At 39.9% G+C, this 144,179-nt stretch overlaps 8 protein-coding genes across 8 annotated transcripts in view; 6 read left to right on the plus strand and 2 right to left on the minus strand.

Moving 5' to 3' along the window:
- The window catches only part of LOC135473194 (acid-sensing ion channel 2-like), a 15,240-nt gene extending 6,780 nt beyond the window's left edge, over nucleotides 1-8,460 (plus strand). The window contains exons 4-8 of the mRNA XM_064753036.1: nucleotides 1,264-1,361; nucleotides 2,731-2,738; nucleotides 6,431-6,587; nucleotides 6,864-6,961; nucleotides 8,327-8,460. Coding sequence (XP_064609106.1) covers nucleotides 1,264-1,361; nucleotides 2,731-2,738; nucleotides 6,431-6,587; nucleotides 6,864-6,961; nucleotides 8,327-8,460 — 495 coding nt within the window. The remainder of the gene's footprint in view (nucleotides 1-1,263; nucleotides 1,362-2,730; nucleotides 2,739-6,430; nucleotides 6,588-6,863; nucleotides 6,962-8,326) is intronic.
- A 10,204-nt stretch (nucleotides 8,461-18,664) lies between these two features.
- On the plus strand, nucleotides 18,665-29,270 carry LOC135473195 (acid-sensing ion channel 2-like). The gene is made up of 7 exons (XM_064753037.1): nucleotides 18,665-18,831; nucleotides 20,293-20,863; nucleotides 23,707-23,805; nucleotides 24,456-24,636; nucleotides 27,795-27,951; nucleotides 28,202-28,299; nucleotides 29,137-29,270. Exons 1-7 carry the CDS (start codon nucleotides 18,665-18,667, stop codon nucleotides 29,268-29,270), a joined length of 1,407 nt encoding a protein of 468 aa, XP_064609107.1.
- A 7,260-nt stretch (nucleotides 29,271-36,530) lies between these two features.
- Nucleotides 36,531-47,454, plus strand: LOC135473196 (acid-sensing ion channel 1A-like). Its single transcript, XM_064753038.1, has 8 exons — nucleotides 36,531-36,694; nucleotides 38,372-38,491; nucleotides 38,663-38,765; nucleotides 39,889-39,987; nucleotides 41,464-41,644; nucleotides 43,562-43,718; nucleotides 46,013-46,110; nucleotides 47,312-47,454. Exons 1-8 carry the CDS (start codon nucleotides 36,531-36,533, stop codon nucleotides 47,452-47,454), a joined length of 1,065 nt encoding a protein of 354 aa, XP_064609108.1.
- Nucleotides 47,455-51,409: 3,955 nt separating this feature from the next.
- Nucleotides 51,410-59,447, plus strand: LOC135473197 (acid-sensing ion channel 4-B-like). Its single transcript, XM_064753039.1, has 7 exons — nucleotides 51,410-51,561; nucleotides 52,674-53,220; nucleotides 54,056-54,154; nucleotides 55,897-56,077; nucleotides 57,325-57,484; nucleotides 57,942-58,039; nucleotides 59,317-59,447. Exons 1-7 carry the CDS (start codon nucleotides 51,410-51,412, stop codon nucleotides 59,445-59,447), a joined length of 1,368 nt encoding a protein of 455 aa, XP_064609109.1.
- A 1,961-nt stretch (nucleotides 59,448-61,408) lies between these two features.
- Nucleotides 61,409-69,817, minus strand: LOC135472614 (E3 ubiquitin-protein ligase RNF14-like). The gene is made up of 7 exons (XM_064752198.1): nucleotides 69,710-69,817; nucleotides 68,187-68,392; nucleotides 67,231-67,358; nucleotides 66,165-66,707; nucleotides 65,213-65,441; nucleotides 64,660-64,832; nucleotides 61,409-64,018 (listed from the first exon to the last, which is right to left on the minus strand). The coding sequence occupies exons 2-7, from the start codon at nucleotides 68,359-68,361 to the stop codon at nucleotides 63,818-63,820; spliced, it is 1,449 nt and encodes a 482-aa protein (XP_064608268.1). The 5' UTR covers nucleotides 68,362-68,392; nucleotides 69,710-69,817; the 3' UTR covers nucleotides 61,409-63,817.
- A 2,967-nt stretch (nucleotides 69,818-72,784) lies between these two features.
- LOC135473198 (acid-sensing ion channel 1-like) lies at nucleotides 72,785-80,583 on the plus strand. Its single transcript, XM_064753040.1, has 8 exons — nucleotides 72,785-72,906; nucleotides 75,729-76,287; nucleotides 77,089-77,187; nucleotides 77,942-78,122; nucleotides 78,877-78,933; nucleotides 79,218-79,362; nucleotides 80,006-80,097; nucleotides 80,426-80,583. Exons 1-8 carry the CDS (start codon nucleotides 72,785-72,787, stop codon nucleotides 80,581-80,583), a joined length of 1,413 nt encoding a protein of 470 aa, XP_064609110.1.
- Nucleotides 80,584-83,991: 3,408 nt separating this feature from the next.
- On the plus strand, nucleotides 83,992-95,091 carry LOC135472189 (coiled-coil domain-containing protein 138-like). Its single transcript, XM_064751568.1, has 14 exons — nucleotides 83,992-84,081; nucleotides 84,587-84,659; nucleotides 85,085-85,288; nucleotides 85,949-86,019; nucleotides 86,350-86,481; nucleotides 86,788-86,907; nucleotides 87,238-87,315; nucleotides 87,679-87,825; nucleotides 88,207-88,350; nucleotides 89,788-89,910; nucleotides 90,534-90,753; nucleotides 91,575-91,699; nucleotides 93,302-93,492; nucleotides 94,241-95,091. The coding sequence occupies exons 2-14, from the start codon at nucleotides 84,620-84,622 to the stop codon at nucleotides 94,392-94,394; spliced, it is 1,749 nt and encodes a 582-aa protein (XP_064607638.1). The 5' UTR covers nucleotides 83,992-84,081; nucleotides 84,587-84,619; the 3' UTR covers nucleotides 94,395-95,091.
- A 3,646-nt stretch (nucleotides 95,092-98,737) lies between these two features.
- On the minus strand, nucleotides 98,738-106,221 carry LOC135473199 (protocadherin-11 Y-linked-like). The gene is made up of 4 exons (XM_064753041.1): nucleotides 103,426-106,221; nucleotides 102,974-103,159; nucleotides 99,500-99,641; nucleotides 98,738-98,782 (listed from the first exon to the last, which is right to left on the minus strand). Exons 1-4 carry the CDS (start codon nucleotides 106,219-106,221, stop codon nucleotides 98,757-98,759), a joined length of 3,150 nt encoding a protein of 1,049 aa, XP_064609111.1. The 3' UTR covers nucleotides 98,738-98,756.
- Nucleotides 106,222-144,179: the final 37,958 nt, after the last annotated feature.

Consider the following 144,179-nt stretch of genomic DNA (forward strand, 5'->3'; position numbering starts at 1 on the left):
AAGCCCTGTGGGCCAGGGACCGCCACATCACTATAACTTATTTACTCTCAGATAGCAGTATTTTCTTTGTTTATGCATACATTTCTTACACAATGCTTTCATGTGTCCTACTGCGTATCTGGTGAGACACAAAAAAAATGAAATGAAAAATGAAGGTCAGAAAATTGTCAGGTACCTGGCAAGGTTTTCATGGCTTTAAACTAGACTGCTCTCGTAACTGGAAACATCGTTGATTGATTGGCTTATTTATTGGTACTCTAGATTATTTCACTTATACGATGGCGTTATGGTGGGAAGGAAACAGGACAAAGCATGGAGGAACACCATTACTATCCGCAGGTTTGCTGGCAAACTTTTCCACATTCGACCGGAGAGAAAAGCAGCATAAGGCCCTATGTCGTTTATATATACTGTAAGTGTTTCATTATGTTGTATTCCTGGAAAATCAGGATTCTTTTGAAGACAAGGACTCCAAGATCCCTGGTCCCTTTTCATTGTTATAATATTATTGTATGTTAAATATTATGGCAACACAACATTTTAAGTAATTCAAGATCAGTGACGTCTTATAAATTGCAATTAACATTTTTTGCCATATTCTCCACGACCCACGGTTTCAGGGATAATATAAGTTGCTGCGATTTAAGCATCTATATGAACAATCAGAATAAATATCGAAATCCTGTTAAATTGCCAAGAGCCGTATTTCACCGTGTTCCAATTGTTACACTGTTCACGCTGTTCTAGTTTTACTATCTATACTGTAAGTCTTTTATTGTATCGTGCTGCCTTCGCACGATAAACGGTAGGCCACGGGAGTCACCCAAAAACATTTTTGTGTTCATGTAAAACGCAAATCAAATAAAAAAGTCGGGCCTCCTTGGCAAAGGGGGATAGCACGCATGCGCGGCGCAATGACCGAGAAGCCTCTCAACAACAGGGTCGGGGTAAGCTCAAGTCTAGCTCTTGCTGGGGCCTCCTCTCTAGCCGAACGTGGAAGGTCGGTTAGCAGCCTATGGATGATTGTGGTTCTCCTCCGGGTTCGGTCGGTTCTTCTTCCCACTATCATGCCGTCGTATAAATGAAATATTGTCAAGCACTCCGTAAAACACCAATCAAATAAATAAAAAATTAAATAAAAAAGAACAACTCATTCGATCATGTTCACTAAAATATTAAAATTTCCACATCAAATAACACTTTCCAATATTAGGCTCAAAGGATTTGTTGATATACATTATGTTTATGGTTTGTGATTGTCAGGTGTTACTGCATGACCCAGAAGAAACTCCTCTGGTAGAAGGAAGAGGGTTTAATGTGGCGCCGGGAAAAGCAACCAAAGGCTCTCTGAACTTAAGCAGGTTAGAACTATACATATCCCATGTTTGTGATATTTCATATTGTATATAACTTTATGCAAATTGTTACTGAAACAGAACATGCCGTAATGTGGTGTAATGTTTGTCAAAAAATATCATCATTATTACATTTTTGTCATACATGTCATTAACCGAGAGACAAATTATGAGAGAATGTGATAGTTGTCGTGTGAATTTTTAGACATATCACACATGAACTGGATAGCCTGATCAAACCTGATTGATACAGCTCCTCCAACAAGTTGGAGTTGCGGTATGAGGCCAATTCAAATTCTTTCCAAAATCTTTCACTGCTTTATGGAAATCTTTGCATTTTAATTTAATTTTAGGGACTTTGATATGTGAATGTCGATGAAGTTCGATGGACATTACCTTTTCAGAAGTCTAATGTATAATAAATAATAATAAACTATAACCCTAATCTAACATCGGGAAGAAAGATGTAACCTTACTTTGTGAATTCCTGATTTGCAGGTAAACTTATCTTCCGCCGCCATATAAGTTACCGTTTGGATGGTGTGCACAAATACCTCGGCGCCGGACTTTCAGAACATGCTGACGTTGTAACGATCGCTATGACACCATGGCGTGTACGTCGAATGTCGCTATCACTATATCTACAAAGTTTGTGGATGTAGGGCAGTATTTGACAAAGGTAAACCTGAACGCTATCCATAATACACTATGACCATTGTGTTTATATTATATGTTTATTGATGTTTATTGATATTTATTAAGAAGTGGTTAGGAAAAAGTAGAGATAACGCACTGTCAAATAATATAATCTTGGTTACCTCGGATAATGGGTGCCAACAGGCCTAAAATGTCATAGCTATTTTATTCTGATGTACTTGTCGTAAAACAACTTTTAATGTGCAATTCTTATGATGCCATATAATGGAAACCGGAAAGACGATGTCCGCGTCCACTCATGTCATAGAAAAAACTCGCGTCCCAAATGGTGATACTTGATAACATGGCGACCCTTTCGATTTGATCGGAGTGTGCGATTCTACTTTCTTTGAACTGGGATATCTCGCTTAAGCATCACGAAAGGAAAAGTCTTTCGTGGGATACTTTGCCTACATACATTTGGTTTTAGTGGTGTCCTTTCTTTTATGGAAGATATAACCTGATTTAACAAAACAGTTCTGTTTATCAAAACAATGTTTAGAGTACGGCGTAAAACACCACTTAAATAAGTGTATGTATATATATATATATATATATATATATATATATATATATATATATATATATATATATAAATGAATCAAAACTGCGTTTGGTGCGTTTTTTGTCAAATATGGTGACAATTATAAATTGTTATGAATTCTGTGTCTTGGGGCAGCCATGATGGTATGTCCAAGGTTTAAGTTTCGCTTACTCCTCCCCCTCTCTCCCGAAAACAACTTTTAAGTTACGCTTACCGCCCCACCCTCCCAAAAAAAACAACCTTGTGATACCCTTGTGATACTTTTTGAAAATATGGATCGGTTACACATCCGTATATTTAGTTTATAGCACTAGTAATTTTAAATTAAGAAAGATAATATACTGCAGTAACAAACGTATGATTTTGAAAAACAACCATGCATAGAGATCATCTGAAAGTTTCGTCCTATTAAATTTTTTTACCAGGAAACGCCACACCGTGCAGCGGAAGGGATATCTTGGAATGTTACGTTCCAACATTTGGTGAGTTCAGCATCTGATTATTTTACCAGACGAACACAAGTTTATGGCCATCGATGAGACATGGTTTAGACGTGCTACTGATTCGAAATTGAGATGTCATGATAGTTATTAATGTCTTTGTTTGATTAGTGTGCTCATGAATAGTTGCATGGATTTAGAAAACTAGAATACCTGGCATAACAACTGGAATACAGCTATTAATTTTTGAATCATCTCAATTCAATGAATGTTATCTACCAGGCTATTTCAAAATCCCAAAGCATTTATACCACTGGTCTATATCCCGTCGAAAAACGATCTATTCAACGGGAACACATTCATGTCAACACAAATTCGATCGATCATTCGCTTTGGCTTTCGGCGCCCGTAAATCTGACTTATGTCATGTCAGTAAAACTTTGGTTTTCTCCTACGTAAACCTGACTGCTGGCATGTCAGTAAACTTTGGTTTTCTCCACCCGTAAACCTGACTGCTGCCATGTCATTAAAACTTTTTTTTTTCCACCCGTAAACCAGACTGCTGTCATGTCAGTAAAACTGTGGGTTTACTGTACTCGTAAACCTGACTGCTGTCATGTCATTAAAACTTTGGTTTTCTCCACCCGTAAACCTGACTACTGTCATGTCAGTAAAACTGTGGTTTACTGTACTCGTAAACCTGACTGCTGTCATGTCATTAAAACTTTGGTTTTCTCCACCCGTAAACCTGACTACTGTCATGTCAGTAAAACTGTGGTTTACTGTACTCGTAAACCAGACTGCTGTCATGTCAGTAAAACTTTGGTTTTCTCCACCCGCAAACCTGACTACTGTCATGTCAGTAAAACTGTGGTTTACTGTACTCGTAAACCAGACTGCTGTCATGTCAGTAAAACTTTGGTTTTCTCCACCCGCAAACCTGACTACTGTCATGTCAGTAAAACTGTGGTTTACTGTACTCGTAAACCAGACTGCTGTCATGTCATTAAAACTGTGGTTTTCACCACCCGTAAACCAGACTGCTGTCATGTCAGTAAAACTTTGGTTTTCTCCACCCGCAAACCTGACTACTGTCATGTCAGTAAAACTGTGGTTTACTGTACTCGTAAACCAGACTGCTGCCATGCCAGTAAAACTTTGGTTTTCCCCACCCGTAAACCTGACGGCTGTCGTCTCAGTAAAACTTTGGTTTTCGGCACCCGTAAACCTGACTGCTGCCATGTCAGTAAAACTGTGGTTTACTGTACTCGTAAACCTGACTGCTGCCATGTCAGTTAAACCTTTTTTTGCGTACCCGTAAGCTTGACTACTGTTATGTCTGTAAAACTTTGGTTTTCTCCATCCGTAAACCTGACTGCTGTCGTGTCAGTAAAACTTTGGTTTTCTCCACCCGTAAACCTGATCACTGTCATGTCAGTAAAACTTTGGTTTTCCCCACCCGTAAACCTGACGGCTGTCGTCTCAGTAAAACTTTGGTTTTCGGCACCCGTAAACCTGACTGCTGCCATGTCAGTAAAACTGTGGTTTACTGTACTCGTAAACCTGACTGCTGCCATGTCAGTTAAACCTTTTTTTGCGTACCCGTAAGCTTGACTACTGTTATGTCTGTAAAACTTTGGTTTTCTCCATCCGTAAACCTGACTGCTGTCGTGTCAGTAAAACTTTGGTTTTCTCCACCCGTAAACCTGATCACTGTCATGTCAGTAAAACTTTGGTTTTCCCCACCCGTAAACCTGACGGCTGTCGTCTCAGTAAAACTTTGGTTTTCGGCACCCGTAAACCTGACTGCTGCCATGTCAGTAAAACTGTGGTTTACTGTACTCGTAAACCTGACTGCTGCCATGTCAGTTAAACCTTTTTTTGCGTACCCGTAAGCTTGACTACTGTTATGTCTGTAAAACTTTGGTTTTCTCCATCCGTAAACCTGACTGCTGTCGTGTCAGTAAAACTTTGGTTTTCTCCACCCGTAAACCTGATCACTGTCATGTCAGTAAAACTTTGGTTTTCCCCACCCGTAAACCTGACGGCTGTCGTCTCAGTAAAACTTTGGTTTTCGGCACCCGTAAACCTGACTGCTGCCATGTCAGTAAAACTGTGGTTTACTGTACTCGTAAACCTGACTGCTGCCATGTCAGTTAAACCTTTTTTTGCGTACCCGTAAGCTTGACTACTGTTATGTCTGTAAAACTTTGGTTTTCTCCATCCGTAAACCTGACTGCTGTCGTGTCAGTAAAACTTTGGTTTTCTCCACCCGTAAACCTGATCACTGTCATGTCAGTAAAACTTTGGTTTTCTACACCCGCAAACCAGACTGCTGTCATGTCAATAAAACTTTGGTTTTCCGCACCCATAAACCTGATTGCTGCCATGTCAGTAAAACTGTGGTTTACTGTACCCGTCAACCTGACTGCTGCCATGTCAGTAAAACTTTGGTTTTCGCCACCCGTAAACCTGACTTCTGTCATGTCAGTAAAACTTTTGTTTTCTACACCCGTAGACCTAATTGCTGCCATGCCAGTAAAACTTTGGTTTTCTCCACTTGCAAACCTGACTGCAGTCATGTCGGTAAAACTTTCTTTTTCTCCACCCGTAAACCTGACTGCTGTCATGTCAATAAAACTGTGGTTTTCTCCACCCGTAAACCTGACTACTGTCATGTCAGTAAAACTTTGGTTTTCTCCACCCGTAAACCTGACTGCAGTCATGTCAGTAAAACTGTGGTTTTCTCCACTCGTAAACCTGACTGCTGCCGTGTCAGTAAAACTTTAGTTTTGTCCACCCGTAAGTCTGACTGCCGTCATGTCAGTAAAACTGTGGTTTTCTCCACTCGTAAACCTGACTGCTGTCATGTCAGTAAAACTGTGGTTTTCTCAGCGTTAACCGTCAACCAACCACTCTATGTAATAATGAATCAAGCAGTCAGTCAGCCAATCAGCCAATCAATCAAATGAATCATGTCAATCAATCAATTGATTGCGATGAAGGCTATGGCCGCGCGTTTGCGAGGCTTTTTGGTTCAATCACAACTTCAGGGACTTTTTGAGATTTCCCGGTCTTTGGGACTTTGCAACATGGCGACTCCCTAGAGATCTGAACAGCCCCTGTTCGGAAGCGTAGCTTGCACTCCTGCAAATCCTTCAGTGTCTGATGTACACAGCTTCCGTCCTATTAAATCGTCGTGGTTTACAGCTAGTCTTCTTAGAAATATTCTCATTCGTGATATCTGAGACAAACTTTCGAATCACACAGAGTATGCTTCAATGACCATCTTGATGGGAATTTTGACACGCTTACAGGTAGAATTATTTTGATTTGTCGGAGGATGTGGCGTTAAGCCATTCATTCTTCATGTCATCTTGCTATTTGCGTTGTAGAACGTTTCATGACTGAGAACATCGCCTGGACGTGTGGCTGTCCAATCCCGTGTAAGATGAACATCTACAACGCGGAGGTTTCTATGGGGGATTATCCGTCTTCTGCTCTAATGGAGGAGATACAGACCATGTTCAATCTAAACACAACTGAGGCAGAGTAAGTGAGTCAACCACACCAAGACTCAAAGTGAAGACCGAGATACAGTTTATGTAAATTAATGCGAAATCTCGATATTCTGCGCCAATTCTCTTCAACAACAACAGCAACCAAAATGATAGGACTGACAGGTGAATACCAGTCTATAGTATTTGATTAACTCGGCAAACAAAGCTGCGTGTGTCAAGTTGAAGTTTAAAAGTTTTAACTACTTTCACAACGTTGTAAAATTTAAATTAAATGCACTTATTTATTGACAAATCATCTTACTTGCAGGTTTCGGAACAATTATCTCAAGCTTACCTTGGCGTATGATGAATTCCTGATTGAGTCTATCAATCAAGTTCCAGAGTATGACTTCGAGTCAATTATGGGTAAGTAAGCAATTACAGGTAGAAGTATTTGCTGACTTTCGTAAATTACTCTCTGAACACAAAACCCAGCCAATTTGTAAAGTAAGCAAACCGTTGACAGGTATAACTACATGTATGAAGTAGGCAAACAGTTACAGGTATCTGCATGACGAGCTCAAATTACGCTCTAACACAAAATCTACTAAAACCATCAAGTAAATATATAATTAATCCCATTAATCAGACAGTTGCAATTTAGGCCATGTTGTAGTTTTAGTAGTAACACCGAGGAGGAAGGGGATACTGACATAAATCCACCGCGTGTTATAGACTGATATTAGAATTTCTCGTGTGGATCTCCGTGGCCGAGGCGGTTATTGTGTCAGCGCAGTGAAGTTACCCAGATGCCTGTTAGCAATGCGGTCACTGTGGGTTCAGGTCCAGCTCATGCTGGCTTCCTCTCCGGCCGTACGTGGAAAGGTCTGCCAGCAGCCTGCGGATGGTCGTGTGTTTCCCCCGGGCTCTGCCCGGTTTCCTCCCAACATAATACTGGCCGACAGCGTATAAGTGAAATATTTTTGATTTCTTGGTTGGAATATTCATCAATCAACTAAACAGGTAAATAGAGCTTTTTGAAGATTCGTTTCTCCTTTTACAACAAATAGTGAAGAGATACGTTACCAAAGCCGTTGCACATAGCGGGCAACACCTTTGTAAAATTAGGCCCTGAAGAACAACAAACTTGTCTATTTACATAATAGCGCGACCATTCACATTAAGGGTCATACGAAAATTTTTTTGAGTCTGCGGAAGTCATTCCATTCAGGGATCACTGACTGGCTCTCTATACCACGTCCTATATGTCGGACCATTCATCATATACACGTATTCATAGCCAAGGTCGTTAAATCAAGGAATCAGAACTTTCTTACCACCTATGACAGTGGTCGCTGTTCTGGTTTTACTCACTCTCTCTACTGTAAATCATTGATTTATTACACTGTCCTCAACTAAACATCCCCGAGGCCTGATCCCTTTGCATTATTTTGGGTTAATTGTATATTAAATGTGATGACAACACAGCATTCTGATTATTTCTAGACAAGTGACATCTAAAAAATTGTACTTAACATCAATGCATTTTATTAACCTCAATCTGCTTAAGCTATAGTTCTTGGGGGAGTTCAGTTTGTTACTATTTAAGCATTTTACATGAATAGTTAAAATATAACCCTACCATTTAAAGAGATTACACTTGGGATTTATATGTCACAATTCATCTTTGGGCGCGTTGTCTCTTAATGGTTGACCTATATAAAGTTACATGTTGCGTTGGAACTTTTCTGAATACACAACCACTTTAATATATTACCTTTTCAATTCCAGGTACCATCGGGGGTCAGCTGGGCATTTTCATTGGCGCAAGTCTGTTGAGCATATTGGAGTTTCTTGAATTCGGATTGGAGATTATCTTTTTCAAGGTTTTGAGGATGGGGAATAAAACAAGGCCTCAGTCGTAGCGATTTTAAATCAGAAAGGCTTGAGGCGACAAAAATTCTAACAGTGTAGTATCACGGATCTAGCACATGTACTATAGCATATCTATTGCATTAATACTAATGTTATTATTTACATTTTTTATCCATGATTTTTATACGCCACCAATGAAAAAGAGACTTGTAAACAGTATTTTTCTTTAATACGAGTCAACGTATCATGTGCCACAGTAACGTAATCATAATAATAATGCTTTTCACATGATTTTTCCCTAATTTGAACCATCCATAAAAGAAGATTTTTCTCCAATGCGAGTCAATCTATTTAATAGTATATTATTAACAGGCTTTGTTTGCTTTTAATTGCTAAATTGAATATTTTTTATTGATAAAGACGAGCCATGTGTCGGAATAATACAGGCATTTGATAAAAGCAATATATATATATTGGAAAAAGTGTCAGCAAATACTCGCTCACAGACTCTGCTCTGATAATACTGACTTATAATAAATGTAAATTTTTAGCATCTGATATCCTCACTAACACAAAGTTCTCACAGTAAATCCATCTATAGCGGGTGGATTTGTGGTGTACAGTTGTAGCTTATTTATTTAAACATTTAATAGACCCTGGCCAATCTTCTGGCCAGGGTATCAGTCGTGTTTTGAAGGGCGTATTATACAACCTATTAACAATAAGAACGAAACTCGGAAATCAATCTGAAAGCGATCACTAAAAACTAGTGCACAACTAAAACCGACAACATGTGTGGAGATTATGGAAAGTTTTCCTACTTTATTGGCTGTGTCAGGCTAGTGGGGCATAACTCCCTCTTTCTTACTCTTCCTTTGCTCTAAAATTATGTCTTTAGTTTTGCTAAAACGGCCTCCGTGACCTAGTGGTTAGCGTTCCAGTGCAGCATAATGATCTAGAAGCTTCTCACCTATTCGGTCGCTGTGAGTTCAAGAGTCCAACTCATGCTGGCCTGATCTCTGGTTGTATTTGGGAAGGTTGAGTGTAATTTTTGGATTTTGCGCGGTTTTCTCCAACCATTATGCCGGGCGTCGTCGTATAAGTGAAATATTCTTGAGTACGGCGTAAAATACCTATCAAATACATAAATAATTTTTGTATACGTAATAGTAAATAATAGAATAAGAAAGTGTGATACGTGTAAATATATGAACACTGGCTACAGTCATCACTTTCAAGCTATTGCTGTGGACAACAGGCCCTTGGCCACAGAGAGCTCGTACCCCTTCTCCTGACAAAGCGCCCAATGGCCAATGACGCCTGCTCTCGATGTAGACAGCAGGACCTTGGTCACTGATGGCGCGTGGCCTCTCTGCATACAACAGGTTCTTGGCCAATGGGCGTGCTCTTGTTGTAGACAACAGAACCTTGGTCATGGAAGGATTGCGCTCTCACTTTAGACGACACTTTAGGCCCACGTGATTACGTTGACATATTACCTGGGAGTGATTTATCAGAGACTGTATAACAACAGGCTAGAGTTCTGCAAAAATAAATTGTTTTTTAACGCCGAACGTTTCCTTTTGCTGTCTCTCCTTACCTTCTGACTGTTCACTTTCCTTCTTACTCTTTTCGGTTTTCTCATAGTTTCCAGTGGGAAAACCATGAGTAAAACCTGGGCTGACAAATGCTTCGAAATGACTGTATTTAATGAGTTTCCTAAGATTTGTTAGTTTTACTGAGGAAGTTATTGCCGATTTTTGGATTTGCGTGAGATTGCAGTCGCGGGTAGATATATCTCCATATCTGAGGAACATCTCGTGGAATCATAATTAAACGTTGCCGCTGAGAAAAAATGACGAGAGTCGCTATATCGCCCACAATGGATCCGTTACTCATTAATTCCAGTGGGAAGGAGTTCTCTAGCTCTGTACAGATAACAACAAAGACAAAGACGAGGAACGCGCTGAAAGTGTGATGTAGATTTGGTATTACTGTTATCTGAGATAGACATTGAAGATTGCTCTTTTACTTGGGCATGATCATGATTTCTCGGAATGCACAGTTGTGCTTGGAAACGACCCTACTTACTGATATGATACTCATCATGCTTGGACATGGACATGACAAAGACGCTCAAGTTCAAAACCAACAGCCGAATTCCTTGAGTTGATCGGGAGAAAGCTTAAAGCTAACTGAGATGAGGGTCCCATTTCAAGAAGAGAACTCTTCCTCTTAGTCTTCCCGCTTGTTTGATGCATTTGTAAACGTTTCTAAGGTGACAAGTTGCTGTGTCTGCAAATGTACAAGTACAGGCTCGGAAAACACGTCTGTCCGACAAGGATATGTTTTCGTGCCTGCTACATGTTATGAAACGAACTATTCAGGGCACTTTGCCTTATACAGGCCACTCATGATTGATAAGGTCGTATTTATAACCAAGTTAACTAGTGCGTGAATACCCTATAATAAAATAGGGCATTAAAATGTAGGAACAATCATAACCTGATCACATATCTCACAACAGTTCAAATATTACACTGTTCAGGGTTAAGAATTAACAGTTAGTCATGCTTCTAAGTCATGCATGTTGGGAAACAACATGTCCCGGGAACAAAAACACATAGTCTTTGTCTCTATAAAATGTGCAGGTGATGAACACTAAAGGCCTACATACATAACCCGGATTCAACACCACAATTTGACAAAGAGGGAGAAACGCCTTGAATAAAAAAAGACTAAAAGACTGGACATAACAGATCAACACAGTGTCTAATGATTCTCAGGTACAGATGTTACAATCAAAATGGTCAGAAATCTGACGACAAACAGGAACCTTGCTTTAGCATGGCTGACAATGACCAAACAGACTAGACAATCTTACCGGGATCGCAAATATGTCAAAACAACGGTGCTAAAGGGAACATGTGCCCCTATCTGTGGGCTACCCTTGTCAGGGTGGCTCAGCCTCTTCTGGGCCCAGTCTTTGTCTACTGTTCCCTACACCAAGGGCCTTATCACTACATTCTATTGCCTTTTGAATGAATGGGTCGTCATTAAAAACGACTGAAAACATCTAAAAACATTGTGCACGTTAAAAACACCGCTCTCTACACTTAACCAGCATCACCAAAATATCTAAAGCCACAGGGGAAGAGTACTGACTCTCCCCGCAAGACACAGCATACTTTACTTCAGCAAGAGCATCCCCCCCCCGGAAAATGTTATGTCTTACACCATCTACAGAACTACCCCGGAATAGTGCTCTCGCCCACTCCAGATCACATTTACACAAGAAAGAGAGCGCCTGCTCAGGAGCCAAACGCAAAATACGATTATGCTCACTAGCCGCCGTACACTCCATGGTGACCCCGGGTTGTCTTCTTCCATGGGTCGGGCGATCACCAGGATCGCAGGAGGACGCGCGTCCCAGGCGCCAAGAGATTGTGGGCCAGTCTCAAAGAAGGTGTTGGGAAACACCCGGACCCAGGCCATCATGTCAGCCTCCTCCCCCATGAACCCCTGCTCACAGATGCAATGACCGGGTGGAAATACCCGGCGGCAGGCCGGGATGCAGCGGTCCTTCAACTGCCGTCAACCTCGCACAGGCACCATCACCTCGCTTTCCCGGTCTCCACAGTCAAGGCCAACAAATCAGTCAGGCTCTGCCCCTCGGAGCCCACCTCCCATCGTACGTGGCCCTTCTCTTCCAGACCGACTCCCCCAGCACCAAACACCGAATCATGTCCAGTAGGGCACACACCCTCCAGACCACTGCCTGCGCGATGAGGGTTCACGCCACCCGTGTATTAAATATCCAGCGGCAACTCTCCGGTTGCCAGCTCTCGACACCACCTGCTGGAGTTCGATCCGTCCATCCGCTCGGTCTCTCATTGTCGACAAATCGCCAGTGCCGCAGTAAAAGCATCTCGCCCCACAAGGATTTGAGCTCCCCCCCTCCCCCTTGACGGCAAGGTGCCCACGATTGTGGAGAACACCTTCCAGAGGAAAAGAGTCTCCACGTTATTGGATGCGGACAGGTGCCACTCCTGCAGGCAATACACCCCCAGATAACGGGCCACCACCCGGAACAGGGCGATCTGGGTGCGTAACGCTGCCAGGGTTCAGGAACCAGGGCAAAATAGGCGTGTTTCACATGCCGTCGCATCTTCTTGGGTACAAGTACCCCACATATCGGGCACTGATGCGGGGTAGGCACCACCCCAACAATCACTCCTTCACCAACCGGCCTCTCTTCCACTATGGGTCGCCTATCTCAGGCACCCCGCCCCGGCTCCCTGCTCTATCTCCCTCCTCATGCTGCCAATCCTCCACCTCCATCATACGTCTATTACCTAGTCCGCCCTCCTCAGGGGCCGGGAGCACCTCCATCTCCACGCGTACAGGCTCGCTCTCTCCCCTTCTGACCACTCCCCCTAATCGGACTGTAGAATATCCAAAGACCCCCCCCCCCCCCGCCCCCTTAGCCTTGCTTGTCGGGTCCATCACCCCCGGCCCTTAACCGGGGGAGCGGGTAAACACTGCTTCCTTACCACCCTCATTGGGTGGAGTCTCTCCGAAACTGCCTCCGGCGTTTCCTCGTCTAACTCTAATAGCAGTTTATGCCTACGCCATCGGACCTACAAAGCAACTTCTTCTGACAAGATTTCAGCAAATCGTGATGCAATATACTCGATTGCCCTCCACACGGTACAGCGAAGGTGCAATTACCGAACTAATTACACAGGGGCCCGTGAAGGTGGGGCGCAGCTCACAACTTCCGCCATCTTTAGCAGCCTTCTCTAGGCGATACCTCAAATCCCCCCACCTCATACGTACGCTTCTGACCGTATTCGCTCTTACAGGCGGAGGGAGGGAGGGAGAGGGCATCGATGCTTGCTCGTTGGCCCTAGTAGCCACCCCAATAGTCAAGTCTAAGGACACATTACCTAACAAAGCGTGAACCATCTTCTGGAGCAGGGTACGGTTATACCGATCAACCTGGCCATTAGAACATGGACGGTAAGGCGTTGTTCTAGCGTTTTTTAATGTCGAACAGCCGGTAAAAGGCCTGACCATCAAGAAATGCTTTCGCCACCTGTTCGGCTGAAGGGCGAACTCCACTCCATTTAGAAAACTAGCCTACACTATATATATATATATATATATATATATATATATATATATATATATATATATATATATATATATATATATATATATATATATATATATATATATATATATATGGTATGACCCCAACTTCCCCTGTCGGGCCATACGGCTCCCTTGCTCCAACAAGTAGCCACGAACCTGTTTCAGTCCCTACCATACCGTCCCGACTTTTTCGCTCGCAACAAATGACCAGCCGCCTTAACATCATGTTCGTTCTCCAGGGCTTCGTCAAAGGGTAATTAAACTCAGTCTCTGGCTACCCATCCTCACTATCAAAAGCCTCTTAATCGATTTGCCATGCAGTCGAATTTAGGGATGGGGAGCATCTCACTCCCTATCTTTGGCTCTACCATCATAGGGCAGGGGAAGCCTCCCCCCCCCTCGCCATTCCTTTGACTCTACCGTCTCGCACGGCCTCAGAGGCCCCACACTACCATCCTACACTTCTCCCGAGGCCCCCCCCCCCCCCTCCCCGACACACACACGCCAACGATGGGGACACAACATCATCTACGTCTATTTCAAACCTTTCCCGCAGGACAGGAGCCCTGCTTCAGCATTCACACCCCCCACAGGGGAGCGTCTCTGGACGACTGCCTACCTGGTAACACTCGCAAGCAGCCGCTCGATCTGGGATACGGGATAGCCCATCCGCATTAGCATGTAGTTTCCCTGCCCTATGCACAATCTTCATGTCATACTGACTTAATTCCTCAAGCAACCGAGCTAACTGCCTTTCTACAGGCGAAATCTTGTCAGCCAGACCAAACTATGGTGATCTGTCCGTGTCAGGATAGGTCTAATTAACAGATAGTGGCGATATGCTTGGGCAAAAGTAACAGCCGCTAGCAACACCTTACGAGTGGTACGAATCAGTACGCTCTACACTATCCTTCACTTGCGAGAGGGCTGCCCCCACCGCAAGGTTCGAAGCATCGGTATCCTAAGGTGCCCTTCACCCTCGGAATCGCCATTACTGGGGTCTGCGTCACCAATACCCGGCTGCTAAATCTAAAGTGCTAGAAAAAAAAACGCCGAACCGCTCAAGGTATCCAGACACTCCTTTATCAGGCAAGGGGAAGGCATCCTTAATTGTCTTAGCATTCAATAATCAGATAGACACATCCTTCTTCCAGCTTAACACCGGCGCCGAGGTCCACTCAGATTCCGACGCCTCACACATTGCCCTCAAATGCTTTTCTTCCTCTCCTTCAAATCCTAAGGGTGTGCGCCGCATACGCTGGTGCACAGGAGCTGTTCTCCCGTCTCAGTTTTACGGTGGACTGAGTGAAATTTTTCCTAGGTCTAAATCATGTCGAGCGAAAACATCCTCAAATTCGACTAACCGAGACCGTAACCCCGCTGCCTCGCTCTCGTTCAAACAACTCACTCATTTGCTCCCCCGTAGCCTCATGATTCCGTATCCTCGGCTCCGTATTCCCTCCCCACTTCCGACTCAGTCATTACCGCTGGCACGGCACAACCAATCATCATGGACCATCATGGGCACCTGGGAACCACCTTTCACCACCACCATAGGCACAAGCAATCCTCCTAAACTTCCCACAGGCTCAATGACGAAATCCCCCGCCATGTCACTTCTTTTATCAACCTGCCCGGAGATGACTTGGGCACTATAGGGCGGAATGGTCACATCACTCGCCACATTAACTCTCATTACTGTCACATTCTCCCCAAATGGGCTCACCTTAGCTACTGCGGGGACCATCAGTTCATCCAAATGCAACAAATTCTTATCGAAGTCAATTAAACACTTTCAATTTGCCAGAAAATCGCTACACAGCAACAAATCTTCCCGTACAGGGCCTACGTCTATTACTCACATCACATTCTCAACTGAGAATAACCAAATGAGCCGCGGAGGACCCCTCCCCAATTATTAAATTTACTTTCTGACTCTCCATCTCGAGTATCTCCTTAGCTTGCAGCCATGCCCTATCACTAGCTACTCCTTCCCCGGGCAACTCATGATTGGGCGATGAAACCTGTGTCGTTGAATAGGGTCTTTCATCTACAGAGTTGGGGGTATGAGGCAGCACCCCTGACGACCCTCATCGACTGTCCGGTGAGTGACTTAAGAGCTTGCACATCGGCTACCAGCAATTCCTCTGCACCCCCTTCTCATCTCCATTAGTGAAATACTCATTCTGCACTACTAAGGTCAAACAACTGGCCACAAGCGCGAAATAACTTACTACTAAACACCCTGCTAAGTGTACCTACGATTAGACAATAATCCGCATAGTGGCTAAAAAACTATAAGGGCTAATCACTTAGGTTAAACACTCGGGCACTGACCACCAGTCACTGTACACTGCCTACACAGCTCTAAACAATAGTTCCTAACACATGTCAATCTATTCCAAAATATAACAATCGACGAGCGGCGTTCGGCAACCCGTCCACAATAATGTTACTAATATTGATAAAAGATCAGAATGATCTCACCGTTGACCTGCGGCACGACCATGCCTCAGTTCCGGCCGCCAAACACCAGCCCAGGAACCATCAACGGAGCTTCGTTTGTGTTGGGTGGTGTATATAGTGACTGACTGGGGATACAGGCCCAATATGTATATGAGAACCCTCAACGGTGCTTCGTTGGTGTTTTGGTTGCTGTGTATTAATAACGGTGTGGGCATGCGCAACACTTGTGACCGATAAATAAATGTATATAAAAAAGGGGTTTTCCCTTAAAATAAGACATTCGTCAAAGTTATACTCAAATCGAAAGAACCTATCGTTTTGACAAAATTATAACTACAGCGACTCCCAAGGCCAAAAATATTTGTTTACATAAAATCCAATAAACGGCTATCAAAATTCTACAACGCAAACTAACACAGAAAAAAGAAATTATTTTATATGTACTTTTCTGCGGAAGTCAGTCGCCGAAATATGCCACTCACGACAGCCCAACCACACACTATTAGGCTATTCCAACAGAACATATCAGGCCGCATATGAAGTTCTGACGCCAGCTGTACACTACTCCTGTCAGGATGGCTCAGCCTCTTCAAGTATGTAGCACGTGTCTTCACTTCTGGATCCAGTCTTTGTCTGTCGTTCCCACGGCTGTCTCAGTCCGAGGTCAGCTGTCTCTCACCAGTGGTCGCTCTGTATATCCCTACACCAGGGGCCTTATCAAAGGGCGGTAGATTATTACGGACACTCTGGCTCCCTCCACATCTTCTTGGGTGGGCCATTATTAAACACAAACAAACAATTAAATGAACTGACTCATAATTAAATATCAGAAACAGAACATATCGATCAGGCCTCTTTTGACAACAACTAATGACGCACTCACCCGCTGGAAACACTTTTATGACCAACCCGTTTTATTAGTGCCTATTTTACGCAAACAGAACTAAGTGATTTACGTGGATGAGTAAACATGACTGGCATCTCGTGACGGTCACGCGAGAACTTAATGCCTCAGGTAATCAAAACGGCTTGACAATGCTCCTGGTGAAAACGGTGCAGAGATTTTATCTTCATTACGATACATAACCTACTTTTGTTTGATATGATTTCGATACCACATCTCTACATTAACAATACATGTTTCTTGTTTGAGTACACACGGTCTTGGGCAAAACAAGTATAGACAAATTAAGTACGAGACAAACAAAAGCGGGGTGAACTGCTAGTAGCGTTTAACAGTTTGTGCGGATGTAGGTGCGTTATTCGCGGGTATAAGCTAAGACCGTATGAAATCAATTAACGGACAGAGTTGCTGATGCGAAAACCCAGTTATTAATCATCGCTGGAAATACTACAGTAATCTCAGTGATCTTGGCGTTATAGGTATGATGAAAACGGCAGAATGAAGAATGCCAGAGATATCATCATTATTACCACACACAAACTTTTTTATTTGCTATGATTTGAACAACACATCTCTACATTAACAATACACTTTTCTTGCTTGACTATTCTCGGTCTTGACCAAAAACAAATACAGAGAATATGTATGGAGATTGCGAAATTTGAAAACGAAGAGGAAGTTTGATTCAGTACATCGTAAGTCAGCTATTTCTATTTAAAGAAAGCAGTGGATTTTGCAAAACGCTGTTCTAGGGTTACGCAATTACGGCAACAGAGTAACTACCAAGTGCAAAATGGCGTCGCGTTTATTATTATTGGTATTCGTGTTTAGATAAAACCACTGGCAGAGTACCATTATGTTAGCAGCATTTGACAATCAAAACCACCCAAGGGTATACTTCAGAAGATAATTCTAATTTTTCCAGTGCCCTTCACCCATAAAACTGACGTTGAAAAAACAAAAAAAAAACTGTATTATGTTCAGTTGGGGAAGTAAGGTGACACTTCGGCCCTTGTGAGTTAAAGTCCAGCTCATATTGGCTTCCTCTCCTGTCGTTCGTGAGCAGCTCTGTCAACAGCCTGGTGGTCGTGGGTTTTTTCACGGTTTCCGCTGTTGTATAAGTGTAGTATTCTTGAGGAGACAAGGTAAAATGACAGGGTAGCCATCTTAACGAAGGCAGTAGCTTGTTAACCCTATCTAAGTTCCATAGATGTTCTGCTGTCCACATTGGTACACTGTTTGGTTACGTTTCCGGCAATGTTGCACGCAATCGATAATAACCCAGATCACGCCCCTCCCACCCAGGTACATGGGATCTAACGGTTCAGCAAATGCAGGTTATAAGTGTCCAATTCACGATTTGTAAGGATTTATACGAGACCATTCACCCGGAGAGTTAGTAAACGTTCTCCGCCAATGCCTTTGTCCCAAGTCTCTTCGATATGTCAAAGCAGAGGGAGACATTATTACGGGATATTGATTTGATATCGAAATATTTAGAAAAGCTAATGGCCTTCTAAGAGTTCTATTGATAACACAGGGATATCTGTAGTTTACCTACGCTCTGAAAATGTTTGCTGGTCTCACTCCAATCATACTATCAAGGCGGTTCGATCACGCTTATCTTCAGTGACGAGATATACCATTTGGACAAAGCTGTGAAATTACTGCCATGGTGTTATGGTGACTCTAGAAGCTGTCTCGCGCTAGAAGATCCACTGTTCAGGATGAAAACCGATGAGGTGAAATCAACAAAAGTGAACAGCTGGGTGGATCAAGTCGAAGACTTTTCCCCAGAAAAACGGAACCAGAAACTAAGCCTGTTCCAAGAATTCTCTCAAAATGCAACGGTACACGGACTTCGGCACACCTCTCAGCATGGTCTGTTTAGACGGTAAGTCAGCCTTATGAGCAGTTTACCTCACACAACGGTATTCTATTCAGTAATTTTCTGACAAATAAGACTGTGTTTTATTGATCAAGGCCATGGACGAATAAAAATTTATACCGATAACGATAAAATTATACATTCAGCGGATTTTATTTCCATATTTTATGCGGAGTATATCAGCTGGAAGCTTGATAAATGACTTCAATTTTGAATGGCTATAATCTATTTTTTCAAATCCATGATAACACTTAAAATGTGCATTCATAAAGAACGAAAGTCAAAGATGCTACACTGTGGCTTTCCTTCACCCACCTGTTCAACAATCTGTGAATAACCCTGCCTTTCAAAGCAGATGTAAAAAACATTAACGATTTTCATCATTGAACCTCAAACAGAATCATCTAAAACCTAGATTAGAAACCTAAAATGATTGATCTTTCTTTTAGAGTAAAGTCATTCTATTATCTGTTTTTATCTGTATAATCACGAATTGACAGAACCAAGTTCTCTTATATTATTAATGCTTTTGAGGAGTTCTCTGCGCTATTGATTGCGTAGTACTAAACTTACCAATTGTGCGCGAAAATTATAAAACCCTCAAACGCTAACCAAAGTATTTGTATTCGAGCTCTTTCAAAATCTTTGATTAGAAATACCAAATTTCTGTAATCATTCAGACACTTAAAACGAAATCAGAGCTTGTGGATAAATAGCAAAATAAAGCAGAAACTTATAGATGCATTTTAACTATGGTTTGGATTCTACATGTATATTTCTTCAATCAATTTTTTAAAATGTGGTCAGCATTAGATATTGAATCGTTATTTCAAATACTTAATCCTGTCCGTTCACACCTCTATCGACCCATATATCCTTCAATCAAGCAATCAGTCCATCAATCAATCAATCAATCAATTAATCAACCAACAAAGGTCTAATCAGCCGATCGATAAATTAACCGACGGACATCCACCTAACCAACAAATCAATCAACCAATAAATCAATCATCCAGCAAATCAATCAGCCAGTCAATCACGCGAGCCAATCAACAAAGCAATAAAGGACAATAATTCTTAATGCAGAAAGTCTTTGAAAAACAACAGCCTTGGATGTGTTTGGTGGATTGTGAGCTTAAAGACTTTCATGTGCTGAAAGAAGCTCGTTCATTCCATTTTCCCATTCAATAAACAAACTTTCAAATATGAGGCACATATCGTGTTTGAAACCAAATTTCATCAATCCTGATCAACATATCAATCAATTATTCAATCAAACAAACCAATTAACAAACCAATTAATGAATCAAGGAACCAATCAATATATGAATCAACGAATCATCCATTAATCCATCAACCAACGAATCAATCAATCAATCAATCAATAAATCAATCGACCAGTCAACCAACAAATGAATGAATCAATGAACCAGTAAATCATATTTTGGCTGATTTGTTTCGTTACAGTGGTTTTTGGTGCCTGGCCTTTCTCGGCATGTTGTCGGGTTTGTTATATACAGTCTTCTCCCAGGTTGTTGTCATACTTGAGTACCCGACCATAACACAGCAGAGCATGGAATTCACGGCTGGTCTGCCCTTTCCGGCCGTCACACTCTGTAGTTTAAACCAATTCCGGAAGTCTGTGGTTGGCGACGATCCGGCTATACGCCAGATCCAACTTGCCATGTCCGACTTGGGCCAAATGAGCCCGGCCATTAACTGGAGCGATCCTATTTGGAATTATACAATGGATCAGAAAGCGGTCGAGGAAATGGAGTTGTACTTGGAATACATAGGTCATCCTCTTGTGGAAACCCTCATGTTTTGCTCTTGGGACAACAAGATCTATGAATGCAAGGATATTTTCAAAGTGCAGAAGACGGACTTCGGTATGTGTTTCACTTTCAATGGGCGGGAGCAGAATTCAACTCCCAGGTACTCTATGCACGCAGGCAGCAAGTACGGTCTTACGGTCGTAGCCAAAATAATGCAGCATGAATACATTCTGGGATCTGACAATGACGTAGCTGGACTTAGGGTAAGCCAAAACCGAAGACTTTTGGGCAGTTTGGTTCTTACTTTTGTAAATTAATCGTTTGAATAATTATTTACTTCTATCGGTAGAAGGGAATTACAGCTAAGGGTGGGTTATCACAGAAAATAAATCAGGATAAAACAGCTGTTAAAAGACCAAGATTATTTCTGCTTCTGACCATGGTTGGTACCGCTTCAGAATTCCATTGCTGTGCCGAATTACATCAACAAATGAGAGCGATCCCATGCATTTCCTACCAATATACATTGAGTATCCAAAAAGAATTAATTAAGCAAATGCTAAGAGGTCATTGGTTAATACTGATGCTTGTGTGACAGAGAAAGAAGAGAAAATACGTTATTGTTCCTTTGGACAAAGCTAATAATTTGTCTGCAAGAAGTGTAACTACCAGGCAGGTTCTTTTATAGGAGGTTAATATCACCACAACAACTTCCGCAACATCAACCTATTCTATAATAACTAATTCTCTGGAGAAACTATTTAAAAAAAATATCTGCTTTTTCTCAAACAGAAGAGTATCCGTACCTTCTCATCGCTCCGACATACCACAACTTTACTGAATTCCAAAAATGTTTAAATTCCCATAGAAAGCTCGCCTCATTGTAGGGTCGAGAAAACTTGCATCTACTCCACTAACGTAGACATTGCAAGAAGTACAGTTATTTTGGTAAACTACCGTTGTGCAATTGGAACAAAGTCTGGGGTCAACTGTATGTGGACTCTTATAAACTCCAAACTGGAGAACTAGACACTCAAGTACACGTGCCGTATGAGGATGTCTCTACTTGGGATTTCACCACTCCCTATACAACTATTCCTCACACAGATTTAATTGATAGAATTTGATCGTTAACTGTATCGGTGTTTAGCAAAACTGGTCACCTAACATGAACGTCAAAGGCAAAAACGTCTTCTTCAGTTCCACTACATGTTAGGGTTACCATTTATGGGATGCTACGTTGTTCATCGAGTTGCTTGAAGTTCTCATTAAAACGACTATGTGAAATTCGGGGAAAGCTTATATCAACAAAGTACAGGTAATCCGACAGGTACAAATCGTGCTCCCCTTTTGGCTGACTTATACCTGTTCTCGTACCAATATCACTGCAGGAGTAATTATTATATTAACTATTTCGGAGTAATCCATGGAAAGTTTTTGGGGGACCTCCGGGCTATGCCCGGTTTTCTCCCACCGTAATGCTGGCCGCTGTCGTTTAAGTGAAATATTCTTAAGTACGGCGTAAAACACCAATAAATTCATAAATTAAGGAGTAATGTTCTCCAAAGCCCGATCTTTCTTACAAACTTAACGGTATACTGGGGGGGAGACCTTCGTGGCTCAGTTGGATAGCGCCCTAGCGCAGCGCAATGGCCCAGGAGCCTCTCACCAATGCGGTCGCTGCGAGTTCAAATCCAGCTCATGCTGGCTTCCGCTTCGGCCGTAAGTGGGAAGGTCAGTCAGCAACCTGCGGATGGTCGGGTGTTTCCCCAGGGCCGCCCCCATAATGCCGGCCGCCGTCGTATAGGTGAAATATTCTTGAGTACGGCGTAAAACACCAATCAAATAAATACATAAATAAAAAAATAAACGGTATACTGATGATCCGCTAACTTTATATATATATATATATATATATATATATATATATATATATATATATGTATATATAAATATATATATATATTTTAGTTGTCGGCTGATATACGAATGTCTGTTTCGAGACATAGATTCTTCTATTCTCTAACCTCACAGATTCAGCTCAATATGGTTGTCGATGTAAATCCACCTAGTATCACTGATCAGTTTACAATTTCTGAGGATGAGAAAATGGATTATTACTATCATATGCTAATTTCGGCATGTTATAATAATTGCACTACTTCTTTGCATTTTTGTTCGACATTCTGTATCTTTTGGTCAATTAATAGGTGATCTTTATTCTATCACTGAGCATCACTCCACAAAACGACGACTTTCCCTAATTTCTTCTTAACCGAATGATAGTCATATATAAACTTACACTGGTTAGTCAGTTACAAAACGAGCACATACTGATATGGCTTTTAAACTAGGCTGCTCTCGTAAATGGGGAAACTTGTTTGATTTATTTTTTCATTTGATTTATTTTATTGGTGTGTTATGCCGTACTCAAGAATGTTTCACTTAGGGTTAGTCAACCAGCATTACAATGGGAAGGTAACCACATAGAGCCTGGGAGAAACCCATAACTACCCGCAGGTTCCTGGAAAACTTCCCCACATTCGATAGGGGAGGAAATCAGCTTAAGGTCACGGGCTATTTATATATACTGTGAGTCTTTTATTATATTGCATTCTAGCACAAACCAGGATTCTGCTGGTGGACGAAGCACCCCAGAGGCCGGGTTCCTTTGCATTGTTTTAATGTTATTGTGTGTTAAATGTGTTGACAACGCAGCACTTAAAGTAATTCAATCGCTGCAGTTTTTTACCTTATTTTTCATGAGACTCGATAACAGGGTACGATTAATCAGAATAAATCCCTAACTCTGGTAAATTGACAAGAGGTGTTATGTTACTGGTTACATTTGACCATTTGCTACTCTGGTTTTTTCCCTCTATACTGTAAGCGTTTTATTGTATTGTGTTGCACTCGCAGGCCAACCAATCGCCCACGTAAGCCCCTAAAACATTTTTCTGTTCATTGTAAAACGCAAATCAACGTAAATAAATAAATAAAAGACAAGAACTCATTCCATCATGTTCACTACAATTTTAAAATTTCCAGATCAAATAACACTTTTGGTAATAGGTTTGTGAATGTACAATAATTTTGTGATTGTCAGGTTTTACTGCATGACCCAGAAGAAACTCCTCTGGTAGAAGGAAGAGGGTTTAATGTGGCGCCGGGAAAAGCAACCAAAGGCTCTCTGAAACTTAAGCAGGTTACAACTATACATATCTCATGTTTGTGATAAATCATATTTTGCATAACTTTATGCAAATTCTAACACAGTATAGACCGTAACTCTGGTGTAATGTTTCCAAAACTATCGCCACTCTTACATTTTTGTCACTGTTACACACCAATAATAGAGAATCAAATCATGAGAGGGTACGATAGCTGGCAGTAATTATAGGCATTTTACATATGAACTGGACAACCTGATCGAACCTGATCTGGCTCAAGGAACAACTTGGAGTTGCAATATGAAGCCAATTCAAATTATTTTTCCCCAAATCTTTTACTACATTACGAAATCTTTGCATTTTAACTCAGTTTTTGTGACTTTGATCTTTGAATGTCTGTGATGTCTTATGTGAATTGATTCTTCAGTAGTCAAATGTATAATAAACAATAATAAACTATCATAATAATAATAATAAACTATCATAATAATAATAAACTATCATAACAATAGTAATAATAAGATAAATATGAATATGTAACAAAATAGCCTGGTGCAACGGGACATCCTGATATCATTTCATGTCAGTGAAATATTTAATTTTTAAACTTAAAATAACAATAACATTCAGGCAAGTAACATTGTGAAACAGACGTAACCTTACTTTGTGAATTCTTGATTTGCAGGTAAACTATCTTCCGCCGCCATATAAGTTACCGTTTGGGATGGTGTGCAGAAATACCTCGGCGCCGGACTTTCAGAACATGCTGACGTTGTACGATCGCTATGACATCATGGCGTGCTTCTCGGAATGTCGCTCTCACTATATCTACAAAGTCTGTGGATGTAGGGCAATATTTGACAGAGGTAAACCTAAACGCTGTTCCTAATACGCTATGAACATTCTGTTTGTATTATTTATTTATTGATATTTTTGGAGTAGCGTTTTGTGACAAGTAGAAACAAACACACCATCAAATAATATAATCTTGGTTATCTCCCGGTTTTAATCAGCAATGGTCAATCCATGGAGAACTTTTGCCACAGTAATATGGCCTAAAATCTGTGGATCCTACATAAATAATTCCCCACGGCTTTAAAACTATACTTTCATTTTTCGGTATATTTGGGTTAACAGTTCCAACGTCTACAAGATCAGAAAAGAAAAACAACTTTTCATGTGCAATTCTTACGATGCCATATGAGAGAAACCGGAATGACGCTGTTGCGTCACTCGTGTTATAGAAAACCTCGCGCCTGATTGGTCAAGCTTTATAACATGTCGACGCTTTGGATTATATCAATGTGTGTTCCTCTGAACTGCGATATCTCGGTTATGCAACATCACAAAAGAAATTTACGTCTGATACTTTGTCCAGGCATATTTACGTTTAGCTTTAGTGTTGTGTTTATGGAAGGTATAGCCTGATTTTATAAAACAGTTGTGTTTATCAAAACAACGTTTCGAGTACGGCGTAAAATACCACTTAAATAAGTACTTATATAAATGCATCAAAACAGCCTTTCTACCTTCTTTATATCATTACCTGATGGGACCATTTCGTCACACAATTATGCAAACAGAAATTTTTGCGATTTTTTTTTACATAGGCTGGCAATTATAAGTTGTTGTTAATTATATGTCTTGGGTCAGTCATGATAGTGGCTGTGACCATTTGCTGTATGTCCAAGGCTTAAGTTACGCCTACCCCCTCCCACACCCTCCCGAAAACAAACAAAGAAACAAACAAACAACCTTTTAAATTCGCTTACTTCCCACCCTCTCCCCAAAAAAGTTATGCTTACTTTCCACTTCCCTAAAAACAACAAAAAGACTTTAAAGTTACGCCTCTGATTCTTTTCGGCAATACCGGTGTGTTGTACTGTTGTACACGCGTACATGTAGTATGTGCCACAAGTAACTGAATTAACAAACATAATATATGGCAGTAACACGTGTATGGTGAAAATCATTAGAGATCATTAGAAATGTTTGCTCTACTAAATTATTTTACCAGGAAACGCCACACTGTGCAACGGAAGGGAAATCTTGGAATGCCACGTCCCAGCATTTGGTGAGTTCAGCCTTTGATTATTTTATCTCATCATGTCATAATTACTCAAAAACAAGTTGGATGCAGGACAATGGGCTTGGAGAGTATTTTGTTTCACAATGGCTGCACCAACAACCACTTAGAACAAACTGCACACAATAACAAAGCCTACACCACTGCCCTTGTGAATAGACTACATCGTTTTAATTTCCTAACATCCAGCTCTAAAACCATATTGCCGTCAGATAAAATAAAATTCATTTATTAAGACTACATTATACTAAAACGTGTAAACAGTTTCAAACATGGCGGTGTCTGAAACCGGATTTACAGTGAATTCGATAGCAGTTTGGGTAACTGGTGTCGCCCTCAGTTAAAACCTGTTGAATTTCGATCATTCTTCAGAATGCTACTGGTTTTTGCATAATTAATGCATAATTAAGGCGATGGGTTCTGCCGTCGAAACCGAGTTTATGGACTTTAACATTATGAATTACAAAAAGTGTTCTAACTTCATTTTCCTTGCAAGAATATGAACTTCAAACCAATCCATGTGTAGATCTTGCATTGTTACGTGTCACCAGATAAAGGCGATTTGGGTCGCGAACAAACAAAGTTAATGGACATGGGTGAAGCATAGTTTAAAAATGGTATTAATTCTAAATTGAGGTGTCATGATTTTTATTAATTTCATTGTTTGATTAGTGTGCTCAAGAATTTTCTGAATTTTCACACGGCTGAAACGTCACATGGATTGAGGAAACCAGAGTGCCTTCATTAACATGTCATACAGATTTTAATTTGCTGAATGATCTGAATTCAATGAACGTTAACCGCATGTCTCATTTGAAACTCCAGGACATTTGTAACATTGTTCCATATCTTTCCAACGGGAACACATTCTTATAAACACAAATTGTCGCGGTGGTTTATTCCGAACACATTGGTTTTCATTAGCCGTAAACCTGACTGCTGTCATGTCAGTAAAGCTTTGGTTTTCTCCACCTGTAAACCAGACTGCTGTCATGTCAGTAAAACTTTGGTTTTCTCCACACGTAAACCCCACTGCTGCCATGTCAGTAAAACTTTAGTTTTCTGTACCCGTCAACCTGACTGCTGCCATGTCAGTAAAACTTTGGTTTTCATCCCCCGTAAACCTGACTGCTGTCGTGTCAGTAAACTTTGGTTTTCTCCACCCGTAAATCTGACTGCTGTCATGTTAGTAAAACTTTGTTTTTCTCCACCCGTAAATCTGACTGCTGTCATGTCAGTAAAACTTTGGTTTTCTCCACCCGAAAATCTGACTGCTGTCATGTTAGTAAAACTTTGGTTTTCTCCACCCATAAACCTGACTGCTGTCATGTCAGTAAAACTTTAGTTTTCTCCGCCCATAAACCTGACTGCTGTCATGTCAGTAAAAATCGGAAAAAATATTGAAGACCACATGTAGGAATAGCTTTTCCCACTCTTTCATCTGAACTTTATGTTATTTTTATGTTTTCTCTACCTTTAAGCTATATACTTAGATTACAGGTAGATTTATTTACATTTGTGGGCCACAAATTTAAAAAAAAAACTTTGAAAGAGTATGCTTTGATATGACAGGTGCAACTGAAATTTGAGACTGTAGGCTTGACTCTTCAGCGTGTAGGAAATGGCCACGTAAATAGTGGTGTAGGTGTGTCAATGAAGACATTACATAAATCTTATTACAGAATGCGGTATTTCTGGTAAGTAATAGAGGAATAACGACACCTGGGTTTCCATACGATCTGAGGGAGCTCAGACTGTATAGTTAAACGAGGTCCATTGCTCTCCAGGGCCACAAGTATTATCTTGCATGTTCTCAGTTGACGCATTGACACTTAATTTGATGAAATATATACTTTGCTCATCATGACATGGCTGAAACATTGCCGATGTGGCGTTGAGCGGTTTATTCTTCATGTCATCATGCTATTTGCGTTGTAGAACGTTTCATGACTGAGAACATCTCCTGGACGTGTGGCTGTCCAATCCCGTGTAAGATGAACATCTACAACGCGGAGGTTTCTATGGGCGATTATCCGTCTTCTGCTCTAATGGAGCAGATACAGGCCATCTTCAACCTGACCATAACTGAGGCAGAGTAAGTGAGTCAACCACGGCAAGACTCAAAGTCCAGACGAGGATACAAGTTATGTATATCAATGCGAAATCTCGCTTCTCAGCAGGAGTTAAAAAAAAAAAAACCCATAGGTAGGAGACGTGAATACCAGTCCACAATATTTGATTTACACTGTGTAAAATGGAAGTTTAAATGTTTTAACCACTTTCATAACGCTGAACAAAATTAAATGCACATATTTCTTGGCAATTCGGCTTACATTTATTTGCAGGTTTCGGAGCAACTATCTCAAGCTTACTCTGGCGTACGACGAATTCCTGATCGAGTCTATTAACCAAGTTCCCGAGTTTGACTTCGAATCAATTATGAGTAAGTAAGCAATTATATGTATTTGCTGACCTTCGCAAATTATGCTCTGCACACAAAAACTAGCCCTCCTGTGAAGTAAGAACAGCATTGACAGGTGTTTGCTGACCTTCTCCAATTACGGTCTGCACACAACGCTCAACTGTTAAGTAAGTAAACCAGTTACAGGTATTTGCATGTCGAGCTCAAATTACGCTCTAACACAAAATCTAGTAAAACCATCAAATAAACACACAATTAATCTCATTAATCAAACAGTTGCAATTTAGGTCATGTTGTAGTTTCAGTTGTAGCACCGAGGAGGAAGCGGATATTGACATAAGTCCACCGTGTTATAAATTAATACTAGAATTTCTCGTGGGGACCTCCCTGGCCGAGGTAGTTAGCGTGTCAGCGCGGCGCAATGACAGATGAGCCTCGGAGCAATGCCGTCACAGTGGGTTCAGGTCCAGCTCATGTTGGCATCCTCTGCGACCTTACGTGGGAAAGTCTTCCAGTAACCTGCAGATGGTCGTGGGTTTCCACCAGTCTCTTCCCACCGTCGCATAAGTGAAATATTCTTGAATACGGTAAAACACCATTCAAACTAATCAATAAATAAATAAATATAACTGTTCGAGAGATTCGCTGCACTGAGTGTGCGACACCTTTGTAAAATAAAGTCCTGAAGAGAAAATATGGATTTTTTTTACCAAAAATACCTACTATAGTCTCTTTAATAAAAGGTTTTATATGTCACCATTTATCTTTTGTGTTGTCCCTTAATGGCTGATCTTGAAGGAGAAGGAAAACTTTTCTGGATCTACTACCACTTCAATATATTTCGTTTTACAATTTCAGGTACATTTGGGGGTCAGTTGGGAATTTTCATTGGTGCAAGTCTGTTGAGCTTATTAGAGTTCATTGAGTTTGGATTGGAGATTATCTTCTTTAAGGTTTTGAGGATAGGGAATAAAACAATGCCTCGGACGTAACGACTCACAGGAGATTCAGCGTAAAAAGGAATTCGCGAGAATATTATGAGACATATTTTCCTGACTATTGCTACCCGTAACGATATTAGTGGACAATTTTCTCCACACATATGTATTTTGGTCGGCCCTGACCCAACCATTTAGGGTCGGTCTGACACAAACCTTTAGGGTCGCGCTGTCAGCAAACACTGGATGACACAACCACTTTGCTCTGTTAGCATCGATTTGCAGTAAATGCAAATTTTAAGCATCAGTTATCCTCGCTAACAAAGATAACACTCTCACGGTGAATTAAAATAAGAGAAAGTTAAAATATGAAGTAAGGTGTAGGCAAATGAAAACAATGCATAAAAATACTTTCATTTACTTTTTCAGATTTTTTTTAAAGTGTTGACGGGCATTCAAAAAGTTGAATACTATGTTGGTCTATGTGAGCCTTATAAGGTATATAGGAAATCTGACGTCACATCACCAATTTTTCCAGATGTTCACCAGGAAGAAGGGATTTGCGGAAACATTACTTTAGCAATCGTTTAGTCATGGGTAAAAAGAGCTATTCAAACATCCATTATCGTGATATGTGACGTCAGAGTTCCTAAACACTGATAGCATGGTTCATAAAGCCCACCTTACAATTCAAATGTTTGAACGCCTTTAACTCTTTTCACAAAGATGTACAAAATAAATGAAAGCATATTTATGCATAGTTTTAAGTGGTCTATTTAGTGATGCCTAGTTCGATTTTAGAGGTCTTTTCCTCTAATTAACAGCGGGTCGATGTCAGGTCTACAACTGTAGGTTATTTATTTGGGCATTTAACAGACCCTATCAAGTCTCCTCTCCCAATCTCTTGGGTATAAACCGTGTTTTCAACAACAGTGTAGTAATACATCGCTTTCCGGAAAGCAGGAAAACCAGTAATCAAGACAAAGGCAATCACCAAAAACCAGTTAAACTGAAGAACGGAAAAATTGCAGAAAACTCATTGCAACATATTAAATTTACATATTTTAAATTTTATATCAAAGTAGAAGGCCATATATTTCCAAATTGTTACTCATCCTTTGCACTGTATCGGTATCTTCAATTTCGTTATGTCTTATAGTACCGTCATTTATGACACTTTGTGTCGTTTGATATCATGTGGTTCATATTTATGAACAATGTTATTCTTGTGTCTTTTATTTGTATCACATATATGTGTCATCATTGTTTGTTTAGGGCTTCAGGGTGTTGTCAAGTACCCATATCACACATCTAGCGCCGGTTAAGCCACACATAGCAACACAACAGAAGACTGCTTTGATGTTTTGTACCTGTGTCCTTGGAATGTGTTTAGAAAATATGTAACTGTGTAGTAGGAAAGTGTTTACAGAAAAGTACCCGTCTGCCTGGAATATGTTCAGAGGCTGTAAATTTGTACATGGAAAGTGTTAACAAAAAAGTGCCTTTGTATCTGGAATGTGTTTAAGAAACAACTTCATGTGTTACCAAAACAAGTACCTTTGTTCTCGGAAGATGTTCAGAAAACAAGTATATGTGTACATAGAAAGTGTGAACAAAACAAGTTCATTTGTACCTAGAATGTGTTAAAAAAACAAGTACCCGTGTACCTGAAATTTGTCAACAAGGCCAATACCTCTGAACTTGGAATGTGTTTAGAAAACAAAGTTGTCAAGAAAACAATGATCTGTGTACCTGGACTATGTTAACCAGGAACTAACTATGTGTCTGGAATGTATTAACAAAACAAGAAATAGATTTGGGAAGCATAGGGAATTAGTGGACAGGATTATGAGAGGATTTTATCAAGTTTGTTAAATTGTTTAAACTGTGCAACATGAAAATAAAATAAAATTGTACTTTTGAAGTTTTCGCATGTCTTCTTGAAGTATTTCTATCATTTATTAGAGAAATATGTTTCTTAATTATGAAATATTTTTTTAAGATAAGCAAGCTCATGCCTTAATTAGATCCAAATTAAAATAAAACGTTAAACATTGCGCTATTTTGTCCATATGTTTCGTGCAGACAACAGGCTAATGGTCGGTGCAGGCTCGTGCACTTACACTGGACGGCAGACTTTGCCATCGAGGGCACGTACATATGCCGTAGATGAACATCCCTTAGAGTCAAGGCTATGGTTACATTTTAAGCCCAGAGATCTACGATTGTGTCCTGTTGACATATTATGTGGGGGTGAATTATTAGTGATGTTGGACAACAACAGGAGAGCGTTCTACAAAAATAAACTGTTTTGTAACTCTAAACGTAAACGAAAATGCAACTATAAGCAACCTTTCTACCTCTAACTGAATCGGTGACAACTTCTGGTTATTTGGAATATAAAGGTTTTGAAGCTCTACTTGGTTTCTTTCTGGTTCTGTTCAGTTTGTTTCTGTATCTGCTCTGTACCCATCGAGGCTTGTTCTGTTCACTTCTATGGTCGGGTTTCTTCTAGATCTGCTTGGTTTCGTTCTCACTCTTTTCGGTTTCGTTTCAACTGTTCCTTTTGACTCTACTCGGTGTCCTTCTGACTCTTCTCGTTTTCCTTCTGACTCTTCTCGGTTTCCTTATAATTCTGTTCGGCGTTTCCGTGGATCGGTTCGGATTGCTTTTGGCTGTTCAATTCCATTGTGACCCTGTTTCATCTTGGGTTTCATCTTGGGCCGGTTTTCCGTTTTCCTCTGGTTCTGTTCGGTTTCCTTAGAACCGTTCGTTCCTTCTGATTCTGCTCGGTTTCCATCTGCGTCTGTTTGGTTTTGTTCTAACTCTGCCCAGTTTTCTTATCTGTTTGGTGTACTGGTAACTGCTCGGTTTCCGTCTTACTCTTGTAATTTTCATTCTGACTATGATCTTTTGTATTCTGACTCTGTTCTCTTGCATTTCTGCATGACGCAGAGGCGATTTCACGAAGTTTGTTGGAGGCCACCAATCTTTCACCCATACGACGCGCATATTAAAATTGCTGTGTGGGGCAAACATCTCAGCTTCACGTCTTTACAGTTCGTCAATGACTTGCGCATGGTTGGTTTCTACGGGCACCTGGATTTTACCGCCTAGCAATAAGATTATTGAGTAGAGTGTTGAACGTCAACAAAAATCAAAAAGTGTCAAGAGGTTTTAAAAAATTAGGACAGATTACTACATAAAACACCAAACAATGTTTTATCTGGAATAACTAACCAATAGTTATGGTTGTGTAAACGGGACATATTCCTGCTTTGGAAATCTCAAGCACATTGTTTGAAGGCAAAATTTCCAGAAAAACCCCATATCATCAGCATTCAAAATTGGACAGGCTTGTAGTGTTTGATTATGTGCCAAATGAATTCCTTTTAATTCCGCAAAATGTATAGAGGAGTAGAGTTCGACGCTAGATTCAGGATTAAAATCCGTAAAAATGAAATATGCGTGTCGTGTTGTATCAAGTGTGGGACTTGAGTCAATACCTTGGGGTTGAATGCGTGGAAAATATTATTCTGGGCAACGGTCACGTAGGATTTATGGCTCTACTGTGCTTTGATGGAAGTATCACAGATAATATGGATGTGTGTACCGTTGTCAAGACAACGACAGTGTTCAGTACGTTTTTAACGTCGTCGTAATGGTAAAGTACACAAAATACGGTGAGTTTTTAATGCAGTGACATGAGACATGAACACTATTGACACTGACACGAATTAACGCGACACGTAGAACTGGGGGGAGCAAGAATATTTCGGTACAACGACTTCTCTCCGTATGACAAGTTGCTCGTGTGAGTCGCATTGGTAAACTCGTGCTATCAATCTTACACACCTGACTACTGATTATTTGGTTAAAACTGTGGAGACCAGGTATACGAGAGGATGAAACAGCTAGCAGGGCTCTTTGAAAGACATTCAATACTTATAGCAATTTTAAAGATTACAAAAAGATAAACACCGCAAACACAGGTCACAGCGGGATATATTTAGAGCAGCACACCGTTACCTGATCACAAAACAGGGTTATATGTTGGCCGATTGAAGATCAAAACACCATTTTTTTAAATAGATGACTAAGTAGCGAGGCAGGTATGTGAAGTAGTGATGTGATGATAGATTTCACTGAGCATAGCGAAACGAGGTAGGGAAGGGTGGAGGACGGAAGTGAAATGGAAAGAGCGAGGTATTCACGAGCCAAGGCAACCAGGTAGAGAAGCAGGACCCAATCATTACATCCACTTCATAATCCTTTGTTTTGTGGGTATCAATTTTTTGTTTGCTGCCAACCGGCCGTTTTCGTGTACATGTGTATGCTAATTATGTCAATTATGGATTGTCTAAACGTTGGGCAGGTATTACATTGATGAAACTTTGAATTTGTTTTATTGATGAAAGTTTGTAATTCTTGGGAAGATGTACAATGTGTCGGACAGTCTTCCTTCTAACGTTGTTAAGTATCCATCACAGCTGCTGACATGGGAAGGTTCAGATTTTTCCGTGAACCATGACGATTTTATGGCTGGTTTCTCATTGCTTGGGCAAGGTAGGCATTGGTTATTGGCCATGGAACGTTTGGGGCTGAATACATCAATAAATCTTAATATGGTTTCTAACTGCACATTAATAGAGATCTGAGGGCAATTACTCCTGTGGTTTGACCCTGAACTCTTCAGTGCAAGGAGGTAATATTGCATGACTTCAATATAGCTCCATATGGGCTGCACAATGGCCACATGTCGCATTTAATATTCAGTTTATATAGATTTTAACGTTAGACCTTACAGCACTGTTCCTAAATATGTTATAGTTGGCAAGTCAATCACCATAGCAAATATTCTAATGACGGAAGTTATATTTAGTATTTGTTGCCCAGGCCCGGTGTAGATCAATGCAATACTGCAGAATTTTCCAGGCCCGGTGATTTTAGTATCTACAGTCCATCAGTCTAGTGCAGCTGAAGGAACATTTATATAACTTGTGTAATGAAGACTTTTACTCGAGATGTATTGTATATCTGTTAACTTTATATGCTTACATGTGAATATACGGGTGTGGAAGGAACTGATAATGAAATAAGAGCAGTTCCGTTCAGTAATCATGGCAATAGTTCATTACGTTTTTTTTTCTATGAGGACATAAACTAATGTAACCAATTGCCTCTTGTGGAATTTTTGTACAAACGCCAGTAGTTTTGAGATTTCCGTTTCTTTAGAAATTAGTCGGTATTATAGAAACCAAATTCGGGAGGACTATATGTATATAGATGTTAATATTGTTTATAGTCACTCCACGTATCTTTCATCAAACCCCTCTTTTAATACAATGCTGCGAATTTCATCGTGGCGGTTTATTTAGTATTTTTTACTGCATAAGGACAGCTCGTTCGAAGGAAAGTGTTATTGTTGTTGTTGGCGATAGTGTATTCTAGGTTTGCATTCCTGTGATAGGTCATATGCCATTTTTCCTTGTTTTCTAATTCATTCTACTCCGAGTTAACTGGTGTGCTCAGCTAGTTCTGTAGATGCATCGGAAGTATTCCTCATTTGTCACGATAGAAGCTCGACAGGATCCTTTAAAGATGTGTCGAACACCATTCTTTCAAGTGTCATCGTCATCCACGCCTGACGGAAGCTAGCAAAACTAAGAACTTAGGCAGAGAAATTAAACCTATCTCGCTGAGGGTCGGTGATTTACTTTAGCTGATACTGGATTACACTCTTACTTTATTATATTGAACTGATTAACCCAGTAAAGTATTCAGAGCCAGAAGTGTCAATAATACTTTTTCTCTGCCATTAGCGACTGTTGTTTCCTCGACTACCGCCATTTTGTGCCCCCGCTCTCACTGTTTGCGAGGCCTTGGTGACAATAACCGATCAATAGCGCTCGTATGGGGAGCCAAATTAACATCTAATCGTGGATTATCCATATCCCTTAATGATATTGATTATTTAACGATATCGATAAGTGAATAAGCGATGTCGATAAATGACAGGGATTTATTAATATCACAAATTCATTCATAGAGTAATGTCTCTTTATAGATATCGATAAAGAATGTTTGCTGTTTGGTATCATTGGAAATGACTGCTATCTCTACCATAGTTCGAAACAGGGAGAAATTGTCCAAAGTAGCTGAGTTTGCCATCGAGTATTAGCAAGGCAGAGGAATTGTGTATTTATTTATTTATTTGATTGGTGTTTTACACCGTACGCAGGAATATTTCCCTTATACGACTGCGGCCAGCATTATGGTGGGAGGAAACCGGACAGAGTCCGGAGGAAACCCACGTCCATCCTCAGGTTGCTTGAAAACTTTCCCACGTACGTCAGAGGAATTGGGACTGTCTCACTGAAGCTTGGTGATTTGATTTAGCAGAAACGGCAATTCTTACCACGAAGACACGATCTCTCGAGTGATACTGGTACAAGTATGATACTTGTCTCACTGAAGCTTGGTGATTTGATTTAGCAGAAACGGCATTTCTTACCACGAAGACACGATCTCTCGAGTGATACTGGTACAAGTATGATACTTGTAGCAACATATCATTCATTCATGCCGTAAATTCATTTATCTATATCGATAATTGATGTAGCGATATTGATGAATGATTTATCAATAACTGATTTATAGATATAGATAATTTTCAATCAACTACTAATCTGGCTCTCCATATTGAGCGTTTGCGCAGTCTAACGTTTGTTGAAGACCACTTGTCCGCCACCAATATAATGTCCGTATATGTGTACGTCAATTGTGGGAAAGTTCGTCAGTAACTTGCCATAGGTTGGTGGTTTTCCCCACACACTCCGGTTCCCCTCCACCCATAAATCTGAGTATGGCGTTAGGCAACGATCAAAAAATAAATCTGTACCGGTATTTTTTATTATCCACGGGGTAGGTAGTGGACCGTGCAGTCAACTTGCTATAGTCCTTCTACAACTCTCATTCGCCATCAGGTCCCGAGATCTCTTTAATTATGTAAGTCGTTTTGAAGTGTTTGCAGTACAATTTCAGCTCTCACGCCGCTTTCGCTCCATTGCCTCGGAGATATCGATTGGTGTGTCAGTGAGACAATATTATAACAGTAAAACGTTGCGGTAAGTAGACAGGGTTTGAACAAAGCGGGCTGATGAATGAGAGTAGATCCATTCCGTAATAACGGAAACACCACACACGTTAAATGCTTTGATAGATCTAGAACGGAGGTTAATATGTTATAATGTCATTGACGTTATTTCAGAGTCGTATAAACAGCACTGAATCGTTGATATTACTGAGATTAAGATGATCGTTGGAATGCAGGGTGGGAAAGTGTCCCAATTTTCTGTGGAGCAGCTTGAGGAACATCAGAAAGAAATACGGACAATATTACGTGAATTCTCTGAAAACACCACTGTTCATGGCCTAAAGTATACTACCCTGGAGTCCGGACGCGGGGTCAGGCGAAGGTAAAACGTTTATATCTCATTCATGTTGATGTGATAAGACTTACTGACTGACTGATGGACTGACAGACGGACGAATTTTAGTTAAATACTTGAATAAGCCTTCTGCAAAAAACGGGCTACAATTAACCAATTTATATACTATAAACTGACTATAAATTTTTTTCGACTGCAATATGAAAGACATATTGCATAATTTTATGGAATAATTTTACAGCTGTGGTATTCAAATTGCCCATACATTCTACCGTAGAAACATGAAGGCAAAAAGAGATTGTTGAACCTTGGTTTGAAATCCAAAACTCTCATTTATTCCATTTTTGTAAGCATTCATATTCTCACCATTTCAACAGTATTAAAAAATAAGGAACAACCACAGCATGAGGCATTCAAGAGGCTGTAAATTATGTATCTATCTCAATAAGGCCTTGGTGGGTTATGAAGGCGTTCACGCGTTATCCACTCCACGGCCGAAAATGTTGGAAACTGAGCCAAAAGTTGTATATGTCTGTAATTTTCATGTCTAAAACCTGTTGCCTGTATATTACATGGTCACCCAAAATGAATGCAACCCCCAATATCGGTAATTAAATAAATAGTAATTCTTTAACTTCCACTTCTGAGGAAGACAGAAGTAAAAAATTCAGCACGGTTGTTTCCTTAGAAATTGATACGTGGACACATATTCTGAGATCAAGTCGATTCAATCTGCAAAGGCACGATTTCGAAAACCATTGAATTCTACCCGTTACATGAAGAAAAGCTTGATCAAAGTTCAGTGTAAAGTGAACTCTGCCGAGCTCTAAAGGTGAGAGGTTCAAACTGAACTGCATTTGGTGTAGGGGTAGCAGGGAAGGTATGTATGAATGCTTGGGTTTTTACTTTGAACAATTTTTCAGTCATATGACGACGAGGATTCATCATGTGTGTGTACATATACTGCGTCTTCTTGTGGCAGGGTGATTCCATGCCCCAGGGTGAGTCCAGGCTGCCTTTGAAGTATCGTACAGAAGACATAAGGCATGACACCCCACCCAATCACATTACACGGACACCGGGCTAATCCAGTCCTGTTTTCTTGCTCTAACCTCTCAGTGCTGAGGCAGCAACGAGTGCCATTTTTGTCCATGGTATTATCTTATCCCGCGATTTGATCACAGGTCTCCCGAAAAGGTTATCTGACAATGTTAAACGGATAAAGTATCAAAATTCTGTGTGTATCACAACAGTTACGAACCTCCGATAGCAGAATCTGAAGCTATTAGTATTATTAGCTACTTTATTAGCTATTTTATGTGGATTCTACTCGTACAGACCGCTTCGCTGGCCTAGTGGTGAGGGTGTGTTTGCCATGATACTTCAGTGGCGGCATCAAGACAGAATATATCCAGGGACATGTATGCACACATCGAATGATTTCTCTACGTCATATGACTGAAAAATGTTAAATATGACGTAAATATAGCATATATATGCACACATATTGGGAAACTTTATACATGTGGTGTGTTTCTTGTATGTTCTCAGGGTCTTGTGGAGACTGGCCTGTCTGGCTGCAGTCAGTGCTCTTATCTACACGATTTCTATCCAAATAATTAGACTACACGCGCGGCCCACTTTAACTCAAGTGTCATTGGAAGTTAAAGAACAAATGTTATTTCCTGCCGTGACCCTCTGTAGCCTGAACAAGGCCAGGAAATCTGCCATACCTCCGGGTTACGAAGAAACCACTAAGTTGCTGTTACTGGAAACACCGTGGTTGTCAGACACTTACAATGCCACATTGAACGCGTCCAACTTGTATGTGTCAGAGGAAACCAGCCTGTATATATCTCATCACTTGTGGCCAACGTTACTCACATGTTCTTGGGATGGCAAAAATGAATCATGCTTCGAGCTGTTCGTTACTGTCAAAACTGACTTCGGGTTCTGTTTCACTTTTAATGACCGAAACTCTAACTCCTCCGTCAGAATTTCTAAACGGACAGGGAACAAGTACGGATTGACTGTTATTGCGAATATACAGCAGAATGAATACCTGTTGGGCGACGGTGCCGACTCTGCTGGACTCAGGGTAAGTATTTGAGCGTCCAATACGACGGTCGCATAACACCCGTGCGCCGACAAAGCGAGAGTTTGAATCCTAAATGCAAAAGACAAATTCCTGTGACTACTCTAAGAGCTACGTATACAAAACACAATGAAACACAATGATGCTTTACAGAGTCTACGATTGGCCTGAGTTAAGCGGAACCAGAAAAATCCTAAAACTGCCTTCTACAAAAATAATTGAAATATTTCAGGGAACAGGAATAGCAGTGCATTGTGGAGTATACTTGTGAAAGAAAACACTACTGTGTGAAATTTTGACTTAAATTGACCTTATGTAATTGACATGATCTGATATATATCACACATGCATGATGATTATGCATTATGCAGGATTTCTCGGAATATTGATGTCTGAGAGAGGATTACTGACGAATTAAATCATGAATAAAATTATCTCTTGTGCTGTAAGTCGAATTAAGATGAGAGCAACATCGATTTTGAACAGAGAAATGTACCATGGTGTCAATATACTCCCTCACAACTAAAGGCGGAGATGGCCACCGTGGCCGTGCTTAGCGTGCCAGCGAGGCACAATGACCCACGCGCCTCTCACCAGTGCGGTTGCTTTGAGCTCATGTCGGCTTCCTTCCCTTTATCGAAAGTCTGTCAGCAAACTGCGGATGGTTTTGCGTTTCCCCTGGGCTCTGCCCGGTTTCCTCCCACCATAATGCTTGCAGCCGTTGGATAAGTGAAACATTCTTGAGTAAAACACCAATAAAATAAATAAATATGTCATAGTGGTGTAGATGTTCTCATCAGTTCATGTATGATAGTTTCCTAGCCTACGACTATTCAGGTCACAGAGCGACTCCCATCATCTATCAGGCGGGATACAGTTTTAAGAACCAAAAAAGCGAAAAGTTTGTTTCAGATATTAAAAAGTTCCTTACATGCCTGGTTAAAATTGAACGTGAGAACTGCTTGGCCATACTTGTGAGAAATAACTTTTCTTCGCTTGTTCTAACTTAAGCCTTTATAGAGAAATATTGGACTGAATGTGAAAAATTGTTCATTAGCATGTTAGGCGTCAATTAAATAACTATATGAGATAAAAACTGAAATATTGAAGATCTCTTTTGTTTCAGGTCTTGTTGCACGGGTATAACGAGACACCTTTGGTTGAAGGTCGGGGATTCGACGTGGCTCCTGGCAAGGCGACGAAAGTCTCTGTGGAAATGATGACGGTGATGCATCTCATACGCTTAGGAATTCAACCTTGAAATTTTTTTCTATAAATGACTAGAAGAGATTTTAACCGTCATAAAGAAAATCTATAATAGCCTTATCGGTATTATTTCTGCGACGGTTGTCTTCATGTCGGGAAGATGGTAAAAAAAATCCGAACTAAAGACTATGGGCCAGTCTACATAAAATACAAAGCTAACATATATAAAACACAAACATGTCAATATTAAAAGTTTTACATGACTTTAAGTTTGTAAACTAATTCTGCACCATATAAAGGCTGTAATCTATATTTTTCCATATTTGAAAGAATGACCATCCCAGCACTCATCCATCCCGCTAAAATATATTGCCCTAAAAAGAAACACATGGTTAGAAAATGCTGGTGACGCCAGATGTTGAGATGAACGTCCACTTTGAACATGTTTTCATGGCTGAATGAGCTTCCGCTGCCTGCATCATGTAACTGACTATCTGACTTTCCCATTGTGCAACTTGGCTGAAAATGACCATGTATTAGATTTATTAATCACCTTTGAAAAAAATACCCAGATTTTGAAAGGTGAAAATTCAACCTGTGTATAACTCTTTTGGTACCATATAAACCCACCAAAGAATCGGATCATTTCTGTCGACAAAAATTTCATGAGGCATTAAATCTATAAAGGTGCAAATCACACAACACAAATTCTAAATTCGAGATATTGTTATGGTATGCAAGACACTGGTCAGGCTCTCGCAGCATGTTTCCTTTCTCGGGATTAACTGCGCATGCACGATGTTTCATATGCGGTCTGTCACGTGTTCATTAAACAGCAAAAATACTCATTTTAAATTTTACCAATAAAATAAGGGTTTATAAAGAGTTGTAGACAGAAAAACGAAGATGTAAATTCTGTGTTTACTGGCTATACCTATTATGACTTCCGGGGCCTCCGTGGCTCAGTTGGTTAGCGCGCTAGCGCAGCGTGAAGACCCAGCAGTCTCTCACCAATGCGGTCGCTGTGAGTTCAAGTCCAGCTCATGCTGGCTTCCTCTCCGGCCGTACGTGGGAAGGTCTGACAGCAACCTGCGGATGGTCGTGGGTTTCCCCCGGGCTGTGCCGGTTTCCACCCACCATAATGCTGGCCGCCGTGGTATAAGGGAAATAATCTTGAGTACGCCGTAAAACACCAATCAAATAAATAAATAAATAATATGACTTCCAGCCTATATTTTATGACGAACTAAACACGGGAAACCAACTGCATGTTATTCGTCACGTGTTATTATTGGTCAGACATGCTATAAAAAGCATGAATTTTACACAAATTTCAAAGTAAATTATGAAAATTATGAAAGCATATGTTGGATATTTACCTGAGCAATTATATAAAACGCGTATACTCTTCTGAAAAACTCGCTTATGCTGTTTCCAAAATCAACGATAAGAATGTCACAAAGTTCATGATACGTGTTTTTTCTCCCTCCAACAGGTGAAGAACTTGCCGCCACCCTACACAACAATCGACGGCTCCTCTTGTGTAGATATATCTTACGGGAAGTCCCCAAGGTCGCTTGATCTGTTCAAAGAATACGATCTCAACGCCTGTCGCTTTGAATGTCGATATGATTACATCTTCAGCGAATGTCAGTGTCGAGGCAGTTACGATCCTGGTAAGATACGTGCATTCAAGCAGATCTCACCAACCCGGTAAGAGAAGGTCTCCTTATGCTATTGCTGCCTTTGACGAGGTAAATTTAAAAGACTTTCAAAAAGCACTCTGTTTTATTGTATACATCTTCGGACTCATAGTCATGCGTTGTTACACTGATGACAAAGAAGAAGTCGGGGCATCACAACGTGAATGTAAAATAATTTCACAAGAACGCCGGCAAGAGGGTCGAAAGCTTGTGAAACATTTTCGAAAAGAGAAATTTAGTGTAAGCATACCCACGTATGTTGTTTTTGCTTGGTGATTGTGTATCAGTTACTCAAAGCGTGTTAAGCTTCTAATATTCACAGCCTGTCATTTGTTTTCTTTCAGGAAATGCAACGTTGTGTACTGTCATCGAACTGCTTAATTGCTACTCACCCCGTTTCTGTAAATATTTGCTTTATTCACATAATTATAATAATGCTTATTGAGGAATTATACTATGTACAATCTCACAAAAAAAGTCTTACAGAAGATTTTTGTCGGATAGGTACTATCAAAACAAATGAGGTACACAAGAAGAACTGTGGAGGTAGAAAAATGCAAGTATGGTTGAATTACGTACACTCATTTTCGCTGTAACTTTATATCATGTTGGGAGGGATGGGGTGGGGCTGAGCTTTGTGGCCGAGTGGTTACCCTGCCAGCGCATTACAATGACCCATGGGCCTCTCACTAATGTGGTCCCTGTGAGTTCAAATCCAGCTTGTGCTGGTTTCCTCTCCGTGCGAACGTGGGGAGGGCTTGTTCGGTTTACTCTCACCAGAATGCTGGCCGCCGTCTTACAACTGTTATATCATTGAGTGCGGCGTAAATATTACATTTGTGTTTATCTGATAGTTGTTTGTGCAGCAATTTGGCTGCCAAAAAGAAAAAACAACAAAAAACATTTTAAAAAACACACACACACACACACGCGCGCGCACACACACACGTTGAAGTTCAACCTTTACAGCACATTGCTTAAGTATCTACGCAACTGGCCGTAAATATACAGTCAAATATATATGAGAACCGTTAATTTACCGAAAAATTCACCCGAAACTCATACTGCCGGCAAATTTCAAAGCGAAAATACACCATTTATTTTCAGTGTACTTCTCATTTTCACAGAATTTATAGTATAGAAAACACAAACACACTTGGGTATACTAGTAACCAAAGTAAAATCATGAAAGGCCGACAAGAGAGCACAAAAGCTGGCAGAAAATATATATCCTTCAATCCCATTAAGACCGACTCCCCATGACATTTTTGCACTTGTCAGGTGCAATCCTATATCAAGGCAATTTCGGGCAGAAATTTCCATTCATATTTATGCTGTGGTACACTTTTGAACTGGTTTCAAACTGACCATCCACCGAAAAACAGACTCCGACTCCGACGAGTTTGTCGCAAGCACAACAACGTAACAAATCTTCGTTTGTTTTTTACTAATCAGACAAAAAACCTTTTTTCTGTTTTAAGAGGTTGCTGTCCCATGCAACGCACTGTTTATTCTATTTCTTCTAAGAACTCCAAAATCTTTTGAAGTCATAGCAAAATTTTGACTGCTCTTGAAGATGAGTGACAAATCCACCAAGCCGTCACCTCCCGGGATGCACCGTCACAAGAGATTTTGTCCAAAAGATATTTGGACAGCTTTACTGGTGACAACCACAGCTATTTACAATGCTGGTGTATCTATGTTGAAAACGTTTAACTGTGATATCTAATAAATTGATAGATGCATTGCTTAAAGACAAATTCTCCACGTGTTGAGCATTCATGTAACCGGGGTGTCCAGAGTGAAGAGCCACTCTTCACCAGGCATCTGGTTAGATGCCAGGGAACGATTAGATATTTAAAACGGTTTTCCTTTCTTTGCTCTCCGCAGACGAGTTTATGGATAATGATATGTACAAGAACTGTAACTGTCCAGTGCCGTGTGAATGGAGCTCGTACTCTACTCGGGTGTCCATGGGGGATTACCCGTCCTTAGCCCTCATGGAAATTGCCAACAGGACAAGTAATTATACCTACACTGAAGCAGAGTAAGTTGCACTTCGCGACGCTTTTTTAAGTTTCAATTATCTGGAATATATTTTTCCTAGAATCATCTTTGCTTTCAAAGACAAAGAAAACACGAAAATGAAGCATATACCACATGGAAGACCATTAAACATTGTCCAGGGAAATAGTGCGTTTTATTTTTTTAAGAATGTTTCCAACCAAAGAAAAACGGTTTTAAAACATCGAACTCGATGGTGCACTTTGGTGACCTAGAGTGTATTGGTGACGCTGTTAAGAGATGAAATCTAGCAGCCTGTGTGTGTTAAGTGGAAAAAACCTGAGGTGACGTCATTGGTTCAAAGTTGAGTAGATAAGGGCCATCGCAGAATTCAAAATTTCAAATGCATTTTATCTTATGTGAGTTATTGAAATTGTATTTTTACAAGAAATTGTAAAAAAAAAAAAAACGAACTATTCATACGGACGGTTACGTTAGTGTTTTCTTTGCCTTTGAAACTGACTTTAAGAGAAATACGATTTTACATTTAATGAAATTCTAGACAGTAACACCTTTACTGGAAAGTATCATGGCACTGCCATTAAAGGTAGTACTATGTTATCTCGTTTAACGTGCATTACCACTGATGGAGCATAACTCTCAACGGATGTATGAATAGAGACGCCATGATATTGACCAGCATTGAAGGTTTGTTTGATTGCTATCTAGGCAAAGCTTTTATAGCGTCCAGCTTCATCAAAGTGCATGTCATAAATATCAAATATATCACAACCGATTTAATCATTGTTATGTAGAATGGAGAACGCTTCCCGCCTAGAGTAATTCGGAGTATTTCAGTATTCAGTATTTGCGAGGAAAATTTCCAGCAATCTGGCAACCCAGTAGTCATGTATTGAAAGAGAAGAATATTTGATCGTTCTTTGACTCGAATCACCTTTGCCCAACACACTGTGGCATGCTTCACCGATTATGCATTGTACAGAATGCCGTCTACACTCTGCAGGTTCATTCCCGGCGAAATGACATCTGTGATGGACATCTTCAATAAACACAAATAATCCACTAAACACTACTGTCTTTATATTATGAGTAAAAACAGATAAATGTGTAAAAATGTTTACAATAGTAAACGTGTGCATGTTGTCTCTATCACCCATAAAACTAACCTACACTGCATACAGTGTAAGTGAAACCTTTTTTTATGTATGGCGTTAAACCAGTCTCCAAGGTTTTAATTACTAACATGCTCGGTGATGAAGATATCCATGAACAACAGAATTTCACAAAAACATTTCTGACTTGTCACAATGCTTGGTTTTGCATTATGGGAGTTTGGATAATTTAAATAATTTTTGGAATTCTAAAAAAATGGCTCTACGTATTTAGACGCCCAGAGCACGCGAGAACTGGCTTAAGAATGAACAAATGGGTTAAACGATGAAGTCAAAAATTGCTAGGCAGTGCACCAACCACGGAAAAGTCTCATTTATCTGTCTAAATACTACACAATAATATGAAGTAAATTGTTCAAAATATTCCATGCAGTACTATACGTTTTTCGCCATACAACAGTGGACACCATCGGGTGTAGTAGCACAGTGATATTGTGTATAGGAGTCCAAGGGTTCACTTGTGTGCAATTGTTGTGTGCTTATGTCCACAGATGTGTGACGAAAGGCTTGTAAGACAGGAGAATGTTTAAATGCACCTTATCCTTGTGTAAGTGCTTTAATACAATCTCTCCACGACAGACTTTACTTTAACCAAGAACGTGTTTTATTAGCTAAGTGCTTACACCGAGTACAGGTTTTCATAAATAAAATACATACTATGGCAGGGTCCCTTTCTTGGTGATTTCTGTAAGTGTGGTTAATTTTGCAATATGTTCTCAAACATTTTTCCGCAATTCGAATGTCCTCTGAAATCAAATTTAAAAAAAAAAAAATTCTTCGATGTACCAAATCACATGGGAAATGAAGCTGGGTAATTACCAAATTATGATTGTCCATAAAATGAGGTGATACCGTATTCCAAGTGGGCTAGCTCCTCATTGTTGCCAGGTGCATGGAATGAAATAGATCTTTTCTAACTGTCAGTTAAATACACGCAACTGACTAACTTATCATAGTGAATATTGTTTCAAATAGGTCAATCGGTGGTCACGAATATGTAAATGTTTCGTGACGCCATGACGTCACAGTTGCTTCCCCCTGAATAGAATGAAAAGTAATGTTTTCACGAGAAGAGGTGGTTTGGCTTGAGGCATCCAGCCAGTGAATCAGTCTTCTTCAAATGTTGTTGTTTTTTTTTTTGCAGGTACCGCCAAAATTTTTTGAAACTCACCATTGCCTACGATGCATTTTTGCTAGAAACTGTGAAACAAGTGCCAAAGTACACGGTGGAGTCGATCATCAGTAAGAAAAATATGAACTGTATAAATTTCGGTGTATATATGTACTCTTTTGGTTTCCCTTTCCCAATTTAATTTGCTTTTAATAATGTGGTAGACAAGCCTGTAATTATGTTAACCTTTGAATGAAACAAGACGTTGGCATTTTTCATGGAAAAGGCAATTCGAGGTTGATTGTATGACAACGTTTTAGTGTTATTAAGGCCATCATGTAATTATTAACCTCTACAAACAACATGAACCGCTTCGGTGGCATAATGATTAGCGCGTCCTCCTCGAATTCTGGATGATCGAAGTCGGGAGACCCGAGATCAAATCCGGGTAGGGTCATAACAAAGACTTTAACAAATGGTACTTGTTTCTTTCTTGGCGCTGAGCACAGAGAGGTTAGAGCAAAGAAACATGACTGGTTGACCCAGTATATGTACACACACCCAATCACCCCTTGCCGTCACATTACTGAAAAATTGTTAAGCACGACGTAAACCCCCAAGCATGCATGCATGCGTACAACAACATGGAAATGTCGTCAGACAATTCTCTAGGAGCTATAATCGCTGAACATTGCCATGTAGTGAAGTGTATTCGTCGTGGGTATGTTTCCATCTCATAAATACGTCTCATGGAAAATAAAGTTTTAATTGTCGTCTAGCGTCTTTATTTGATACAGATACATGCAGAAAAACTGCAACCGTTTGAGGAATTGTAAATCCGCAGTAGATTTTGCTTTCTATTTAGTATTCTTCAGTTATTAAATACTGTGTAAATAGATTGCTTACTTCTTTTGCATCTAGCTTACAATTTTACCGATATAGGTGACATCTATCTGTTGGACTCAAATGTGTACTTCATCGATTCAGATGTTTGCTGTTTAGTTCCAATATTTGCAGTGCTGCTGTATATAATACATGCAGGTGGCATTGTGACGTGAAAGGTGTTGTCCGTGTGATAAAATAATTAACCGATCAAATGAAGCCTGTCCACATGTTACCATTTTGTAATTTAGTAAAACGATATTAGATGTACTTGATAATACGGTGATTGCATGTCATGTAATTACAAAAATATGAAATGCACATAACATTAAAAAAGCAACTTCAGCGCAATATGAGATATAGCAAAGGAGTAAATGTACGACAGGGTGTTTCGAAAAAGAAATTGTACATTTTAAATGCACTGATGTGTTTGGGGTTTTTTTTCTGCAGGTGCTTTTGGCGGACAAATGGGAATGTTCCTGGGAGTCAGCCTGCTGAGTGTGGTGGAATTTGTGGAGTTACTTATTCAACTTATCGTGGTCAAAATCAGAAGAAAACCAACAAACAAGCCGGGCGAGAACCTAACAGAATGAAGCGAAACGGAGATCCCCTTTTAAAATGTTTCTGTCTCAATAGCTTCGGATAAACGGCACCGGGTAGCCTTCAGAATTTTAATGATATTTACGATGCGCTTTTGTTTGCTATGAATCAGGGGTCGATTTCACAAAACCATTTCCAAAACGCTTTGTTTTGGGTAGTGAAAGTTGAAACTTGGATAAATTAGGATTACGATAATACTCATGAGGTGGGCAAAATATTACTTTACAAAACCGAAAAATAAGCTTTAAGATCGTATTTTAAAGTTTTTACTTTCAGAAAAGTTACTTTCCACCGACTTTTGGCAAATTGCTGGCAAAGTTTTCCAGTGTGATGCACAAATATGTATGGGTGTGAATCACAGTGATCTGCTCATGGACCTGTATCAATTTGTTGGGCTGTGATTCACACCCAGTGATCGGGCTATAGACCGGTATCAATGGTTGGGCTGTGATTCACACCCAGTGATCGGGCTATAGACCTGTATCAATGGTTAGGCTGTGATTCACACCCAGTGATCGGGCTATAGACCTGTATCAATGATTGGGCTGTGATTCACACCCAGTGGTCGGGCTATAGACCGGTATCAATGGTTGGGCTGTGATTCACACCCAGTGATCGGGCTATAGGCCGGTATCAATGGTTGGGCTGTGATTCACACCCAGTGATCGGGCTGTTGACCGGTATCAATGGTTGGGCTGTGATTCACACCCAGTGATCGGGCTATAGACCGGTATCAATGGTTGGGCTGTGATTCACACCCAGTGATCGGGCTATAGACCGGTATCAATGGTTGGGCTGTGATTCACACCCAGTGATCGGGCTATTGACCGGTATCAATGGTTGGGCTGTGATTCACAACCAATGATCTTGTTATGGACCAGTATCAATTTGTTAGGCTGTGATTCACACCCAGTGATCGGGCTATAGACCTGTATCAATGGTTGGGCTGTGATTCACACCCAGTGATCGGGCTATTGACCGGTATCAATGGTTGGGCTGTGATTCACACCCAGCGATCGGGCTATAGACCTGTATCAATGGTTGGGCTGTGATTCACACCCAGTGATCGGGCTATAGACCTGTATCAATGGTTGGGCTGTGATTCACACCCAGTGATCGGCTATAGACCGGTATCAATGGTTGGGTTGTGATTCACACCCAGTGATCGGGCTATAGACCGGTATCAATGGTTGGGCTGTGATTCACAACCAATGATCTTGTTATGGACCAGTATCAATTTGTTAGGCTGTGATTCACACCCAGTGATCGGGCTATAGACCGGCATCAATGGTTGGGCTGTGATTCACACCCAGTGATCGGGCTATAGACCTGTATCAATGGTTGGGCTGTGATTCACACCCAGTGATCGGGCTATAGACCTGTATCAATGGTTGGGCTGTGATTCACACCCAGTGATCGGGCTATAGACCGGTATCAATTTGTTGGGCTGTGATTCACACCCAGTGATCTAGTGTTGGACCGGTATCAATTTGTTGGGCTGTAGTTTACACTCAATGATAGGGCTATGGACCAGTATCAATGGTCGGACGGTGATTCACAATGATCGGTATATGGACCGGTACCAGTGATCGAGCTGTGGTTCACATTCACGCAGTGATCAGGCCATGGACCAGTATTAATGATCGAGCTGTAGACCAGTATTAATGATCGAGCTGTGCTTCACACTTATTTTCAGACCCCTCCCCCCCGTATATGAGATTTACAGCCCCCCCGTTCCATATGATAATTTCATCCCCACCCCCTGAATATGATATTTTCCTTCCCGCTCCCCCTGAACATGATATTTTCCTACCCCTCCGCCTGAACATGATATTTTAAGCCCCCCCCGCCACCCACCCACCTACAGAATATGATATTTTCAATCCCCACTCCCCGAATATGATATTTTCAATCCCCACTCCCCGAATGTGATATTTTCAGTCCTCTGATATTATGCTTTTAATCCTGAATTCATACATACCGAGTCACCCCGCTTAAGTCACCGCTGAAGTCACCTCGAATATTTATACGCAGGGATATTCCACAGGACAAACATCCACCAAAGCACTAGCATAACATGTAGGTCCTACGCTCCGATAATGAACTGGAATACTGGGGTCTTCATCCGCGTTCACATCTGGCACAGTTTTTACTTTCATGAAGCTTCTTTTCCACGATGATGCTGGCGTAATATCCCAGCGCAATCTTCAACACTGTGAATAGCTGGATCATCTGTGAAAATACAGTTATCTATTGTGTTCAAATCCTCAACGAACTGAATTGTTAAGATATAAGGTGAAGTTCGTCCCATATAACAAATAATTTAATTAGTCTCTGCGAGTAAAGTTGCTTGAGAAACGCCTGTGGTTTACTTCAGGCACTCCGCTTTCCTCCATGCACGAGCGCCATGATGCAACATCAATAATTTAATCAGATGTTGCGTTGTGCGTCTTGTTGACTTGGCAGTTGGGTCGATAATATATAGTGTAGAATTTAATACGTCGATTAGAATTTGAAATCTGAAAGGCATTCTTCACTTTGAATGGGCAATCAGATCATAGAATCACTTATGGATATTATTCGTGGATTAAACTAAGCTATCACCGTATATAAGTTAGAGGCGTACCTCTTATCTATTGAGGTAGGGTCTTCAAACCCGGTCTCCAGACTTAAAGTCAGAAGGTTTATACCGCGTGCTATGTATGGATCAGCGGTTTCTTAAAAAACATTATTGAGCGAAAATTACTAGTCAGATCAAATATAGCCTGTGTAGCATGTTTTTGTCTCCAGTCTTTGTTTATTTGCTAACCTGGACCTGTTGTTATGTGCTGCCCTAACATTGTAAAGTCTATAAACAATGACGACTGTTTTCGGCGAGCAGGTACAACCATATACATTAACACCGTCGATCACCGCATGGACACAAAACTTACAATCGTTAATCTGCTGGATTACACGTACGTGTAGAATCTGGGTATAATCAGCCAAATCAACCTGTAAACTAATTTTTAATTTGTTTTAATCGGGGCTATAGCATAGGTGATTAACGGCGACACATTTATTTAAAGTCAAAAACCTCTTTTCCTTGATTGTGTACATAACATGTACAGTCTCACTGAAAGATTTGGACAAGCAGAAGACTGGCTCGAATAAGCGTAATATGAATGAATGAATGATTATAGTTGAACGCCACATCGGCAATTTTTCAGCCATATCGTGACGACCAGTTGTAATATGTGATATCTTGTATATAAGATTACTGATATATTGTAGGCCAGTGAGCCTGCTTAAGGTATGGTGCTGAGGGACATGTAATTTGCTGCTGTTTAAGCATTTAACAGTTAGAATAAAACCCTAACTGAGGTAAATTGACGAGAGACCGTATTTCACCAGTTACGTGTGGCAATTTGTCCTTTATCACACTGTCATCGCAGCTCTGACTTTACTCTGTATGTTGTAAGTCTTTTGTTACACCTTTTCTAGGGCAATGTATACAACGTTAACGGTATTAAAGGTTTAATTCCCATGATTATGCTGGATGAAATGTCCATTAGTGTCCATTGATACCCGAAGAATTATTTACATTGTCAACGGTAAGTGCACAGAGGCGACCTTTGCTTTTAAGTACCGTTAACCACATCAAAATCCGTATGAGTTTTATAGCCAAAAACTCTTCATCACCTTTTGAAAAATCGATATACAGCTATCAACAGGGTATGTATGCATTATATGGATGCGGACGTGTGCACGTAGCGAGCAGGATTGAATACAAACAAAATGTGAAGTGTGACTGTCCATCAGACCCCATTAGCAAACATTATTTCATTGCAAATGGTATGAATACTATGCTATACATTTAGATGATAGTGTTCCATTATATCAAAACGGAGGGTCGCTTCATTAGAATGTCCGTTGCGCCATTGTGCGCCTGGCCTGTGAAGCGTCAGGATGAAACCTGAAAAAGTTTCCCAGTCTCCTGTCGTAAAGTTTGGAGAGCCCCAGAGAGAAGTGAGGGAAATATTCAAAGCATTCACAGAAAATGCTACTGTCCATGGTTTGAAGTATACTACCCCAGAGTCCGGGCGGGGGATCGCGCGAAGGTAAGACGATATGCTTAATTCTTAATGACAGAACTTAATATCAACCGTAGAAAGACCTTTTACATTTTATATTCTATATAAATTAACATTAAACAGGCTAATAATAAGCTACATAGGCTGTATACGGATTTACCTCTCACAGTATGCCAGCTTCATTATCTATTTTAAGGAAATTTAAAAATTACTTTGTCATACACAAAACTACAAGTGGGTCACATATAAAACAATGACTGGATTTTGCTTAAATCTTGGACACCAGTAAAACTGTAACTTGGTCACACACACAACTACAAATGGGTCACAAATAAAACCCTTCAATGGATTTTTCTTAAACCTTTGACACCAATAAAACCGTAACTTGGTCACACACACAAATACAAGTGGGTCACATATAAAACCCTTCAATGGATTTTTCTTAAACCTTTGACACCAATAAAACTGTAACTTGGTCACACACACAAATACAAGTGGGTCACAAATAAAACCCTTCAATGGATTTTTCTTAAACCTTTGACACCAATAAAACCGTAACTTGGTCACACACAAAAACGCCAAAAACTATGTTACAAATAAAAACAAGACTTGGTCACACAAAAAATTACACATAGGCAACAAATAAAATCATAACCAGATCACACAAAATACTACAACTGGGTCACAAACCAAATAATGACTTGTTGGCGCAAAATATCTGATTTACTATATCTGAGTAAAATTATGACCACGTCACACAAAAAGTACAACCGGCAACAAATAAATTTATGACTTGGTCACACAAAAAGTGCGACAGGGCCAAAAATAATCGTATGACTTGGCCTCATGTCCATGAAGCCTTGCATTGTCACACATAAAGCTAACACTTGGGAGAACTTTAAACTACGATTGGAAAACCAGAAGGAGAAGACTGGTGGATACCACAGATATACCACTCAGGTTCAGTTCCATATACAGCAAATATCCATATATGCTATGATATTCCATAAATTAAAGTAGAGTGAGAAATTACTAACATTGTCAATAGTTACTGATGCATGATGATTACACAAATATGCTCAAAATAAATCATACCTGTGACCAATCATGTATAATATGTTTTATATGTGTTGCCACAGGATTGTATGGACTCTCGCCTTTCTGGCTACAGTCGGCTGTCTTATCTACACGGTTTCAATCCAAGTCGTTGAACTCAGAAATCGACCCACTTTAACTCAGGTATCTGTGGAGTTTAAAGAGCAGATGTTATTTCCGGCCGTGACCCTCTGTAGCCTGAACAAGGCCAGAAAATCTGCATTACCAGAGGGCATCGAAGACGCTATAAAAATGGTTTTGTTGAGGAAATCTTCATTGGCTTACACACTGAACCAAACGGAATTTATGTCCAATTTTGAGATAATGGAGGAGGATTTCGAATACGTCGCTCATGGAATCTTTCCGACCCTTCAATCGTGCTCCTGGGACAACATACAGCAGAACTGCACCGACCTGTTCTTGACCGTGAAGACTGATATGGGATACTGCTTCTCTTTCAATCATCGAAGCTCTAATGCTGATCCCAGGATATCCAAACGGACTGGGAATAAGTACGGGCTGACTGTGATTGCGAATATACAGCAGGATGAATACCTTGTCGACTCGAACACCGAATCTGCAGGTCTCAGGGTGTGTACATGACATGTGAGACGAAGGGTTGAAGTCATAACATGGGCCATAGACACGATTGTCACTAATAGCACCATAAATTGTATTTGCACGTGATTGTTTGACCGGCGTTTTACTTGGAAATCGATATTAGGTTTATTTCTCTTAAAAAATCTTCAGGTTCCTGGATGAAACATTTATATTATCCAAGCGCCTGACAAATCTCAAAAAATCCCCCACATCCACACAAGAATATCTTATGTGGAATTCGAACACGCGACATAATAATAATTAGAATAACAGGAAGACTTTGGTATATAAATCGATTTGTAAATTTGAAATTGATATTATGCATGTACTATACTATTATACATATACATTCCACTGAAGTTACTCACTTTTGTATCCATGCAACCTTCTCAAATTTCTACATCATTATATCCCAACTGAAGTTTCGAACTTTCGTATTCCTGAAACCTTCTCAAATTTCTACATCATTGTATCCCAACTGAAGTTTCGAACTTTCGTATTCCTGAAACCTTCTCAAATTTCTACATCATTGTATCCCAACTGTAGCTTCGAATGTTCGTATCCCCAAAACCTTCTCAAATGTCTACATCGTTGTATTCCAACATCAGTTTCAAATCTTCGTAGCCCTGAAACCTTTTATATCACCTTTTTACTTTATAGACACACTTGGAGTAAATACGCTGCATGCAATCACAGGTGAACTTGCCGAAGTCTGGTAATTATGTACCTGTGTAGAAAACTGTTAAATCTCAAATTAAGGATCAATGAAATAATAAATATTGTAAGAGGAAATCCATACTAATGTTGAAGACCTGATTTGTTTCAGGTCTTGTTGCACGGGTACAACGAGACACCTTTGGTTGAGAGTCGAGGTTTCGATGTGGCTCCTGGCAAGGCGACGAAAGTCTCTCTGGATATGATGACGGTAATATCCCCTTTTCGGTTTAAGGGACAACGCTGTTTCGATGTTTAATTGGCTGTACGTAGAATTATAAGGCTAGTTGAACCTTACCATCGAGTAACTGATACCTCGTCGAGAGAACGTATTTGCCACCTGACTGAATAATTGACACCTAGGCGAGTTATCTACGCCTCGCCGAGCATCTGACACCCTAAGTACAAGTAAATCTAGCTAACTAGCTGACACCTATCCTAGTATCTGACATCTAGTCTAGTACGTGACACCTAGTCTAGTGCCTGACACCTAGTCTAGTGCCTGACACCTAATCTAGTACCTGGCACCTAGTCTAGCACCTGGCACCTAGTCTAGCACCTGACAACTGGCCTATTATCTGACACCTAGTCTACTACCTGACACCTAGTGTAGCGCCTGACACCTAATGTAGTCCCTGACACCTAGTATAGTACCTGACACTTGGCCTAGTGTCTGACACCTAGTCTAGTAGCTGACATCTGGTCTAGTATCTCGGACTTAGTCTAATACTTGGGACGTAGTATAGCACTGGCACCTAGTCTAGTACCTGGCACCTAGTCTAGCACAGGATCCCTAGCCTAGTACCGGACATCTAGTACAAAGTCTAGTACCTGACACCTAATCTAATATCTGACACTTGATCTAGTGCCTGACGCCTAGTCTAGCACCTAACAACTAATTATGTATCTGGGATTGATTCAACAAAGCCAGTTTTGAACTAAATCGAAACTTCGGTACGATCGTAATTTAGTATCAGACGTTGTAACTATCATAGACTTGTTTCAGTTACTGACATCTAAGTGCCTCACACATGACACTCCAAGTAGGCCCAGCCTTAATAAGTTAGCAAAATATCGGAGGTTTCAGATAGCAGGCTACGTTCCAATGGTAAGCCTTAATTTACACACCAACTAGATCCCTTGAAATTACCTAATATGGTAAAAAAGGGAAAAACTCACGGGAAAGGCAGATATTTTTCCAATGCATGAGTCTGCGGTAACTTCTGGTACGTCACGTGATAAATAACAGATCCGCCACGTGGAATAGTATTGATCCATCATTGTTGCCTGCTGTAAGATGGTTGTTCCTCGCTTAGCGCATCCATTAATGGACAATTTGGTGATGAACTGTAAATGTGTTTGCGTGATAGGTTGTCATTGCATTCGCAATGCCTGTGCCTATCGGGTTAGAGCCATCAGAATAATGGTTAAGTTGAAGCTTTGTATCACCATCAGCTCCTGATTTAATACTTCAGGTAATTTCATACACAGTGAAAATAATGTACATGAACAAAACACGACATAATCAAACACGGACGAAACGCTAAACTCAAACTTCACTTGAAACTTTTTTTATGCTGAAGCCAGACTCCAAGTTTCATTTTATTGTGATGAGCCATTTTTAATAAAACTCTGGAAAACTGTTAGGTCTTCAGTCTAAAACACGACAAAATCGGCCATAATTACGACAGAACAGTGTGAAGCTCGAACTTGATTTGTCACTTTTCGTGGAGAAGCCACATGACAATTTTTAGTTCAGTATGACTAACCCGCTAAAAGTCCTCAACCGAGATAAAACGACATGAAAAAGAAAGAAGAAATGGACAACCGGGCTTTAATCTGATACCTGGGCTCAATCTTCACCTTCCAAATGGGTTCGTTCCTCCTTTATCTTTACACATGGGGGCTGAATTATTCTCAGATCTAACTCTGAGGTTCTGATTTCTGTTAAAGGTGAAGAATTTGCCACCACCTTACACAACACTGGATGGCTCCACGTGTATGGAGATGTCCAACGGGGAATCTCCCAAAACCTTGGCACTGTTCGAAGAATACGATCTCAACGCCTGTCGCTTTGAATGTCGACACGATTATATCTTTAGTGAATGCCAGTGTCGAACCAGCTACGACCCTGGTAAGATATGTGTATACGTAACAAGTAAGGTTTTGTCTGGAAGTATTCTAATTATAGAGGAATTCAATAGGTTATCTTGAAATTCTTTTGTCCATTAGTATCACTAAAACAATTGGCGTGGAATCCCACTTTCGTCACACCCATGGCTATCGAACACCTCCATACCTCAGTTTTATGGTGGCCATCCAGACTGCCACCTTCGCAACCTTGCGGATGAGGAGGTTTTAATAAAATCGCGACTTCGCGGACACGAAGCTCGAGGCTATGTTAAACTGCGCTTTGCCAATGTGATTATTTGGCAATTGGTCACGCGTAACCGGTGAAACGCAGCCTCTTGTCAATTTATTCTCAGTTAGGGCTTAATTCTAACTGTTCTTATAAATACTTGAATACTAACAAATTACACTCCCCCGGCACCACGGCTTAAGCCGAATTAGAGTAAATGTTAAGTGCAATTTATTATGGGGCCACTGGACTAGAATTTCTAAAAATCACATTTATTAAACGACAACATTAAAATACTGCAACTTAGGGACCTCTAAAGATGATGTAAAAACTAAAAACATGTTGACAGCAATTACCTGTCACGTATTATTATGTAAACACGTCTACCTTTTCTTTCAGGTAATGCCAGGTTGTGCAATATTGAAGAACTAAGCAATTGTTACATCCCCCGTTTCGGTAATTCTACTTTTGCCTTTATATTTTACATAACTTTTGCAAACTTAAAGTTTTACATATTTGTGATAATGGTTTATACTAATTTAACGTACTGTACAATAAATTAATGTTAAACAGTTTAAGGTAAAGGGGAATAACTTGGTAAATATGATTGATGGGATTGGTTAAGGTTTTGTAGGACATGTCGACTTGTTATAACATTTCTTGTGATTTTGTGCACCTCGGTCGTCCTTGTATCGAGACTTACTTTTTATTTCAACTGCATAATAAACATAAGCAAAACGATGTTAATCGTTCGTTTTGCCCCAGCTTGGGCGGTAGGATCTACTGGACACTATTATAAGAATTTGCGTATTACGTCATCGTAATTAGTTACTAACTACTACTACTAAATACTAATATTTCGGACATGTCGAAGGGATATTGACAGTAGATGGTTCAGTAAGAGCTACCTTCCAAAATGGCTGTCGAAACTAGGTCAGAATCCACCTTTGTTAAGAAAGGACGTATTCGTAGGCTTTAATCAGAAGACAGAATGGCTTTGTTGATTTGATTTCTGCCTTTAGACAAGTTCATGGCCGAAAACGGCTACAAGAATTGCAGCTGCCTGCCCCCGTGTGAATGGAGTATGTACACACCACGTGTGTCCATGGGTGACTACCCGTCACTGGCTCTCATGGATATGATAGACAATGAGGAGTCGGAAAGCAATTTTACGCAAACACAGTGAGTGGAGTCGATCTTCCTGCTAATACACTCTTATCGAACTGTATAAATACAATAGGCCTATCGTTAAACCCGGAACTAACATCACACTACAGCATGTAGAGTATAATGCCACTCTCACACTGGCCACGGTTGTTCCCGACTGTTCACGTTTGAAGTCGACTTCACTTGGGGCTCTACCCCTAATGTTGTTCTTTCGGCTTAAAACTAAAGCAGGGATGACAATGGTCACACGTAACCGGTGAAATCGACCCTCTCAACAATTTGCTTCTGTGAGGAAATTCTCGTTTCTTGAAACTTTTTCTTTGTTTTAATTTGGAACCTTTGTTTTTCTTCTTCTTTAGCGTCATTTTTATCGCGTTTGAGTTCTGTCATTAGTCAGTCTTTTCAACGTAATTCCCGACTGAGGACCGAATGTGAAGAACTTGACAACGTTTCTCACATATTATGTTTTTAGGTACAGACAAAACTTTTTGAAACTTACCATTACCTTCGACCAGTTTTTGTTGGAAACGGTGAAGCAAGTGCCTAAGTTCTCATCAGAGTCCATTGTCAGTAAGTAAACTTCAACATTTATGCTACATTCCCTTAATGAAACTTGCCTATTCGTTTTTCGGGTTTGGCTACATATCATTAAAGCTAATAATAAACGCGATTTTCATGCCGGAAAAGAAACTCAAAAAGCTATCCCCGTCCGATACGTTTCGCAGTAAGTACAAATAGTAAACAGTGAACAGTTCAAAGGGGAGAAAATTGTTCACGAAAATTATCTGTGTATACATTAAATGAAGCCTGCCGTATATTGCCAAGCATACCTAAGTATTAGTACTGTACCTGTCTAATGGAGTCATTATTTCTCAAAATGACGTCACTACATAATTCATGGCTTGTACCAGCAACAGTGCTAGATGTCTGCTACTCTAAAAAATGTCATTTACATTTAACGGAAAGTCTTTTGTTTAAGTGATGCTAGAATGTATTTTGTTTTGGCAGATTATTCTGTCAAATACGGCATACGCATTTTTTTGATTCAAGATGTTGACTTTATTTGACTAACAGGACATTAAGTTGAATAGGTTTTAATATGTATTTCAATATGTATTATGTTACAATAACGGAAAAAATTCTAGCATCATTCAAACAACAGACTTTCTTTTAAAATTAACAGATTAATTCTTGAGTGACAAAGCCGTCGGCGGATGGCCTGTATCAAACTGGCATATATATATATACCAGAATTCAAAATGTTTTCCTGGGCTAACACACAAATATAGAATACTAATATAACTTTCGCGCTCTCACCACCACGCCTCCTAGGATGTGGCTTTAATCGTGAACTAGGTAAATAAGGTCGAAAATCTGATTAACTAACTTCACTGATTAATTTATTTACTTGATTGGTGTTTTACGAGGTACTCAACAATATTTCACTTATACCAGGGCGGCCATCATTATGGTGGGAGGAAAGCGGGCAGACTGACTTAATTGATAAACAGTTGATAAGCCATTGCACTAGCAAGTATGTAGAGGAAACCTACAAAAAATTCAAATGAAATGGCTAAGCAATACTAACCCCCGTACCTTAACGATATAACATACAGTAACTCCGTCACTTCGGGCCATTCACGTTACAGTGTCATGGGTTCGTATCCGGCTCAGTTTTTTTTTTCTCTCACTCTTAAATTTGACCAAAGTGAAAAATGTACAGCGCAGAACATTAATGAAATAAGTAAATACAATGAAATGAGACCTTCTGTATAGGCCAACAAAATTTCCATCAGTCAATGATAAGAAGTAGCAGTATAAATACATTACTCCTCTTTCTCATTTAGGCACTTTGGGTGGACAAATGGGCATGTTCCTGGGAGCCAGCTTACTGAGTGCGGTCGAGTTCTTGGACTTTCTTCTTCAACTAGTCCTAACTAAGATTCGTAAACGAAGTACAACGTCACCAGAGAAGTGAATGGTGAACTGAGGGCACGAGAGAGGTTGGAAAGGAATACGATTGGCTTTAACTATCAATGAAGGTCAAAATTGGTTTCATTACAAACCACGTACGACGGGAGAAGAAGTCAACATTGACTTGAACTCACAACGACAGCTTTGGCGAGAGGTTCCTGGGTCGTTGTGCTGCGCTAGCACGCTAGCCACGAGGATAATGACTTGGGACGACCCACTGTACCCTTTATCCACATGTGAGAAATGTAGCACCCCAGAAATGTTGTCAGGAATGATGATTTGTGTTTTCAATTTCTTTGGCAAATTGTGTATTCGATATATTCAAAGGAACTTATTTTGTTCACTCTTTGGTAAAGCACTTCGCAAGACTATCAATGACATTTAGACATATTCCTAAGCTAAACTGCTTTCTTTTTGATTTTTACAGTTAAAATATATGGTATTAAACGCTATATTTGTATTTTCTAATCAAATGTCGTGTAACGTCTTGTCATTTCGGCTGCTTTTTGCGTTATGCGATCGCAGTGACTTTACTTACTACCTTTTTAATAAATTTATTCATTTCAACTCAATTAATACATATTTAATTTAAATATTTGTTTGATTGTTGTTTAACACCATATACCAGAATTTTTGACCATGGCAGTCATTTGATAGGTTGGGTATTGGATACACAAACCTCTGACAAGTTATGTCAAACTTTGGCGTAAAGGTGTAAAATATTTAACGTAGCTCAATGAATTTAAAATAACAGTACAGAAATGTACAGTGCATCCCCGTCCTGTGTGGCAATCTTATCCAGTCAGTGCTACAGCCCTCCTGAAATCTTAACTTTTTTCTAAATTGCGCGTATTCAATCCAAACTCATCATATCTGCATGTATGTGCAAGTGAAGATACTTGTAACATTAGTCAGCTATAGCATGGGATGTGTGTGGTCATATTGAAAAGACGATGCCAGAATCGAAATGAGGCGTTACAGTAAATGAAGTATAATTTTATATAAAACACATGATGCAACGAAGATGTACACATTTAGGTCCAATCCTACTTAGCCAATAAAAAAACAGATTTGAAAACTAGGCTACATAAGTCAACCTCGACGCGTATGAGGATAGAAACCGAATTTAACTTTTGTATGCCGTCCAGAATTTTTCACTTACACGATGGTGGTCAGTACTATGGTGGTAGGACATCGGGCTTAGCTTGGAAGGATGTTGAGTGGGGGGTGGAGTGGGGGGGTCGTACTCACGACCATCCGCAGGTTGTTGCCGAGCCTCCCCACATACGGCCGGAGGTTACGACAGCGTGAGTTGAACATGAACTCACAGCGACCGCATTGGGGAGAGGTTTCTTGGTCACTACGCCATGCTGGCAAGCTAAACACCTCCGACACGGCCCCAAAAACAGAATTTAAAGCTTGCATTTTGTTACTACACAGTGCCGTATATATGTCCTGAGCCAATCGGATAACGATCTACCATTATTAACTCTCGGGTTACATTGGACTTCCATTGGAACCACCCCATGGTAAGGTCGGAACTGTAACTGTAAAGTCTGTAACTCTTGAGGGTTCCTGTTTTTTTTGTTTTGTTTTGTTTTGTTTTTTTTAAGAGTTGGTCAATTTCCACCCACCCACTATCGGTGTATACCTGTACAAAACTCCAAGACAACACACAACAGAAACGGACTTTGGTCCAAACAGCCATCTGTCACTACATTCTTCTCCGAAAAGAAAATCCCCACGAACTGCCTCAGAACCATTCGATTGGAAAGGCGAAATAATACGTAAGATCATCTAATTAAGTGAAACATTAACGTGAAACTTTGGGCAAACTGCAGTTTAATTAGTTGCACTACCATCAATTTTTCCTGCTCGCATGTCGATTAAATTACATTTTAATAGGGGGAACACCCCTTACCAAGCTACTTTTTAAGAGAATAAAAACACACCAGGATAACACACTTTCACAATTTAAGTTTCTTTAATAAATCGATCTCGAAACCACACTCTCGAGGTTACAAGCAATTTGAGACAATATCAGAAACAGCTCATTGCATATAATTCTCTATGGACTATACTAGTGTCTCAATTATCACATTGTCAAGTTCGGTCTGACCACTTTATGGTTAACTGTCTCTGATATACTCATATATATATCGCTTACAATTACTTACATATCATTTCTTGTATGAAACACACGCGCACACGAGTCATCTACTAAAGCAGATATTATCAATTTGGATTTAACATTTCACAAGGACATACATAAAAACACAAAGAAACTTGTCTTGGAAGTGACAATTAATTTCACCTTTTCTTTTAATTAATTCAACGGTTGTCTCATGTTCACTAGGTAGTCACGCGCACAGTGGGAATGTTTAAAGAAATTTTATAAGGCAGTCATGATCAAAACGAAATATTAATACTGGCTTTGAAATACGGATTCCAGGCAACATACAAACTACCCACGCAGCCCAGCTTGCATGCATATAGACAATGCAGCTTACCATGGCACGTTTTCATTTGCGTATTCAGACCAGTGAATAAAACAAAGCTCCACAAAAAACTTGAACAGAATAGTGTCAGGCTGCTCCAAACAGGAGCCAAACAAAAAAACTAATTTGCTGTATATAAAAGAAAGGAGTGCATTAGTTTAGCATAATGCAAAAACTCCGACTAATTTTAAACAAACTTACTTGCGTGTCTCACAAGCTCCAATGGTCAAGCTTGTCTAATGGTGGCAGTAAAGCGAAATGTAGTGAGCGACGCATGCGCTGTAAGGAATATGATCCTGAAGATGACAAATAAAAATCAGTCTAAATATTTGAAACGCCAAATATGCGACCCCCCCCCCTTTCCAAGTATCTATGCTTTTGCATTATGCTAAGCTTTAGTGGGTCTACAAGGTAAGTTAGTTGACAGTCAAGGAAATTGATGTTCAAATTACCTACACGTATAAGACAGTCCAAGACTGCCTCTGACAAAGAAAGTGTATTGAAAAGTCACGCTTCAGGAAATGTACATGTAAGAATTGATGACTCTCATTCAAAACCTCATGCAGAAGTGTTTGTCACCATCGATCACAACACTCATCAGACTCTAGGTTTAAACAAGATTACCATACTCCTTAAAAGAAGCCCATGTCTCCGTAGTGCATGCCACATCTACTTCTTGTCATGACCATCATTTGTTTAATAACCAGCACTTTAATACATAGTAAACATCACTAAAGCATTGCTCCTTATGAATATACAAATTCTTGGTTTATTAATATAACAGTTTGATGTCGTTGTAAAGATGTTAGTAACTATATCAAAATGTCATAATGATGTTAGTAACTACAATGAAACATCATTATAACAATGTTAGTAACTACATCGAAACGCCGATATCACAATGATATTAATTTATTTGGGTTTGATGCCGAACTCAAGAATAGTCCACTTACACAACGGCGGCCAGCATTCTGGTAGGAGGAAATATAGGTATAGAGTCCGCGGGAAATCACGACCATTTGCAGTAAAAAAAATGTCAGTAACTACATCGAAATGTTGTGTTTATAAACCAAAAAGTTCTATATCCATAAGGAACATTGTGTTGATATACTTCCTCAACAACTACTAAACGTCACCGAAAGCAGTCAGTAAACATCTAACAACACTATCAGGTAACAGGTCAAAGGCTCAGTGGTTTATGTGCTTGCCTTTCAATGGCTAGGTCACACGAGATCTGGGTTCAATCCCGGGCAGGAATCCTTCAAGATTCACCTTCTTACAACTGTTCCTGAGGCCTTGATGGCAATAAGCAATCGACAGTACTCTCTCATGTAGACTGACATGAAGTCTGCCTATTGCCTTCCACCAATATGACAAATGTCACACTTGGGACAGTTTGCCAGTTTACCTTGCCTGAGGTCAGTGGTATACTCTGGTTTCCTTTACCCAAAGATACTGGACACAATAGTATAGTTGAAAGTCATAGTACCTCCCACATCCAGTTATTTTACTCATTATTCCTCATCACAGGTTGTAAATACCAATGCTCAGTGGAGCACCTCCCACATCAAGTCATTCTAATCATGCTTGGTCAACACCCTGACACCCAAAACCAATCATCATATTTATCATGACTCTTTAATAGCCCACACACGTTGTAAGCATCTACCACATCCAGTTATTTTACTCATCATTAGTCAACACACATTGTAAATATCAACCCTCAACGGAGGACCTCCCACACCCAATCATCGCCCTTATCGTTAATCCACGCAAATCATCTGACTGACATCAGCCATCACTGGAGAACCTCCCAGACCCAATTATCACCTTCATCATTAATCCACACACATCGTCTGACTGAAAACATCAGCCATCACTGTAGCGCCTCCCACATCCAGTCATCCTCATCATCTACACCATTTGTCTGTATCCCCTCAAAAAGCCGGTTGAAGCATCCCTGGCCTGGCTGGTTGAAGTGACTATAGGGGTTGTTTCGTGACAGAATGTGGTTACAGATCCAGCAGAAGTAAGCTCTGCACTTCATGCAGGTCATCTTGTTACAACCGTCTATCTTCTGAAACATTAGAGGAACTATGGTTATGTTAAAGTTTTTTTGCACAAAATTAGGGCATGAACTATAAAGCCGTATATGACATAAGAGCTTTAATAAGCTCACTAGAAGAATTCTATATAAAATAAAAAAACAGAAAATAATGAGCAAACCACTCCAATTAGAGGACAAATTCATATCCTTTCAAAAATATTCTGACTGTTCAACTATGCCAGAACTTCAATGAGGGCCCAAAACATATGCCTTTATGTACTTTTACCTGTACTTTTTTACCACTAAACTGGGACATATACATAAATATTTCCCTATACGTGAACACTACACTGGGGCACATATTTTTATCTGCATGTGAGCACTACACCAGGGAATCTATATTTATCTGTATGCAAGCACTAAACTGGTACACCTATATTTACCTGCATGTAAGCACTACACCAGGGCATCTATGTTTATCTGTATGTGAGTACTACACTAGAACACATACATGTATATTAACCTGAATGCGAGCACTAAATTGTGACACCTATATTTACCTGTATGTGAGTCCAACATTGGGACACCTACATTTACCTGTATATGAGTACAACATTAAAACACCTATATTTACCTGCATGTGAACACTACACTGGGACACCTATATTTACCTGTATGTGAGCACTACACTGCGGGCACTGTTTGGCAAACTGGTCAAGCCACTCGTTTGAGTAAGCCTCCTCTACAGCATTTCTGAGAGTCTGTTTGCCATAACGTTTTTCCAGGTAATTCTTTTCCTCTTCAGTACCTTTCAGGTATTCCTCTCGTAATTTTCTCAATTCATCTAAAATTGGACATATCATGATCTGTATTTCTACTCATCAAAATATTACAAAAAACAAACCTTCACATTATACACATTTAATACCCAATGGCAACCACTATAAACAATATGGAGCCTCTTTAATACAATGGCAATAAAGATACATCAAGATTCAGACCACATACATTTGTTCTCTCCTGCACAAATTCTAACACACGAAGTGCAATATATTTTATCAAAGTTTATACTGTTTACTTCTTGTCCATAGTATCCTGGTTAAATGAATGAATTAAATGAATATAACAATAGCAGACACCAAACACAAAGTACATGTACATGCAATTATAAACATTATGTGAGAACACATAAAATGATAAAAACTAATGCCCTGAATTCCTTACCTGACCTCACCCTACATGGAGACAATCCATGATAGGTCAGTTTGCACAGAGTACAGAAGACATAGCAGCATCCGGGGCAGTTTCCGAGGCTGCTTTCCCGGTCAATGATGACGGGGCACTGACATGAGGGGCGTGGACAGTACACAATGTCCAGCATGGTCTGCAGGCTCGTCTGTAGTAGCAGCTCATCATATTTGGTGAACAGCTCAGTGTCAACTAGACCCTGAACCTAGACAATAATACAGAACTGAGAGAAGATTCCACCAGACATGTTACTACTTAAAAAACATAGTTCAGTGTACTGAAGTTGTCCACAGGCTTCCCAGAGTCATATCTCTACCATTCCCTCCGGCTCTGCCCGGTTTCCTCCCATCATATTGTCAAAAAAGTGAAATAGTCTTGAGAACGACGTTAAAAACCAATCAAATAAATAAACAAAAATCTCTACCCTACTCACTGTGCGCCTCTGGTGCTCGTGTGCTGTTTCTGTGTTGCGGATCATCAATATGATTTACTACCATATATGTGCGCTTGAATCACAAGCAGATGGAATTCAAGTCCAGTTCATGCTGGCCTCCTCTGCGGCCAAACGTCTGCCAGCATCCTGTGGATGGTTGTGGGTTTCCACCGGGCTCTGCCCGGTTTCAAGCCCAGTTTCCACCCACCATAATGCTGGCCACTGTCGTATAAGCGAAATATTCTTGAGCACAGCGTAAAACACCAATCAAATAAATCAACCAGATAAACTGACAGACAAAATTGACGGACACACATACATACACCTAAATATTTATACATGCTTTATAATATGAAGAGGAGAAGTATTAGATGCTGCCTTGTGGTAAAGTGACATCAATTCACTGGCGAATCTGCTTTTTGCAATGAACATCAGACAGACACAGGCACGACCCAACACTTTAGAACTCCTTACAAAGAGAACAAATAATCTTACCTGTGATGGATGGGCTTGAGACTCGCACTTATCTGCTGGACACATCAACCCATTAACATTGCCTTCCTTAATTTGAACTGTAAAGTAGTCTCTCATACAGTCTTTACAGTACACATGGCCACATCCCACAAACATAATACAGTGAGCACCAAGCTTCTCCAGAAAACACACTTCACAAGAGAAGCATTCTTTTTCAAACTGTCTTCTTTTCTCATGCTTGTCGTAGTCTAGTATCGTTGGCAGAAGACGGTCTTGGCTGGCAATGTCTTGTATAGCTCTGGAGTCCCAAGTTAGGGCAGAGCCTGAAGGTTTTCCTGATGTACTAAGACTGCCCTCCTCATTCTTACCCACAGAGTCCCGGGGGGCTGAGCCACGCCCAGATAACCTGCGCTTCCGAGATAGCACATTGGACAGGTCAAGAGGAGACTCTAAGCCTAGATGTGTGAAGGCCTCGTCCTGGAGGAAGCTCATCCACTGGAACAAAATAACCATACCCTTGTTTTCCTCCCAAACTGAATCCAGTTTCTGACACAAGGACGTCAACTGTGGAAGAAAACGTAGCTATTATTGCTTCTTGTGAACTACTTATACTACCATGTGGTAACTGAGTTATTCAACTGGCTGATACATTTTAAGCTATTCTCATGACAGTTTCACTTTAATAGTTGAAATTGATTTGTTTATCTGATGTTTCTTAAAGCTACACTCAAGAATTTTTCACTTAGACCATGGTGGTCAGTTTACTGTATGAAGGAAACCTGAGCATCCAGGGGTACTCACAAACTATCTCACATATGACACACAGATATGCACACCATACTGGTATTCGAGAAACATTAGACTATACTAATTGCAAGTCTGCCACACTGACACAGTGTTTTTCGCACGCTGACTATCATCAAGGATCCATTAGCAGCAAGATGGAGGAAATCTTTTGGTATTTCAGATCAATTCAAGACATTTCACAAGATTATCAATACTGTCATTGTTCAGCTGCATTCTATTAAAAATGACAACCACAAAATTTTTCAAAAATGAACTTGGACTAAATAGAGGCTGTGAATACCTGCTGCATGGTAAGCCACTTGGAAGAGAGGGTGTAGCTTGGGGGTCTGGTCGAGGGGTAATTAGGAGGCAGCTGGAAGTTTAGCACCACAGGTGGCAAGTAACGCACCTTGTGCAACTCGGCTTGTTCTGTCAACAGTGAAGGGATTGATACAGTACAAAAACTAAAACAAACTTTACAAATGGTTTATATGAGAAAATGGAAAATTCTGTTTCTTTGTTTAGGCTCAAATGTAACTTCTTTAGCATTTTGTTCTCACAGCTTTCTCACTGGAATGTCATTCTGAAGGTGCCAAACAACTGGAGTCTCGAGGACGGGTTACACAGAAGGTCCAGAGAACAGTAGAAGGCATCGTTTTCTTCCGAGACATTGTAGTGCGTGTGTACTTCATATACCTTCTATCAACAAACACACACCGATAATTGTGATGCCATAAAGGGAAGAACAAATGAGTTCACAGCTTTGGACGTCTTAATACAGGCAGGGAGCAGTTTTAGGACTTCCCCATTACAGCATAATGATACTAAGGTGACCTGTAGTTTTAATATGTATTTACACTGGGAAACAAGCAATGAATTACAAATGATTAGCAATTTCAAAATGACCTGACAAGTTAGTGATGAACCTCTCCATATGTTCATGCCTACTGAGATTTAGATTTGCACACCATACTGGTGGAAGACAAGTTGTCTCCAACACATGTGATACTGCGCACAAAGTCCTCGACAACGCCACTGACAGTTTGTAACTATGACACCTGTGAACAGTTTATAACAGAGCAGATGCAAATGGCTGCAGATGAACCCTTTATGTGTCTTGAGTTTAGGAATCGCACACCTTACTCAGTGAGCTACTTTTCACTCATAACACAACTCTGTATTAGTACATTCATAGCACTCAAGTATATTATTAGTGCACAGTTGGTATATAAAGTGTCTATGCAGCAGTGATCATACCCGCCCCTTGCGACTGGTTTAGTTGGACATGAAAGTCATCTGGCAACTGAGGATTCCACAGGAACTGTCCTCCTGCTTCCTCCCCTTCCTCTGCAGGGGTTGATGTGAACACAGACTCGTCAAATATGTGAGATAATGCCAGCAATTCGTCATCTTGCTCTTCCTTATCGGTCATCACCAAACAAAAACACCTTCACAGCAGGCAACTGAAATAAAACAGTCGTCAGGACTCTAAAGAGTTACATTCATCTGTATATCAAACAATCATTTCTTTGAAAATTTAAAATTAGTTTGGTGCTCTTAGACCCTACACACTGTCAAGGACAAAGTGAGCAGGGGTCATCAAGTGCTTTCTGAAACTTTACTAAATCTCCTAAAAGGGTGAAAAGGAGCAAAACATGACTATACAAGCTTTAATCCAAATGCGAATCAGGGCTACCTTGGTGTAAATTAGTGTTATGGGCAGATATGCGAGAAGAAATCATGTATGATCAATGAAGAATGCTGAATCTCCATCAAACAGCAGTCCAAATAATACAGTCAAGCTCAGGGCACTGGGAGCACAAGCTAAATTTGTGAAGATTTTGTTACCGCCATTATTTGTCATTGACCCACTTCTTATCCCTTTTCAAGCATTCCTTTTCACAGCTCTACGATGCAATCTTGCCATTAATTCTGGATATATATTGATTTTAGTCATCCTCTGAATCGCTACCACTGCCATAGCTGTCATATGACCCTTCCGTTGTTGTACACAGGCAGCATTTCCAACAATTTGTTAGAAGCTCACAAACTGGTCCACAGGAGAGACACAGCAACATTCACTGCTTTTCTTTCAATTTTACTTGAATTTTAAAGATCGAAGATTGATCATCCTAAAGCCGAATGAATTTCTACTTTGTTTATCCACCATTCCCTAATTCACCAGACTTTGTATGTACATATTTAAAGCCTATGATTTCCTCCTTTCTGTTAAAATTTTGCTGGCCCCTTGAACCTTTCTGCCAAGAAGCAAGTTTTTCGGCTTTCAACACCAGCGATTTTATTAGATGAGTGCATGAAGATGACCTGCTCGGTACGTTTGTACATTGTCAAATCAGGTGTCAGCTCCACTCGTGGCACTACTGTCATCGGTCTCACATGTTCTGATGTCTCCATGGCCATAAATTTTAGAGTTAATCCGATCTAAGTCTTCCAAGTTTCTTTTGAAAAGCAGATTCTTTGAAACTTGTTTACATGACCCCGGAGGCCGTCAGTTCATTATCATTGAGCATTTGATTTTGAAAAAAGGGTCAACGACTAACAGATGACAGCAACCTCACCTATACAACACCTGATTCTTCAATCACCCTCTGCCACGTGATATGCGCAGCCTGTCTTTTCAGCTTTTAAGACGACTAGTTTTAGTGAGCAGTGGTGGGTGAGAGGCCACGATCTTGTTTATCCAACAACAACACTGTCAACTCTAAGCATGTTCTTTCTCATCATAATTAATCCGATGGACCGTAACATTCTATACTTACATACTGCACCTATACCTCAACTCCCGAGATTTGTACCACGCGTGAACACAATATCAAGACAACATCAGTAGATATGCTTTTTAACCTTCCAGTAACATTTCCTATCCCTTGCGTAAGGTCTACGAGACAACTTTTCGCCTCCAATAAGAGGAGACTTCGTTGTGACACGCCATAAGCGTTATCTCCCCTTGATACTGTTACAATCAGCGTCTGGATGGTTTAACTTGGTTGTGATTCATTATTGGATATAATTTGTTGAATTGCTTGTTATACTGTGTTGTTTCATGATGCAAAATTAACAAATAAACCAGTTAAACACGACTTAAAAGAGAAAAAAAAGTCAACTCTACTCGACCAAAATGTATGTATAATGTACAGGCCTAAACTTTAGAATGAAAATCTATGGACACTGGGACATGCTATCACAGACCTACCAACATTTCTCTACACATTAAATAAATATACACTGAGTGAAACGAAATTAATGACGGTCTGTTTTACTCTCATTTTCAACATTCAATTTTTAGCTGGTTCTGTAAATTCACCTTATCGACTGTACGAAGTGCTGCCTATTTGGATTTTGGAACAGGTATTGTTTTATGCATTTTAAACCCAGACTGTACCTTTTTAGAACCAGCCGGTATCGAACTGGTCTGTGTGATTTGTGTGATGTTGATGAGTTTCATTTGTTCTTTTTTAAAATGTCCACTATATTATTTGAAGGAGTGGGAGTGGGAGCGATCATCTTTCTCATACTGTTGCATTCAGATTTTGATATGTCTATAGGAAATACAGTAAATTTGTGTACTTCACCGTATATATTGGTTTTGACATTATCATTTTCACTCAATGATTCAAAAGTCTGTATATTTTTTTTTCAAAATCTTAAGGAGTAATAAGAACTCCACGCGCACATTTAAATACCAGTCAAGAGATGGAAACGTGTTAATAACAATTTACAGAACATCATTTACAGATGATGGATATAGGAAACCTTTTTTTAAACATAGAAGCTGTATTTTTTTTTTCGACAAAGGATGAATATGAGTGCCAAATAGTATCTAGGCAAAATATGACATTCAGTTATACATGTAGGCCTACATCTGTCAGCCGGTTTCCATATGAAGTTAACGTGCACATCTTCATGGAGACACAGTTGTTTACCCAAAAATAACATTGACAGTATTTCAGTCAAATCGTGAAATTACCTAAATAATGCAAATCAGCGGAAACGATAAAGGGGATAAACCATTTCGATTACAAACTGGAGGCTAAACGAATATACACTGAAAGATCGATACATTCCACAGTAATTTATCTTGCCAGGCAGGACTAACCATACTTTACCGCTTCGGTGACAAAACAGTTAGAGGTTTGAAAATGGTACTTGTTGCACGGTGGGGTTGGGGGCAAGGAAATAGGACGGGCCTGTGTCAGTATAATGTGACTGGCTGGGGTGTCATGTCTTGTGTCTTCGGCGTGATGCTTCAGTGGAGGCAGCACTTTGGCGGCATTGACCCGCCCTGCCACAAGAAGACACAGTACATGTACACACACTCCTCGTTGTCATATGACTGAAAAACTGTTACAGGTAGGGGTTAAAACCCCAGGCGTACAAATATAAACACGGGACTATAGACATGGTTCACCGGCCTTTTACTAACTTATCTGACTATGAGAAGACTATCATATTTCGCACATTCAGGGACATCACCACCAAATAATGGACAGAATGTGCAATAGCACCGACAACAAATCCATTTCATTTTGGTGGTGATGCGGATCTAGGATTTTTTATACGATTCTTCACCATTGCTAGATGCTGTGAAGAAGACAAACAAGTATTTTGTACAAGAAAATTTGCCCTGGCTTTACATTTTGACCTTGATTCAGATTGGGGCATTTTTTTGAATTATTATTCACCTTTGTTAGATACGACTCAAATGCAGAATATTGTCCATTTAGTTGTGGGGACTGTTTACGGATGTTTCCGCTGTCGGAAAGCCTTCTATATTCATCGTGGTGAATTACATCTCATTTTATATTCTAGCATGGTACACGATTTGAATACTGATTTTCACTAGAACATACCTTGCGTCTCTCAGGCATTATTGCAAACTGTTGACTGCTTCTCTATGCATGATCCCATGATATTTTTGTACTTAGGATGTTTGTGTTATATGTCGTTTTGAGAAGTGGACTTGCGATTATTGACATGGAAGGTCGTTTTGGGAAGTGGACTTGCGATTATTGACCTGGAACGTCCTTATTTGTGGACGACTGGTACACGAATGTCTGTTTCCAGTTTTCTAGTTTAGATATGCTGTTGTCCGTTTTTCAGAACCAGTACTGATAAGTGAGACCTATTGTTCTTATATGCTATTCAGTTAGAATAAGAACAGGTATAGTTTCACTGACACTTGCTTAACATTGAGACTGTCAATAAATTCAATAAATACATCGCGCAGAAATTCTTGAACCCGTAAATCATAATTGACTATATGTTCTGATGTAGAGTATTTGAACAATGCTTTCTTCATACTGGAGAGCGCATTACCCTAGTGTCTGAAAATCGAGATGTAAATCGAAATTTAGCAGGAGAAAGCATTTGACATGCACGTGTTACCAAGCGTAGTGTCTTAACACGGCGCATATAGGTCATGATATAATAAAACCATACAGGCAACTCAATCGGCCAATGGTATACTAGAAAACTGGAGTAGTGGTTAGAACCTAAGCACTGTGTACATGGGGTTTTCAGCAGCTAATCGATTCCAGTTGCCTATATTGACTTTACAGAGCCTTAAGAATCCTGGAGTTGTTTGCTGTATCAGTGGTGTCAATATCGGTTCAAACAATCCACACTAAATATATACTTCTTGCAAGAGATATTATTGGCGCTAAGCGTCTTTCGATGCGCAAATGACATAAACATACACTAGTCTATATATTAGGCGCTTCGCTTGAATCTTCCTCAGAACAGTCCATGGAGTCATCCTTAAATCCAGCCTCTTTGAAGACACCGATGTGTACTAATATCTGTTAATACCCAATTAAGTGTCTACGGTTTGTGAAATGGCGGATAACAAATCTGGTCAGACCGATGGAAATAATGGCCTGTCAATAAAGGCCTTCACCCAAGATACTTCTATGCACGGGTTGAAATACGTCACCGCAGAGGGATACATCATTCGCAGGTAAATATATACTAAAGATCATTTGAAGGTTGTAACAAAAGTGTTTTTTTTTCTTTCATCAGGGTGCACGGTTTGAGTTAGCTTTTTGCTTGGTATGAATCGTTACCAAGCTACGAGTACAACTATATCGTTTTAATTTTCGTTAATATAAGCAGAAAGCTTGGAACGCCTCGCATAGTCAGGACTTTCCAGTTAGGCCTATACGTCGGCGAAATTACAAGAAATCAGCGGCTATACAGGGAGGATACTTTCCTGGCGAAAAAAGGGAACTTACTCACTGCGAAGTTTCTAAGTGAAACCAAATGAATGTAGTCATATTAATCGCTTTGTGTATCGTTTCGATATAATTTTTAAGTTATAGAAACAGATGAGTCCAGAAAAAGTTACGAAAACAAGTCATGTAATCTTTGCAGGATTTCAGAATTTGAAATGGGGCGAAGTTTGTATTAAACTTTGTTTTGTCTTAGTCCTATTGATTCCTTTATGTCAGCTATATCCGTCTTATGTCATACATCTGTATGCATTTTCGAGATCTGTAAACGTCAATAGATTATTTTTGATAAACGAGTATTAAGAAGACAGTTTCTTGGAAAATGTAGTGACAGGTGCTTTGCCTAATTAAGGCTTTGCCGAGTGTTCTCAAGTATTCGCCACAATCTATATACGTCGATTTACTGCCAGATATCCAAACCTCGCCATATCGTTAGTTCGTGCTAATGCTCAGAGATAACCAGCTTTACAGCTCCACCCAAACTAACAATGTTAGTTGTCGTATCGTCTTCCCCTCCATATTTAACAAATGATTGATTCTGATTTTGATAAAGACAAAAAATCATCATATATTTTTTCTAAATGTCTGCGTAAGATAACAGTTGTCAATAAATGACACGTGGACAAGTAAACTTACCAAAGAGCGATCGATGTTACAAAACATGGAGTGATTGATTTTGGATATTGTTTGTCAAACTCTACTACTCCCGTAACAAAGACACCTATTCTCTGGTTAACTACATATACAATGTCAGCTATGTTGTTACCAAGCTTCGGTTTAGTTTGTAACAGTATCTATTTGCATTTTGCATACCGTACCCTTTTCAAACAGCATCTTGTCGTTAGGGTTCTTTGTACACGAAGTCTGTATGAAGTGTCTTAGTTAGTAAGAATGAACCAATGTTTTAGCATTTAGCCAACAAAGATTACATTTAAATATTTTATAAAGTGGTCACACGTTATCTCCTTACTGGCCATGCATATCCATGTATGCAAACGTCGAAGGATAGACAAAGGATGGTATAGCCTGCAATTCAGCTTCAAGAGCTTAAATTCCTGGCAGTAAAAGAAAATATTCACCAAAGCTTTACAACAAGGCAGATCTCAGCCAGATAAACAACTGGACCGGTTTGTTCGAAAGTATATTAGCTAACATTGGTATTATCTCATATTATATAATTATAATTTTAGTGAAACTAAGCAGCCATTGCAGTTATTTGAAAGCAAAGTATAAAGGCAGACGACTGTTATTTGGGGGCAAAAATTTTACAAATTTAACACTTGACTTAAAGTTAAATGTGATATTAAGTCTTAAGACAATTTTGAACAACCGGGCGTTTGTTTATACGGTTCAGTACAGTCTCCAAGTCAAATTATTTCCTAAACTGTCAATGTAATTTTCTAATGATATATAACAAACTGTGAGCGAATACTCTGTGTTTTATCACATTGAAATTATATCTATAGAGTCTGCTTCCTATAACGACGTTTCAAAACGGGCAAAAATTTTACAAATTTAACACTTGACTTAAAGTTAAATGTGATATTAAGTCTTAAGACAATTTTGAACAACCGGGCGTTTGTTTATACGGTTCAGTACAGTCTCCAAGTCAAATTATTTCCTAAACTGTCAATGTAATTTTCTAATGATATATAACAAACTGTGAGCGAATACTCTGTGTTTTATCACATTGAAATTATATCTATAGAGTCTGCTTCTTATAACGACGTTTCATCAAATGGGCATGACCTTAATAAAGCTGATTAAAAGTACTGAGTAACGTAATTTAATCATAGTCATTTGCATAAATCCAATAACTAAATCACAGTTAATAATCAAGCTAAATTATAACTGATGAATTTATTTAATTTTTTTGATTGGTGCTTAACGCGATACTTAAGCAGTAATCTTCAACGTCATCAATCATAGTCACCAGTGTGAGTTGATAATAAGAGTGTGGGGAAATTGGATAATTCCTGTCTAAAACGATTGAACCCGAAGTGATTAAGAGTTCAGTAGAAGAGGATCGGTCGCAGATTATAATATCTGTTGAACCTGTTCGCGGACCAGGTATTCCACAACTAGCCTTATAATAGGCATTGACTTATTGATAGTTGTTATACATAAGAATTTTTCACTTTTATGACGGTCATTTTTATGGGTGAAGGAATTTACTGGCAACCTTTCCCACGTGCGACGTACCGGCCTGCATATACACCTCATTGGCCATCAATAAACGCAAGGCTCCGCAACGGCCTGTCGCTCACAGCAAGGCCCATCGAAAGTCTGTCTTCAAGACACCTGAATAAGGCCGGGATTGAACCTATAGACTTCGTGTGTCTTGTCGTTAGCAGTCGCATATCTTATACTCTCTACAGCTAGGTGTGGCGAAATAACAAAGAGAAACACCAGGTGACACAGGCAAGCTCTGTGAAATTCTGTGTCTGTGTGTATTTTTTTTTTCAAAATTTGAATGTCTCATACTGTTTGATTCTGTAATTAGTAGAAGAGTAAATTAAGTCAAATTGTATTGCCGTTTCCCTGTTTATAGGTTATTCTGGGCGATAGCTGTAGTGGGCATGGGAGCCACGTTGATATACATGCTCTGCGCTCAGATGGTTTTATTCTGGTCTCGCCCTATCCTAACCAAATACTCCATCGGCGAGGCAACCGTCTTGGACTTTCCCGCAGTTACCATCTGCAACACCAACGGCATCAACACCAAGTATTTCTCTCCTGACGAAAAACTGCGCAACTATCTCTATGACACGGGACATCTGGGGATAATTTCCCAGCCTATAAACTGGAGCGACCCGTTCTACAGCACTTGGAAAATGGACGAGGATTTCATGAGGAATGTTGCCAACAGACTCGAAACTATGATATTCCTTGCTTATTGGCGAGGGGGAGTGATCAACGCTAGCGAATATTTTACAGAGAGGATCACACCTAACGGAGTCTGCTACACCTTTAACGACCTGACTCAGGGAAACGGGCGAGAGGTCCTTAAATCACAGATCACGGGGAGCTTAGCCGGGCTCGTTGTCGCCCTGAACGTCGAACAGGACAGCTATTACTACGGCAAATTCAACATGGCTGCCGGTGTCAAGGTAACAAATCCGGCAAGGTTATGTGAACTATTTTACATTTTGATTATTTCAAATTAGGTCCGGTAATTGTATAGCTATAAAGGAGCCGTAAAAATGCATAGATGGGCAAAGTATTTCCTCTGCGTTTCTATTTATTTATTTACTTATTTGATTGTTTTTTTACGCCATACTCAAGAATATTTCACTTATACGACGGCGGCCAGCATTATGGTGGGAGGAAGCCTGGCAGAGCCCGGGAGAAACCCACGACCATCCGCAGGTTGCTGACAGACCTTCCCACTTACGGCTGGAGAGGAAGCCGGCATGAGCTGGGCTTGAACTCACAGAGACCACATTGGTGAGAGGCTCATGGACCATTACTCTTCGCTAGCCCGCTAACCAACGGAGCCACGGAGGCCCCCCACTGCGTTTTTAACATATTTTCTTACAAGCCTTGTATAATATTTCCACATATTTCATTTTTTCTTTTTTGGAGGACAATTGAGCACAACTTTGACTTCTGGCGTAGCGATTTATTTATTTATTTATTTATTTATTTATTTATTTGATCGGTGTTTTTACGCCGTACTCAAGAATATTTCACTTATATGACAGCGGCCAGCATTATAGTGGGAGGAAACCGGGCACAGCCCGTGGGAAACCCACGACCATCCTCAGGTTGCTGACAGACCGCGTAGCGCGTATTCCACTATAACGATGGCGTGCGATTGTAGAACTCGATGTCGTGTTAATTATAATGATACGAAATATAACACCGTTGCTAGTGTTTTCTACAACACATTTGTTTCTGCTTCTTTTTAGGTAGTTCTACATGATCCGCACGAAGAGCCCGATGTAATGTCTCTTGGCTTCACAATACCGCCAGGGTATACCAGTTACATATCCATGCGCCATCAGACGGTACTTTGCACATGTAATTTTGAATGAATGAATGGATGAATCAATCAATCAATCAATCAATCAATGAACGCTTGAGTGTGTAAATATACTGTGTCTTCTTCTGGAAGAGCAAGCCATCAATCAATCAATCAATGAACGCTTGAGTGTGTAAATATACTGTGTCTTCTTCTGGAAGAGCAAGCCATAGTGTCCATGTGGCCAAGGTGCCCAAGTGGCCAAAGTGTCCATGTGGCCAGTGTCCATGTGGCCAAAGTATATCATGCCGGAAACACCACAATTGACACCCTACCCAGTCACACTATACTGACACCGTGCCAACCATTCCTGTTTCCGTGCTCTAACTTCTCAATGTTGAGTGCCAAGCGAGTACCAAACAAGTTTTAAAGTCTCTGGTACGACCATAATCGTGTTTCATCCCAGGTCTCCCACCTTGGAGACGAATGCTCAACATTAGGCCCCCGAAGCAGTCATCATTTTGAAAGAAACCAGTGTTGTTAAGAACTCCGTTGCAGTTACTCCGTACATGTACTTTTGATGGAAACCAACAGTGTTCAGAATTTCCCCATGTAGATTAGATATCTGATTAGATAAACATGAAGATTGTCATCTTCTCTTGGACTAGAATTCTGTCAATCTGCTTTCCATATAAACTTCATTCCCATTTACTGAAACTGAAATATTCTCTACACACAATTTTGATGAGTGACACCAATTAATTCTGCTTTTTGTTTCCATACCCCATATGTGTTTTCAGAACACGTACTTGCCCAAACCCTATAAGGCTTTCACGGATGGCTACTGCGTGGAAAGTCATCTTGCGGAGTTTGAAAACCCGCTGCAGTACTACACGACATACAGCCAGTTCGCCTGTCTGATGGAATGTAAAGCGGAAGTCATGGTTCAAAAATGTGGATGCAGAACTTTCGATTTGCCAGGTATTGTGTTACGGTGTAGCTGCTAGTGTAGCCATATTCGTAGTCAATTATGCCTTAAAGAATTCGTGAAACGTGATGTTTTTTTTATTACATTCTATTCTTAATTTTTATCATACATGTATGTGTATCGGTACAAGAAAGCTTCACAATCTTAAGGTTAGGAGTAAAAATGACGTTGACTGTATAAGGCTTTATCAGATCTCAGCAGTCAGCCGGATGGTTTATCAGCTGAACAGGGACGACACATCTTGAACACTGTCAAAACAGATATTAAGAGAGGACCAGTGGAAGAGAGGAGTATATATATTGGCCCTACACCCTAGCTTCTTTCTATTTTGAACCAGATTCATTCGTCTCTGGCGTCATTAATAACGTCAATCCCGACTGCTGACGGAAAATGTGCATAATCGCACATTGTGATTACAAAATAACAAATATGCCTTCAAAATTTGGAATTGATTAGTTTTTAACGCCGTAATCAATAATTTTACTTATATGATGGTGGTCAAGTTTAATGTTTAGAGGAAACCGCGACTCTTCATTGTTTCAGACAGTTTCACGTATTTTGGTTTCTGTATTTGGATCTGGTTACGTGGACGTCACTATCAATATATCTTTTTGTATTTAATGTAAGTATATAAATGTATTGTTGGGTAGATAAGTTAAGTTTATAAAACAGAAAGTACTCTAAATAGCGTCTTTTTCAATACTATCATACTCTGTCTGTATTAATGAACACAAATCTTTCTTTCAGGAAATGTAAGCGTGTGCACTCTGAAAGTGGCAAAGGAATGCGCAATTCCAGCAAACGGTTTGTTTAGTAATAGAATGCATTGTTGATTTAATGATGACTTGACTTTTCCGAACAATATTCATGAAAAAAAGCTGTCCCTTGGTGTAATTAATTTTTCATCAGTGTCTCTATCGTCTGTATGTACAAGGGTTCTACATTTGGAAACATTTCAACAAGGTTTGAAATGCAGCAACAAAATCATCAAAGGAAACATTATATTCAATAAAAAGGGAATCGCTTCTAATACGAAAGAAGTGATCAAATAGAAGTTAATGATTAAACTTATGCTCTTTTTGTTTCAGAGGCATTCTTCTTAGATCCCAAGTACAAACAAAGTTGTAATTGTCCTAAACCATGTGTTGTGAAGAGCTACAAAACCCAACTATCAATGGCTTATTTCCCAGCGGATGGTGTTCAGAACTACTGGAAACTGCACACAGACATCAGGTACACAACCGTCATATTCAGTAGATAAAATGACCAACTGAGAAAGGTCTTCTCGTTGGATCTTTTTGAAGGCATATGACCTGGCAATGTGTTAATGATGTACCTTTCTAATAGCAAATTTATCGCTCGTAAGACATCTAATCGTCGGCATATTCTCTTTTTAAAGGCCAAACATCCGACAAGTTTCAGATTAAACAGAGCGATCTCAGCTCATGTTATGGATCTAGGCGTCGAAACACACATTCGTATACTTATCGTTAAACATAGCCTCAGGACATCTCGGGACCCGTAATTATCAAACAACTTAAATCATAAATTGCAAGGCCTTAAAACACCAAACATAGCACAGAAAAGGACTCGCAATGTCGTTAGCACATTGTTTTGCAGTAAAGAATCAATATACAAATTTTTATGACGTCTGATAAATATGACCCCGCGTTAATATTCATGTATACTAAGGAATGAATTTGATCAGCGTGGAGTCATATCTAGAGATACATGTACTGTGTTCTCCACAGTTTATGTCGTATATATTGGGCCCACATTCCCGAATTGAGGACTGGTCAGATGAAAAGTTTACAAAAACAGTATACAGATAGGTCTGTGTTAGAGTGAAGATTCCTAATTTTTGTTCTTTCATCAGGAATAACTTTTTAGAACTGAGACTGTTCTACCAGGAAATGGAGTTTGACCATACTGAACAGGTGCCGGAGTACACACTGGAAGGAATTCTGGGTAAATGGATCAACATTGCACACGAGAAAATCCCAGCATATCGCTTGGTATTTCTAAGAGATTTGCAATAACGTTTCTAACATTTGCACTAACTTTCAGTTAATTATCAAAAGTTATTTAAAAGGCCACATAAATTTTTAAGAATTTTTTTTTAAATGAATAAGTTAAGCTTGGACTTTGCAATGTTAGCTGCTACAAGTAGCTCTTTGTGAGTATGACGTTTATTTTATTCCACCTATTCTTGTTGAGCATGGTGTTCGTTCTGTTCTTAAGCTTGGGTGCGTTTTGGAATGTTATTGATTGCGATTAATCTTGTTTTATTTTTCAGCCAATCTGGGTGGACAAATGGGTTTGTTTCTTGGTGCCAGTGTCCTGACAGCGACGGAACTGGTGGAATTCTTCCTCCTACATCTACTGGTCATCATTCACAAGTTGAAACGTCCTTTTACTGGTACCCGTGTGGAAACTTTGCGCCCAGAGAAATAACTGATCATTCAGTTATTTGATCAAGAATATGGTTTCATCGCTAGAGATATGCTTTGTATATCTCAATAATCCCCTACACTTGTTGCGGTCTCAAACGATCTTATAGTGGTGCCGATCTTGTGACAGGATCTTGGAATGTAACTTTCCATGAATCTCACCGTCAAAGCTATTTTTAGTGGCTCCCTCCGAATCTCATGATATAAGTTGTTCTGGAAATAATTTCCCGGGGATCTGATGGTCTAAATTATTCTGAAAGATACTTTAGTGGCGGCAGCAGTGGGTTGCCATGGCCTCGCCCTACCTCAAGAAGACACAGTATAAGTACACACACTTAGTAACTCCTCGTTGCTATATAACTGAAGAATTGTTAAGTGCCCGTACGACGTGTAACCCAAAGCATACAATGCGCTATATATGTGTGTCTACTCGAAAATATTTGGAAAATCCAAGATAGCCCTTACAGTTGTAGCCCTCACTCCCACCCCCCATAAAAACTAAAAGGTAAAGTCTAATATCATAAGATCTCGAAAAGTCGCATAACTTAGTCTGTTTATTGGTTCTGGGGTTCAAAACCGCACTCTAAGTGTATGTCCCTATTTCCTCTGTGGAGAAACCGTTACAGAATACGGGTATACCACCGCCTTTCGTCGGGTACCAGACAACCCCACTGATATAAGCCAATGGACTATTTCGTATTATTATGGGGCCGAGCTAGCTCTATGTGCATTAGAACCGCTGCTTTACTTGTCGGTTTCTTTGAGAAAGACGCTATAGATGTGAATGCCTGCGGTGGTCATAAAATTGTATATACGCTACTGTGATTATAGGTCTACTAAATGACCATTGTTTCGAGTGTTTTGGATTTTTTCTCCTGAAAATTAATTGAATGTTCGTTGTCATTCCGATTATATCTACATACATCAGATCATATTATACACCAAGTATTTAACCTACATGTATATTGTTCTACTCTCTGCAATCCATTAGCCATTAACTTTCTGTCGTAAAATCTTTTTTAACAACTGCGACCCTAAATAAAGGTTGGAAACTGAAACAGTCATCAGAGTGGTTTTACGTCTTGGTTTATAACGCATGGTCTATCCAGATTAATATATGCAATAGTTTATGCGACGGTGACGGACGACCGATCGCAGAGGGACTTAAATTATACATGAATGTTTTGTTTTTACTCCTTAAAACTCAGTATATGATGTGGCCTAACATATAAAAGTACAAAAACGTTCCACAGCTTTTCTCTGAGCTTTTCTTTAACGGGAATTAAGTAGTCTGCGGTGGTGACGTCAACGGTGACAGCTGTCAAAACAACTTTGTTGGGAGAGAGCCCTAATTGGGGGCGCTAAGTTTTGGTCCCGCGTTCATCGAATGACATCATTTCCGAATATTTCCGATCATTGACTGAAAATATGTATAACAGAGATTATGAAATATAAAATATGCCTGACAAGTGAAAAAAATGTTTTTTTTTAGTTTAGCTCTCTCCATTTTCCTTAAAACCATACTCTTTTATTTGTAGTACCTTTTCATGCATCTGTCAATTAACTATATACACTTTCCAAAACTACACTTCTGTCCATTAACTATATACACTGGCCAAAACTACACTTCTGCCAATTAACTATATACACACTGGCCAAAACTACACTTCCGTCAATTAACTATATACATAATGACCAAAGTTACACTTCTGTCAATTAACTATATACATATTGGCCAAAGCTACACTTCTGTCAATTAACTGTATTCACACTGGCCAAAACAGCTGGACTCGGCATGATATGCAATTTGGCACAGATACAGGTAAAGCGAACTAGCGAGAGTGCTTCAGCTTGCCACAACTGGAAACTATATTTGGTCATTATTTATCTATCTGATTGGTGTTTTAACGTCGTGTTCAAGAATGTATCACTTATATGACGACCCCGGTTTCCTCCCACCATAATACTGGCCGCCGTCGTATAAGTGAAATATTCTTGAGTACGGCGTAAAACACCAATCAAATAAATAAATAAATAAATACATGACGACGGTCAGATTTATAGCAGAGGAAACCGGAGTGAAACACCGCGACCTCCGCCAAATAGCTGACAAACATCTTGCTACAGCACTGCATTCGAACATGTGGCCGATCTAATTTGTCAATTAAGGGCCTGATTTTTATTTATTTGTTTTTTCTTTAACGCCATTCTAAAAAATATTTTACTTAGACCATCGGGGCAAGTTTTGTGACTGGAGGAAACCGGGGTGGCCGGCGTAAACCATGAGATGTTTCAGGAACAGACAAGGCCGGGCAACACATGTACATATATTTATTAATTTATTTCACTGGTGTTTAACGCCGTGCCGGGAGGCCTACTCAATAATATATCACTTATACGACGGCGGACAGCATTATGGTGGGAGGAAACCGGGCAGAGCCCGGGAAAGCACGCTGTTAACTCGGCCACTGAGGCGCCTCCACTTACATGTAGCCTACATAGGCTGTACATATTAATGTGTGAATTAATATCGGCATGTATTTACTTGTGGTGAACGTGTAAATATCATTTGTAACTCAACAAATTATAACTATTATAATTACAATAGATTTATACAGCGCAGCATGCTCAAGCTTTGTTGGGGAGCCTACGAATCTGTCGAACATGCTAGCTTTTGTAGACGCGGGAATAAGGTTTCGGAAGAACATGATGACTTTTCAATGGCTTTTCAAACTTCCTAACTTACGTTTTTATTGACAATTTTTCAATGGCTTTTCAAACTTCCTAACTTCCGTTTTTATTAACAATTTATGGATGTAACATTCATTTATGACTATTCAGGTTTTTACAACTTTATAAAGATAGGTCTACCTAATGTTGTCTATCTACAGACTACAAGTATACGTAATAAAAAGGATTCTGACTGAGGAATAAGTAGAGATATGAACTGAATCACCTGGCCCTATATTCAACATCAATTTACTGGTAGGTCTACTCATCATGAAAGTATTTTTAATTTTTTTTTTCGTCTTAATTTTGACTTTTTCATTGGCTCATTTTACTGTTAAGATCGACTTAGAATTCTGTGTTAAAAAAATAAAACTGTCTCTGTGTGTGGGCCGATGTAAATAACAAATAAGAAATGACGATATAAACGAAGTAAATAACACTTGCAGATTCGATGAGTCCACTTGTGATGATATGTCATGCAACCACGCACTCATGTAATTAACATAAGTATAGCTTGATCTAGGAAACATGGCCATCCAACTCACTTAAGAGACTACTCCATTCTGTAACTTAGCTGAGTTTCACCAGCCTCCAAGTTGAGTTCTTCCAAAACCACTGGATAAAATATTTCGTTAATTTTCGACAACTGGAATTTTGCAACAACCCACATGACACTCTATGGCTCCAAATTTAAAATGGCGACTTGGAGTAAAGTTGGAGATATTTGATGAAAGAAAGATTTTGAGTGACGATTTGAAACAGATCAACGAATGTGAGATTGACATCTTTCTGCACTTGAAAAAATATGTGCATAACAATTTTCTTTTTGTTATTACTAGCATATACAAAGCTGTTGTGTTTAGCACATGTCTGAACACGTTTGACAACGTTGTTGTTGTTTGACTAAAGCAAATTTTAAGCCGAATGTAGGACTGCGTAATGGCATATTCCTAAATTTATGCTCATGCCTTTATGATTGTGATCTCGCCGTATTTGCCTTTAGAGTGACCCTATTTGCATATATCGCAAACAACGCGTGATGCACACTAGCATACTGTGTAAGTCTTCTTCCAGCTTGTCAACAAATTCAACAACAACATGTGAAGACAAGGTTAACCCATTAATAAAGTATCTCAGCTCCAGATTTATTCTTCATTACGTTGGTTTGTTGCATGCTTTGCTGAAGTAGTTACATGTATCAGCTTGAAATAATCCAAGACCTTATCACAATGAGGAGTTTGTCCTCACTCCAACTTTATCTGTACCTTGTGTTGTAGGTTTAACAGTTTACACGAAGAATAGATACAGATATGTATTTCTTGGATCCAGAGGAGGCACAAAGTGACATTGGTAAGAACAGTTGTATTCTGTGACAGGGCACTTCATTTAACAGCAGTAATAGCCGTCAGCATAGGTTTAGCCAGGGAAGAGAGTAGAGGGTCCTCTCAATGCCTTTGAGGCACCCTATTCCGACAAAATTAACATAGGAAAGATAATTGGGAATCTAGGAGAAAAGTGTGAGACATTCTGATTTCAAAGTCTGGTTAAATCTGTTTATAATAATAGTAAGAAGCCTTAGCCTTGGTTGATGAGATAGATCTATATGGCATGATGGGATCTAGCTCTGGCTACCAGCCGTGCTGGTTCCAGTATGGACTTAAGACAGAAGTTTTAATACAGCTTTATTAAGCTTGGGAGCCTGAACATTTTATGGTACTAAAATGGCTGTAAATATTGCTTTACACTGTTACTGAATCACCTGTTTTTATTTGCAGACTCGACTGTTACCCCTATAGAAAGTGTACCAGCAGGGCAGAAGCAGTATGGCTACCTGCTGGAGTCAGATGACCTGCCCTCACTGGACCTGCAGGTGGACAGACACAGAGAAAAACAGAGGCAGAAGTTAAAACATGTACAGATTGGGGCAACGACTTACAGTTCAAGCTCTGAGCTGTCAGATAAATCTGATGATGAAGCAGGTAAGATGGTGTCGGAATACTTCATCTCGAAAAATTCATATTTGTTAATCAAATCAAATTTCCTCTGCTTTTCAAGAATTGTTCTAAGTTTTGGGGCCTCCGTGGCTCAGTTGGTTAGCGCGCTAGCGCAGCGTAATGTCCCAGGAGTCTCTCTCCAATGCGGTTGCTGTGAGTTCCAAGTCCAGCTCACGCTTCCTCTCCGGTCGTACGTGGGAAGGTTTGCCAGCAACCTGCGGATGGTCGTGGGTTTCCCACCATAATGCTGGCCGCCGTCGTATAAGTGAAATATTGAGTACGGCGTAAAACACCAATCAAATAAATAAATAAATAAATGTTCTAATTATTGCCTCTGAGTAAATATCAAACTAGTACCATCAATTTATAGGAACTTTATTACCAATTTTGTAAGGTAACAAGCTCTTTGAAGAGGCTGATATTTTGTGAGAGGTAATTATTTTGGCTCCTCTAAAACAATAGAAAACAATTTGATTGGATTCTTGCAGATGAATTGTTAAACTGATATCAGATAAGAAAGTCTGTATGCACTGACAAAATTGAGTTTTAGCCGCAACAAACAGTGGCAGATATTGTAATTTTGGGCCTGTTGTCAGAAAAATTGAATGCCTTTGCTTTAAACTACTTCATTGATTGTATTGACAGTCCCGACATTGACTCGTGCAGAAATACGAGATATATACAAGGAGCTGCAGGTGATAAGTAATAAGCTGAAGGTAATTATAAGACATCTGTATTTAGTCTGGGCACCTTGACACTGGCCAAGCTTTTGCCCTCAAAATGTCACGTATATTTGATAAGGATTATGACTTGGCTTGGGAGATTATTGCAATGATTTCTATGCTGTACTCCATTTGATTTGTTGTAAGATATATATACATGCCAATTTGTCTTATTATGTGGAAATGTTAGTATACAAAGAAGGTGTGTTACTTTTGAAATCTATGACAAATTATTCCATTTGAGTCCGCCATACATTTATAACTGAGCATTTCAATTGGCCTGCACTGACTGGTGTATAAAATAAAAATGACAATATTTTTAAGGAAGAAAACAAAATACTGCGAGAACGTGAACAAGCTGTCAAGGAACGTGAGAGACTTGCAACGATTTCTCAGAATAGTATTCAGACGATTACGGACTTTGAAATTCGGCAGCGCTGGAGGGAGACAGGGGAGGTAGGCTATGTGGTTGTTCTGGAGCAAGCATTGTTGTGTACAAGTCAACCGTTAAAATATTAGTTAGGCATTTTTGACTCTTTTCTTAATTTTTGTCATATTTATGCAACTGGTACATGATATCTATAATGTGCCAGAAAAGCCTGATCAATTTTTTCATGTTGTATCCTATTTATAACTTGACTGGAAGAAAAAAGTATTTTCAGAAGAGAAGTTGTGGGAAAATACATTGATTATTCATGTACATGTGTTTGCACAGTGTATACACATCTTTTCCCTTCTTAGTTTTATCTTTCCTCTTTCAAGAAACATCGCAAGGAGATTTCAGATCTGGAGCAACAGTTGCGTGAAAAAGGAAAAGAGAACAAACGACTGAAGGAGAATTTTGAAACCTTGAAACTAGCCAATGACACTTTAAGAAAAGAGGTAAAGTTAACCCTGACACTAGCGTTCAATAATTTCATTGAGTTGTTTTGTAAGACAGCATTGAAATATTTCAATAATGTCGTTATCATTTTTGTGTAAGTCTTCATTGAAATGTTGAATTATTTTTAGTACTGTTTTACATTCTTTGCTTAAGGATTCTGATTGTACACTTTTATGTAATTCTTTGAAGTAATTGTTCAGTTGTTTTGTTTTTCTGCTTTTTTATTTGTTTATTCTATGCATGCCTGTGCTTCTGTCTGTCTGTTTTTATGATGATGTTATTTTTTTATATCTGTACATTCTCTGTTGCTTTTCTGTCTTCTATCACAGCTGCAGACATTACAGATCCAGCATGAGAAGCTGGAGAAACAGTCCATTAGCCTACAATCAAGGCTCACTAACCTGCAGGTGAGGAGGATGTTTTTGCTTGTGAAAAATGTTGAAAATCTTTGTGTCACATATGGGAAAGTGTGTCAATTACATGTCCCAGACCAGTATTCTATTCTGGGCACTCCATTTTTCTTCACCCATGAAACTGACCATCATCATATGAGTGGTCTGTTCTAGAGTACATGGTTCATCAACAAGCAGTCACTCTGTTAATTTATTAAGTGGGCACAATTATTAAGCTCCTGTCTTGTTTTCTTGACTCTAAAAAATTTTGTAAAATAGGGAAGAGATAGAATTTGGGCAATTTGATAGATATTTCATCACGTTTGTGCCTGATTTCTGTTTCACATATGTACATTGTGTAATTATGTCATATTTCAGAGGAGGCAAGAGGTCAGCCAAAGACAACCTCAGACACAGCATTTAAGTAATCCTGGTTCAGCACCCTCTACAGGCTATCCTGATGACAAACAAGGGAAGCAACAAAAACAGAAAGATGGGCAGTGTGCAAAAGCCAGCAAGCCCAAGGTTGGTTTAGAACTATGGTTTTCTTGTTCTTTAATTTGTATAAATGTTCCCTAATTTCTGTTGAAGTGATTCAATTTCTAAATAATTTTGAGCAAAGACTTTTTTCATAGTGCATTTCATTTATATATATTTTTTTCCATTTTAAAACCAGATCAACCTGCAGGTGGTCGTGGGTTTCCCCAGGCTCTGCCTGGTTTCCTCCCATTATAATGCTGGCCGCCGTCGTACTAGTGAAATATTAAGTACGGCCTAAAACACCAATCAAATAAATAAATAAATAAATAAATAAAACCAGATATGTGTACTGTGGCCATGATACATGCTCTTAAGAACCCCTTTAATTAGAATTGTGTGAAAAGAGTGAATTGGTTTTATGTGCAGGTGGGCAGTGGAGTTTATGAAATCCTAGGTGTGTTACTAGACTGGGTGGCAGACCTTCACCTACGACAGGTAGTTACAGAGCAGCCGACCCAGCCACTGGAGAGCCTACCTGCCTCAACTCTCATACACAGCAAGTGTCTAAAGGTGAGTTCTATGTGATTGCTCTGTAAGGTGAGTTGTACACAGTTCTGTGGTAGGAACAGAGTGGTGGACCTTCACCTGTGACAGGTAGTCATAGAGCAGCCCACAAGGCCTGTGGAGAGTCTACCTGCCTCAGACCTCATACATAGCAAGTGTCTGAAGGTGAGTTCTATGTGATTGCTCTGTAAGGTGAGTTGTACACAGTTCTGTGGTAGGGACAGAGTGGTGGACCTTCACCTGTGACAGGTAGTCGTAGGGCAGCCCACAAGGCCCGTGGAGAGTCTACCTGCCTCAGACCTCATACATAGCAAGTGTCTGAAGGGGAGGTCTATGTGATTGCTCTGTAAGGTGAGTTGTACACAGTTCTGTGGTAGGGACAGATTGGTGGACCTTCACGTGTGACAGGTAGTCATAGAGCAGCCCACAAGGCCCGTGGAGAGTCTACCTGCCTCAGACCTCATACATAGCAAGTGTCTGAAGGTGAGTTCTATGTGATTGCTCTGTAAGGTGGGTTGTACACAGTTCTGTGGTAGGGACAGAGTGGTGGACCTTCACCTGTGACAGGTAGTCATAGAGCAGCCCACAAGGCCCGTGGAGAGTCTACCTGACTCAGACCTCATACATAGCAAGTGTCTGAAGGTGTTCTATGTGATTGCTTTGTAAGGTGAGTTGTACACATTTCTGTGGTAGGGACAGAGTGGTGGACCTTCACCTGTGACAGGTAGTCATAGAGCAGCCCACAAGGCCCGTGGAGAGTCTACCTGCCTCAGACCTCATACATAGCAAGTGTCTGAAGGTGTTCTATGTGATTGCTCTGTAAGGTGGGATGTACACAGTTCTGTGGTAGGGAGTAGGGACCTTCACCTGTGACAGGTAGTCATAGAGCAGTCCACCCCACTCCTGGAGAGTTTTTAGTTTGTTGAGAGATGTGGTGTATAGTGTTGGATTTCAAATGTCTATAATGTTTTCTCTGGTTAGCTGAGCTTTAGTGTAATGTAGGCAGTAATATATATTATGGCAAGTATTTATAACAAACCTGATGTGCAACCTCTTTAGGTGTAACCGTTCTCTGCACAACCACTTTATTTAATGGAAAGTTGATATTTTGACAGACTTCAAATAGCTAAATAGGTTTTTCACATTTTCATGCAGTTTTCAATGATTTATTCGTTTTTTCATTAGATTGATGATTTGCGCCAGACCCAAGAATATTTCACTTATACGACGACAGGCAAAGTTATAGTAGCACAAAACCGATGACAATCCACAGGGTGGTTGCATACTTCCCCCACACACATTACAACCAAAGAGTAAGCCAGTGTGAGCTGGACTTGAACAATTGCTTTGGTGTGAAGCGTTTTACTGCAGTAACACATTAACCACTTGGCCAAGGAGGCCCATTCACTGATTTTTCTGAATCTCCGAATCTCCGTGTTACAGATCCTTCCTTGTCTGGGTGAGGTGATAAGGGAGTTTCCAGGCAGTCACAACAGGATTTACCTCCCTTGTTTGCAGTTTATTTATTGGTCCTTGTTGAATTTAGAACAGTCAAAGACGCCACAGGTAATGAAAGTATCAAATTCATCATAGCTGTATGTGAAAATACATGGAAGTACTGTATTTTTCTGAAAATTTAAACATTTGTCAAGTGACACATTTTGCTTCATTCTCATTTATTTGCCCAATGTATCACTTTTAATTTTTTTTTTGGTGAAGTTTGATTAATTTTGTATGTGGAAAACCAAAGTATTGACATCAAAAGCATCATTTGAAGGCCTTTATATGCTTCTGAAAGTGTATTTTGACATTTCAAACTTTAGATGATATACAGTTTGAATAGCTGAAATTGAGTATGCCTGAATCAACAGGATTTATGGAATGTAATGTTTCATTACGAACTGCAGTTCGTTTATGTTATGTCATGACATGAGCATCTTGAATACAAATAAGTAATCTCAAGATAGCAAATACACTCCAGATTTTGTAAGTAAGTGTTTTTTTTTTTTTAAATAACTTTCTGCTTTATTAACTTAAATATTGAACCTTAATAATCAGCATTTACATTTAGTTTCCAAAATACTTCAAATGATTTTTTAGAGATACACTGTGTTCACTTGTCCAAAGTTCATCACATGTGTTGTGTTCGTACCACTAATACTGAACTGAAATGTTTCTGTTCTCAAAAGACTGGTTTGACGTCCACTTTGCGTCGGCTGGGAGAGGAGCTGTACAAACCCAGGGTTGTCAGATTCCAGGAGGAGGACAAAACGGTCCCCGTGACAACCCCAGTGTCTCCTGGCAGAGGTGACAGGGGAGATAAATCCAGGGAAACATACTTTTTCAAGAGCACAGATCTCCACACAAGATTTCTCTCCTCCTTGATCATACTGAAAACACTATCACAAGGTAAGTGCATGTGTATGAACATTTTCTGTTACATGCCTAATTTATTTTATGAGTATCTGTTACAGATTCAATCAACTTCATTGATTTTCATTCTTCATTTATTTCCAATTTTCCTACCTACCATGTGATAGGCAGTTTACGATTTTTTAGCCACCGATAGCCTGTCGCATATATTATGTAGGAATGGACACTTGATGTGTGATGCTGGATGATAATTGTAAGCCAGATCAGGATAGCATCATGTCTTTTGTTGAATCATAACTTGACAACCAAGTTTCTGAGTGTAAAGAAGATACAAAATCTGAATGGTTACATGTATTTCCCTGAAACTTTTGAAAGAATACAGATGTGTAAAACATCACATTTGTGAGCATGTTATGTCGAGTTGTATGCTGTAATGAAGTGTGTTTTGAGGGAGAGCTATATTATCTGAATTATTCTCGTTTTATGCATTTTTTCTTAGCTTTTGTGCTTCCCTCAAATTTTATGACTCCATACTTAACAGCTGTTGAACAACATTAAGTTTCGCTGAAACTAGCTAAGGAGTTATGGTAAAGCAACAGTCTTGCTATTAAAACAGTTTAGACTGTCTGACTTCCAGCTAATAGATTTTGACCACTATTGTAATGTGTTAGGATCCATCTTCCACTGACTGAGCTGAAACATTGTGTTTATCATGAAGACTGGTTTTTTCCTTCCATGAACCTCATTGCAGTCGTATGAGTGAAATATTCTTAGGAATGACATGATGCCAGTCAGTCAAGTTAATGGACATAAGTGATACATGCATTTGACTGATAAATAAATGTATTTGTTGCCAGCCGATGTCCTCGCTCATGTGTTTGACTGCCTGAGAAATGACCTCAAGTCTAACACATGTAAGGACCTGTTCCTGTATTACCAGGCCACTCCCATCATCTTGCCGTATCTCCGGCCAGTACACAAGGTAAGGAACTGTTCCTGTATTACCAGGCCATGCCCATCATCTCAGGCCAGTACAGAAGGTAAGAACCTGTTCTTGTATTACCAGGCTGTGCCCATCATCTCAGGCCAGTACACAAGGTTATGACGTGTTCCTGTATTACCAGGCCATGCCCATCATCTCAGGCCAGTACAGAAGGTAAGCACCTGTTCCTGTATTACCAGGCCATGCCCATCATCTCAGGCCAGTACACAAGGTTATGACCTGTTCCTGTATTACCAGGCCATGCCCATCATCTCAGGCCAGTACAGAAGGTAAGCACCTGTTCCTGTATTACCAGGCCATGCCCATCATCTCAGGCCAGTACACAAGGTTATGACCTGTTCCTGTATTACCAGGCCATGCCCATCATCTCAGGCCAGTACAGAAGGTAAGCACCTGTTCCTGTATTACCAGGCCATGCCCATCATCTCAGGCCAGTACAGAAGGTAAGCACCTGTTCCTGTATTACCAGGCCATGCCCATCATCTCAGGCCAGTACAGAAGGTAAGCACCTGTTCCTGTATTACCAGGCCATGCCCGTCATCTCAGGCCAGTACAGAAGGTAAGCACCTGTTCCTGTATTACCAGGCCATGCCCATCATCTCAGGCCAGTACAGAAGGTAAGCACCTGTTCCTGTATTACCAGGCCATGCCCATCATCTCAGGCCAGTACAGAAGGTAAGCACCTGTTCCTGTATTACCAGGCCATGCCCGTCATCTCAGGCCAGTACAGAAGGTAAGCACCTGTTCCTGTATTACCAGGCCATGCCCATCATCTCAGGCCAGTACACAAGGCAATCAAATAAATATATAAATAAATAAACTGATAAAATTATGATTTCTGTGAAACCCTGAAGGTGCTTACATGTAATATATTGCTTCAATAAGCAAGACCGATGAGTCACAGTCGGAATTTACATCCTTTTATATATGCTAATAACAGCTTTAGAATGGTGGAGTCTTTCCCATCTTGCCAGTGGATTCCATCCCAAGTTGATTCACGTCTAAAACTCTTCTAATTGTCACCATCATCTTGTGTACATCCTCTTATGGTGTTAAACATGGCTTAAGGGGGTAGACAGAGTATAGCCAACCAAATATATATGTAAGAACCGGTATAATGTGATTGAGTGGGACATCATGTCTGGTGTCTTTGGCATGACATTCGATGGGGGTAAGAACTATGGATACAACTATACTGTGGATCAACACCATTGTTATAGAGTTGAAATGATGTTGAAAATAGTGTTACACCCCAAGCTAACAAACAAACTAGTATGATAGTAAGTTAGAGAATACGTAGTATATGCTAAATGAAAGTGTCCTTAAGAGTACATGTATTTTGGTGTCTTATGCTGAAATCTTTATAATGTTGTAGTCACTTTTTACTTGTACGTGTATCTCTGTGTATATATGTACCAGTCAAGGTTAAGTTGCTTATGAAGAGTAAAGCTGTTTTTCTTACTGAAGAACTTGTGATTTGCGATCAATTTATCATGATTGGATTGCATTGCATTATCAAAAGCTGAAGTTTTATGCTATATGAATGTTTTTGTTGTATCCTCGTGACATGTTTTTTTTCAGACGTTTTTGTCATCAGCTGTGGACATCTACCTCCAGATGTCCATGGAGTCCGCCTTCCTCCAGCACTTCCTGGACAGCTGTAGTAATGAGCACTGGTTCAGGACGGTTGCCATGGCGCTGAGATCTCCAAACTTGGACACTCAGGTGCTGGAGAAAATCAGCATTATTCTGCAAAAACTCTCCAAGATGAAGTAAGGCTTCAAAGTGGGCTTCCATTGCTTATATTTAACTTTATCGAGACGTGTGAATTTTTGGTATGTGGGGCAAAGTATGTAGATCATGGCATAAACTTTTTCAATAAATGGTGACCGATCCATTTGATGTTATTTTGTGACACTGCAAACATTGTGGGATGATGTGATAATACAAAAGGCTGTTGTGATATAAATCACAAATAAAACTTGTTATATCATTGCATATGAAGTCAAACTAGTGCACTGGACTTCTGAACAAAGCTGAACAAAGCTTTGAAATTATTAACTTAGATGATGAAGAAGAGTAAAATAGTCAGATGTTGTGCAAAAGACACATGACAATATTTATTACCTGGGGCCTATACTGACTCAATTTTCACCTGACATGTAAGGCTGCAGGTTCAAATCCAGATAACGCTGGATCAGCTTTAAGTCAGGAAGATTTGTCAATTACGTAACGGATGATTTACTCAATCAGCCTGGGATGGCTCCAGCAATAAACCTGTCATTCGCCAAAGAAATCAGATGTTCTGGGGTATGACGTTAAAGACCTAAATCAAAAAAGTAAAAAGTTTTAAAGCTGACTTAACATAAAGTTAAAAAAAAAATTTGGAAAATGTGGTTGTGAGAAGCTTGGTTTTTATGCAGAATTTTAATATATTGTCCTCAGTCAACCAACACCAGTGCTTTATGTCAGTACATACGGAAAGAGGTTGACCTTTACCCTTTTGCACTATTTTTGCAGGCCCAACAAAAAGTACTTTGAGGTGTACACGATAATCAGTGTTATCCAGGAGCTGTTGAGAGGAGCAGCCAATGATAGTGCCTTCCTCTCCATGAACCTCAAATCTATTCTGTTTAACCTGGGTGTGCAGACTAAAACAGCAGGGGCTCGCTAAGGGCATGATTTGTCCCTCTCGGCTTATTTAGCCGTTACAAGAAAAGTGGGGACCCGACAAAGATGTCAGTGTGGACTACAACAGAGGGACTCAGCATAGCTTCTTAAGCCTTACTGGACAAGCAGGGATGCTGTAGAAGTGGGTGCTACAGTCTAGAATAAGGAATTTGGAGGGTCACCCTTAGGTTTCTAAGACAGCTGGCAAGCAGGCACACAGAAGAGGTTACAGAGCGGAGAGGTTTTCCAAGAGCAGAAGCCATGCTAGGGAGTCCCACTTGCGAAGACACTGCCAAGGTGCATGTGACAGTGTGGAATAAGACATGTGGAGCTTTAATATCCGGTCTACAGCTTCTACAGACAAGAGGGGACACTATACAGCCACTTGTCATTGTCCAGCTAGTGCTGATTGGGTGAAGGTGGCATGCTAAACTTTCTCAAACTTTCCTTGTCAAGGAAACTTCCTGTTACGATTGTGCTTCACTGTGCATGTGGTACATTCCAGACAGGGACTTTATTTTCACACAGGTACAATGTAGCAATAAATGACCTTTTTGTGATAAATTACATTTCTTGTTTTTATGTAAATTTCATGCATAATTCCCAGTGGAAAGGTTAGCGATTTTTGCAGAAATAAATATGTGTCACTTGTCCAAAAATTTATTGGCTTGAAGCAAGAATAGTAAATTATCAATTCTGAAGTAGAGATGCTGTTTCTTGTATTTCTCTTGGATATTCTGGTATGCAGTATATATTTGCTGTGTACATATATAAGTGTGGTATAGACTGATACCTATATATAGCTTTCCAGGCTTTTGTTGCTCATCCTTTAATCTGTGCTATCAGTTTGTGAAGAAGTCATAAGCACGCTCTTGAACACCAGTGAACACATTTACCCGGTAACAAATAAAGAAACTGATGTGGTTGATTTTACGATGGCCGAACTTGTCTTAAATGAGCAACTTCCATGCATAGGCTAAATCTAGAGTAGAATGATACCCCTCTTACTCCTCTTTACTACATCCATTAACGTGACCGTCCTCATAAAAGTTAAAAAAACAAAACAAAACAAAACAAAACAAAAAAAACACGAAGAAGATAGCTGTTGCCGATAATAGCAGAAGTGTTTCCTATATCCAAGCCGCAAACAGAAAATGCGTAGCCCATTTGCCGTCTTAATTTGGTTAAACCTGTGACTAATATAATAGTTATGTTAGTTCCAGGTTAAACGAATATGTGCTGCATTCAATGGGCAGTTTCAAGGGAATTAAGTTAGGCGCACTACGGCGCGGTGTTGCCTCCCCTGATGCATTTGTTTTCATTGGGACTATGAGACATTAGTCAAACGCATGGAATCTTCTAGCGCAGCCGTTTCTGAAACGTTTGAAGTGACAACCACATACATGTCGATCCAAGGTTTACACTTCCCAGTTCTGAACACAAAGCGACGGGAGGATAAGATGAGGTTAAATGAGTTGACTAGGGACTTACAGTGAACTTGGCGTGAGTGGTTCGTGACCGCATACTAGCTTGCATTTCAATAGCCATATTACACGAAACGTAAGTTCAATCCTATTCCTATTTGTTTTGAAGAGGGGGGCACCCGAGGCCGAGGTGGTCAGCGTGACAGCCGGACGCCATGACCTGCCAGCCTCTCACCAATGTGGTCGCGGTAAATTCGACCAGATCATGCTGGCTGCATCTCCGGTCGGACGTGGAAAGGTGTGTCGGTAGTCTCGGGACGGTCGTGGGTTGTTCCCGGGCTGTGTCCGGTTCTTCACACGATAATGCCGGCTGAGGTCGTACAAGTGAACTGTTCTTGAGTACGGCGTAAAACACCAATCAAACAAATAAATAAATAAATTTTGAAGGTACCAGAACATTATTTTTCCTCAGGCCTAAATGGCAAAACAAGTTTTTGCGTGGTGTTACATGAGATTCGCCCAGACTGCTTACTTTCCCCCAATATTTTGTATGTTGGGTGTGTAAAAACTCCGACATCCCGGTTTCCTCCACACATAAACTCTACCATCGTCAGATATGTGAAAATTTCTTCTGTATCACTACGGCATATACAATTAAGCCAATCAACTTATAGACTCGTGCTGTCAAAAAAAAAATCTGTTCAATTTAACACAGTGTGTTGTCTGAGTGATGCTAGAATGTACTCTGTTACTGTAGCAAATTCTGCTCAAGAATACTCAACTTATACTACGGCGGCCATCATTGATGTGGGAGGAAACAGAGCAGAATCCGGAGGAAACCCACAGCCATCCGCAGGTGGCTGACCGACCTTCCCACGTGCGGCCAGAGAGGAAGCCAGCATGAGTTGGACTTGAACTCACAGTGACTGCATTGGTGAAAGGCTACTGGGTCATTACGCTGCACAAGTGCGCTAACCAGCTGAGCCACCGAAGCCCCCGATTATGCTGTTAAATACAACACAAATATTCTTTTCATTCAACATAAGGATTCTATCAGACAAACAGGATATTGTATTGAATATAAAACAGTATGATGTTATAATAACAGTATATTCTAATATCACTTTGACAACAGCCTTTCTGTCGAAGTCAACAAGTTCTCTTGTTGAGTGTGTCGCTGGGAAAACGGTTTCCTGTTCAGCTTACTGTGGTACTTCTTGTATGTATTTATACTAAGTGTGTATGGCTAGCTTTTATATTCTTTGCATTTTGTTCAGTCCTATTTTAATACGCCGACAATGATGCGACCAAATTAGTGCTAATCTAATGTTAAACTTCAAACTAACGAATCAGATCACTGCGGCGAGACTTTAATATTGGGACTGGTTGGTTTGTCAAGTTCCTGATTTTCTCCAGCAAAGCACCCCTTCAATCATGCAGTAAGCCTGGCTGCCGTCGTATAAATGAAATATACTTTTAGTATAGCGCTAATGACAAATCAATTAAATATCGACGTGGAATGTGGTATATACAAGATAAATCGATCACGGCAATTGGAAATTAAGTGAAAACGCATAAAAACAATTTTTAACAAAATATATAAATATATTTATTTACATTGAATTGACATCAGTCAAATCTTATATGATGTGCTGTGAACAGGACTCCTGAACAATGCATATCTGGAATCAAATGTAATACAACCTTGAGCCTTTTGCATCATCAACCGGAGGTAGACCCTGCTTAGACATCGCGCTTTGCGATTCGTAGGTGATTCGCGCACAGTGGACGGATGTCTGGGAAAATATCTTTTTTTTTATGGAGTCATTTGAACATAACTGTGACCAGCAAGTACCAATTTTGTGTCATAATGAGGCTATGGTATGTTATTTTATACAATGGTACACAATGATATCTGCATGGGGAAATATATACAATGATGAATGATGAATCAAGGCATGGTTTGGCAGTGGAAGAGATTCATGTGATAACATTGAAAAACGAACAACAATATCGTTTATAACAACCATTATAAAACGTGATATCAGTTAATTAACTAGCACTAACACATATTGTCAGACTCTCGAATCCTTCACATTGTGACAATTAGGAAAACAATAGATGTTCAAAAATAGAGAGTATCTACACATACACATATATATATATGTGTGTGTGTGTGTGCGTGTGTGTGTATGCGCGTGTCAAATCAAGTTTAACGTGTACATATATGAGTGGTAAGATTAAACATTCACGTAGTAACGATTCCACGAGGATTTAATTCTGAAGTCAGTTTTTTTTTACAGATGGTCAAGTTTTTTGAACTGGAGTTTAGAAAAGCACCAACACATGACAAGAAAATATACAAGCGCTAGATGATATTTGATGAAAATGAGATGAGAGACATTCGAAAAATAGTTTAAAAAGAAAACCCTCTTTTTTGCTTGCGAGTTAGGAGAAATACACTGCATAAAAACCCACTAGTGAGGTTATTAACACGCCAAACACTTTGTAAATTCATGTATAAATAGAAACGTTCCCTGAGCTTGTAGAACGCGGCCAAATCTGCTTGATTGCAAGCGTCTCTATCAGTCAGTGACCTAACATTGTTGAAAACAACCAGCTATTTTTGTTCTCAAATATAGCTTGTATTAAAAAAGTGCGCCTCGAAAATTGCTTCAGTTTCGCTTCACAAGTTTGCCTTTGAAATCAGACTGAACCATATTAATGTAAAACTAAGATGTGACCGTTGTATTTGTATAGGGCTGCGCAGATAAAGGTCGCTGGACTCATTCCCCGCAGTGTAATTTTCCATCACAGGCGATGAGCTGAGAATAACACGTCGAGTAGATCCTGATGGCTGGAGATAGCTGGGCTAGTCAGGACAATACTGATAGTTTATGGCAATGCTTGACCGGGACAAAAGCCTGTTTTTTCATCTTGCTCTACACATAATGGCCGTGAACACCTTCTGTGGATGAAGAAAAATGAGAAGTGTTAAAGTGATATAGGATCGAGTGTCAGATATTGCAATCCGCGGAAATCTGACACTATAAAGGTTCTGTCCGACACCAGCGGCGTCGTAAGTCATCCGTAGGCTGACGGGTGGAGTGAGATATAGGCAATAAAACTGGACTCTCGTTAAACAGTGACAGAGAAGAATGGTTTAAGACCAATAACCCTGATCGTATTCGACAAATACAGGTGTGGTATACAAACAGATAGAAACGCACAACCACTTAATGAACTAAGCCGATAAAGCTGTGAAGGTTTATTGCAATGCAGACATTTTTACGCGTTTTTAAACTTGTTTATTTACCGCTTTTGCATGTCCGCACAATGTAAGTGTGCTCTAGGCGATGTATAATTTTAAGAATTTCTAAAATTTTAAAGATGGAGAAAACATAAAGATTATTTCAATATAAGACGAAACTAAGAATGTGAAATTTTTTGTACATATGGTGTTCAATCGACAAAACCCATGAAGACCATAGTTACACTTAACTTTTCACGTTTTCTTCTCCTTTAAGCTCCATTTTTTAAAATGTTTTCCTATAAGTTGACTACGGTATGTTTATTGTTTGTGGAGCTATATGGTCTGTTTGAAAGCACTCTGGCTAACAGGCAATACCACTTGCACCCACAGCCCGTGTCCATCCACCTATTCCCCACACACCCCAACACTTACCGTGGTCAATCTGTAGACAATAGCCCCTATGGACATCGTCGTCACTGCCCCCTCGGCCGCTGTCACTCGTGCCCGTATCTCCCGACAAATCGCTCGTGGAGTCGTCCGATTTCCGCCCAAACATCCCAGCCTCCGACATGTCCTGTGAATAAATGATAATGGAAGTTATTGCCTGAGGTCATTTTACCAAAATGTCATCTCTGGAAAAACAGACTTTAGCAAAGATACAATCTAAGATAAACATTGAGCTATTTGGTACTCGAAACAGTAGTGGAGATTTGACCAACTCTCTAATTATATATGAATTTGACCATTTCCTCTCACGTGTGCTATGACATTGCTTTCTCCACATGTACAGCAGCACGCAACAATGGAGGCTCTTCGCTTTGGTTATTTATACAACCTGATGGGACGTGAATTGCATGCATACTGTATCATAACTCAATCACCAAGCTTTGGTTAAGCTATCTTTGTTACGGTTTTTTGTATCTACATAAAAAGTAAGTTATTTGTTTATAGCGGTATGTCCTTTGATTATGTTGTATTTTCTTCCCCGAGAGTAAATTATGTGATTGGGTGTTCCAAAAAAACAAAGATGAGCAAAAAAGATAAAGAAATGAGATCTTGTCTGTTTTAATTGCCGCTATTAGTTTTTCTCTTTTCTTTCGTTTTTTTCCCCCAAAGAGACTGTACACATGCATGGTGTATTACATTAAGAATAATATTCGACTTGTCTTCTGTCTTTTCTACTGTTTAGATGATGATTACTTGTAGTCGTGATACAGCGCCACGTGTTACATATTAAACACTTTAGTACAGTCCAAATTCTTATCCAGTCCACGTTTGCCGTGTGTTGGAATCTGGCCTATTATAACCGTGTACAATATCTGCCCGTATGGTTCGCCAGGCTGGCCACAAGAGGCTTGTGGCACACTAAACTGACTGTCATTCAGAACAGCTTCGCATCTTACACACCTAGCCCTTATCCCCCCTTGTGAGTGACAGGTTGCTCAGGTCTGAGCAGGATTAGCGAGTTGTGCTGGGGTCAAGTTGATGCATCCTATAATTACTTTTTGAACGACGGCTTAATCCGAGGCTTAGGGGATTAAATGGTCTAGTTCTTGTTGTGGTTATCTGTTGATGGGCCCTCAAGGGTCCCGGCCCCTCTCGCCAATGGTTTGTCCCACGAGGATGACACCAAATGTATAATGGCCGCGATGATTGGTTTACTTTTGCCGGGTGATGAAGCTGCCCTTAGGGTCAGAAAACTTAATCAAGCCAACAATCAGGCTGTGCCTAAAGTGAATGGTCCCCGCCTCGGCTGTTTCCGCAAGTGGTAACCCTGTCACTGTAACTGTCACCCACAACCCCTCCCAGCGGACGACACAGCCTTTCCGTGGACATCACAAAAAGACAGGTGACAACCCTTTAGTCAGACAAACCGATTGCCATTCGATTAAATCTTTTAATTTTCATTTCCCAATCCGCTTGTTTTTGTTCGTTCTCGCGAGCGGGGAGAATTTTAGTTAAACTAATACCAGGCACCTAAGCCCTCAGCGACGAATGCGAAGTTATTGGAACATGTTCTTAATAAAAGAACGTCCACAGGTTCCCTCAACGTTAACTCTTTAACACCCTGCTACTGTTACCATGTCTCTTTCTCCACGACGTCAAAATCGACAGATTTCAAAATATCGGCTCGTCTTTATCGGCTACTTGTTAGTTGGTAAAATGAAACTGTGAAAGTGATTACAAGAGAAACAAGCCCAGGATGGTCTCGGGAGAAAATATTTGCTCGCCGTTTTTCAGTGACATTCTAAACGAGACCATACAAACTGCCATTTCACTCTACACGCGGCGCTTCTTATGTTACGCACACAATTCCGAACAGTGGGAAAAAGTGGAAAGTTTTCCACCGACAAAACAACTTGCAGCCGCTTCGTGTTTAGTTAGGACATATGTTTAGAAAGATAAGAAATATTCGAACAAACTTAAATTCCCACAGTTTTCTAATATCAACTCGCGTGTCAACTCGAAGTAGACACCGCTAATGTACGTGTGGAAATAACGATAATTGCTTCTTAAGATTGAATGTGAGCACGATTTTGTACATCACAGTGGATGTGTGCAAGAGAACGTCAAAATCCCGTCTTCATGGACGATAATGTCTCAGAGAGGACACTTTAATGTTTCCAGAAGAAAGGCTATAATGATCTATGGTTTCTTTGCGAACTACCTATATATCCTAAACGCTCAGGCTTTGTGGACTCATGTATGCCCACAGCAGTAAATCCGTCTGTGGTTGGTACAGATAAGAGGGCCTTTTCATGCTAATGGTGTCAAAAATTATACGCCTGTAGTGCAAGAATAGCGTGTGAATGTCTCGTTTATTGTGCCGGCAATTGAGCCAAGCTAGTGCAGTGTAGCCTTCATAACTCTTGGTAATTACTAGCCAATCAAAGTCAAGATCTGACCCTCCTGGGACTAACTTACGGACCTTATTACTCTATAGATTTCACATAAATCGCGAAAGCCATTCAGGATTGACTGTTTCCAGTCGAACGCGTCCCAATAGACATTATAAAAGGTTGACTTGTTTCCGATTTTTTAACCGGTTGAGCGTCAGTTTTATTCTCTCCTCGCTTGATTTGCGCCCAGATTTGCAGGACAAAGTCGGCATTTTTATTACCAAACTTGGAGCGCCTCGGGTCATTCGGTATAGTCCACGAACAAATGGATACCGCTTTTAAGATAGCGCGGGTGACCAAAGGCTTCTGAAGTGTCGACCGATCCATTGGCGATGTAGTGCGAACGACACGGGCCGACAGGTAACCCAGCGTAATCTAACACCTAGCTTATAGAACTTCACCTTTCACGACTAAATGGTAGTGATCCGTTTGATGTTATCATTACATGGCCAGAAATTTGAACCTATCATACATCAACCCACACGCCAACATCGCTACATTCCAAGGAAATATGTCCCAAATTTCCATTGAACATTACAGAACAGTTCTAATAAATTTTGTCCCATGCTCTTCAGTATATACAACTGAGATGCCATGTACGACAAAAATGGCTTTGTAAAAAATCAAAACGATTTTCTCAGCTTCCTGTTGTATTATTTCTGGGGTAAACTTGGTCATTCCACTTGAGTAAATCGACCAAATTTATATGCTGTTGTTTATTCAATTGTTGCTGCATTTCCTTCATGTTATTACTTGGGCACAGTGTCTAATCTATTACCATTTGATTTAAAAGAGATTTTTAGAAAGTTGTTCTGGGTATAGCAAAGAACATTTCTAATACCTAAACTTTCGTCCATGATTTAGGGATAAAAATCTGTCTGCATTCAGACAGACCATATTCAATGCACGACAACACAAATCTTTCTCTGGATGAAAATATGAACTCATACCTTTGTAGTGACAGATACATTTGTTTTAAATTATCAGGTAGATAATTTACACATACCTGATTATGGAAGTCAGGACAGTCTGCAGCCCACGCCGATGAATGACGGTCAGGGGAAAGGGCCCATTGTACACGATTAGGTCGGCTCTGTCTCTTTGAGCTGTTCCCTTGTCTCTGGGACGACCGCCTTGGAGAATCGGCGGATTGCTTGGGCTGCTTCATACTACTGGCAAGTTTGGGATGCGACTGAAAAATACGTAAAATATTGCTTTATGGTTAATATGAACATGAACGTTTACAGTCATAACTGTGAGAGTGAGAAATTTACATACATACATATTTGCAAAGAATTCCAGTTTATGGCATGTTGCTCAGGACTGATTTTACTCAGGCGATCTCATCCATTTAAAATACCCAAGCTAAAAACATATCCGAATCTTTAACCTCTTGAGTATCAGTTTTACTCTTGTAACGCGAAATGTTAACTGAAATAGTCCGTTTATGATATTCACCTGCCAGTTTGTTGTGTTATTTCTGTTGCTGTCCGTGAATGAGCTGACCGACTTGTCAAGACCAGAGTCATTTGGGAAGAAATCACGGATATATTGTAGATGCTGCTGCTCCAAAGCTTGGTCGTCGTTCGTTTGCTGGACATTGTAAGGGGGCATGTGTTTTGGTGAGGAGCTTTGTAATGGGGCATCATCATATTTGGATCGGGAATAGTTGTTCTGTCCAGAATACGGACTCTCTAATATCTTTTCTCCTCGCACGATTTCTCCGACGTTTGCGTTTTTGTTGTCGTGTCTTTTATTGGCAGGCTTGTCGTATAAGTCTGGACGAACATTGTCCCCTTCAACTTGTTTATTGTCTCGTCTGCGAATGATGCAAATGGTTGCCAAGATCACAGCTGATAATACTGCCGTCATGGCAACTACAGATATCACGATGACTAGATTGTATTGTCCAGATTTACTCTCCGACAACACGGCGGTGTCGTTCACAACCGAGACAAATATGCTGAAATTGCGCCAAGTCTCCCTCTGTGGGGAGCCATGGTCTCGAACTGCCAGGGAAAGCTTGAAAGTTAGAGAAACGCCTGATGTGAATTTCTTTGTTACTGTTATTCGTCCAGACGTTCTATTGATGGAGATATATTCTGGTGTCCTCTCCTGTTCTAGTATTGCGTACGACAAATTAGCGTTGTCACCGTCGTCTTTGTCTTCCGCGGTTATGGTAAGGATTTCTGAGTTGACGTCCAGCGTGCTTGGGATGGAGACTGAATAATTGTCGTAGGCTGGAAAAGTAATGTGAGGCGTGTTGTCGTTCACGTCCAGCACCTTCACAAATAGCGACACCAAGCTGGATTGGGTTGGCGTTCCTTTGTCTTCTGCAATAACGACAAGTTCATGAATACTCCGCGATTCGCGGTCCAGTGGCTGCACGGCCGTGATAATGCCAGAATCCTTAGAAACTGAGAAAAACTGACTGTCGTAGTTAGAAGACAAGTGATACTGAACTTCTCCTCCCATCCCCAGGTCACTGTCTATAGCGGTCACCTGGCCAACTACTGTGTCATCTACGAGATTTTCGCTAATGTTAAACATGTACTCGGTCCGATTGAAACGAGGCTTCTCATCGTTGATGTCAGTGATTGTTACGGTGATGACAGACGTAGCAGAATTGGGTGGGTTGCCATGATCCTTGGCAACAAGCGTCACCACAGCAGTGTCTTGTAATTCTCTGTCCGGTTTCAAATTGACAGTAATTTCACCAATGTCGGACACGGCAAACATGCCAGCATTTTCTCCCTCCAAGTGATACCCAATGCGACCATTTTCCCCCTCATCCTTATCTGTTGCGGAGACGTTAAGAAGAACTGTTCCTATTTCAGTACCTTCTTCGATCGTGACTGCATATTCTGTTTGCGGTAGAACAGGGTTGTGATCGTTGATATCCTGAACGATAAGTTTAAATCCAGAGCTTGATGTCATAACTGGATTGCCAGAGTCCACACAGATAACGCCAACATAGTCTTCGTTCTGAAGCTCACGGTCAAGAACTGTGCGAAGTTTTATAATGTATTCGTTCGGTTTCTGTGTCTCCAAGGAGTAGCGGTCTCCTTCAATGTTACACTGGACTTCGGCGTTTCTACCTTTGTCTTTGTCCGTCACTGACAAGTACGCCACAAAGGTGCTCAGGTTCGAATGCTCTGATATAACAGCTTGGTCCCCTCCGGGGAGGAAGTTAAAGCTCATCTCAGGAGCGTTGTCATTGACGTCACTGACGTTAACGATAAGTAACGTTCTCTTCGTCTTGGGTACTGTACCGCCATCGCTGGCCTCGATCATAAGCCTATACACTTGCTGCTGCTCAAAATCCACACTCTCTCCGACAGAGACTCGCCCAGTCTTAACGTCGATCGCAAACGCCTGCGTTGGAGTGCTAAATCTGTAGGTAACATTCCCGTTGTCTCCGGCGTCTAGATCCCTGGCCAGCACCTGTAACACGGGCGTTTCCACAGGTAAATCCTCCCGAATAGTCACCGTGTACACCTCCTCTGTAAATTCCGGGTAGTTATCATTGACGTCTGTAATAGTGACTTCTACAAAGACTGTACCAGTTCTTGGAGGCACACCCTGGTCTCTAGCCAGGATCTGAATCTGATAAGAAGACACTTTCTCTCTGTCTAGTTTCCCAGCAACAACTAGCCCGACATCCTGGGTCCTGTCAGGTAAAGTGATAATTCTCATATCAAAGGGAGAGCCAGGAGAGATCATTTCGTAAGAGATCTCGGAATTAGGCCCAATGCTGTCTTTGTCTAAGGCACCACGGAATGGAAACGTTGAGTTGAGCGGTTCGGATTCCGGGATTTGTAGCTGGACCGGACTAACAGGAAATATCGGCCGGTTGTCGTTCATGTCGTTCACAATCACTTGAACGTTTAGGATCTGCAGGAAACCTTCAGCGTTGTGTGCACTAATGTCCAGTTGCAAAGAGCAAGGGTTTTCTTCTCTGGAGCACAATATCTCTCTGTCTAATGCATCTTTAGTGTACAGATGCCCCGTGGACTCTTCTATTGTGAAGTTTCCCGCATGAGGGTTTCCTTTAATGAATATGGTATAGCTCAGTAATGACGAATCCAGATTCAGTCTTTTGATACTGTCTTGTAGCTCTTTGCTCTGGGCCACACTGCCTACAAACGTCCTTTGCCTTTGTCCCTCATTTACAGTAAATGTCTGTCCGCAGACTTTACCGGACAATATCAAGATGGCAGTGACAGTCACAAGGTAGACCACAGACGGTGACATGGCTTAAGTTCAACTAGCATATGACACCGATGAGCCCTTTCTAGAAACTGGATGGACTGAGCTTGCAATCCGTCGTCGTGGTCTCGTATAGGAAAGAATGGCAGAGTATGTCACGTCATTCGAAAGGTGTTACATTTAACTGCGGAAGACGTTAAGCTTTCAGGTATCACCAGTCTGGCGTATGGGATAACTGTGGCGTGTCTGCAGGGTCGCTGAGCTCTCCTCTGCCCCGTGATCCACTTCAGGCCAGCGATTGACACCTAAACACCGAGAGCACACCGTGTAATGTAGAGGTGAATACCTGTAACGAGAGAGTTAACGCTTATATATTTATCTGGGATTTCAAGATAGAGTGGCCACATTTTAACTGCCTAACGTCTGTTGACTCACACCACACAGACCTAATCACTTATTCATGGAAACATTGAAAAAAACCAAGTCCGAAAGCTGAAGGAGATAATTGTGTCACACCTTTCGAAACACCTGCAAAGTTGACCGGCAAACCCGGCCTGCGTGGACAACGGGCAAGTGGCGACAGAGTCGAACCTCCTCTACAAAAAGCCAGGATATACCCTTGACACGGGGGAAGTAAAACAAACATTGAGGTAACAGAGAATACAAAACGAGGGCGACTGTGAGTGGAATAGCCGGCTCGGAACGCACTGGCCGATAAGCCCTCTTAAGTAAAGTCACTCCGTAATTAATCAATTAAAGCATGTGAATGATACATAAGCCAAGCCGTCAAACCTCTTTGGAATACTTAAGAAGGTTGAAAGGGTTTTATACTGTGTAAACACATTTACATTCTGACACGTCGCAGAAAGGCAGTATAAAGTGCCAGCAAGCAGCCATTGTTTAGAATCAGTGTGGATATTCAACTTCAATTAACAGGTGGTTCGGCAATACGTTAAATAAACATTGGCGAATTTAATAAACTATATCCTACACTCCACACAATTAACTGTTGGCAGACACAACACGGGGCACCTCGCAAATCTAAACACAACATTTTACAGTATCGAGTCAGCAGAATAAATGCATGCTTACCAAGAATTATCCGCAAAACAAGCAGAATATTATCACTTAAGAGATACGGCTGCTCAACAATCGGGCACCAATTAAGCCTGGACTGAATTACAACGAATGCCTTTATACCAGTATATAGGGTAGATAATAAGCTACTGAGTCGCTTACATACCAAGCAATATATAAACCCTTTGTTGCCTGTGTGACATATACGCGTGCTCAAAGCGACACGGTAATGGCAGATACATTCCCACTTTGAACTCCGTTAAGGTCTGTCAAGATCTGAGCGAAAAAAGGGGGTAACCTGGAATGCGCAGCAGTTAGATGACACGCGTCTGTCAAGCACAATCCGCCCGGAAATTGGACACTCCCCATTATGAATATTCAGTAGTACTGACCAGTAATCTGTATATTTAGTACAAATCCCCTAAATTACCATCTGATAGAAATTCGAACAGAAGCTAACTCTATACGTCCGGTTCATTATAAGAGAGTGCAAACTTTGTCCATTTAGCAGTTTGTCTTGCGGGGAGTAATGTTCAGTATAGCATTGATCTCCCCGCCGAGAACAACCGCAGTGTACACGAAACAGTGGCTATACGTCCAGTTAACGGAAAACCGCAAGATTTTCAGCTTATTTATCAGTCAACAGAACTCTCCCAGTTAATGTGAATAAGAATGAGCTCAGAGACGTTTTTTCTCTAATCTCGTCCAGAGATAATCTTTATTAATAAAAAAGAGCGGTCCTCGGTGCAATTTGCCAAGGGCCATGTGCAGGCGATGATTGTGACACCTTCTAAACAGATAGGTCGTGTTAAAAAAGATGCACTGAATCTGGTGAGCAGTCTCTTAGATCTGTCGGTAACACTGTAGCTAGCCACCTATTCTAGCTGCCTGACCAGACCTGAGGGAATAGTTCATGCATTTTATCTCACTCAGATCGCCCACCTACTTATAGTATTACTCGGACGGTTTAAAAAGTTTAGGTGTATTTAGCTAAGGGCAACAGATCGGGAGCATCCAAGCGATGACACCCACGATGATAGCTTAGTCCCTGCGCACACACACACATTTACAAAACTAACCCACCTTTTGTGTTATCCTGAAGGGTCTCACCTGTCTAAACGGGTTCATCAAAGAAATATTTTATTATGCGCAGAAAATCATCACTTCTGTCGACACATTCCAGAGTTAATATATTTTCCCAGAGTTTTATAATATCCCGGTGTGTCAACTTGCCACTGCTTACCGATAAAACCCCTAATTGAAATATTCTGCGGAACGGTTTTGCACACCTGAACTTACCATGACTTAAAACAAACTAAGACTGTAAAATCACTATTTCAGCATTTCATATATATATATATATATATATATATATATATATATATATATATATATATATATATATATATATATGTTTACAAACACGTTTTTTAAATTTGTGCTTAAGAGAACAAATTATGGGACTAATAACATATGTTTTGATTTCAATGAGTAGTGTCAGATCAAGAACCTACACAGGTAAAGACTAAAGTTAGAATAATCTTTGGTAGTGCTTCAAAGGACAGTGTCAATGGTATTTTGCTTGACATGATTTACATCAATTGTTTATACATACAGACTACAGAATCTAACCTGCTAAATTCAACATAAGATTATGCTCTTGGCAATAACATGATCTATTCTGCCGTCACCAATTAAACATAGTATTCTGAGTGCAAATATATATAAAAATCAATAGGCCATAAAGACCAACATGTTGAGTGGCCTTAATTCATCAAGCATACTAATGATGCTTACAAGGGAACACGATATACTGTAACCTGTGAACTGGAATCAGCACTGTTACAGGTTATGTCATTCCGTGACAGATTGCTGGCCTAACAAAGCGAGGCCACAAAGCCTACAGCTAACCTAGCAGCTTTCTCCCCGGAACACTGTCAACTGGAGCGAAATATTGTGCATGCAAGTGCTAGGTGCACGCCTCTTGCCATTCGTCCTCACACCTTCATGCATGTGAAAGCCTGTACAACTGCATGGCTTCGCGACAGGAAAATTTATGAAAATATTTTTTCATCCTAGCTGAGGCCAACCACCACACCTTGGATTAAAAGTGTCCGGGTATATATAAATGTATGTTGCGCTCATCGTGTGCATTGTATCGAGAACCAACAGCTGTCTGGATTTTTGACATATTGCCCAGATAAGGAAACATCCTAAAACAATCTTACGAATAAATCTCAGCATGTATTGATTAACTGCATCTCAGTGATCCGTAAAATGCAGTTCGGAAAAGCACGCGCTTCCATTGTCATTGATAAAATGTTTCTTAATTATAAAACTTCACAACAATTACGCTAAATGTACGAGAACTGTCAATGTACTGACCTGTTTCACGGGCATTGCAGTTTAATCTGACGGTACTCTTGCTACCAGATGCTGCCAGAGGTGTGTATCCATCAGTAACCCCCTTTAATCAAGGCATCAATAGCTAAACCATTATATTTCATACTAGTCGTGAACAGCTGTCCGTTTTAAGGTAATAATAGCTCGATAAACGCACTTTGACTTCTGTCACATTAATTATCACTCGCTAACTCAATTTAAACCCATGGTAATGAGCAATCACACACAATGTAAACTCGAACCTGAACAAGCCAAGGCTAAAAGGATTGAATGACCTACCTATGTTCACTGACGAACTTCAAAGCCTAGTTTGCTGTAAGGTAAATATAAATCAGAGACGCTGGGAGCTAAGTGAACCACGGACTGTACTGTATGGTTAGATCGTGTGGACTAAATACCACCATCGACCCAGGGATGTTTATATATACATGGTCAGAAACTTATTCATGTGTGGCCTTACATAAATCGGCATAGTTGATCAGTAAACTCGGCTTACTGTTTTTTTTTTTTGGTTATTTGTTTGTTGATTACCCAATGGACAAAGAACATGAAACTCAGCCCAGATAATTAAAGGAGGTGACATCCAGTGTTGATAAACAATCCGCACGCACATTAATTTCGCCATGTTGTTGTTCTTCGTGATAGGAGAAAAACAATACTTGATCACGTGACCTGCTGTTGACACGTCTGCTGATAACTCAGGATGGTCCTTTCCCCAGTGTGCAATAGCTCAACTCATCAACAATGGTGTCAGAACCGCTAAATAAACACTTACTCTGGGCTGATCCGTAAACACCGCTGTATTTTAATGAACTTGAATTAAATTCAAGGTTTAATTAAGTTTCCGTGATGTCACGTGATGCAAGATAAAAGATTAACTTATAAAAGCGTATGAAATTATGTATTTTGTGATAGTACATAAGGAGTCCACAAGAAAATTTTCTTTAACCAATTAAGGGCTAATTAATTTAATATCAGATAAAATATGAATAAAAAAATTTCTCTTTTATTTATTATCAGACAGGCAGTAGTCTACCGTAGCAACAATCTTTAGTATCCACAAGTATCTTCAATTTTTGAAGATTTGAAAGAAATACATAACCCATAAAATAATATATGTAGCGTTACATACGCATATACTACCGTGGTAAGCATATATGGTGCACTCGCACCAAACTTTCCACCTGTCACCAGTGATATCATTAAATGGATATGACTATATATGTCTAGCCCGAAACATAATATTAAAAAGTTTTGTTGGAAAATATTTTATTGTTTGCGACAGCCAGGAATTTGTTGATTTCAAGTAATTGTAGTATACAGCGCAGAGTTAATGATAAGTCTTATATGGCAAGTTCTGACAGTCTTCGAAAGAGGCGGGGTCGTATGTCAGGGTATATTATGTTGAACACTAGCCCAGCCATCTGGGGCCTATCTCAATAGCGGTTACGTAGGGAGGGTCCATGGGGTAGTGGATGGAGAGGGACGGGTGCGAGGTCTGAGAAACGCCGGGGCTGACAGGAACCCTACAGGGGCGTGGTGAGGTACGGAAAGGAGAGACGAGAGGTTTTGAGTTACGCAACACCACACCCAGTTACCAGAGCAACAGAGCTAAGGCGGATCGCGGCAGTGAAGGCGCAACGCATATGGTGACACTTGACAAAAATTCATTAGGTATGAACTCAAGTACGTTGATAGAGACCCAGAGCTCCTTATAAGTAGTGCATTATCCGGCCATCTGGCTAAGTTTGTAAATTAGGTGACACTGACAGAAAAGGACAACAAACTGCACATCTGGCTGAAAGGGGAACCCATCCAAGAAACGCTAACGCATTTTATAACCAGCGTCTGACTCAGTCAAAATTTGATACACAATATAAAATTTTATCCAATAAAAGAAAGCCTACATTACCCTACCCCATTTGCTTTCAAAATGCACTAGTTCCACTGAGAATTTTGATGTAGCGTTAATTCGAGAAATAAGACCATTTTGCATTCTTATGATAAACACTATTTTACACTAAATATTTCAACATTTTATTATTATAAAAATATATTGAGGGTAAAATGGTTTCATTATTTGGATTACCACCATACTAACTACAGTGTTTACTTTCCGTCAGAGAACACAACCCAAGCTATTGTTTAAACATTGTTAAGCGAGCAAATGCATGGATGTGTTTCAAAAGTCCAGGAAAGTCAGAGATATATTGAACTGCCAATTGCAGGCACAGACAATGCAGCTGCGATTCGAACTAAACTATAGTAAGATAAAAAGAAACAAACATTTTTTTAAAACTCGTAGATTACATTCTCTAGAGTGTATCAGTCCATTAACAATCCTGAGGCTTTGTAAAACAAGTGGCTGGAACTGTGATCTAATTTTATTGGACAGAACAAAAATGTAGCCGGGTATAGAGATGTCTAAAATAAACACAAGCACGCGAATCGTGCACACTGTCCCGATGTGTTATAAACATTACCGCGCTGAACAAGATAGCCCATGGCGTTGTGTGTCCCATATACTAAGATGATGCGTTGTGAGACGAAATCAGAAACATTATCTATCCATTTTACCGAAAAAAATGTTTAGAGGCAATTACTTTAATTCTTTGTCCAGTGAAATTCGCACCAAACAGTTTACAGGAGTTGTTGCAGAGAAATACATTATTTCGTACACAGAATGTACATGGCGAACGAGTGACGCATTTTGTGGCAGAATCTGATTTCTTTAATAAAGGCAAAGTTCGCATATTTAACAATTTCAGCGTTTCCATTATGAATAGAATGGTGTATGAAAAAATGTTGCAAAGATATTATAATCCCTTGGTTGTAATGAAATTCATAAAGTCAATATACGTTAAACATAAACCTTGAAACTAATCAGTTAAAGAAATTTCAGTGAAACACTTTCCATGACATTGGTTTGAAGACGATGTTAGAAGCCATGTCTTCTCCAGCAACATAGCGTCACCAGCAACAATTAAAAGAGTATCGGTATGTAATCCATAAGAAATACGTCGTCTGAGTACAGCACTTTCCGATTGTCTCCATGTATACAACCCCCAATCTGTCTCAACCAGACTATGTAATTACGAGATATGTAGTCCGCTATATATTTACAAATAATTATTGTTGATTTATCAGTGACACACTCTATCATCCATAGAGTATTAAAGGGACTAAAATTAGCAGTTGAGTGAAAATACAGGTAGACTTACAATACATGGGTTCTCGAGATTTCAATCTACTTGGATAGAAGTACAGTAATTACTGGTCTTGTATAAAGTGATTGCTAAGCATTGTTACAGGAAAGGTGAAAAAAGTAGACTTTTTGGCGATTTTCCTCCCAGTATAAAGTCGCTGCGATGGCCCCCCAAGAAGTAGTGAATGGAGTCTATAAAAAGCACATATCAAAGCCTGCGCACCAAATGTCATGGTCGCCGTATAATGACAGACACGGAAAAATGATAGCGGAGGCGGTATTCGCTACAGCTCATTACAGCGTCTAATCACAGAGTCCATGGTCATTCTAGATCGACCGATAGCTCCAATAACGACACAACACAAATAAGTCAGGGAAATCCGACCAAAGATCGAGATATTTAACAGATTTGAGAAAATTAGACGAGCACTTGCTTGAGAGATCCCATAACATTATAGCTGTAGATGACATTGTTCCGTTAACTTTGAGACTACACTGTGAATAGGATAGATATGTCATTTAACTTGATTCTAGGAGTACTTTTTGTCCCATTTTATGTAGCGTCAAAGAGTGTGTCGTAAATCTGTGTTTTTGTGCGTCCTTTTTATTGCATTTTTGTCATCGATAATTGAAATAAAATAAAGTAAATTCGCATAATAAGTGTTATGAATTTCACAAAATCAACTTCGATTGACGTTAGTTTATTAATTGGATCCAAAATTATCACTGAGTGCGAATCTTTGTGTTTAATGTGCAAAATCAGTCAAATACTTGTACTTCTTCTGAATACTGTTCATTGCGGAACAAGTCAATTAATATACGTATTAAAAACACAGGTATAATGATATTATAAGTTATTGGTGACTGCATGTTCAAAATATTTACTATAGAGAATTCAGTTAAGGCTGTGTTTGATTTGAATGAACTGCCCAAAAAATTTCAAAACTAGCTTTTTATTCTTGAGAAATAGGCTACCCGAGAATGTAAAAAGCCTTTAGAGAAAACCTTGTGATTTTCTCCTAATACATATCAAAACAACCTCAATAAAAAAAACCGCAACCTTCTTCTGATTTTAACCTTCAACGAATCACGATTTCCATTTGCAAAAAGTTTTGTGAAATGTCCTTCACCAGGTATTGAAGGTATTTATACATCTGTGTTGTTTACATTTAATTTTTTCTTTCATAAGCTACAAAATAATATAAAATAAGCGAAATTTACAATTTAATTACACAATGATGGCTTGACCGAAGCACATACAAGCTTGCATTCTACTGTATCGGTTATCAAAACCATAGGTTTGCTTGTAAATATAACTCTGTATGATTGACCTAATCTAGAAGAACATGCAACACCTGTTATACATATCTTCTAGGGGACAAATAAAAAATACACACTTTCATTTGAGCTTGTACATTCTGACGATGTTGGTATATTGGCATCAGTTTTGTACATATATGCTTACTTGTATATGCATGGCTTAAACTTTTAACCAACCACACAGAGGCATGCTAACACATAACCATCTAAACTTTACAACGAGAGGCATGGGCTGCTATATATTATATGCAAGTAACACCGAATTAATGCGAGCTATGCCTGTAGTGTATACAGTCAATAAACAGATAAAGAGTGCATACCTATTTCTTACCTTGATAAGTTATACACTCCCCGTGAACCGGCTAAGCTGGCGTGTATGCAGAAGGCCGTATACACCTCATCGCGAAGTAGATCTCCCTTGCATCACAACTGACAGTAACGTATTTCTAAATCGCTGAGGTAACGATTCCGTTCACATTCCCTTAATACAGAGTGAACAGTGTGCTTTATCCCATAGGACAGCTTTTCCCTACCATTAACGTTTTCTCTAGAACTGCAACGTCTCATAAACTGCTTTCTTTCTACTCCTCAAAAACAAACGCGAGCCGAGCTGAAGAATAAGAGCTTGCTTAATCCCGGCTGGCTTTGATCTACAAGCTGCGCTGGTCAATAGGAAACATCAATATGACCAAAGAGAGCAAATCCTAACAAAAAATCGAACCATTTCAATGCGCAGAGCGGACGTCAGCGAAACATTCTCAAATGGACGGGTAATTTTCTCCTAGTTTACTCAAAGTGAACTTCGAGTAAACAAGCGAGCAGGACAAATATTTGTCTCGCAAACGTATGTCCCCTTGCCTGGCCATTCTAACTGCTCCATGTATGACAAAAGTTAAGTGTCTCACCTCGTTTCGAGCCTCGGTTAAGCTCTGGATCTCTGGACTTGAGCTTCCACTGTCTGCCTTGGTTGACAGGCCAGGGAAGATCTCCGCCTTGGTAATATTTCAAGTTTCCAGTACGTCCCTTAAGACAGACTCACACAGACACGCGCTCTCCAGGTAGACGCAATACAGCGGGAATATTTTAAAATGTCCGATATCCAATAGTCCTGGTAATAACAGTTTGTAAGTCCAGGTGCTCGTGAGTTGAAGTTAACTGGTTGATTGAGGCATCTCCAATCTTTGTCGGTATTTAAGAGCACAGTGTGTGAACTAGAGCCACTCGCCGGCCCCTCTCGCGCTACAATAACCCCCTTAACAAAGCTATAGTAACCTCAGTGAGACGTCTCTTCCTCAGGCGGCTCGAGCTCTGGTTGGCTGACGGACGGACTCACACTACGGGGCATCCACACCTCTTCAACACCTTCTGGGTACTCCCTTTAAGATACCGATGCACCCCGTTGATGGGTTATTCACCAATCAAGCTGTTTTTGTGAAGGACGCCGTCTGTTCCAAGCTAGGGCCTCGTATCAAATTAACCGCTAATGAGTTAATCGGGCAGATATTGAAAGTGATTAGATGACAAGAGAGCATTAAAACAACAGATGAGCGTCTAGTTCCCCTGTCGACTATGGGTACGACCACTAAGCGGGTGGTTAATGCTCTTAGTTATGTCTCCCTACTTAGACAGGGCCCTGATTAATCGGCATGACATCTTAGGTACCGGTACCTAACTTTTCTAACACACAACATATGATCCTCATAAAACAATGTCAAATTCCACAAGACGACTGACCCCTCCGCACAACTGCAATGTCTCGATTACTGGAGATAAACTTGCTGACCACTGGCTATTTGCAAAGTTAACCAAGGTTCGGCCCGAGCCCCACAAAACGTGCGGATGCCAGGGGCGAGGACGTCAACTTCACTTCTCGCCGCTCACTGTGAAATCTTGGCTCTGTGCGACTAAGCTTTTGCCCCACACATCTCTCTGTTTTCTAACACGTCCTCTCGCTTAACTAGTCACGATCACAATTAAAACACGCAAACATAGCTTTCGCGTGTTCCAAATAGCCAGCAACAATGTGATGTAACGAGGACACATTGGTAAACGACGTGGACAGGCTTCTCTGCAAATTGACTTGTTCATACTAATCTTCAGTGGAAAGCCTGTCCATGTCCAACGTCGTGCAGTCGAAATGCACGAGCTAGGTCAGCAACAGTTTGGTTGCCTTGATAACTGATAGCTCTTCAGTGTTTGGACGTGATGCGCCTCTATTTACAGTCATGACACTATAAAACTTCATAAACGCTCGGGACGAACCCGGGAAACAAAATAATTTCTGTGTCGTGAGCATCAAGTCAACAGTGTGGCAGATGGACAGACTGTTGACTAAACATTAGCTTAAGGAATTGTGTATAAGTTGGAAAGCATCGCCAAGATAGAGGATTGGACGGAATGCTCTTAATCACTGCCTGGCGAATTTTTGTCAACCCAGCGCTCGGACATAGCAATTCCGTCACAACGGCGAAGTTAAAATAAACAGTAACTCAGCACAAGGGATTAATACAAACTGTTAAGCATTCGTCATTTCCATCGTTATTCGCAAAGTAATCCGATTTATCATTGATTCAAACAAACGGGTACAGAAGGGCAACAGGGGGAGGGGTCAAGAATAGTTATGTTATGGCTATACATGATACTTCGCTATTTTTTAAAAACCGCTAGCAATGGGATAATATTGACTAATGAGAGAATATGAGGCAACGTCAGTTGTAGCACCATTATTATTGCACGTATAACACAACGTTGTGCTGGACGTGCATGCAAAACGTCAGACACGGGGACATGGTGAACAGGTTGAATCATCTGCCTGTCTGTTACTCTCGTGTGAAACTGTTTCTTTGTGTTAATGTAACTCACAGGCTGGGGTCATTAAATCCTCACCCCCGGGCTGTAAGGTAGGAGTATTAAAATCACTTTAAACAAGGCCCGACAACCGTGATTTACTGTCAGGCGCCATTAATTACAGGTACCTAAACTCGTTTGTGCACGCGACCCACTCAACCATCATCGTTTTGCATTTATATGCTAATTCATGTGTTGAAAAGTGGCAAGACAAATATTAAAAGTTATATTTTTTTGATAAACTGATAAAACGCATATACATATTATGCATAATGTGTAAAGACATGCTGTAAACATTTTTAATATTATTTTTTGAAAAATCCTTAGGAAAGCTAAACTTCAAAACAAGATCAAAGTCTGATCAAAGCCTCTAAGCTCTGTGACATGCTGGTGTATACGTTGTCATTAATCACATATATCTCAAATATGTATCTCAGTTGGGCTTATATTGCATTTATATTGCAACTGTTCGTATATTCAACGCGGCGATTTCTTTCAACAGGGTGCATATACCGTCTCTATAGCCGAACACCCAAATAAGGCCTGGCTTCTCTTAACTAAGAATTGAATAATTGTCTTAAGATGTATAATCTTGTCAGTCCATCGGAGACGTAACGAAGCAGGGTAATCCAGTTATTCCACCCAGATGTTAGTAGGTCCAGGAAGACCCCTGGGTTTGGGCGGATAAGTGATTCTGTTTCAAGACAAAGCAGACTGGGGTCTTTTTCGAACAATCCCAGACCTGGCTGCGACCGTTTGTTAATCCTTGACATCAGTAGGAATAATAAACAGCGATACCACCGGGAACCTGGGTGGTGAGTGACTCTGCGTTACAAGTATTATATCCACCAAGAACTGCATGATAGGCGACCGAATTAGAGGCTTCTTATGTGCTTCTAGGGCCTAGGAATTTCATTTGCCATTGCTTGCAATTCTTCCTGAGCAACCCTCCCCCCCCGCAAACCAATCTCCCTCTCCACCCCACCATTTACTGTGAACTATCTGACTGAATGCTAGACAGAGCATAAGTCCGTCATAAGTCTTTCAAAATGTCTTCTTGTCTTGAATTTTCTTGGTTTCCCTAAAGAACTCGCTTATGGTATATCTGTACACAAAAAGAATATGTACAATTACCATCGCCACTGTTTTGTTACCCTAAGTAAAAAAAACTATTATAATTAGTGTGTTATATGTAAATGTTTATATGGATGCAACACGAGGGACACAAAATTAATTAACTCCTAGTTGACATCACTGTTTATCTTTTGCATCTCTTGGTTTCGATGTGTCACACATTAAAAGCCAATGTGAGGATAGAGGCAGTGTTGAGATGGTGGAGCGCACACGTGTTCTCCATCAAACTCGTATTAGAAGATGCTAAAGAGTGATGGTTATAAAAAAGGCCTGCATCCACAGGACAAAGAGTAAAAGAGCTAACACAATGCAATCGTTGTCCCCAAGGCGCTGAAATAAGCTTCAATCTACAACTGAAATAATTAAGGAAGGCGGCACCGAGTTAACGTTCAGGCGCTGAGGAGATAGTATCAGTGAATTAGCGTGTAAATGAACCAGATGAGTGCTCGTCATATCGCTGTTTGACTCCTGCGCGTTAGATGGCTATCTGCTACTGACCCACTGATTCTATGGGGGTAGAGGATGGGCTATTCCTAAACTCGGGCTGGTTCCCTACTCTAATGACCCACACTGATGACAGACGAGTCACCAGTCACCTTCATTAGCTAAGCTACATCAGGTTCGTCTCGATTAAGGCGCTACAACGTATACATATTCTTAACTGAGTCAGACCCTCTCAACCAAAGTGTGACTGGTTAGTTTGAATTTCCTTTCGAGACTACTCCATTTATGTGATAATACAGTTTATAGGCACACATAGATGTTCCAGCAGATGATTTTATCTCAGCAGGCATAGAGCTTATAAGCTGTTCAGTTAGGTCTAGCTTTTAACTACTCGGAAGGAGTCAGGCAGAAGATTAAGGAAGTTAGATATAATTTTTGACCCACTGCCATTTTAAGAGCTAGACTTGTTTCATGGGGGATATAAGGAAGCAGTGGAAATGAATACATGGGAAGCGACTTCCGTGAGACCATAATGTCTTGCGTCTGTCTCGGTATCCTGAAAACTGAGTTAAACGATTTGCCACCGAATTGCCAAAGGTCTTAGTCCAGCCTCAAAGCATGCTATCCCGCCCATGCTAGTGTCAGTGGACACCTAGAAAAACAGATCGCTTAGCTCTCTGCTTGACCAGAGCCCTTCATGTGTACATATGATCAAGGGACTCGGCGATTTCACAAGAAAATCCACAAGGAAGACTTTCATTATGAAGGAAATGAGCGATCTCTGCAAACACTGGGCCACTGGACTGTATCCGATTTTGACCTGTGTAATCTTCAAACGGCTTGAGCTAACAATTTCTGCTGATTTTGTTTTCTCTCGCACGAAATTTTGCCCATTTATTAAGTGTAATGAAAAATGAAGAAAGAGTCAATGGCGTCTACCCGGGTGACTTCCTGCTTCCACAGAGTCGATGGTTTCCATAGCATATCGATGTTAACCACACATCGATGCAATGATCAACACGGCATTAGGACGCTCCATTATACAAACAGTCTCGTCGTATAATAATCAAAGTTATGGAGTTATTTACCTTATACATGGGAACATTCTTCCGCCTATTGTCAACATGACCGCAAAAACGAAGTTCTAATTACCAGTGGTTAAATCTGCAGGACATTCATATATAACATATACTCTGCATGGCACGTTCGTCCGTAACTTTAAGTCATGTAGGAGGTCAAGGAGGAGGGGATGTGATTTCCGTTGTGGGATGAGCCCCGTTTCCTTAAGCCATAAACATGACCATCTTGTATAAGAGAAAAATTCTTGTGTTCGATGTAACACACCAGTCCAATAAATAAGCACATACTACAATGTGTATATAGGATCAAATCCAAAGTGGGTTGTTCATGGGAAGTGTGAACTCGTTGACCCTATATAGACTGACACTAGATAACACTTAATATTGTATCAAGTGTGGTGATATGCACAGCTTCAGATCAAGATCTCAAGGAAAGTGGGTGGGTTTGTTATTACTGGCTGGAATAATGGCTCCACTATAAAAAAATTAGGTTTTCCTTATTTTCTAAGACGGCGTTAATGCGTCATACGCTAAATCAACATGCAGTTTGGGATTTTATAGACTCTATTAGACCTCAGAGATTATATGCAAATAATAGACTAGCATTAGAAACTTCAATAGTCACATTTCGTGCAAGTGACCTTTCATATAGAACACTAAACGTTACTGCATGAATACAGGTTACTTTGTAGTTAATACGCATCAAAGTAAAATCTTATGAGCCTCACCTGTATACCGCCATTGTCTGATTTGCACGTTCTAGCTATGTATAATGGATTTGACGGAAAACATTTGAAAATAAATGTTTATAAATAATGATTCTGGTCACATCTGTAATGCAAATTTTGTACAAAAGACAACAAATTACAAAACAGATATACTGCTAGAGGGCACATTCTATGGTGATTAATATATATAGAGAGAGTCGTTAAAATTACGGTTGTATGCATGTTCTCTACGAAGTATATCCGACAACATTCCACACGACTGTTTACTCGGTAAAAACAACAGTCATCAGAGAAAGGTTCCAAGAGGGTTTTTCTTGCGCGTCGGCGTTTTTATCCCATCGATTGTATAACGAATTAACTGGAGAATTTCTGTATCGATGTATTTTTAGCCCTTTCCAGCAAACATTAATTGGCCTGAAGGTAACGACGTGATTTTCTCCGCTGATCTAGTCAAGGTTGTTGGATAAGCAAAGTAAGTAAATCTATCGTGATGAATCAATATTATCACAGGCTGCCGTCACTGTGTTCCTGCGACCCAAGAAGCCAGCACTGAAGGCCTTTGTTGTCTTCGCGTCAACACCAGTTTACCACCATCATCAAATCCACAATGCGTTTAATTTCCTCCTCCGAAATCAAACACGTTGTTCCACTATTTGATTTGTATTTATGACAAAGAGAATCTTTGTTTAAATGGGAATTAGTCCATTAATGACTTCACAAAACTATTGACATTTAATGTTTAAAACGTGCCCAACAACGCGATCTGCCTTCCTGTATATTTATGCGTGGCCTCACATCTTTCTTATATGGATTTCTCAGATCAAAGTTTATATTTTATGTAAAGGAATATCTACAAATAAAGTAATAAATCGTTGACTAAATCAGAATAACTGTGGAAAAGCTATCGAATTAGAAAACATAGATAATGCGATCGAAACAAATCAATATAGCACAAAGGAACCATAAAATATAAGCCCAAGAATCGTCAGCTATGAGTGACTTTGACATTAATTGTCGTCATTATATTATCACAAAATGACTTTGATATATTGACTTTCGCAAATACATCGCCACGAAATGACTATGATTCTGATTATAGCCAATACATTGTCACGGAATGACTTTGATACAGAATGTCGCAAATACATTGTCACGAAATAACTTTGACATAGAATGTCGCAATTACATTGTCACGAAATGACTTTGATACTCATCGTTGCCAACACAATAGCACGAAATGACTGATACTGATCATTGCCAATACATTGTCACGAAATGACTTTAATTCTGATCGTCGCCAACACATTATCACAAAATTACTCTGGTTCTGATCGTCGCCAATGCAATGTTACGAAATGATTTTCACGCTGACTGCCTCCAAGTTTGTATGCTCTCGAATTCATGTGTAGATTTGCTACAAAAATTGTTGTGTAAAAGTAAACTAAAGAAATCTTGAAGTTTCCCTTACTCTTCGGCTGTCTGACAGTATTTTATTTTTGTGGAAAAGGACATAAAATCATAAACATATTTTATGAAACTGTGTGTAGTGGTGTAGGCTTTTTGGAGTTTGTTTCAGAAATATTAGATGATAGTTATGGTGATTATTTATATACTAGTATAAGAAAAGTTATCTGACATATTTAAAGCCATATAGGCAGCGGAGAGAATAGTAGTGTATATTTCGATAAGTATACATTGAGAAAATAAAGTTTATCATTCACCTATACTATAACATGGCCATGGTCAACCAGCTGTGCGAAAGTGCACCAAAGTAAGCCATGGAATATAGCAAACATAAAAGCAGCAAAAATGTCAAAATATTTTATTAATAACCAGTATTCAATTTTAGGTTTGCTAACTGTACCAGGCAGACATGTTTCCTCGAACCCACGATACCACAACGATTCTTCAATAACAATAGCTGTTAATACAAAGTGAGCTTAAATCTGTTGGCAAACACGGTTCTCTCTTCAGCACAGAAATAAGATTTGTAAAATCTATGATACCTCAGCGAATACGCCTTTAATTTTTTGCCTACAAAAAATGAAGGACAACAAAGCTGTACAGTCAGTTGGAATAGTCATTATTTAAACGTTTACGAGGTGACATCTTTAGAAAAAAACACGCGCTGTGGTCGGCGCGCTGTGCATGGCGTTTGTCTTCGAAACGTTTGGGCTCTGTATATTTTGTCGTTTGTTGATAAACCTCATCACTGCGCATATTTCCTCTCTTCCCCTTGAAGTTGGGCGGTTACAAGTCACATTGACGGCGTCACGAGACGTCCTGTGAGATGTCCAATAACCTAACAATCACCAATAGCATGGTCTATTTTCAAGAGACCGGCAGTTGACGTGCTCAGGTGAATAGTGGTGGGGTAAAGTGTGTATCGCTACAGCTCGGAGTTGAGGCGTCCAACACAAGCGGTGGGGATAGGGTTGAACCAGGGCGTGCTGCCTGCAGACGGTGGCCGGCTTCCACCTACGGATTATAACACGTCTGCTATTTGTTGATGGTTAAGAGAACGTTCAACGCCAGCAAACACTTCAACTGATAATGGAGGACAGACTTGCCACTACTACAGTAAACACCTCTTGTATTAATAAATAATTAGACGGGGTTTTGCTCCCATATGTCACCTTCTCTAGCGTGGTAACATCAAATAGCCACATCACTCAACCTCCCAATGAAACTTTTCATGCAGACAACTGAGAGTTTACGCATTAGGCAGAGACTCAATCGCACCTCGTTGAACAGTTAAACGCCTTGGTACTTAAGTCTCCAGACCACCCGCTTAACAAGTTTGTGACAAGATTCAGTCGAGCAGGTGTCGATGTCACTACATACAGCAGTCACGCTTATCTCACGTCAACGCTGTATATAGTGTAAGGGAAAACATCTATATTATCGTTCGCACGGTATGTGGAACATATGCGAGGGTGTAAAATGTGTACACGAAATAACGTGGTAGACGAATGTCATTTTATTTTTATTTGTCCTTTGTATACTTCTTTATGCACAAAGTGCGATAAGCTATACTCTTGGAAACAAAAACACAATAACAATTAGTTGAAATATTGTCTTCTAAATCTAAGAATATTTTGTGTAAAGCGGTTCGATTAATTTATTAATGTTTTCATTTAGACAGGGCCGAAGTTTACTATACATTCTAGTTGCTCTCACACCCTCATGTTTTAGTTTTGTTATAATTTATGTCAAAAACTCTGTACCTCTGTATCTGGAAGAGGAGAAGCAGACTTGCTTAAGTCTTTAAATAAACTGGAGAAAAAAATGAACTGATATTATATTTTGAAGATGATAAATCCATATGGCATGAAACAGCTTTTTATACATCAGATACAAAGTGTGAGGATGAAATAGCATGCTGAGAATATTATAGGGAATACACCGAACACACGCGTCTTTACAGCTGAAGAGACACAAAGACAAGTCTGGTCTTTTTATTAAGTCACCACTGAAAAAATTCCATCACATGGTAAAAAAAACCCAAACACAACAACAACATGGAAAACATGGATGTTACGGAATCCAGTGCATGCTTTCCCATCAGAAAATGTTTTGTGCTCGAGTAAATGATCACAATGTTGTACGTTTCATCGGACATGAAACAACACATTTACGTTTTAGTATTAAACGAACAAAGGATTAAATCGAGCCTGTTCAGTACAACAAACAATTTTTTACCCACCCAATTAACTTGTATTGTGCGAAAATTTGGAGTGTTGAAAAACCGTACTTCAAAGAGTCATAGTACAATGACGTAAATTGCAGGTGTCTTGGCTGTTGTCGGTACTTTGATATCGATATAATGAAGACACCTTCCTCTATGTTTGGCCTAGGCCACGTGTCCCCTGCGGGTGGGGGGATCTCCTGCGGGGCAACAGGACGAGGCCTGTGGGGTCAGGGGGAAAGGATGACCTTAGGGGGTCTTTTTAGTTGGCTAATGAGATTATACAGGTGAAATTAACACCTCTCAACAGGTAAGTAGATCCAATTAAGATAGTTGTGCGAAGAGATATTAAACACCCTAGTATAATTCCGATCCAGTTAAGAGGGATTTACGCACCTTGGAGCAAGAGATTTCCACTTGTTGGGACAAGAGATCGTTTAATTACTGTCCCACCTGTGATATTAAAATGGCAGAGTTAATAGTAGATATTTTACCGCTTTGTACAAATGTGTCTTCACATGCTTATGAATAAATCGGTTCCCAAGCGTCTTTAATGGACTACATTAAAATGATATGTGTAACGGTATCACATTTTTGCATTCTCACTGGACACAATGCATGCATAGTTATCCTTCAACAGGTGTAAAAAGTGTGAGTTGATGGTTTGTACATCAGTAGATATAACGAAAGTAAAAAGCTTATGTTGTACACCACTCAATAACCTTGCAATTTGTAGTACTGCTTTCTGTGTCTAACCCCATGTATTATATTTATGGAATCGCTAACAACCTTATTTGTACACGAACACTGGACAGTCATTTCTGGTGATGTCCGTTATGTGGTGAGGTATTTAGATTTCGAATTTTGCGTGCTTGTCAGTCCTTTTCATTTGTGTGAATAAAATATTGTTAAAAAAAACATGTCCCCATCTCTACGAAATATACACGAGTCTGATACGATCCCATAAATTCATCATAGGTAGCCGGGTGAAGTTAGCACAAGATTCCAACACAACATTCAACACGATACTCATGTTGTGTCAATTTTTGCCAAGCTATCATAGGCCCAGTTACACAGTGACATTAAGGAGCTATTTTTACACCGTTCAAACAAAGCACACTATATATCCGGACTTACTTTACAATGAGTGTATCTTATTTAACAAATCGTCCTTGATTAACCCCGAGTTAAAAACGCGAGTGTATTACAACACACGTTTATAACATTTCACAATTATTTATGTCAACAAACAATAGCTCAAATGTTAAGAAAACCCAAACGCCAACCTAGTTTTTAAGACTGCTATCAATTACTCACCGTGTCGTTAACCTATAATTAGCTTTTTATTGAAGACACAAAAGCCGTTTACTGTAATCTGTCAGGGAAAACAACTCTCGCGAAACCACACTTATGGACGAGAAAAAAGTAAAATTTGAATTTCATAATATTATATTTGATTGATGTTTGTGGGCGTACTCACGAACTTGTCACCTATGGCGGTAATGTTAAACCTGCGTCTATTGCCAGAAACCCCCTGACTTTGAGCTACAAACGAAGCAGTAGCTGGATTCGAACTCGCGTGGTTATAACTCATACGGCCTGACAGGCACAGCAGCAAGCTAGCGTTTTAATCTTGTGTGCCAACAAATTCCTATAACTTAATCAAGTTTAATCAAGCCGTGGGAATGAGTTTCATTAGTTTATATGCACAAACCGGTAGATTTTGTTGTACAAGGCAAGTTTGATTTACTATATATGGCATGACATACTCAATGTATTTATCACGCACACTCCGTATCTCATGAAACTCTAGTTGTAGCAATGTGCCGTAAGCGTGCAAATTTATGTGTACATGTATAGTGTGTCACGTGACACAGTTTTTACATGTATAGTGTGTCAGGTGACTCGCAGTTTTTACATCTCCATTATGGCATACCTTCATTATGGCATTCTAGTGCTATGTTTTTGTTAAAATATAATATATTTGGTTTATCGCGTATTTCACATTTGTACACATATCATTACTTGGGTAACGATGCTAGTATCGGCATGGAAACATCGTGTGAAATAAATAGGAAGTTGTTGTTGTTGTTCCTGCCAATACCAATTAATTTTTACTAAAATTATACTGTAAAAGTGTACACGCCATATTCCACAATGTAATGTATGCTAAATTTGTATCATTACGATCAGCACTAAGTGTGATCCATTTATTGTCTTGAAACGATTCAACTTGGTTAAAACTGTAAAATAAAAATGTGTTAAAAGGCAACAGTTTGTAAATTATTAAATTTCTAACTGTTTAAAAATTGTTAATCGAACATTACAAATGCTTTCCTTACACGACCGACTATCAACATTTGGAGGATTTAACATTATTAAAGTTATGTGTAACATTTCAGTATTAAGAGAGGGTAAGGCACACGTCACACAAGCATTGATTACACTGGTCGTGACAATAGTGTGGTTCGTTTTTGAACTCATTTGCCGCTGACCTGTTTCCTGTCCGGCCGAATAGTCATAAACAGTTTCTGAAAACATGTGTACGGAATACTGCTGGTGGTCAGACTCCAGCCTCATGACCTTTTTACTCCAGTCCATCCGCTCCCAAATCAGGGAGTAAATCTACCTAAAGATGGCATCTGTATCAAACTACCCAGTCCCTTATAAAGTCTCGAATGCGTTGTACAAATAGCGACAGAGTTCATTAGAGACGACATGGAGATTTGAGCGCCGTATGTTGTGGCGGTATCACACTTGTGAAAATAGCTTCGCCACGTACGTGTGTATTTGTTAACGCCTGGCTGGCACGACCCACCGCTGCAGCCAGCTATCGACATTGCCAGATCGACCTACAGAATAAACTTTCTGTCGAACAGTGTAAACTAGCACAGAAGTTAAAACCGGCAAATCCGATAATTAAAAGCTAATGAAAGACCGATGTCCGGTAAGCGGTCGACATTCCATTGACGGCAAGCAGTGACGTGGAGTCAACAGGATGATTCGGAAAAAACAAAAATCACGATACTTTAGGGCTCGATATGAGATTGATTTTAAATAGGCGTTTCTTCCCTTTTGTTTTATGTATACTTTAGACTTCAGGGCGAAGAGGTGAGATATTCAGGTAATGACAGGTATCGTGTTAAACTGATTGACGGTATGACCCACTGTTTGATCTTAATCGTCGTACGCAAGGTAGTACAACTTATGAAGTCAATGCAATGGGGGTAAAGGAAACTTGAGCGCTCGCCGTAAACGCCATAAGCCGTAGGTCATTGGTCACCGAAACACTTGTTCACAATGCGCTTGCAAACATACCATGCACCTACAAACATCCTAATATATGTATTGGGGGGGGGGGGGGGAACCTCTTATTGCCACCTAAGAGTTGAAAACAGTAAAGACGAACAAAACTCGATAATTCGCTGTCAGAGGCTGTGCTTGAGCCAACATCTTATATGTATAAAAAGACTACAGTATATGGACTAAAACTATAGAGCGGTGACGACAGCCTGATAGTTGGCAAATGCTCATATGTGAGTGTTGAAACATGGTGTCTTTTCAGTTTACCTCAGGCAGGGTTTATTCTAACTGTTCATGTAAATGTTTTAGTAGCAATAATACTACTGCATTTAAGCTTTACGTAAATCTTTTTTATTATTATTTTATATCGGTAGTTTTATTTAAATATTATTTGGAACAAGGCGTGTTTCAGAGGACAATGTACCCATGCAGGCTTACAAAAATATGATACCATATGCGAAGTGGGGTTTTATATGTGACGGAAGACACACGTCACACTTATGTAACTGATATACATTCTAACTACTACTATGGGTCAGTGAGAGCATAAAATATCCATGTATATAAATTTGCTTTTCTGGACAGCCACAATCCAGGTTAAGAATTTATAAAATGCCAAACATTTCTAACCTGATAAACAAGGGACAAGGAAAACTGAGCGACAGACATCTTGAATGTTTAGGACACAATCAGAATTCGTTTCCCAACTTTCAACTGAAATATAAATTTAAAAAAAAAAACACAAAAACTGCTCACCAACTATTCACTGTGATAACAAAGGCACGTGGGTGGATTGGAATTCCAGTGGAACATGGACTTTCAGCAATTCGGATCAATTAACTGTCAATTTGCTCGACCAAACTGCAGTTTCCGTTTCTTGGGTTGGACTTGGCTGAGTCAATCGGCTGCCAGTAGATATACCTGAGAAACAGCCAAACATCAAAGGATGACAGAGCAATTAGACGATCTGCAGAAGGCAGTCTCGGCTGTGTGTGTCCCACGGACTTTCTGTAGAGACTGGCTCAGCGCAAACAGGGTTGGGGCGAAATATCTCAAGAACAACGCCTGCAACCGCCAGTTTCTTTATCCCTGTATTATGACCCGCCTTCTGAGCTCTGCCAACAAAAAATAGTCCTACATCTACAGAAACTCTACGACACTTTGCTGCGTTAGCTAACGCTGAACTACGCTATAAGCTGAGCTACAAGAATAATGCTGTGCTACAATGTCAAACGGTGTTCAACGCTGACCAAACGGTGTACGACGATTACCAACGTTTTGCTTACTTATCTACCCCTTCACTAAGCGGACGAACGGCTAATCTTCAAGATTAACGCAACGTCTCACTGACCAACGTTGTGCCCAGCTATCTTAAACCGTACTAAGATGATCAAGGCCATCTGTAACTAACGCTGTGCGACGCTGACAAGCACTGTACCGTAAACCAACACTGTGCTACGCTGACAAGCACTGTACCGTAAACTAACACCGTGCTACGCTGACAAGCACTGTACCGTAAACTAACATTAATGTTAAACATTAATATGCAACGAGGTGTGCAAGACTGGCGGTGTTCTAATCTGATTATTAACACTGCTCTAATCTGACCATTAAAGTGAAAGACAGCACCTAATGTTTCCAGCCCTTTTGGTGGTTGTGCTGGTGATTTTGACCCCTATTAAATGTTTACAAAATTACAATGGGATTGTTGTACAACAAGATTCATGTACAATTCTGAAATAAATGGAAATTAATCTAAGAACCACTGAAGCTGACCTAAACACTCGACTGTCGCTGAATTTTATGCTTCATTTTTGTAGAGTTGGCTTCTAAGATGAAAGCAGTACTGACCTAGTTATCACGGACGTCAGAGAAAGCATCTCGGCTTCAACACCGCGTTTCAATAATTTTACTGTATTTTATAAAAGAAAACAGAAAAAAAAACCATTCACTGTATGCGAGAAACACAAAGAACAAAATTTAAATTCTTCACTTGTAATAATTTCAGAGAAAAAACCATAAGATTTAATTAATTTTAAGCGTTGTCTGGTGAGGTGCCATGTTCTCATTCCTATAAAACTTCGTCATTTCTAATGAATTTTTCACTGACTCTGATATTTGTTATTTACAAACTGCCGACTATACGCTAAAAGCGCTGTCTTGCACTGACTAACGCCGCGCCTTGGTGCACGCTGAGGGCTGTTCTCAGCCAGCGTCGGTGTACGTCATGTCACAGTATCTATTTATATGATTAGTATTTGATCCTATACTACACAAAAATACAATGTTTATTGCGGTGGTCAAGTTGTCGATAGAGGAAAATGTACAGCAATTAGGAAACCAGGAAGTGCCTAGAAGAAGAATGCACTGTAAAAGGGCGTGCGCATAATACAGCTGGATGTAAAGTACAGGATAGGCAGTAAAATGACTACACTGTAAACCGGTCAACTACATGTTGGGGGAGAAGAATACTTGAGTCAATGCTATGCATGTAAGCGCAGGTGCAGACGACAAATAAAATGTCCAGTGCCATCTAAATAGAAAGAAAAAAAAAACCCAAACACTCACTCACTCATTCTACAGCCGATAGACAAAACACAGAAATATCGAAGCAAACCAGCTCCGATAAAGAAAACCTCCAGAAACTGATCTCTATTGGGATGATTGACAGCTCTGGCGGACGATCAAACAGGAAGACACTATAGATTCGATCGATGTAAACAGGATGCCGTGCAGACAGTTGCAGTTTAATGTAAATTACGGCGTTATGTGAACTGCTCAGAGCATAGCATGTGTGATCAGTGACATGTGTGATAGACAGATGTCCCGTTCCTTCAATGCATGCTATACATGCACTGTCACATGAATGACGTGCATCGTGCAAGCGAATACAAAGCCTGAGAGTCGGCCAGGAATTGTTTGGGGATTATCCCGGCTTCAAACACTATTTTAAATGGTTTCTCATTCTATTTAAATGGTTGCCATGACGCGATCAATAACACTGAATTCCTCTTAAAAAAGCTTATAAATAATTTAAACTGTATGCAAAATAATTCTTTTCCGTGACACATAAACAGATGATGTCAAAACATATTTGGTTTAGATTGAGGACAAAGCAGATCCTTAATTATAGGCGCACTTATGGTTACACTGGTGGAGGAACATTTCCTTCTACATGTATAGAGAATGAAGCCGTGTGGAATTGATATCATTGTCATCAAGTTATCGCAAGAATTTCTTGATTTCTCACCATGAAGCCCTTGGCGTGCATGCGTACCTTGATTTGAGATTTTCCCAAGAAGTGCATGCTTTCCTTAGTATGGAATCATCTCAAGAAGTGCATACTTTACATTGTAATAAATCGTCCCAAAAGCACATACTTCCCTTTGTAAGAAATCATCTCAAGAAGTGCATGCTTTCACTGGAATGAAATCAGCCCAAGAAATACTTGTTGTGCTTACAGTGAAATCTCCTCGTTAAGGCTGACATTACGACATCACAACTAATACCCATTGTGCGTGACTAAATTCCCCGTGCATTGCAAAGCTTTGCAGTGAATGTTCAAACGCCAGAGGTAAAAGATTAAAAAAGGTACTCCGAATAAAAATAAGAATAAAATAACTCTTCCCTTTGTAGTGGCAACACAAAATTCGGACCTGTGTAATAATATACAAATAGTGATGGTATAATGTCAGTATTTGGGTAGACTGGACGAACGGGCATCAACATAGTTTTTGCTATGTGGCTTTGCATATAAAGCTATGGTCTGCAACATTATTGTATCTTTTAGCAAGTTATAGCCCTGGATTTCTACGGTAACAGGACATAATCTGTGTGTGATCTAAGTAAGAATGTGGGCTAATGACTATTAGGTGACAAGTTAAACTGATTAGCAGAAAGTACCACGACGAGGGCGACATCGTTACCTTAAGATAATCCGTCGTAATGTCACATCTGTGTTTTTCTCCAACCACCTCGATACAAGAGCTGTTAGACTTCTGACATAAACGGATCTTCATTACCACCCAACCTCTATAATCCGCCGCCGAAACGAAGCTTTCACACAGCAATCATCTGTGGTCAAGGTTGGCGCATTTAAACGAAATATTTAAAACAAAAAAGTCAGATTAAGTTCGTGAGCCAGTGGAATTTGGCATCTGGACATTTGAGATAGCTGACATATTATTCCAATGTTAACTTTAGCTCATCACCCCAAAAAAAGCGGGTTGGCCTCGGTTAGCCTACTCCTCTCATATACGTGTTGTGTGGGTAGAGCGGAGAGGCGGATATAGGAGATATTCAGATGGGTATCATATACAATGTGACGCATAAAATAGCAACTCACTCATCTCCATCTTAAATGGTATTTAATAAGCATTAAGACAATACAATGGAGTTCATCTCGTGTCATAGGGCTTGGCAAACATACATTTAACTGTACACTGCATTGGCATACATGGTATATGTTTGTCTCTGTAACAAGGAGGGTAAATATTAGAACTGCGATTTTGTTGTACCCAAGGATAATGCCTTCGCCCCCCCCCCCCCACCCAACCCCGTCATCAGAGTGTCAGTATCACCCGATTTGTTAATCTCTAAGCTAGCGACTTAAATAAAAAGTAGAGAATGTCATTATCTGGCTTGTCGATTTTGCGAATTTCCATGAAATATTAAAAATTAGTTTAAGCAAAATAGTTACGATATACTGGCAAACGCATGAGGCTTGAAAAAGGACAAGATACCATGTACATGCTGATTTTCTTTTTCTCAGTTCTTTGCTTCAATGGTACCTTGCCTCTAGCATACACGGTTCCCCGTCCTGTATTCTATTCCTATATGTACAATGTAATACTAGAATAGTTCCCCTTGCCTTTCACAGGCCCCACGGCTAGCTTATGTGTCTCTCCATACGCATTTCTTGATATAGCCGCATGTCTCAGAATGCTTCCATGTTTATTGCCCGTATCAGCTACATAGCAATTGTAAGTCGGACAGACGAAAGGCAGACATTGAGAAATTCGATTTTCAGACCTACCTGAGAACATTTCTAAAAACAAGGATGCACAGAAAAGCATTTCATAAATCCAATTTTCTCTCCCTGAGACAACAAAACTAGCAAGATTTTCTGAGATCATGTCGTTTTTCTTCTGCGAGACAAACATGAACTTGCTCCTGAAATGCCAGGCAGATAAAACTATGCAACTATGTTGTTGTGTGCAAGACGATCGCGAGCTGTTTACAGTTGTTCTCCAGAAAACAAGCAAATGCATCTGACTGGCTTAGTTATAACCTCTATAGCAAGCTGAGGATCTCAGCTAGAGATAGACTACTGCGTGGAGGTCAAAACATAGCCCACAATCCTCGGCAACACCCGGCAAAAATCGTTATTGAATCTTGGTATATAATAAAGAATTGAGAAAAGCAAATTATGGACAATGTTTTCAAACAGCTCGCGTGCTGCTCATATTGGCCTGGTCAACACACTGGTCTAATGCGAGAGCTTTTGCAAGTCAGCAAAGGCCGTCTGAGTTTCACACACGTTATAAAACGGGTTTGATGCCAACTCCATTCAGTATAGTTTGTCTGTACAAAGAGAATCTCCTATTATATGGGTGACCATCAGATATTAAATGTATGAAACGACGGCTGGAACTTTCAATTATTCTGAGTCTTGCTTAAGGGAAGAATCCCGTTGCAACAACGACAGGTTGTTGTCTTTACTGACTCATGGGAGTCAGAGATGTAAACAAAGCCATATGCAGATATGTAGCATTTTGAAACCTGTCAATCCACAAAACACGAAACGTTTAACCAAAAAGCGTACCGGCTATGTTTCTAATCAACACATTTTCACTCAATTTTAGGCAAATTTACGAAACAGTACAACGTATTAGTATAGTATTAGTATAAGTATACGGTGTATCTATAATAACCCGAGGTAATGTGAATAATTTAAAGATTACACAGAGTCAACGTTCTAACATTATTCATTCTCTAGCGAGTGTGTGTACAAAATACATGTTTTACGTTACCTGTGCATCCTGTATAATATAACAGGCTCGTGACAAAATGTGCACTGCATAATGAGCACTGCATCATTTCTAGAGATACGGTGTACGTGAAGGGCACAAAACTTAGATATTCAACAATTAATATTCGTGGCCCATTCGATAGACACTATTTATCTACTCTGGCTCGTGTGTGAATCTTAATCCCTACAAGGAAAATTTTGGTGCTTACCGCTGTGTAAATCCTTCGAAAGGTGCTGCGTACCTAGTATTCTTCGCATTATAACTATGTAAGACTGTACAGAGCATTGGTTACATTAGAAGCAATCCACAGTGGCGTACAGTTATGCACCATTCTCGGGTTATAGTGTTTGTGTCAGGCTGAGGAGTAGCGGATGTTACGACGGATGCGGAGAAAACACGTCTTTTTGACACCTTCCGTTACCCAGCGATTACAAGATAACGTCATCACATGCCTGCGCGGTGGTTGCTAAACGCGTGTTTAAAACACCGTCCTATTACCACATTGTGTATCTATATTATGTGCATGCACATTTTTTATTTGATTGTTCTTTTTACGCCAGATTATAGCGACGGATTTTATGGGCTAAGGAAACCGGTGTGCCCGGGGTACACCAACGACCGTGGACAGGTTACTGGAGAACTTTTCCAACGTGCGGGGTACAGATATGTACACCATATATTGATGGGATACGTGTGGTCTTTAACGCATGCTAGATGGCGCAGATGATCACAAAAGTGTCGTCGCTCGCTCTGTTGCCAAGGCTTATACGAGCACTAAGTGTGGGGGAACCTTTTCATACATTCCATGTGCAAGGCAGGATTCGAACTCGTGCGCACCTCGTGTGTCTCAGGGAATGAAACGCGAGCGCCTTGGTTCGCTCCTATATGAACGCATATTACCCTTTACCAAAATCTGTACTCACAAATACATTTTATGCACTTCACACCAAAAATGGATGTATACAAATGCCACCCCCTCCCCCATACACAAATATAGATTACTGTTATTTGCCAAATGTCGGCTGTCAGTGATAAAAGTTGATCATCTATCGCTTTCTTAAAGGTGGAGAAAACATAAAATGACAAACTTCAGATGAAAGAGTGCGAAAAGTTATTCCTAAATGCGATCTTCAATATTTCTTCCGATTTTTCCTTAAGGAGAAAAAGACACTTGAAAATAATTCTTGTATGGTGGGTATTTGGGACCACCTTTTGATATTTATAGTCTTTGTTTAATAATGTCATGAGGTTGTAACACAGGTTTAACACAGGTTTATCAAATATTTTGGCACTAGAATTTGCTCTTTTGAGATAAACCTCAATTTGGATCATATTTATATTTTTAATATGTTCATAAATATTATCATAATTTTGGTTAAATGCATGTGTTTGGATATAAACAACAAATTTACATTCAAATAAATTTATTAGACAAGCATCACACCCTTATTTAGAACGTTATTATGCAACAACGATAAATACCAAAAGCTGGTCCCAAATACCCACCATAAAAAAATATTTTCAAATACCCTTTTCTCTTGAAAAAAAAATCCCCAAAATATTGCATATCATATTTGCAGTAAGTTTTGACGCTCTTTCATTTGATTTTGGCATCATTTTTATGTTTTCTTCTCCTTTAAGGCATGTTAAGGCACACACCTAGTTAAACATCTTTATAACATGACGACATTAATGAAACACTCGAATATTTTCATTGCAAGGTAATGTATGTGCACCCAAAGATTTTGTGATTATACAAAAGTATACTAAAGAGGGCGATGTCTTCGGTATGGTGTTTGAGTGATGCAGCGCTAATATATATCGGCGCTGAAACACTGTCAGTATTATATATATATAAGAGATCTCTTTTTTAAGAAATCTTAAAAGAGACGTTACATTCCAGGTAAACAAACAAACAAACATATATCAAACAATGAGGAAAACATGCAGAGGGCACATGCAGAAGTTATGTATCTTCTCGTTCTTAACTTTGATGTTGTTCCATCGCGTGTTGTGCGCCAAGTTCAATATCCGGTGTTTTTTTAAGTATATAAAATGGGTTCTCTGATCAAGCAGTGGAATCTGAACACCCTCCTTAAAAACACGCACATGTACCTGGATGAACAACAGAACTTTTAATCTGTAGGTATGAAATCATCTGTATCCTCAGGTGTGACTTACATTCCGAGGATATGAGTTTATGCAACCAATTCTTTTTTAATTTCAAAGTTTTGAATCTTTTTCCCTTCCTTCAAGGCAGAAGGCGGCTTATATTAAGTATTTTTTCTTGATTTAAGCATTTATCAATTGGCCGCCTTATCCTTTCTCATTAGGTGACAATCTATATGTATACAGCATATACGCTAGTATATCAAGTAATCATAACCTGCTGATGGTCGCAGGTTTTCCTCTGCCCGGTTTCCTCCCACCATAATGCTGGCCGCCGTCGTGTAAGTGAAATATTCTTGAGGACAGCGTAAAAAACCAATCAGATAAATAAATAAATATCAAGTAATTAGATGACTGATTCAGAGATACCACGTATGCTCCCATTAAGTATAATAAGTAAAGATGGGGAAAGGAATGATACAATAGCGTATTACAAAGCACTGTAGATGATGTAATGGCTGAAGGCATTGCTCTGTGGTAGCAAGTCATGTGACATATATCATTACATGGTGATGGTGCATGGTCTGGATATAGTGAATGAGTATGATTAGGAAACAGTATAGACCATGGACAAGTAATGGTTTTGACAGGGCTTTATGAAAGAGTATGGTTGGTAAAATTATATGCAATAAGTAATAAGCACCTAGAGTGGGGTGAGTCTTTGGGAATAAAAAGTCAGGAACAGGGGAGATACAAGTATTGGAATGGGAAGCCTACATAGAATAAGAATGAGAAGGGAATGGTAATGATGCAGAGAATAAGTGGGTTTCTGGGAATGAGGAATTATTCATGTTAATAGGTAATTAACTGTACAGGAATTAGAAGAAAATAAGGTAAGTAAAGAGCTTGAAAATGGGAATAATTGAAGTAAACATAAAGACTGTCACTATGTATATATAGAAAAAAGGATATAGGATACAATTATCAGGGAAAATATGTAAAAAAAATTCTATAAAGTTTTGAAAGCCGAAAAAATGAAGTTCAGCATTGGGAATATGGCAATGACGGACAATTCACTCCGAGTAGCCATGTTGTACAAGCCCATATGAACTTGACCAATCACTACCGCTGAAAGCGTCACATGATAATTGGCTGTCACGTCAAGAAACCTGTTAGCTCTCGATTGTCATTCTGGTTTCTCATAGTGGATAGGCAGATATCGATGCAATAAATTGCATTTTGCGGTTAAGCAGATGTCTTTTTGGACTAAACATCTATGAGCAAGGAGATGAGAACCGAGTCACAATGCCCGTGTCACAATGCGTACATGTTGGTCAGCATTTGCCTGTCATGGTGAGCTGGCAAGAAAACCGCCTCGGGATAGTCATTGCTTGAAGAAAAATATTTTTCCTTACCAAAGTCAGATTTATTACGAAAATATCTTCCCAAAATCTGAATAATAGAGTTTGTTATAAATCAGAAAGTCCTGTTATGTTCGGTAAATTTCCTAAAGTCGGTACAGCCAGCTAGGCCAAATGCTTACGCCCATGAAGGACGAGGAAGAGCAGGACCACTAAAACACGACGCTTGTGCCCACGAACATTGCCCTGACCGAGCGCCAAACTAAAAGAAACACCGACCCTTTGAACACGGAACGGAGCTGATACTCTTTGAATGGGTACCTGGCGTTTTTGTTTGTATTTTCTCATCGTCACATTGATTAATACCCATGGTACGAAAGAGTTCCCAAGTTTTGTGACGTCACTCTATATAGCTATAACATGGCAAAATAGCATCACAATGGAGTGGCTAGTACTGACGATTGTTTGCTATTCATTTTGTTTGTTTGCAGTGTAGAGTTTTTAAAAATATTTTTAGAGCATTTCTGGAATACTACTTCATTCATTAATTCAACTTTAGTGGCTGACTTTATGTTCACTTTTAAACAAGGAAAAGTCTGGAATTGGGAATCTGTCAAGATGGGAAAAGGGCAGAGAATGATGAAACTCAGTGTTCCAAAAGTTCCATTCTTCGTACACTTTGTTGTAAGAGGTTGGCACCGAAGAAGAACAAGTGTACCATGTTTACATAGTAACTGAAAAAGTCTGGCCATAGCATGTGAATCTTACCTATATGCATGTAATATTAAGTCATGTTAACGCTGAACTGGAATCACCATATAGAAATCAAAACGGGAAGAAGGTAGAAATATATACAACCCTGATAAAACCAGAGCATTTCAATTTATACTGATTATCTATTAACTTTGTGCCTGACAAAATGATCAGAGAACACATTTTCAGCACATTTTCTAAAACCCTGCAGTCAAGAGTGTGGTTTGAACAAGGGAAAAGTCTCTTCGTAGCATAGGCACCTACATACAAGGATGCGTGGGTGTCAAAGTAGGGCTTGTCTGCTGAAGAAAAGGCGTAAATGAGATGAAACAAACGATCATTATCAGCATTATCAACGTTATGATGAAAACCCCGCGGCCCACGTAACGCTGTTTAGCGGCTGTTGGTTTGAGCAAACACATATGCATTTTGATCGAGCGCTTTTTTTTTTCGTGTTTAAGCCAGTGTTCTCCTCCTCATAGCAATCTTTCGCAAACAATGAAGGCTTGCATAAAGCCGAAAAGCGTCGTGGCCGGTTATGCCGGAATGCCGCCCGGGCGGGCATGGTGATCCATCGGCCCAGCTGCGCATGGAGCCAACGGCCAGATGCCTAAAAACGTGGGACGCACCTGGAACAATCATACAAATCTTTCATAAATATTGAGCCAGAAGCCAGGCATTCCTCTATAAGACTTGCTTATCCCAGAGTTTTAAGCTGGTCAGAAACACACGCTAGATGTGGCAAGCGCGCCCCTTACCGCTATAGCTTATATATATTCTTAAATACATTCTTTAATTCACGAAACATGGAACTTGTTTTATCGAAATCAAAAAACTCAAACTAAATCATACCAATGACTCTGTATTATAAGGTCTACAGTATTCATTATCTACCCAATTAATCTCAGGAAGCTATATGAAAAGTTAGTGAAAACAAAGATGTTCCAGGGGCATAAAATCTTTTCTACAGCCCACGGCAAATTGGATTGCTTCTCTCGACTCGGCAATATACAGCTTGTTTATTTATTTGATTGGCGTTTTACACCATACTCAAGAATGTTTCACTTATACGACTGCGACCAGCATTATGGTGGGAGGAACCGTTTACAGCCGGGGGAAAATCCACGACCATTCGCAGGTTTCTGGAAGACCTTCCCACGTCTGGCCGGAGGGGAGGCCAGCATGAACTGAACTTGAACTCACAGAGACCGCATTGGTGAGAGACTCCTATGTTATTAGCAATATAAGACGGCCAAACAAACATGTATGTAGAGGGTGTTCTGTATGAATTAACTGCCAAACTATACTGAAACAGGATGCGTAAAAGCCCTGTGGATTGTATTCTGAAATTCATAGTATATATGGTCATACCGCGCAAATGAAGGCTTCGCAAGATTTATATGGTTATTACAGTTGGACTTTTGATACATTATCATATAACTCCATGGATTGTTGGGATTTGCACTCGGTGTAAATCTTCCCTCGCTTAAATCATGTTGTAATATTCTAACAAAGCATCAAATTAAAGTATCAGACTTAACAACAGGAGCAAACCTACACACAAGTTAAGATAGATTTCTATGGCTCTATAGCCTTACTAAATTGAGGTTGGCTTAAATCTGTCGGAGTTCGTAGGTCAAGGACTCCCACAGTGCAACTGGAGAGCGTGACGGCCATAATTATTAAATTGAAGAATAATGTAAACTTGGTCAATTACCGTTTTGCCAGAGGCAAGCAGAAACAATACGTAAAAATACACCAATTTATTCTTTGGCAGAACAATTATGAAAGACAAGTACAATAGAAGATGAATCAATGGGCGAATTGACGACTGACAGCTCTCAGATAGATTTCATGTCTAATTGGTCGTAAATTGGTCGCGATATTTGTGTATAATACGGAAGGCTGCTCTAAAAAATCCAATACTTTAATTGATCTAATCGGTGCCGTGGGTATCGTGTTTCTCACTTACAAGTCTGCACTCATTACATTTAAGACTTGTAAGCTGATTGTACATGATTCTAAGATGGTTTTCTTTTTTTGAAAGCTAAATATATTATCACAAACACACTACAAAAATATAGACATCTATGTTTGAGAATCCTTCGGCGTATTTGTATATATTAAGAATCAAATCTATGTTTTCAAAAAAAATTCTGCAGATTTTTAAGACCAAGGATTATTGTTTTATCCATGTCTGTCTGTATGCATGTCCTTTTGTCTGTCTGCTCCCATCTTGCACGCATTTTCTATAAACCTGTGCAAAGAAAATTCAATTTTTTTTTATCAGGACTCATACATGTGCCTTCTAGCCTATTCATGTCTATATCCTTACATGAAATTGTATATTAATTAGCTTACACATAACTTTTTTGCTAAAAAGGATATTTGCCCAGATAAGCCCTGTGACATGTGGATGAGCCTATTGGCCTCTACAAATTCATAAACTACCATCAATTTTCATATTAAAATTGATATAGAAATTGATAAAACCTCTGTATCTCTGGATCTCTTGAAAGGACACGCGTGGAGTTTTTCTTGAAGATGATCACTGCAACGGGAATATGTGCCTTTTGGCCTTCTAAAATCTACACTAACATCAATTTGTACATTAATTAGCTTACGTAGCGAAATTGATACATCCACCCTATCTCTGGACCTATTGAGAGGAAATTCGTCAAGTTTTTCCGAGATGATCATCTAAAGCTGATTGGAATACACATGGCTGCGCTTCAACTGTCATTTGCACATCAGTGTATATGTTCCGTTCATTTGTCTCATCCACGGTTGTAATGAATAGACAAAAGATTTTGGACTTTATACCAAATAAATAAATAAAAAAATAAATAAATAAAGGACAACCGATAATATAACCTTAGTTATGAAGAGGGTAGAAAACATTTTCTGACGTGAAGGCTTGGTAACTTTTAATCAGGAATTCTTATGACGCCATGGGATGTGCCAGGCAGGAATAACTGGAAAAACGAAGCCTCGTCACTTGAACCGCGCGCACGTATGGTCAAAGATAAAGCAGGGTTCGGGTGACTTAAGCGGAAAGAGCTACTTCCACGGGCTATACAAAGAGCTCATGGCTGATTGGTTAAAACTGTAATAATGGCGGCGCATTTGGTTGTTTTAATGTGCGTGATTACCGGGCAGAGCAGAGGTTGCTGGAAGACCTTTCCACTTATAACCGGAGAGGAAGCCAGCATGAGCTGGATTTGAACTCACAGCGAGTAATGCTGTCTAATCCTTATCCATGTATATATACATTTGGTCTGGTGCTGTCTCTTCTTTTAAGTATGTTAAGCAAATCCTGCCATGCTTAATTAATGTGTTACAAACATTTGTATCACTTATGCTTAGGGCATACATACATGTAGGGCCTCCTGCTGAACTTATCTATAATATAAAGACCTTATACAAGCGAATTATATGGAAGCCGATAAACTGCGTTTTTCTTTTGGTGAATTCAGTTGATTCACATGTCATCAAAAATAGGTAACACTTTAGACTTAAACTTCCTCCAATCATAACAGAGAAACAATACGACTAGAAACGGATCTAAACGCTGCCCTCCTTTGTTGTTGTAGCGGTATCTGGCGTCCCCGGTAGCCCAATCTACATGAATGTGATCCATGATAATCGACTACTGACGTACCCAGCGTACAGCCAAGGGCGATCGTAGGGCGAAACACGGCGATACTGGTAGGTAATTTCATGACTGACTGGTTAAAGCAGGATGAAGTAGTATGCTGCTCTCTGACTCTTGATCGGCCTTGCTCTCGTAAAAAGGGCCAGGTAAGGCTATTAAGGGTCAAAGGACGAGGCTGGTATACGTATGTCTGACCTCTGATTATAACCTACCCATGCCAAGAATAGTATCTCAAAGATATATCTCGTCATACAACCGAAGATAAAACGGTTAAGGTTTAAACGGTCAAAAAAAAAGACAAAACAAACACAGGCATCATAGAAATGACGGCTCTAATTTCCTAAGAGCAAAGGCATTTAGAAAATGCGGTACATTAAGTGTAAATAAAGAAGAAATGACATTTCAAATCACTCTAGTAATTATATTTTTTCAGCGACCACACGTCTCTTTTCAAAACGTCACATTGACTTCACGAAATGGGATTTTAAAGCGTCAATTCAAATGAGCAAATGACTGCCTTCAGATCTATAAATGTCTTAGAAGACGGGGCGGTATAATCTTACAATCATAGTGTGATGGCACATGCATGCTTAAACATGTAGTACTTGCAATATAATCTAACACATGCATGTCCACATGACGAGGTTATGTTGGATCATATGTCTACATAACACAAATTACATTACAAGAGTACATGTCTAAATAACACATGTAGCATTTTGCTGCAAGCTTGTGTGTCCACGTAGCGCAAGTTACAAGGTAATATCCAAATGACACAGGTTACACGACGTTACACGGCTACATGTCCATTTGAAGCAGGTTACGCGATGTTACACGGCTACATGTCCACATGACACAGGTTACACGACTACATGTCCACATGACATAGGTTACATGACGTTAGGTGTCCACAAGACAAGGATCACAAGGCTAGATGACAGGATATGTTACGTTACATATATATGCACGTCCACGTAGTACAGTAACATAATACATCTGTCTTTTTGAAGTCTATAATTTGACTTAATTTACCGTGTACTTTGTGGACATCATTCTTGTTGAACGGGTCTATACACTATGTTTAGGGAATGTCTCGAGATTCAGTGTTCACTGCCTTATGTGGAAGTGCATACGTGGAACATAAGGCAACCATCGATATCCCATGAACAAGTATACAAGTGATCTAAATAATTCTAATAAGTGTATTAGAATGTATGGCTGCGCTTGAAACCGTTGAAACAAAATAAAACCCAACACATACCACTGCGCAGTGCAATACAAGCTAGAGGTTTTATCAGCAGACAACGCATATATAACAAAGAAGAACGAAGAGCGTATATAATGGGTGAGTCAGGTTTAATAATGAAGTGTTTTCCCACGTGTTAATCAGAAGCAGGAAGTCCTGTCAGTGTGTCGATTATCTGCGCACGCCTAAAATGAAGTAGTCATAAACGCCCTCCATGAAGATACCCTCAATTAACGATCCAGGTTGGTGTGTAGTTAACACACACCCGTGACGTTATGGCGGCCACGGGTTCTGACAACAGGCTCAAAAAGGCAGGTAAATTTTGATTGGTGAATAAATAATTCAATCGCACAGACTGCAATTTACATTATCCGTCTCTTAGCCACCTCCCTATAGCTCCTCATTTACACTGGCAATCTACATTACAAATCAGGGACGGGGCAGTCAAGAGGAAACTTGATAGAACCTCGAGGAAACCGGAACAGCCCTTATAAGACTAGACAACGCCGAAAGAAAACTGGATAAGGCCGGAGGAAACCGATAAAGACCAGGAGGAATCGGATAAAGACCAGAGGAAACCGAGAAGGGCATGAAGCAACCAGATAAATACCAGAAAAAACCAAGAAAGATCAGAGGAAACTGGATAAAATAATGGAGGAAACCGAGAAAGGCCAGCGTAGACAGGAAAAAGCCAGAGGAAACCGGACTAAAGCCAGATGAGACCGAACAAGTACAGAGAAAAAGTACCAGAAAGTCTAGAAAACCAATGTGCTCCAGAGGAAACCAGTTGAAGCATAGGATAACCACAGCATATCGGCAAACAACTTGGCAAACACTATAAGAAAATATCGTACCTGACTATCCTCAAGCCGAAGGACATGAATTAAACTCACTGGTAGCTGGAGTAGCTCGGACAATGCCGAGCGGAAAAAGACGTTATACCAAATACTAGGCCCCCCAGAACCTTTACTTGTCAGTCGGCTGACAACAGTATTTCAGCCACTCCTTCAGTCGGTCAGGTTATTGCACTCACGCATTATTTCATTCGAATTGCTTTTTCCTACTGATTGTTATTTTGGTACAAACTGAAGAAGTCCTGAGAAAAGTAATATATTGTACTCAGACTCACAACAATCCTTTCAGTCTGTCATGGGAAAGTTAAGACTTCAGTGCAGATACATCGACAAAATTTATAGATACAGCTAAAATGGTATCTAAAAACATGATTTTGTTATATTCCGGAAATTAAGTGTTAGTTCTTATCAAACGTATACGACCGGTATAAATCGTGCAAGGTGAGAATTTGGAAAGAAAACTTCATGAATCAATAGTAGATATATAATGTTCACAGTTTTTGATATTATATATCCGTTCAACGGTAAACATCAAACAACCATTTTTTTTGCCAGTAATTGATCTTTGATGTGTTGATAATAAAGGCTTATAAAAAACACGTCAACCTCATCAACAACTCCAAAATATATCGATTGTCTGGAGGCACTGTACAAAGGCAGTGAAAAAAGTTGCCGTGTTATCCATCCATTAACCTTACATAATAAAAGAGACAAAAACGATAGCAGGCGGAAACAAGCCATCAACTTTTTCACGTGAAACTTCAA

The sequence above is a fragment of the Liolophura sinensis genome, chromosome 8, assembly GCF_032854445.1.
Source record: "Liolophura sinensis isolate JHLJ2023 chromosome 8, CUHK_Ljap_v2, whole genome shotgun sequence".
Classification (NCBI taxonomy): domain Eukaryota; kingdom Metazoa; phylum Mollusca; class Polyplacophora; order Chitonida; family Chitonidae; genus Liolophura; species Liolophura sinensis.

Excerpts from the sequence above, each read along its gene's own strand:
- LOC135473195 (XM_064753037.1), top strand. The coding sequence starts at position 18,665 with ATGAAAACCGATGAGGTGAAATCAACAAAAGTGAACAGCTGGGTGGAT. Across the intron at positions 18,832-20,292 it reads CAGCATGGTCTGTTTAGACG|TGGTTTTTGGTGCCTGGCCT; the intron begins GTAAGTCAGCCT and ends GTTTCGTTACAG. Across the intron at positions 20,864-23,706 it reads ATGACGTAGCTGGACTTAGG|GTTTTACTGCATGACCCAGA; the intron begins GTAAGCCAAAAC and ends TGTGATTGTCAG.
- LOC135473196 (XM_064753038.1), top strand. The coding sequence starts at position 36,531 with ATGATCGTTGGAATGCAGGGTGGGAAAGTGTCCCAATTTTCTGTGGAG. Across the intron at positions 38,766-39,888 it reads CCGACTCTGCTGGACTCAGG|GTCTTGTTGCACGGGTATAA; the intron begins GTAAGTATTTGA and ends CTTTTGTTTCAG. Across the intron at positions 46,111-47,311 it reads CACGGTGGAGTCGATCATCA|GTGCTTTTGGCGGACAAATG; the intron begins GTAAGAAAAATA and ends TTTTTTCTGCAG.
- LOC135473197 (XM_064753039.1), top strand. The coding sequence starts at position 51,410 with ATGAAACCTGAAAAAGTTTCCCAGTCTCCTGTCGTAAAGTTTGGAGAG. Across the intron at positions 57,485-57,941 it reads AGCAATTTTACGCAAACACA|GTACAGACAAAACTTTTTGA; the intron begins GTGAGTGGAGTC and ends TTATGTTTTTAG. Across the intron at positions 58,040-59,316 it reads CTCATCAGAGTCCATTGTCA|GCACTTTGGGTGGACAAATG; the intron begins GTAAGTAAACTT and ends TTTCTCATTTAG.
- LOC135472614 (XM_064752198.1), bottom strand. The coding sequence starts at position 68,361 with ATGACCGATAAGGAAGAGCAAGATGACGAATTGCTGGCATTATCTCAC. Across the intron at positions 67,359-68,186 it reads AAACCAGTCGCAAGGGGCGG|AACAAGCCGAGTTGCACAAG; the intron begins GTATGATCACTG and ends CACTGTTGACAG. Across the intron at positions 66,708-67,230 it reads AGTGGCTTACCATGCAGCAG|TTGACGTCCTTGTGTCAGAA; the intron begins GTATTCACAGCC and ends TTTCTTCCACAG.
- LOC135473198 (XM_064753040.1), top strand. The coding sequence starts at position 72,785 with ATGGCGGATAACAAATCTGGTCAGACCGATGGAAATAATGGCCTGTCA. Across the intron at positions 76,288-77,088 it reads ACATGGCTGCCGGTGTCAAG|GTAGTTCTACATGATCCGCA; the intron begins GTAACAAATCCG and ends GCTTCTTTTTAG. Across the intron at positions 79,363-80,005 it reads AAACTGCACACAGACATCAG|GAATAACTTTTTAGAACTGA; the intron begins GTACACAACCGT and ends TTCTTTCATCAG.
- LOC135472189 (XM_064751568.1), top strand. The coding sequence starts at position 84,620 with ATGTATTTCTTGGATCCAGAGGAGGCACAAAGTGACATTG. Across the intron at positions 84,660-85,084 it reads GGAGGCACAAAGTGACATTG|ACTCGACTGTTACCCCTATA; the intron begins GTAAGAACAGTT and ends TTTTATTTGCAG. Across the intron at positions 91,700-93,301 it reads ATCTCCGGCCAGTACACAAG|ACGTTTTTGTCATCAGCTGT; the intron begins GTAAGGAACTGT and ends GTTTTTTTTCAG.
- LOC135473199 (XM_064753041.1), bottom strand. The coding sequence starts at position 106,221 with ATGTCACCGTCTGTGGTCTACCTTGTGACTGTCACTGCCATCTTGATA. Across the intron at positions 103,160-103,425 it reads ATAACACAACAAACTGGCAG|TCGCATCCCAAACTTGCCAG; the intron begins GTGAATATCATA and ends CGTATTTTTCAG. Across the intron at positions 98,783-99,499 it reads TTGTCTACAGATTGACCACG|AAGGTGTTCACGGCCATTAT; the intron begins GTAAGTGTTGGG and ends CTTCATCCACAG.